This window comes from Scleropages formosus, chromosome 23, assembly GCF_900964775.1.
Source record: "Scleropages formosus chromosome 23, fSclFor1.1, whole genome shotgun sequence".
In the NCBI taxonomy this organism is placed as follows: Eukaryota; Metazoa; Chordata; class Actinopteri; order Osteoglossiformes; family Osteoglossidae; genus Scleropages; species Scleropages formosus.
Genome location: NC_041828.1, coordinates 9,581,645 through 9,720,723, shown reverse-complemented (window position 1 = coordinate 9,720,723; position 139,079 = coordinate 9,581,645). Strand labels below are relative to the sequence as shown.

The 139,079-nt window shown below is 43.9% G+C and overlaps 12 protein-coding genes across 23 annotated transcripts in view; 9 read left to right on the top strand and 3 right to left on the bottom strand.

Annotated features, from left to right (window-relative positions):
- The first annotated feature begins 2,256 nt into the window (after positions 1-2,256).
- Positions 2,257-5,639, top strand: LOC108933299 (growth/differentiation factor 6-A-like). The gene is made up of 2 exons (XM_018750249.2): positions 2,257-2,587; positions 4,759-5,639. Exons 1-2 carry the CDS (start codon positions 2,257-2,259, stop codon positions 5,637-5,639), a joined length of 1,212 nt encoding a protein of 403 aa, XP_018605765.2.
- A 32,794-nt stretch (positions 5,640-38,433) lies between these two features.
- Positions 38,434-47,546, top strand: LOC108933279 (T-cell differentiation antigen CD6-like). 4 transcript variants are annotated; one of them, XM_018750222.2, is made up of 14 exons: positions 38,434-38,648; positions 41,104-41,181; positions 42,214-42,495; positions 42,603-42,917; positions 43,354-43,662; positions 44,054-44,119; positions 44,215-44,358; positions 44,504-44,620; positions 44,759-44,878; positions 44,982-45,059; positions 45,221-45,283; positions 45,383-45,436; positions 45,649-45,744; positions 46,608-47,546. In XM_018750222.2, exons 1-14 carry the CDS (start codon positions 38,597-38,599, stop codon positions 46,715-46,717), a joined length of 1,884 nt encoding a protein of 627 aa, XP_018605738.2. In that variant the 5' UTR covers positions 38,434-38,596; the 3' UTR covers positions 46,718-47,546. The 4 variants fall into 4 exon arrangements, 2 of the variants coding, with proteins under 2 accessions (XP_018605738.2, XP_018605736.2); XM_018750220.2 differs by having other exon boundaries at positions 38,438-38,648; positions 46,605-47,546; XR_001966054.2 differs by having other exon boundaries at positions 38,436-38,648; positions 45,383-45,744; positions 46,608-46,683.
- Positions 47,547-49,804: 2,258 nt separating this feature from the next.
- LOC108933363 (tumor protein p53-inducible nuclear protein 1-like) lies at positions 49,805-53,858 on the top strand. Its single transcript, XM_018750339.2, has 3 exons — positions 49,805-49,947; positions 51,914-52,247; positions 52,756-53,858. The coding sequence occupies exons 1-3, from the start codon at positions 49,824-49,826 to the stop codon at positions 52,922-52,924; spliced, it is 627 nt and encodes a 208-aa protein (XP_018605855.2). The 5' UTR covers positions 49,805-49,823; the 3' UTR covers positions 52,925-53,858.
- Positions 53,859-54,862: 1,004 nt separating this feature from the next.
- LOC108933443 (G1/S-specific cyclin-E2-like) lies at positions 54,863-59,208 on the top strand. Its single transcript, XM_018750520.2, has 12 exons — positions 54,863-55,033; positions 55,685-55,718; positions 55,817-55,889; positions 55,975-56,031; positions 56,598-56,722; positions 56,858-56,993; positions 57,266-57,412; positions 58,032-58,127; positions 58,237-58,371; positions 58,480-58,591; positions 58,719-58,876; positions 59,097-59,208. Exons 2-12 carry the CDS (start codon positions 55,705-55,707, stop codon positions 59,202-59,204), a joined length of 1,161 nt encoding a protein of 386 aa, XP_018606036.1. The 5' UTR covers positions 54,863-55,033; positions 55,685-55,704; the 3' UTR covers positions 59,205-59,208.
- A 618-nt stretch (positions 59,209-59,826) lies between these two features.
- Positions 59,827-68,643, bottom strand: ints8 (integrator complex subunit 8). Its single transcript, XM_018750519.2, has 28 exons — positions 68,517-68,643; positions 68,186-68,316; positions 67,240-67,414; positions 66,950-67,090; positions 66,747-66,818; positions 66,590-66,641; positions 66,302-66,484; positions 65,961-66,068; positions 65,625-65,780; positions 65,211-65,311; positions 64,859-65,000; positions 64,693-64,763; positions 64,396-64,571; positions 64,183-64,313; positions 63,867-63,977; positions 63,456-63,663; positions 63,167-63,288; positions 62,739-62,923; positions 62,384-62,417; positions 62,239-62,298; positions 62,092-62,153; positions 61,272-61,390; positions 60,972-61,075; positions 60,519-60,569; positions 60,355-60,428; positions 60,209-60,273; positions 60,069-60,112; positions 59,827-59,960 (listed from the first exon to the last, which is right to left on the bottom strand). Exons 2-28 carry the CDS (start codon positions 68,313-68,315, stop codon positions 59,844-59,846), a joined length of 2,994 nt encoding a protein of 997 aa, XP_018606035.1. The 5' UTR covers position 68,316; positions 68,517-68,643; the 3' UTR covers positions 59,827-59,843.
- A 1,934-nt stretch (positions 68,644-70,577) lies between these two features.
- LOC108933272 (probable C-mannosyltransferase DPY19L4) lies at positions 70,578-81,294 on the bottom strand. 5 transcript variants are annotated; one of them, XM_018750212.2, is made up of 23 exons: positions 80,795-81,126; positions 80,293-80,367; positions 80,153-80,185; positions 77,600-77,719; positions 77,323-77,475; positions 76,915-77,039; positions 76,630-76,720; positions 76,371-76,492; positions 75,964-76,109; positions 75,738-75,861; positions 75,366-75,500; positions 75,137-75,268; positions 74,906-75,007; positions 74,725-74,798; positions 74,306-74,464; positions 74,094-74,213; positions 73,830-73,950; positions 73,375-73,431; positions 73,130-73,212; positions 72,803-72,935; positions 72,408-72,566; positions 72,210-72,262; positions 70,578-71,818 (listed from the first exon to the last, which is right to left on the bottom strand). In XM_018750212.2, coding segments are annotated over exons 3-22 (2,163 nt in total). In that variant the 5' UTR covers positions 80,154-80,185; positions 80,293-80,367; positions 80,795-81,126; the 3' UTR covers positions 70,578-71,818; positions 72,210-72,256. The 5 variants fall into 5 exon arrangements, with proteins under 5 accessions (XP_018605728.1, XP_018605724.1, XP_018605723.1 ...); XM_018750208.2 differs by lacking the exons at positions 72,210-72,262; positions 80,795-81,126 and adding an exon at positions 81,134-81,294; XM_018750207.2 differs by lacking the exon at positions 72,210-72,262.
- A 126-nt stretch (positions 81,295-81,420) lies between these two features.
- Positions 81,421-92,775, top strand: kdm1b (lysine demethylase 1B). Of its 3 annotated transcripts, none has more exons than XM_018750224.2 (21): positions 81,421-81,743; positions 82,926-83,080; positions 83,952-84,073; positions 84,191-84,280; positions 85,037-85,148; positions 85,607-85,720; positions 85,805-85,843; positions 85,921-86,113; positions 86,233-86,417; positions 86,754-86,924; positions 87,114-87,188; positions 87,935-88,069; positions 88,909-89,080; positions 89,815-89,942; positions 90,034-90,165; positions 90,337-90,411; positions 90,718-90,834; positions 90,928-91,053; positions 91,244-91,366; positions 91,708-91,860; positions 92,093-92,176. In XM_018750224.2, exons 2-21 carry the CDS (start codon positions 82,982-82,984, stop codon positions 92,174-92,176), a joined length of 2,445 nt encoding a protein of 814 aa, XP_018605740.1. In that variant the 5' UTR covers positions 81,421-81,743; positions 82,926-82,981. The 3 variants fall into 3 exon arrangements, with proteins under 3 accessions (XP_018605740.1, XP_018605741.1, XP_018605739.1); XM_018750225.2 differs by having other exon boundaries at positions 81,421-81,747; XM_018750223.2 differs by lacking the exon at positions 81,421-81,743 and adding an exon at positions 81,763-82,143 and having other exon boundaries at positions 92,093-92,775.
- Positions 92,776-94,360: 1,585 nt separating this feature from the next.
- On the top strand, positions 94,361-104,667 carry cfap69 (cilia and flagella associated protein 69). The gene is made up of 23 exons (XM_018750241.2): positions 94,361-94,553; positions 94,695-94,742; positions 95,536-95,601; positions 95,986-96,095; positions 96,199-96,275; positions 96,355-96,453; positions 96,781-96,933; positions 97,996-98,173; positions 98,445-98,568; positions 98,935-98,983; positions 99,144-99,265; positions 99,549-99,765; positions 100,368-100,532; positions 100,710-100,822; positions 101,015-101,133; positions 101,222-101,303; positions 101,425-101,617; positions 101,719-101,862; positions 101,957-102,033; positions 102,266-102,463; positions 102,588-102,674; positions 103,359-103,463; positions 104,086-104,667. The coding sequence occupies exons 1-23, from the start codon at positions 94,467-94,469 to the stop codon at positions 104,245-104,247; spliced, it is 2,775 nt and encodes a 924-aa protein (XP_018605757.1). The 5' UTR covers positions 94,361-94,466; the 3' UTR covers positions 104,248-104,667.
- Positions 104,668-105,634: 967 nt separating this feature from the next.
- On the top strand, positions 105,635-108,470 carry olah (oleoyl-ACP hydrolase). Its single transcript, XM_018750397.2, has 7 exons — positions 105,635-105,907; positions 106,432-106,577; positions 106,757-106,895; positions 107,035-107,134; positions 107,294-107,463; positions 108,064-108,108; positions 108,394-108,470. The coding sequence occupies exons 2-6, from the start codon at positions 106,448-106,450 to the stop codon at positions 108,074-108,076; spliced, it is 552 nt and encodes a 183-aa protein (XP_018605913.1). The 5' UTR covers positions 105,635-105,907; positions 106,432-106,447; the 3' UTR covers positions 108,077-108,108; positions 108,394-108,470.
- A 752-nt stretch (positions 108,471-109,222) lies between these two features.
- Positions 109,223-115,121, top strand: LOC108933391 (probable flap endonuclease 1 homolog). 2 transcript variants are annotated; one of them, XM_018750394.2, is made up of 11 exons: positions 109,223-111,304; positions 111,396-111,471; positions 112,057-112,159; positions 112,530-112,584; positions 112,774-112,835; positions 112,962-113,098; positions 113,237-113,297; positions 113,488-113,619; positions 113,974-114,119; positions 114,249-114,375; positions 114,622-115,121. In XM_018750394.2, the coding sequence occupies exons 1-11, from the start codon at positions 111,301-111,303 to the stop codon at positions 114,670-114,672; spliced, it is 954 nt and encodes a 317-aa protein (XP_018605910.1). In that variant the 5' UTR covers positions 109,223-111,300; the 3' UTR covers positions 114,673-115,121. The 2 variants fall into 2 exon arrangements, with proteins under 2 accessions (XP_018605910.1, XP_018605908.1); XM_018750392.2 differs by having other exon boundaries at positions 109,227-109,993.
- Positions 115,122-115,339: 218 nt separating this feature from the next.
- slc9a3.1 (solute carrier family 9 member A3, tandem duplicate 1) lies at positions 115,340-128,654 on the bottom strand. The gene is made up of 15 exons (XM_018750391.2): positions 128,162-128,654; positions 122,059-122,361; positions 121,662-121,822; positions 121,423-121,501; positions 121,123-121,300; positions 120,627-120,847; positions 120,133-120,335; positions 119,834-119,923; positions 119,665-119,735; positions 119,391-119,520; positions 118,677-118,831; positions 117,955-118,072; positions 117,095-117,256; positions 116,975-117,017; positions 115,340-116,485 (listed from the first exon to the last, which is right to left on the bottom strand). Exons 1-15 carry the CDS (start codon positions 128,442-128,444, stop codon positions 116,229-116,231), a joined length of 2,454 nt encoding a protein of 817 aa, XP_018605907.1. The 5' UTR covers positions 128,445-128,654; the 3' UTR covers positions 115,340-116,228.
- Positions 128,655-136,469: 7,815 nt separating this feature from the next.
- Positions 136,470-139,079, top strand: part of LOC108933392 (sodium channel subunit beta-1-like) — a 9,192-nt gene continuing 6,582 nt past the window's right edge. Inside the window, exons 1-2 of one of the 2 annotated variants that reach the window (XM_018750396.2) lie at positions 136,470-136,683; positions 138,054-138,412. In XM_018750396.2, the coding sequence (XP_018605912.1) occupies positions 138,355-138,412 (58 nt within the window). In that variant the 5' untranslated portion in view covers positions 136,470-136,683; positions 138,054-138,354. Of the gene's footprint in view, positions 136,684-137,124; positions 138,413-139,079 lie in introns of those variants that run through there. The other variant, XM_018750395.2, reaches the window with a different exon arrangement.

Here is a 139,079-nt window from a genome sequence, read left to right as displayed (position 1 = left end):
GCCATTGCCCTGCGATGGACTGGCATCCCGTCCAGGCTGTACCCACATATGGCCTGTACTTCCCCGAGAGGCTCCGTGACCCTGCGTCTGACAAACGGCGGTTGACTGTGAATGGACGAGAAAATGACATTTAATGACATTTTTCTTACGTCACTTAAGCACAATCCATCACGACGGGAATTGAAAACTGCAGTCGACCGGTTTTCTCTGGTGGTCAGGAGAACCCGTGTACTTTATGCACACGAATTTGGGCCGTCTTAGTGCTACGATGTTTCTGGTAAATGGAGCCTAGAACAGCTCATTTATACCTCTGCTAAAATTATTAAGCGTCTCGCTGAGAGCTGATCCTCCTCTGAGGGTCGGTAATAACCGTGCTTTAAACAACCACATGAAAGCTTTTGTCCACTATACTTAAAACATGATGCCTATATAGGTGCCGTGACAAATGCTCAATATACTCAAATAAAGTATTTATATACACAGATATACTCAAACCTTCTATGTCCTCTATCTATATTTTGTTGCGTGACATTTTGCTGTTACCAAATATGTCCACCAGGGGTCACTATAGCCCACGGTTAACGTTCACGAACCGTTCGAACAGCCACTGTGACAGTTTTTATTTCTACTGTCATACAGCTTCATTGCAGCAATGAAGTGGATATAGGTATTCATATTTTTCATACTGGAGATCATTCGTCATTTAAGGGCTTTTTCAGTCAAATTCAGTGCAACTTATTTAGCTATTTTATAAAGATCTCGCTAAATACACGCTGTACACCTTCACAAGTGATTGTTAGTGGACTGTGGGCCGTTGCTCTGATCACACCCAACGCCACACATTTCTGTATTTCTGTGCAAAGAACTTCCGTACAGAATAACTTCCTAAATCTATTGATAACGTCGATGATTCATCTGAAGAGTTGCTTGAAATCACAGCTGCTTTGAAAATGAAGCGATAAATAAACAGGAATTAAATTTCAGAATAATGATAGTTCTTTCAAAGTTACTGTAAGTGTGCACTTTCTCTGAAAATACGGTTAAAGTAAAATTCTTGCTCATAACTGTTTTATTTTTGGTCGGATGCCTTCCACCTGCTGCTATTTGTTTCGGGACTAATTTAGAACCTATAGCTATGTTTAAATTTTTAACATTATACAGTATATTTCATTTATATTTATTACAACATTTATATTTCATTGTTATCTTAAAAGTCACCCATCGTATTGTCACAAAATGTTTCTCAGTGTTACTTTTTCACAATTACCTTTATAATATCATGAAGTATAGAGCAGATTGTTTTAGCTATTACAGTAGATGATCAAACTTGAGAAAAAGGCACAACTATGCGAGAAAAAGGTAAAGAGAAATTAGTTAAGTGGTTCAGTTTGGGAAATAAATCCGGTTGTCTTTGCAGAAGCATGGCTTTGTATAGAATTATGGCTAAAATATTTAAATAGTCAGAAACAACTGACAATATACAGTAGATAGTGTGTGTTTTTTTTAATGTATTTTTTCTCTGCAAGAGTGGTTTTCATTATCTTATTGTGTCTCGCTTGGTTCTCCCTTGTGAAGAATTTGAGTTTCTATGAAAATATGTGTGTATAAAACAAAAAAAGAGGTGCTATGTCCAGACCATACGGGACATGATACAAACCTTTAAAAAATACCATCTGTTCAGACTCATACATCTGTAATTTTAAATTTAAAGCAAATGTCTTTTCCAACACTTATGCAACATCATGATTTATTAATTCGCCGCAGCCGAGCTGAGTATACAGTCACTGACTTTGACCAAATGGCTGTGTAATCTTTTAAGTTCTTTAATATTTGCGGAATTTAATGGAGTCCAGATGATGGCATTAACTTCAACACATAGTCAGAGTTTGGTGAACCTGTCTAGCAGAGCATCCTTTGCTTGCCCTCCCACCAAGAGACGCCAAGATCTGCCTTGCGGGTGAGGAACCTTGTTTTACAACATCGGTGAACTGAGAGGAGTAGCTTTTCCAGGAAGGACCACAGAGGTTGAGGTGGGCGTGTTTGTTTCTTCAGGAGACTGGTGTGTGTGTGTGTGTGTGTGTGTGTGTGTGTGTGTGTGTGTGTGCGTGTGTGTGCGTGTGTGTGTGTGTGCGTGCGCGTGCCTGTGTGTGCATAGCCTTCTCCCCAGTAAATGAAGCTCTCACCGCTGTCATCCAACAGCCTCCTGAACCATTTCATCTGCTCACTGTGAATTGTCATTTGTGGAGCTCTGTTACTATGAATTCCTTCCCAGCGACATCAGTGTATCTCCTCTTCGTCTTTCTTTGGGATTTACCAGCCGTCCGCTCAGCTTTCTTTCACCCCTCATCTTTTCAGCGGGGTGTCAAGGAAACAGGAATCCACAGGCTCTTTAAAAATGTTTTTGCGTCGTCGTTGAGTCAAATTCACCCTCAGCTGCACGGGTTCAAGGACCCAACCGTGCCACACGAGTACATGCTCTCCATTTACGGGACGTATTCTGCTGCTGAAAAAATGGGGCTCAATACAAGTTTTTTTCAATCTTCCAAGTCTGCCAACGTCATAACGAGTTTTGTGGACAGAGGACAAGGTGAGTGACACCAAAATGCTGCTTGGGTCAGGGTTGTATGAATAGCCTTAAAATGTAGAAATGTAAAGTTAAAACTTGGAAAAATGAGCAGCTACACTGAAATTTAAAACTAAATTCTAATACTAAACAAGACTAGATGTAACACTAACATTTATGTTAATTTTTTTTCATATGTCATAATGCAGCTGTCAGTTTTACTGGCACATTGACTAAGGGTAAGTAACAAGATTAAACATCTGTTAAATCAGCGTATACTTTTTATTAGCAGATATACCTTAATATCTGAAAATATGTTATCTTGTTTACGAGAGTTTTTATGTGTAATTTTGGAAATAATGTCAAGCTGTGTCCCTTTAGAGAGGTTCACAAAGTGCTCTGCGTTAGGGTTTGACTTCAGCCTGATTCTTCGACATCCTCATACAGCTCAGCTGTGCAAAGCTGCAGTGACTGAGCGCTTCAGTAAAAACACTCACTTCATCATCATCTTCTCTGGGCCTCCCTGCACTTCTCCACTGCTGTGATTTCAGCACTTCAGTGCGCGCCTCTGAAAATGAGCATCATTTTCTTTCAAAGCATCACACTGCTGCAGGACTGATTTTTTACTGTTAAACTGGGTAACAAACTAAACAAATAGTGATTTCAGCATATATACATATATATATATATATATATATATATATCATAAGAAATTCTAGTCATTTCGGGGGTCGATGCACTGCTGTTCATGACACTTGGTGCCATTCAAGAAAAAACTGATTTGATGTGATGTTTCACAGCTTCGGACCCTTTTGCTGGACCCTTGGAAGTGTGGAACCTCTCAAAGGGAACATGTTGAATGTTGTGTTCGAGCTGATATCTCAACAAAATCACTAATAACGACACACAAATCACAGTCTTTCGTTACATTCTTCCAAGCCGAAAATGTTGCCAGTCTTCGAAAAATTAAAAAACGACCTATTGTTACTAATAGCATGTCCACTCAATATTTCAGAGGAATAAATCAGTGAATTGTACTGGCATTTAAGGCAGCGAAAAAATTTTTGTTTAATCGCTGTCAGGAGACCAGACGAGAGCAATCTGGGAAAATGAATGAACCTTTTTTATAACAACAGCAACAATAATAATAATACATTTACCAGATTTTATTATTATTATTATTATTATTATTATTAGAATAAAAAATTTAAAATGATAAATTAGTATTATTATGCAGTGTTCAAATAATAATAATAATAGTGAGTAGGCTAATTATTCCTGTGAATGTGTTAAGAAAGCTGAAGATGTGCTTTCGGGTTTTTCATAAATATTTCCATCACAGGAGAGATCATGATTCATGGTTATGAAAATAAGTGAGTCAGTGTGGAATACGGAGGTTAAAGCACATCGGCTTCCTTCTCTTATTTATAAGGACACTTTTATTTATTCTGTCAGTGTGTAACATTGAGGGATGTGGGAAATAAACATGCGACACGTGGACATGTAAGAGGTGAAAGTTTGAAACACCGAGCGAAAGTAAAGAACGCGTTTCAACACTGAATACGACAGTTTAAGAGTTCAGTGTAGCAGTTTTATATGAACAATACATCGTATCCATATGAAATGATGTGTCAGAATACGTCACGTGTTCCTGCATTTCTCATTCCTCAAAGATGCGCATAAATGTGTTTGTTACTGGGAAATCGAGACTCAAGCAGATCCGGAACTCGTGTCATGAGATGTTGCATAAAGATGATGTGTTCGGTGTGTTTATTGCAGCAAGCGCACTAGAGAAGTGTGTTTGCAGCACAATGAGACTGAAGAGAGCGGTGACACTTGTTACACCTCCAGTTCGCTATTACTGAACTGTTTTAAAGTTCATTGTACAAGTTCTGTAACCAGCTACAGTTCAATACCCCTATTAATGTAAAATACTCTTTGAAAAGACCAGTTATTGAGCTAATATAAGCTGGTAAAACACACCCGCTCTGTGATGCTGCCAAACCCTAACCTGCTGTTTCCAGTGCTGCGTGTGTTTTTTTAATGCGTTTACATTGTGGCCGAAACCGTAGCCAGAAATGTCTCTGTCTGCTCTCTTTGCCGCAGCGACGAAGCCAGTTTGCACGACTCAGTGCTGTGCGCCGAATGCTCGAAGGAACGACGAATCTGAGTGGAAATTGTGTTTTATGTTGCAGATGATCCCTCTCACCCCCATTTGCACAGACAAAAGTACCTGTTTGATGTTTCCACCCTTTCAGACAGAGAGGAGCTGATGGGAGCAGAGCTGAGGATTTTCAGGAGGTCACCAGCAAACTTGTTTCCACGCCTCTTTAACATTGACATCGTCTCATGTGAGTCCCAGCAGCTACTGGCCTCTCGGTCCGTCGGCCCGCAGGATCCCACGCTGGCAGAATGGCAAGTTTTGGACGTGTGGGAATACTTCAAAAACCACCTTCGTTTGCCTAAAGGGAAAGAAGTTTGTTTCGAGCTCAAGGCCTCTTTTGGGAAACGGCAACGGGAGCTAGACCCGCGGTCTCTCGGATTCGACAGGAACGGCCGACTTCAGCGGGAAAGGGCGCTCTTGGTCGTCTTCGCAAGGTCTAAGAAGGCGGAAAACCTTTTCGACGACCGAAGGACAACGACAGAGAACAACCGGACGCCAAACGCGGAAGCCAAAGGCGGCCACCCGTTGAAAGCCAGGCGGAAGCGAAGGACGGCCTCGAGCAGCCGTCACGGCAAGAGGCACGGGAAAAAGACGAAATCGAGATGCAGCAAAAGACCGCTGCATGTCAATTTCAAAGAGCTCGGCTGGGACGACTGGATCATCGCGCCCCTCGACTACGAGGCGTACCATTGCGAGGGCGTGTGCGACTTCCCTCTGCGGTCGCACCTGGAGCCCACCAACCACGCCATTATTCAAACTCTCATGAACTCCATGGACCCCAGCAGCACGCCGCCAAGCTGCTGCGTTCCCGCGAAGCTGACGCCCATCAGCATTCTGTACATCGACTCAGGCAATAACGTGGTTTACAAGCAGTACGAGGACATGGTGGTCGAATCCTGCGGGTGCAGGTAGCGTTTTCGGCTTCCAGGGCATAACTCTAAACCCACAGAGTTCGGTTTATGGTATATAGACGGGGCGCCGATGAGACCCTGGCAAATACTTAAAAGGGATTAACGTGGAGAATCACCTTCAGAACTTGTCTAAATTGTGGCTTAAGTCAGCTACACAGTGGACGGAGGCTCTGACCGGTCAAAATAACCATATTCGTTTCCATTTTAATTTGCAGTATAATGTTATTTTGTTAATTTATATCATATGACATATAGCATATTTTGGTTCAGGCACATTTTTCGGTTGCAAAGTTAGAGCAAAGAGCAAAGAGCAAAGAGCAAGATACAGCCGAGTTCAAGCTGGGCTCCGTGGTACCGCGGTACTGCGGTACTATGGTACAGGGGTCCGCAGTGCAGGGTATCTGTTCGGATCGAGTGAGCAAGCAGGCGAGAAGTGTAAATCACAGACTTCCATAATTAATTGGTTTATTAATGAGATTGCGAGCAAGCCGAAGTGATGTAATGTCAAATCGGTTTTCTAGAAGACTCAAGAAAGCATTGCGGCCTTTTGCCGTTTGAGATGACGGGTGTTGCAGCTGCTTGTAAAATCTGTCGCGGTGATTAAATGATTTCACGTTCTCCGGTGATGCGGCCCATGAGCTTCGCTCTTTCCCATCAAAGCAAAAGTCTTTAAGGCTAAGAAATGAGTAGGGAGATGAACTCGATTCAGTGACGTGTTCTGGGTGTTGAAGAAGTCCGGCTGGGAAAGAGACACGGCAGGTTATTTCACCGCCGCACGCAGCCGAACGAGAGCCGCCGTCATTTAGGAGAAGACGAGAGCTTATAAATGCAAGCGAAGAGCGACGGCGGAGACTAAATGACGGCTTTTCTGTGACGAGACCGGAATATTTTACTCAAGCGTGAATCGATCTAAATGCACGTTTGCTTTTTATGCACTGTTAATAATTCGGAGTGTAAGAATTTGTGTGTTCAAAAATTTGCTGTATGTTGCTCAACTAAATCTCTTATATATTTATGTATATAGATGTGTGCATGTGTGTGTTTATTCAGATGATTCTAATTTCTATTCTATTATTTCAGTTGTACAGGGTGTTGATGTTTATTATATATTTCATATAACTGTAATATTATGTTAATTATCAACCACTTGTATTAAATATTATATACTGTAATGAAAACATAAATATCACTGTCTACCTCGAAAATATCTAAACTCTTGAAAGGACTGAGGTACATTCATGTAGAGTCTAAAATGTATTTTTTCAGATAAATATTTCTAATGAATATTCAAATTATCTCTGCAATTGTAATAAAATGAGAAAATGTACAAGATGCCATTCTCAATAATCACATTTAAGGATGCAAATTTCCTCTTGGCTGGAGAGAATGTGAGCCCAAGTACGAGTGAGTCATTTTGCGGACGATAATGCGCTTCCCTGTAAAATAATATGTATATCCAGCTGTGTGTGTTTTAGGGTACGAACTACGAAATTATGATAATTATTGAAAAGGTGTTTGACCAAGCAGGGGGTGCGGTGGTACAGTGGGTTAGAGCAGGTCCTGCTCTCCAGTGGGTCTGGGGTTCGAGTCCCCCTTGGGGTGCCTTGCGGCGGACTGGCGTCCCGTCCTGGGTGTGTCCCCTCCCCCTCCAGCCCTACGCCCTGAGTTGCCGGGTTAGGCTCCGGTTCCCCGTGACCCCGTATGGGACCAGTGCTTCAGAAAGCGCGTGTGTATTTGACCAAACGTTGAAGTCACTATGTTCCAGGACACAGAGCTGAATGACGAAGAGTAGAGCAGAAGGAGAGTGGAAGACACAACTGTTGAGGATAGCCAGAGGGTAATCGCCAGCCTCTGTTTTATACACCCAGGGTGCAGCAGCGCATTTTCACACGCGGACGCACGGCGAACGACGTCGTTCGACGGCAGCCGTTCCGCAGAGACGCGCGATCAGGACTTCACGCGAGCTGCTGCGCTTTGCTCCTCGTGCCGCTGGGCCCCGCGACCTGCCGGATGAGCGTTCCCCTCTGACCGAGGCCTGCCGCACATCCGCGTTGTTAGGAAGCGGAGACACGGCCTCGTAGGCATAAGGGTCACCGTTTGTCCTCAGGTTTCCACGTGTCAAATATTCCAGTTCATCGATGTCCCTAATTCCCCACAAATACTGTTATATAGGGATGAACATACGCGTCCCCACATCCATACATACATCCATACATATACACAGACATAATGCGGTTTCTTTGGACACCGTATACCGTATGTCCGAATATTAGAAAGCAGAATTAAAGCGATTCGCTCAACCGCAGCAAAGTAAACGGTTCACATTCTTGTTTTATCTGAGAACAAGCCGGAACTTTCACCGTAAGACACCCGATAGCTCGGCGAGCCGCTCTCCCGCGTACTTTCTCCGCCGGAGCGGCAGAGAAGTCGCCTGCGTGTAACATCTCTCTTGGCTCGTGTGTGTTTTTTTGAGCAGAACCGACTTTCAGCCAAGGAGTCAAATGGCTGTAACCGTACGCCTTTCGGCTCCCGCGACGGAGGGAAAGGATTTTTTTTCTTCGGCGGCGGCAAAGGAAGGAAAGTGCCGCATATTTTTGCGCAGGTGGTCCATAGCCAGGTTTGCCACGCCGAGTTAAGTGCCGAGGAGGCGGGCCTGTTCACGGACGAGTGCCGTAGGCAAACAAGTCCCTCCCGACCACTTCGCTCGGACTCTCGTCGGCTTCCCGCCGCCGTCCGCGGCATCGCGGCTCCCCCGTGACGTCTCGCGGATCGACGAACTCTAGCAACCGTATCTCTGCTGCGAGCCTACCTGTTACATTATTTTTTGAATGTGCAACAAAAAATAAAATGAAATAAAATTATTAGCAGTTTAATATATAACTGCACAGCCAGATTTTTTTATTTTCTGTGCTCTTATTATGGGGGTGCGGTGGCGCAGCGGGTTGGTCCAGGTCCTGCTCTCTGGTCTGGTGTTCGAGTCCCGCTTGGGGTGCCTTGCGACGGACTGGCGTCCCGTCCCGGGCGTGTCCCCTCCCCCTCCGGCCTTACGCCCTGTGTGCCGGGTCAGGCTCCGGTTCCCCATGCTCCGTCTGGGGCGGGCGGTTCAGGCCTGACGGTCGGGCATTGCCCAGGGGTCCTACCACCCCACCCTGTGCTATTATTTTAAAGTCTGGTCCACATACATGCTCTGTGTAGGATTCCTCTGGGTGCTCTGGTTTCTTCTCACAGTGAAACGACATGCTGTTTAGGTATATTGGCGATGCTAACTGGCCTGTAGTGTGTGAAGGGATGGTTGAGCGTGAGCATACGCTGCAATGGACTGACGCCCCATCCATGGTGTACCTCTTCCAGCCTTGTGCCCAATGCTTGGCTGTGGTTCCTGGAGACCCAGCTCAGGACAAGCGGTTATCGAAACTGGATGGAAGTTTAGTCTTAGTGATCCATACTTATCTTTACCCCGTGACATCCTGGCCCCCCATCTGTGGTGTTTCCTACTTAGCCTTAGGCCCCATGCTTCTGGGATGGGTTCTGGAGCACCGCAACTCTGACTCAGACAGACGGTTTAGAAAAGTAATTGTGATTCAGGGTAACTACGTTTTCATGTTTGTGTTTGTTTGCTTGTTTCTCTTCTTTTGTTTTATCTACGACTCCACAACTCTTCCAGAACTATTTCTATTAAACAGGATTTCAAAGAGCTCTCATGAACACACCTGCTTCTGGGTGTGAGATACTCTGTCTTTCTATGCCTTGTCTTTAGGGTAATCTGGGTTCGAAGGACAGCATACAAGATCCAGACGAATTCCCACATGTTGTCCACTTCAGAGCAGCACACCAGTCGGGAAAGTCTTTTCAGCAGTGCCTGAAAAGTGAAGAAATGCGACGAACGCGCCATTCTGGTCTACAGATCCCGTCGAGACGTAAACCTGCTTCTCCGCGAAGACGTTAAGCAGATGCCTCGGAATTGCTCTGCATTAAAACCGCTTGCATGTAATCAGCTGTGCGGATTTTAAACATCATAGAAGAGAAAGAAATTAAGGTGGAAGGTTAAGCACGCATCGCACGATGTTTACATACCTCGGTTGCCAAATTTCTGTGCAAATAAGAACAAGAACCGGGTCCTTAACTGGCCCGGGAGATCAAAGCCAGGCTGTGTTTGGAGAACCATGCTGTTGTGGTATTTACTATGAAAACAACATTTGACTTTTGTTAATGAGACTGTCATAAGCATGGCAAGATGCACATTTGCATAAAATACCAAACAAAAGTACCATTAAGGTCCAGGTTCAAAATGCTCACGGGTTACAGCAACCGTTAATGGACGGGGCCGCGTAGCGTGTGAGCGCACTGAGAAAGATGGGTCGTTACCCACCATTTGGTCGTTATGTCCCTGTCGCGTGATCATATTACGCCTCTCAACCCCCAAGTCACTTCTTCTGCCGTGCCATCTGAAAATAAATGTGTAATTTTCCTGGTTTTTATAGGAAACTGATGGCATGAACAAGGCTGGCTGAAGTCGCTTGCCCTGAGCAGGGTCGTGGAGAACCGGAGCCTAACCTGGCAACACAGGGATGGGGGGGAGGGGGGGGGGGACGACACCAGTCCATCACAACGCACCCCAAGCGGGACTTAAACCCCAGACCCACCAGAGAGCAGGACCCAGTCAAACCCGCTGCACCACCGCACCCCTGGCATAAATAAAGGTTGAATATTATGACCCAGGGGGGTGCGGTGGTGCAGTGGGTTGGACCATAGTCCTGCTCTCCAGTGGGTCTGGGGTTCGAGTCCCGCTTGGGGTGCCTTGCGATGGACTGGCGTCCCGTCCTGGGTGTGTCCCCTCCCCCTCCGGCCTTACGCCCTGTGTTGCCGGGTAGGCTCCGGTTCCCCGTGACCCCGTATGGGACAAGCGGTTCTGAAAATGTGTGTGTGTGTGCGTGTATTATGACCCAGAGTAGAACGCAATTGAAGACCTTATAAAGGAGTCACGATATCAGACTGAACAAAAGCAAAATTACTCTTCTCATTGTGTTTTCAGCCTTCCGTAGCCAAAACGACTACATCGTCACACACGGATCCCCTCCTCTGCACTTGAGAGAAGTAACTGCTCAAACAGCACTGCGCTGGGCTGTGCCGAAGCAGGGAAACCGCGGCAGGAGAGCAGCCACGTGCCGGGGGCTCGCCGCTCCGCTTCAGGATTGCTGTCTGTCGCACCGCGAGGGCACTTCCGGAGAGCGAGAACAGGCAAAGCGGGAAACCAGATATTAAATACGTCTCAGCTGAGCGTGAATGTAAATAAACAGCGCTTCCTCTTAAAAGCCCAGATAATTGCTTTCGTCTTCAGCAGCGCGAAAAAACGCTGCGAGAACAACGTGATCATAAATCACAACAGTTGAAATTCTGCCCTTGAATGGTCTTTTCCTACTTTCTTATCTGTGTAAGAAATTTCTGAACATTTTCCGTAGAGCAGCCATGTCCGTACCTATAACCAGACTGTCAGCATCACTGATGCTTATTTTATTTACTGCAACGGAGGCATCTTGAGCTTCTGAATGGCGCCTGCTTCCCGGCTGGGACCCCTTCCACGACAGGGTCCCAAAGTGATCACCGCACTGTGATGGATGTAAATGCTGCTAGTTAACTTTGCTCAACTCTGAAAGCCATAAGCCTGGGTAGCGATGTTGGATTTTGATGGCGGCATAATAAGGGATGAAATGCGTTCTCTGTGGCTGTTCAAGGCAGTCAAGCCGAAGCCCTTTCATCATAATTGGCCAATGAAACAGATTTCCCTACTTCTAAAAGAATCATCTGCCTCCCAACTGTCTCTTCTCTCTTCCTCTCCACTCTCTCTAACCTAGCAGCTGTGTCCAAGTCTTCTGCACATTTCATACCCCTGCTCCAACCTTCCAGAAAGGCCCATTTACACTTACGTTGATTCATTTAGCAGATTCTTTTCTCCAAGGTGACGCACACGTGAAGAAAAATACAGAGCGCATCGCGTTGACAAAAGGAGCGATTTGGATGCAGACACGTGACTCTGAAGGACAGCCAATTTGTCACGTTCCGCCATATGAACCGGTGTACGTCACACAAGCGGCTGCATAAAGGTTTACTCGCTATTCGCCAATTGCTTATGAAAATGATCAAGCGCAAACAAGCGTTTGCCGCGATCTCAAGAAATCGGGGAGAGACGCGAGTCCGAAAGAGGTGACTTTTGAGAGCCTGCTGAAACGCGGGCCCGTTCGGCCCATTGCGAGCTTATCGGCAAACCCACGCGCTTCAGCTCGGCGGCGACTCTACAGAGGTCAGTTATCTGCTCTGCTCTCCAAAGACTTTAACCACTGACCGCACATTAGGGCTTAGTGTTGACAAATAGGCCCCTTCGATGCGCGTTGGTGCTCACGTGACCCGCTCTGCCCCGCTGACGTGACTCGCCACCTCGGAACTTGACTCATTTGCGAATCGGTCGCAGCGACCGGGACTTTCGCCTCCGGCAGACCACATCCTGGCTAATTTAAAGGGCATGTCCCCAATCCCGATACATTTATGAGTGCCAGCGTCTATTTCCTGGTAGCTTGCATTGATCATGCGCTTCCAGTTCGTCGCATGAGAATTTTCTTAATTCCCGGCAACTGGAAAGGGTTATCCTTCTTCTTTGTTAATTCGGAGGGACATCAAATGATGCAGAGGGATGTATTTACTGTGTGCGCTGCAAAATAAAACAACACTACGAGAAAGTCTGTTTTGATTTTTCGAACATTTAGGGACATCTGGTTAAATGTAATCTACAGCAGGATATTATAGCTCGAGGAAATGCACTTTGATGATAACCTCGTGGGTTTAGGAAAACCTTGTGCACTTTGATGAGCCCCCTGCAATCTGCTTGTATTGAACTACAAGAGTCAGGAAGACTTTGTGTCAACGTCTCACCGTCCACTCCGGTTGCTGCGCTGACAGTGAAATCCACATGTTTTCGAGGAGCTCTTTAATGGCACGCAGCCCTGCGTCATTATTACAGTCCTTTCGCGGTGCCGTCCTATGGAAAAGAAGAAGCAGCCGGTAGCGCTATGTCTCCCACCAGCTCTTTCCTCTGACATCCCATCTTCAGCTTTCCACCAACCTCTTGGCCTTGCATTGCATGCATGACTCACAAAGCCCTTGCAGAGAGAGGAGATCCTACAAGCCTAAAGGTCTCCGAAACTCCCGCTGATACTTCCGAGGGTCGCTGTCGCTGTTTTTCTACTTGCTGTTGTTATAGTTATGTTTACTTATTTAGCTGGCGCTTTTCTCCAAAGCACCTTACAGTATTGAGGCTTTTACTCTGATTTCCACATTTATACAACTGGTAATTTTTACAGGAACAATTCACTAAAGCAGGTCCTGCTCTCTGGTGGGTCTGGGGTTCGAGTCCCGCTTGGGGTCCCTTGTGACGGACTGGCGTCCCGTCCTGGGTGTGTCCCCTCCCCCTCCGGCCTTACGCCCTGTGTTGCCAGGTGAGGCTCTGGCTTCCTGCAGCCCCGTATGGGACAAGCGGTTCGGACAATTCACTAAAGCGTCAGCGACTCAGTACCTCGGTCCAGGGTGCGAGCTAAACTCAGCGTCTGATATTGTTATTTTTTATCTAGCGGATGCCTTTATAATACAAGATTACCTGCAACATAATGACATAATTACAACACACACACACGCTTTCTGAACCGCTTGTCCCATACGGGGTCGCGGGGAACCGGAGCCTACCCGGCAACACAGGGCGTAAGGCCGGAGGGGGAAGGGGACACACCCAGGACGGGACGCCAGTCCGTCACAAGGCACTCCAAGCGAGACTCGAACCCCATTGCACTCCCCACTCCTGCTGTTGTACCCTTGACCCCGAACTGATCCAGTGAGAATAACCTCTCTGTAAAAATGGTTTAATCACTGTAAGTAGCTTAGTTTGCAAAGCAAACACTGAATGTTACTTTGAAGACTGAAACTGTTTTAATTTTTCAAAAACTATTCAAAGTTGAATGATGAAAACTACTCTTTGTATTGTTTAGCAGGAGATTATCATGCATGTATGCAGCTAGGAGAGTGACATTACAGAGAAAAGGTGGTAGATGTTGGGTAAGCCTACTGCACTGCACAAATATAAAAATCACCTTTATGAATTAAAAGTTGATTATATCTGAATATAATAGAGATACTAAGAACAAACCTTTTTTATTTGCTTTTAAGTATCTGTAGTGGAAGTGGTTATTCTGAAACCTTTTTGTTGGAACTAAAGCTTGTGCAGGAATGTGTCCTCTGGCACATATTTTACATTATCTATTGTAAAATAAGCATTTATTACAGACTGAACGCTGTCAGGCTGAAATTGCCTTTCAGATTTTTAGTCTGTCAACAACAATGTCTTTTGAAGGTTTTATTGGGATTTCGTTGCTATTTTTTCGGAACTGAAACTCACAGGAAATAAGGCATGTGTAGAATAAACACCCGTTCGGTGAATTAACACCAAATTGTGGCGTGATTGGGGGGGGGGGGGGGGGCAGTGAGCGAGGGGCTGGAATCTGATCCTCGACGCAGCCCTGCGACGCTCTCCGTGGGTGGGGGACCGAACGTTTCACCCTCCCGTCTGCGACCACCTCCCGTGGAAACTGGGAGATGAGGAGAAACAAACATAAAGGTTTTAGCCTAAGAGTCAACCCTGGATGCTTAGTCTGACGGTCCCATTTATGACGGACACTTCAAAGGCACAAAGAGCCCAATTTGCTGGATCGTCACATTAAAAGGTTTAGAAGGACCCCAGGCCGAAATGGGACCACTTATACCCGAAAGCACGAGCCCGGCTACGGTTGAAAGCAAATGTTTTTCCTCCTATAAAAACATGCTTTTTAATAGCGGAGTTTTGTTCTCGTTGTCGGAGAAGCCGATATTTCTTCGGACTGTGCTGTGTTACATTTCACCTGCCGCGGATTTTGCGCGGTGCGGTTTATTATTTTAGGACAGCGTGAATGCAAACCCGGGTTCTACGTGCTAATTGTGTTGTTTTCGTTCCCAAACCTGCTCAGTTACACATTGTAGAACAGAACACCGCACACGTTAAAGCACTTTCAAGCACCACTTGTTGCCAGGAGTATGAAAAAAGAGCTTTTTACGCAACAGCAATTTCAGATGGTGAGCAGCCTTGGATTTGGCCACCGGTGCATTTAGTTGCGCGAAACCGAAACGATACCTGCAGCAGAAGCCGTGCTGTACTTCTGGCCATGTTTTACCATGAAAGTACTGCACACCTCCTGTGGGGCGCCGTGGTTTCGGCGTGCGGACACAGGGCACGTTGTCTCGCTGGGCACGAAGCACAGATGAAGAGGGTTATTATGGAAGTCTTTAATCACGCCGCCCTCATACGTTTCATTCCCTCCCGCGTTCACAGCATCCCCAGCGTGAATCATGCCGGGAATTGCGTACATGGGCTCTTTCATCGCTCTCCTTCATCAGCATTGCCAGAAAGAAAGAAAAGCGTACATCCCATTCAGTCAGAGGGGAAGGGAAAAGAGGAAACCGCACACCAGCGGAGATCAGGAATACCTTTATCGCCTATGAAGCCGTTTGCCACGGGTGAGAAACGTGAAACCGAGAGGCTTGTGGGTGCAGCGGGTTCTTTCCAGAGTCGCTGAGGCCGGAGAGGAAATCCGCTCTGACATTAACAGGCTGTTAAAGGAAGTTTTGTTTGATTAAGTTAAAAGGGATGGTTGGCTGGGGTGGGGTCGGGGGCCTCGCGTGACTACGGACCTTCGCGGGGCTGCGCGGCCCGCTCTCCCCGTACGGCCAAACGATCGTGTTCCTTGCCCGCTGGATGGGGGAGACTGCGCTGTAGTTTGGGGCTGCACGGGAGCGCCCAGCAAACAGTCCAGTGCACCCTGCACTGTAAAGCCCTAAAATGACAAAGATGCTGTAAAAGCATTGGGAGTAAATGGCTGTTACACCAAAAATGCCATGCGAGGGAAGCTGGCATCAGAGTGCCACGTGCCACATGCTTTTGAACCCGCAAAGGGCTTCCTCCCGTCGACCCCGCCTGGACATTGCAGCGATACGTTTCCGAGCGGCTCGACGAAGGGCACGGTCGCGCCTGAGCACCACAGAGGTGACCGTTCAGCAGCAGCGTGAGAGAAATACGCAAGACGAGGACAATTACAGGTCATCAGCATAGTTACACTTGGAGCCTCTTCTGAACCCAATAGAACGTTGTGTTCCTTTTTGGTCAATCTCTGCTATTCATTACGCCAGGTGTTCCTTGACTTCATAGGTGCCTTTGTAACTCAATGCATGGAATAGCGAACACGTGAATGACTCGTTTTGTTATAACCTGGACATCTGGAAATAAACGTGTGGGCTGTATTGTGATTTTTCATGGAACAGGTGAATGCAGAGATGGCTACGGGCGAGTGACACTTTCCAAACACCCTCGCGTGGCTGAGATTTCTCCAGGAATTACATAATTATATGGTCATCATGGAGAGTCATGCGCTTAATGTCATTAGCAAAGCATTACTGAAATATGTGTGAAACATGAAATTGCATTCACCGATTGCTTCATTTTGATTTAGAACTGACATTTACATACAGCCATGTAGGGGTTTTCAAAGAAAATCATGATGTATGAGCACAAAATTCACAAAATCTGTGGATGGAGATCTTTCTTTTCATACATTTAGAGGTGCACGTTGTACTTTTACATTAAATTTTAGAAGCTGTAAAATGTTACAGTGAGGGCGTGCATTCGTTGCATTGTGGTAATGCAGGGAAGGTAGTGGGTAAAGTAGTACATTTAGCACAATAGGGCCTCATCTCAGGAACTGTGGCACTTGAGAACTATAATACAGTGAGTGTTTGAGGTCCATTAAGGACTGTGAAGGGCAGTAATGGGAATGTTCAGGATGAAGGCCTGGAGGATATCTAAAAGCCATCCAGCTGCAAAAGGTGAAGATCATATAGATAATTGTTATAGATGATAAAGAAACAGCTCAGAAAGAGGCAGGAATTAGTCATCTATCACTTAGCGGTCTCTGTCCCCGGTGTTGACCTGCCAAGACCCCCCAAGGAGCTCACATGGCTAAAGCACCTTCATAATTTATCTCTGAAGGTCATCTTGAGACAAGACAGCAGAGAGCGTAAACAGGACACCACTGAGGAATGCCACGGAAGAACGGGGGACTCATTCCTCACCGCCAGTGGGACTTGTTCACGGCAGCCTTCCCCAAAGTGCACGACGGCCTCGGCAGAGGTTTTCCGCTTCGCGCGGCTCACTTTCGCCTTTCTGAAGCACAAAAGGACCTGACTGAGCCAGTCTGTTAAGTCCTAGCATGGAAAGGCCTTCCTGTGCCTACAAAGCTCACTAGTATGGTCATGGATGGAATATGACATCTGCAAACGGTACACTTTTTTTGACAGTTGACCAAAGAGCATTTATATTCAGCCAAACCCTGTGCAAGGAATTGAAGCCCTGGAGGTGTCTAGCTCGATAAATCTCGATGTTTTGAATTGTTTATTTATGTTGCTTGTTCCACTTTAGACTTGTGGATGCGCTGCAAGTGTTGATTTGATCTTGTCGCCTGAAATGCGTAGGATCTTAAAGGCTCCTGCTTCGCTTGCACAAGTTTCGCATTGTTGTTGTTTATCAGTCTCCATTCAGGGGATGACATATTGCGAAGATTGTTCAATGTAGGAATACGGGGGATCGCCGTACGGTGACAATCTAAGGCGATGCAAAATATTGCCGTTAACACAAGATCAACCGCTGAGCAAAGGACGTTTAATGAGATCAAAACACGAACAAAGTCAAACGATGCAAAGTTAAACTATTAGCGGGAGCGTGGTGAAATAGACAGCTTAGATAAATGACAAAAACGCATTTGCATTTATTCATTTAGCAGATGCTTTTCTCCAAAGCGACATACATCTCATAGAAAATACAGTGTTCATTACATTAGGAGAAAGAGAGACATAGTAGCAGACGTGTGATCCTTAAATAGTTTCTTGAACCAATGTTCGTCACACAAGTAGTTGCATAAAACTCAGAATATCGACGATTCCCGATCACCTTCCTGCTAAATTCTTCTGTTTTTTGAGACACGCAAACATCTACGTACGTTACAGGAGTAGCTGCGTAAAGGCTACTACAGGGTACACCTACAGGGCTTTCATCTGTAAAATTATGATCAGACCAAGGAGAAGAAAACAATGAGCATCAAACAAGTAGAAGCAAACAAGTGCATTTGGTGTCCCTCATGTGCAGCGCAAATTCCCATTGCAATATTTGCATGGATAATCACCTAATTGTGTTTGCAAGCCCTTCATAATGAGCTACATATGACATACAGATCAGCTACTGAATGTGCAAGAAATCCTTTCTCCTGGGACGGTTCGGGACCCAGATTCACAAATACCCTAAATGAACGTGACCTCAGTTGGTTCTTGATGGTCAACGCACTTTTCACTCAGTTGCCCTGCGCGGGACTCGAGATCCAGCTCGGTGCAGTGATCGAAAGGTTGCCGAGCACAACGCTGCTACCTGTGGATGAACCCTTCCCATTTTTAAAACTGTGAGAACCCTCCTGTCGAGAGCAGGCGGTCTGTTTTCTCAGCCGAGCGGTCCCATATGGAGGAGCAAAGCCAAATGGTGCGTGCAGTACTGAGAGGGGACCTTGGGTGAAGCGGGTTGTTCAGGACGGACCGCTGGGTTCGGTCAGTCCCCGGTCCCATCACGGCAACCTGTTCATCATGTCACCCTTAGCATTGGGACACCATGACAGGCCGCCTCCCTAAATAGTTTGCGCCAGCTTCCTAATTCAAAACTGATATCAAACAACACAAAAATATGGATAATACACACACACTCACACATTTTCAGAACCGCTTGTCCCATATGGGGTCGCGGGGGAACCGGAGCCTAACCCGGCAACACAGGGCGTAAGGCCGGAGGGGGAGGGGACGCACCCAGGACGGGACGCCAGTCCATTTCAAGGCACCCCAAGCGGGACTCGAACCCCAGACCCACCAGAGAGCAGGACCCAGTCAAACCCGCTGCACCACTGTGCCCCCACAAAATATGGATAATACACACACACACACACACATTTTCAGAACCGCTTGTCCCATATGGGGTCGCGGGGGAACCGGAGCCTACCCGGCAACACAGGGCGCAAGGCCGGAGGGGGAGGGGACACACCCAGGACAGGACGCCAGTCCATCGCAAGGCACCCCAAGCGGGACTTGAACCCCAGACCCACCAGAGAGCAGGACTGTGGTCCAACCCACTGCGCCACCGCACCCCCCTATATGGATAATAGGTTAATGAAATTGCCTGGAGTGCACAAAACTGGTCAGACTTTGCACTGTTTATTAAAAATGACAGAACAATGTCGCGTAATGCACCGTGCATGAAACGGATAATTAATGTTGTAGTGTATTCCTGTACGTATGAGTCATAGTGTGTGTCTACGAGTGTTATGAGTCACACTGTTTCTTCCTCCCTGCGTTAGCTTGTGTGGTGTGTTTTCATTTTCATTTCCGTCTGGAACTTTCCACATGTTCAAAGCACCAGTCGGTGCGGGTTTAGCGGGAAAACCACACCAAATTGTCGTCTACAAAACAGCTCAGGCGAGACTCGTATTTACACCTATTCATTCAGCTGATGCTTTTCCTCAAATCAAGGTACAGCACTAACCGCAGTTCAGTGCAAGTACCTTTCTCATGGGTGCCGTGGAACGAGGTAGGATTTGAACCTACGTCCTTCAAGTGTGATGTGGCAGCTCTCATCATCATGCAACCTTCTACAGTGTTTACTGCGGTGATTCATTTGAGTTTGTATTTTTTTTACAGGGCCAGTAAGCCACGTGTACATGGAAGACACACCTGGCCCTGAGCCCACCGCCACCCTCATTCCATCCCGCTCTGGGAGGTTTTACGAGCCTGCTCTCTCCTTCCTTCCAAAAGGGTCACGAAGCATCCTGGTCTGGATGCAAGCGGAGAGCAGTGGTCCTTGGGGTACCCCATGTCCCAGCCTCTTCGCACAGCCGGCGCAGCTCTCCCTCACACACCCCACATCCTCACAGCGAGGCGCACGGGTCAACCCGGACCACGTCGCGACCGCCCCCGGCTCGGCTTTTCCTGCGGGTTCTGCCAAGCTCGCGCAACAGGAAACTGTCCAGATCCGCCTTTGCGACTCAAGTGTATGATAAATTGTGGAATGTGGGACGCGCACTCGTGTTTATGTTACATTAACAAATATCACGTTGAGCACCGCTCACAAGCATTCGGGGGGAGAACGCGGTTAATGTATTATGAATAAAAGCATTGTGAACATTTTTGTTTAAAAATTAATCTGAAGGACCCAGTGTAAGGGGGGTGCCTTCTTCTTAAACTCCTTTGCCTGGAAAAGCCCGGAGCAAAGTCCCTCTGGCAGTAGAGACCCACCGCACTCCTCCTTACGCCACACAAATGGCACCATTTAGTGATTTCTGGCATAAATCCGCTATGTCAGCCGCACGTCATCCAAGGCGCTAATGGCTGAGCGAGCACGTCGCGGACACCGAACCGCGTGAGACAAGACGCTCGGAGGTCGTCGTGCAGACGAGCTGGGGCTGGGAGGCATGGCTTCGCTCCAAGGGCCCCACTGCTAGAATTCCTCTTCTGTGAGCATATGTGCTGCATTATTCTGGATGGGTGGTTTGGGGGGAGGGGGGTGCGAGTAGCTGCCTTGGAAAGCAGGTGGCCGAGCGGATCGAGCCGTTGCCTTACGCTGGAAGGACCCCGGCTTCACACCCCGCCACCTGCCGTAGCACCCCTGAGCAGGGAACGTGCAACGGATCGAGACGTTAGAAGCCACCCAGCTCTTTAAATGGGTAAATAACGGTAAACGGCTCAGTGCACAAATGTAATGTTATGAGTCACTTTGGGGAAAGTCATCAGCTACTTGAACGAATAAGAGTTGAAGCTCCAGTAGGTGCCGTGAGCCCTAGGATCGTGTCCGGACACAGGCTGGGGAGCGGCGCAGCGGCGCAGCTCGGGTTGCTCGACTCCCTGGGTCGAGTTTCTCCATCCCGACGGGTTGGGGGGATCCGCAGTCGCCCCGCCGAGGTTGGCCCCTCCTCCTCCGAACTCGCCCACTCATTTTCACCGAGCCCGGCTGAAAAATTTTCGTAAAACGCAGAGCAAGCCAGCGCCGACACCTCCCAGCGTCTCCGCGAGCGATACTCTTCATTAGTGCAATTAGGCGAAGTGAGCCGTGAGACGACCGAGCGGCAAACTTCGCCTCCGGTGCCGGACGGGCCCCGCGAGGCCCCTCCGAGTTCCCCCATTGTTTCCGCCGACAGACTGCCGCTTTGGCACGTTAAGCCGCAATGACATTCAAAGGCGAGTATTTGTACAGCCGACAAGCACCGGTGACCAAATGTAAAAGATTGGTTAATTCTGCGGTCGACCTAATTATCTGCGAATAAATGTGTCTCCCAGAGGCAGCCGACTCCTTTAAACTCAGCGAGGTGCCCCGGGAAAAGGTTAATGAGCTTTGCGCTGGACTGCTACGCTGCTCTCCGTCCCTCTTTGCACATAATGCCAGCTTTATTCTGAGCGAGCGAGCGAGCGACGTACACATTTTGCTCAACGAAACCTCCCGATTCTGCGAACGCTCCTTCCCTGCGCGCCGCACGCCGTCAGCCGCAGCTGACTCGTTTCTCTCTGTTTGGCTTAGGGTGAAAGCGAAAGGCTTTCTCTCTTCGGAACTTGCAGCTTAAACAAAGGAATCTAGGCAGCATCTCTGTGTGTGTGTGTGTATTTTATGGGATATGGTCAGTAGTTTGAGATGTTTCTCTGCATATCTGATGGAATGTGGCTGCTGGCTTCGGATGTTTGTGTATATGCGCGTCTGTGATACAGTGTAGGCGTTCGCAGGTGTGTGTGCATGTAGTATGGCCGGTGGATGTTTGCGTGTATCTCTATTTATTTGGGACTACATGGGTAGTGGGTTTATATGCCATGAAAACTTTTGTGCAGGCACGTGTGTGTGCTTGTCTGCGCGTGTGTGTATGCGAGATGGAAGTATGGGCTGCGGTTGTGGATATTTATGCGTATGGGTGTGTCTTCGCCCACTGCCTCTGTCCAGTTGCGGTGTCAAGAAATGGCCAAGAAGCCAAGCAAAACACCGAAGGCCGATTGAATTTGTCACTCTAAATTGCCCTTGGAAGACAATTAAGTCACGCGGCCATTAACCGAACGCACGCACGGTCGGCCGAAGCTCTCGTCAAGGGAAATGAGGTAATGAGGTCCCCCGCATCAGTCAACGGACCCTGCCTGCGTCGAGCAGAGCTGACCGGAGGCGCCGCGGTCCAGCGAACCCTGGGAGCCGGACCACTAATCTGGCGCTAAGTCGAGGCTCTCGTGACGACGCTTTAGTGTGAAATCAATCTAATGAGGAGGGAGCCATCGGCACCGCTCCGTGCGCAGCCTGGTCGGAGCCTGGAGCTACTGGGGGGCCAGGTGAACGAGAAGAACGCAAAAACACTCAAAAGAAGAAAACACCGACTTAGTACAAATATGTGTGTTTCCCGGCATTTACATTTATTAGGAGACATTACGGGGCACGGTGGTGCAGCGGGTTTGACCAGGTCCCGCTCTCCAGTGGGTCTGGGGTTCGAGTCCCGGTGGGGGTGCTTCGTGACGGGCTGGCGTCCCGTCCTCGGTGTGTCCCCTCCAGGTTAGGACCTGGCTTGCTGTGACCCCACTTGGGAGGAGGGCTTTCAGACAATGTGTGTGTGCGCTTTCTTCAAAGCAAATTACTTGGGAATATTTAAAGAGCTCACTTTTTTTGGGTGTAGTTACTGGTTAATGTTCATTTTACATATTTAGCAGACACACACATCATCTGAAACCACTTGTCCCATATGGGGTGGTGGGGAGCTGGAGCCTAACCTGGCAACACAGGGCAAAAGGCTGAAGGGGGAGGGGACACACACAGGACGGGACGCCAGCCCATCGCAAGGCACCCCAAGTGGGACTCAAACCCAGGACCCAGCAGAGAGCAGGACCTGGTCAAACCCACTGCACTACCACACCCCCCTATTTAGAAGACACTTTTCTCCAAAGCAACCTCCAATGAACTCTATGTGGTGTTATCAGTCCACACACCTTATGCTGCTAGATACACTACTTACAATGGGTCATTCATCCATATACCAGTGAACACACTCTCTGTCATTCACACACACACACACACTATGTGTGACTTTCAGCATCACCAATCCACCGGAACAGCATGTCTTTGGACTGTAGGAGAAAACGCCACACAGACTGAGGGGGGATCGAACTCACATCCTCTTGCACCCCCCAGGCGCTGTGAAGCGGCAGCACTTGGCTGTGCCACCATGTCGCCCGTTAGAAACAAGGACTGGATGGTTCCCCTCAAAACTTCATCCATCCAGCATCTACATCCACACGTCACAATGGGCGGGAACCTATCCAATAAATACGAGGCAGGGTATACCCCGGCCAGGATGGCAGTCTATTGCAGAGCAATCACACAAACACTCATTTACTAACACAGACACACGCAACGGACAATGTAGAGCTACCAATTAGTCTAAAACACCTTGGAATCGTGACCAGGGCACCGAGAGGAAACCCAAGGGAAAAGAGAGAACATGCAAACTCCCCAGAGACTGAGCTGGATTTGAATCCACATCCAAAGCAACACCCCGGGAGAACTGTCTCGCCAGAGCCACCCGCTGCACCACCATGCCTCCCTGTCCATGATAAAAATATGAGAATATGCAATACTGCCCAAAAAATGTGCATTGTAACACACACACATTTTCTAAACCGCTTGTCCCATACAGGGTCGCGGTGAACTGGAGCCTAAGCCGGCCACACAGGGCGTAAAGCTGGAGGGGACACCAATCCGTCGCAAGGCACCCCAAGCGGGACTCGAACCCCAGACCCACCGGAGAGCAGGACCCGGTTCAACCCACTGCGCCACCACACCCCCTGCCCATTGTAACACTTACTCTCCAATTTTGCACAGCAACAACATAAATTTTACTTTCCACTTGAATGCGTCTCTTGTGTTTGACACGATGCAAGTCGAGGCGGATTTGTTTCTCTGGGATTTATGACGTTCTCTCCTCTTCAGACTAAGGTGACGAGAGGGCAGCGAAAGTGAGATTTATTTCTGCGTTTGGCCGACGGGTCCATCTGCTAGGGGAGAGCAGGCCAAGAAGGAGGAGGCGAGAGCGTGTGGGTTGCTGGGGAGACGGGACTGCCTTGCCCCACTCCCCACCCCCCACCTGTTTGCCCTCGAGCGCCGCTCGCGCCCTCTAGTGGTGGAAAGAGCTGGGACGGCTGCAGGGCCGCACCAAAAAATGGACTTACTCCAGCTGTACCTTGGCTCGTGGGGACTATGACACACATCTCATAGCACTACAGTCCCTCGGCATGCAAAGGAGGTGTTTTCTTGTAACGTACCCCTCTGAGTGATCTTGTTACGTCCCGTGCTGATTTCAGGCTGCATTGCCCTATAAATCAAAACATCGTCATATTAATATTTATTCATTTAGCTGAACTTACAAAGTTAAGTTTACATCCTAAACCTCTTAAGATTATTTACCCATTCATCTCATTTTAAACATCAATGTATAAAGCGGAAAGAAACAAAGTTTACTTAAGAATCGCATGTCTGCAACTATGTCTCTCTTCCTCCTAATGTAGTGCACGCCTTGTATTTTCTCTGGGATGTACATGGCTTTGGAGAAAAGCGTCTGCTGCATGAATGAATGTAAATTTTTTTTACTAGAGCAATTTAGGGCAAAAACCTGGACTAAGGGTACCGCAGCAGGAGGGGAATGCGAACTCGCGTCCTTCGATCGCAAGGTCACGGCTTCCATCACCGTGCACACGCAGCCCCATAACACATATTCATGAGTAATCATTGTGAATCTGTTTGTGTTTCGTGGAGCCTCCAGAGCCGCACTGCCCCTCGAAAGCTTTGCGTAAGAGAACGGATCTTGGTCAGGGTGGCGCTTCACTTCATCCAGGCGGCTTCCATCCTCCAAACCTGCACGGACTCTGTGTAGCTCTGCAAAACAATGAAGGCATTTACAAAACCATAAGAAACCGCCCAGATATCGTACACGTGTCCTTTTAACGAGACTCACATTAGACATCATTTGTTCCAACTAAACTCGTCCTGCGAAAAAAGCAGAAAAATAATTTTCAATTGAATTTTTTGCATTCCTCGCCGCATTTTGTTCCGCTCCGTCCTTCGACTCATGCGAAATGCTTCACGCGGACAAGGGTAAACAACGCGGCGAGATGTACTGCGTGCGCCGGAGATGCGCGACAGGCCGCGGAGGCGCGGCTCAGCTGCACGCCAGACGCGGCAGGATTAGGAAACGCTCTCAAGCATTAGCAAAGCAAACAACGCCATAAACGAAATGTAACAATTAATTTCGTAGAAGCAATTTTTTCCAAAGTATAAAATATGCTCCCTACTTCACAGCCGAAACTGGCTCCGAAACGGCCGCAAAACATCCCGGATAAGAGCCGACGAATGGAACGAGCGGCATCGCTTTCATTGGGGCGCCTCTGCGGAGGCCTTTACAGGAGATTAGGGGGGAATGAAACCTAGGTGGACCAGCCTGCTCGAGACACGACGGCCCGTGTTCTGTTCTCCGAAGATGAAATAAATGATCACAAACCCTACCGTCCCCGCGTTTAAGCTTTTTTTATCGGCGCTTTATTACAGTCACGTTTGCGTAGACCTCCCTGGGCGTGCGAACCAGGCCGCTTCGCTCATGTGCTCTGCGAACGTACTGTCTAATGCGCATGCTCCCGTCGGGTCTCCGCTCGACCGCCGGCCCTGCGAACCGGCACCGAACATCAGCTTTTCTCAAAACAGCTGCCTTTCCCTACAGCTACATAGCGGTGTTACATGGAACTGAACACATGACTTTTTTTTAAAAGTGGGCACCGAAGAAAAATCAAGGACGAACTTTATCCCGGGGTCTAATTCTCATTTTACCCCTAAAGACCATGTTTTGCGACCGTACCGCTGCCTGACTATGTTTTGCGGCGAAATTCATTTTTCAGCCGTGCAACCGATATTATAGCAATAATTCTTTAAAGCTCTGGAAAACTTTGACGGGAACCTTTTACTCCAGCAACAATTCTTATTTTTGTTATTACATGTAATTTGGTTTACAAAAAAAGCATAAGTTCAACATCTGGTAAGCAGTTATGGCTCTTGCAGCTCTCAAAAATAAGAGCCAATAATATGATAAATTGTATTAAAAATCAGTCCCAGCAGATTTGTGCGGCTGATTATCTTTTCCTGGCTGCAGAGCTTCCATCCTCTGACTTTCGCAGATTGTGATGCCTGTATTCAATGCGATGAAATGCAGCACTTTTGACAAGACACCACACTTCAGAGTTTATTCCCACCTTGTAGCCTGAAGGGTCGAAAACAGGCACCACGAATCGGCGTATGTAACCTCGGAAAACTTGTAAGGAAGATTCATTTTTTACCTCCGTGAGAACCTTCAAATTCAGAAATGGCAGTTAGATTTTTAACGTCAGTTCCACGAACATTAAGGATGGTGATGAATCTCAGTTCTTTCAATTGGTCCTTCTTTTCGCGAAGCAATTTGATCAACCGAAGGAAAAAACATTAACGGAAATCACATTTTTGAATTTCTTCATGAGTCTCGTGCTGTCGTTCTACCTTTTCAACGGAAAATATTCTTTCGTTTTCCCGTTATTTTATATTATGAAAATGACCGGCGAAACGAGAGCATCGCTCAATTCCACTGCGCCTAAGTCCTCTACGTGTGCGTGTACACGTGTACGAACGGGGACCTAAGAGAAAAGAAACGGGATGCTTTCGATATGATGGTCTTTTAATGAGCAGGAGAGGAGATTTTGACCACAGTAATGAAAATAAGAGGAATTGATGAGATTTCAGCACTCAGGAGAAGCAGAAGTCCAGGCAGCACGGAAGTCTTTGCTCCATTCCTCGCACCCTCTACCTGTCTGCAGTTTCAAATGAATATTTATATCTGCAGAGAAACAACTCCGGTTACCCTCTTCCCACATTCTTTCACCCAAATTTCAGCAAGCAACATCTGGTCAAGTCGTCAACATTCTGAGCAATCAACAAAGTCTAGAATAATCTAATCGATGAATTCTTCACATATCACAGCCCACTCTTTTTATTATAGGAGATACTAAAGTGATGATTCTTCAAAGCCGGTTCCACCGCCACTCCTCTATTGTATGGCTAGCTGTAGAAAAGCTCCCACTAGTAGCACGAAGTGAGCAGGCTCAGCTCAAGGTTCGTTACACCGTTTCACTACAACGAAGTACAGGACTGGTGGATCAGTGGGCTCCTTGCAGGTTTCTTCTCTGGCCAAATGCTCCGGCTCTCTGCTGCCGCTCAGTGCAACTTGTCCACGTTCGATGGTATGAACCGTCCTCCGAGAAGCTCTTTGATAAAAGCTGTTGACATGAGCCAGGCCATTTTTAGCATCACGCTTAAGCACAAGAAGCAAAACATTTGTAATTCAGTCCAGCAGTCAGTCTAGCAATCCATTCTCTTTGTTAGAATAAGCAACATGCCATTTTCAAAAAATATTTAAAATAAACAAGTTCTGGGCCTCAGTGGTGAGAAAATGTCTATTTTTCAGTTGCTATAGCAGTGTTACCATGGCTATGTGAAGTACAGTGCGGTAATTGTACAAGATGGAAGATTAATCAGCTGAATGGAGGTTATATTGCAAACGCTGCACATTCCACTGTTTTAATGAGCATAACTGTGGTAAAACCTGAATAAATGGTGGAAAAAGGAGGAACGCCTGCGTGTGGTTCCTCACACATGTACACGGCTGCATCGGCGGAACGTATAACGCGAGGAATTAAGAGTGACGGGTCCGAACAATTCAAAGAGCGGGGTGAGAAAACACGATATCCGCGTCTTTGCAAGAACGGCAGTCTGTGCGAGGCGCAACTTGACCTCGTCGAGGAGGATGAAGATGATGAGTGGGTGCTTGTCGATTACCGTGGTCTGACATGAGACATCCTTTTAAACTCTGTGATACTGGATGCATCCGCTTCAAGTCCCACCAAACAGCATAATAGAGTTTGATTTTGATGCAACTATGTATTTTCAATAATAATAATAATAATAATAATAATTCTGTGATATATACGCTTTGTTACTTCGTTGAGGAACGTGCTCTCATAGCTCCCAGATTGCAGTCTGTGACTTTGAAAACCACGCAAACAGGCTTGATCTTCCTTAACATCCCTGCGTTTGAGATGCATATCTGGCCAGATTTATCTGCAGTCTCGATGTGTTACAAATGAACAAGTTTTCTGTACTTCAGTTCTGTCCCGAATAACACCTTACATTTCACTTGTGATTTTCTGCATTTGCGCCAGTTGAGAAAGAAAAAAAAAAGGAAGAAAATGAAAACTGAAAATTCGGTTGTGTAAGACACACTGTCAAGGTTAAAATCAGCCAAGCGAAATGTGCATGCTTGGCTCCAGATTTATGAAATGTTGTTAATGACATTAGGGAACGAGTACTTTCCTTCCAGCGCTGCCAAATCTCTGAATAAGGCTTGTAGTCGCACTGAACACATGGCACGGTTTCCACGCCGCCATCTGGAGTTTACTTAAACTGATGACTTCATGACGAAAGATCGGAGCTGCGTTCGGCTACAACGTGCAGCCTTGGCAGGGGTCCTACCAAATCGCAGGGGGTCCTACCAGCTCGAGCACGGGAGATACGGACGGGCAGCACAGCGGCTGAAATGGTGTCAGCCGCGATGGAAGAAGGAAGCCCCAAAAGCACCCATCAACACACACTCTCTGGCACACACTGGCGTGCAAAGTGGCTCCTGGAGCAGCACCACGGTCTGTTGGACATGACATGACGATGACCTTTCACTCTGCAGTGTGTCACAAGCCAATGCAAAACTGGTTCTCTCCCCGAAGGGGTGGCACAGTGAGTAGTGCTGCTGTCCCACAGCACCTGGGTGGTGCGAGAGGATGTGGGTTTGAATCCCTGCACAGAGAGTTTGTACTTTCTAACGATGTCTGGGTGCTCTGGTTTCTTCCCACAGTCCAAAGACATGCTGTTCAGGTTCCCCCATAGTGTGTGAGTGACAATGACAGAGAGAGTGTGTTCCACTGATGTATGGATGAGTGACCCAGTGTAAGTAGTGTATCTAGCAGTGTAAGTCACCACGGTGAATGAGGTGTGTGGGCTGGTAACACTACATAGAGTTCATTGGAAGTTGCTTTGGAGAAAAGCGTCTGCTGAATAAATAAATGAAAATGTAAAATCTATAACTGCTCCTCTTCCCACTGACGTCTGTCACTCCACTCAGAGAAGCCCTAAAAGTGGTAGAGAGACTCACCTGGACATCACTTCACAAAAGGAGCCTCCCAAGCTGGGGAAACACACTCACACTGTCTCTGAGGGTTTTACTTAGGGCCTGTCCATCAGTCATTTCCAAAAGAAAAGAAAGAAAATGTCAGCAGTGGAAAGGTCTCCAAAGTCAAACCAAGGCTTCAATGAACAAACTAAACACATGGTCTGTTGGTGGCTTTATGATTACGCAATACTGCAACACTTTCAGATATTTTGTCAGCCCAGTGATGCACTCTGTAATCGCCTTTGGAACATGTAATCCAGCAGGGTGGAGACGCCAATCTCATGTCTATAGGTCAAAGGTCAAAAGGAATCAACTCTGTCTGCATGAAACATCCCTTCCGCTCTTCTCATCATCTAAATAAACACACAAAAATATTGCTCTCTGGATAATCAGCCTGTCACTGAAGCCTTGATTTTTTTCATGCATAGTTCCATCATATCTGCGTTATTTGTCCGGTTTGCAATGCAGTCTACACTGAAAGACACCCCAAACTGAAAAAGCTTTTTTAATTTCAGAATTTAATTGGCACAACTATTTGGTTTGACCATTGTTAGATATAGTAGTCAATTCTTCTTTGTTTCCGTTCTTCTGAAAGTAATGTATGGTATGGTCTGGCCAGGATTTGTGTTAAAAACTATGAACATTATGACAAATTATGACAATCACTCTGAAAATAGGGCTTTGGTTCAGAATCATTGTCAGCAGTAAAAATGGAGGATTATAGACCAGCCATTGAGCACTTAACTGTCTCTGACTCCATTCTTTTCCTCTTACGCTGTTACAGGTAAAAGGGTCGCTTTTCCTTCTTCACTTTTTTCTTTTTTCTCTTTATCCAAAAAACAGGAAGGGAAAATCTGAGATGGAGCACTTTCCCGCTGAGGTGCTGAGTGACGCTCGTCAACTCGGACCGCCACCCAGGCAGGAATTCCACTCTTGCTTATCGCTGCTCCATCTACGCAGGCCTCCGTGGGGGAGCGGCCCCCCGTCCCCCTGCATGGACGTTGCCAGCGGAGCCCATCAGCATGTACCGGCAGTCCTGAAAGACATCTGAGCGCCGGCTCGTGAGCGTGGGTGAGGTGGGGGGCACGGAAAATTTCACAAAAAGATAGCGGTGTTGACACTAGAAGCTGGCGACCCATCTTCTCCGGTTTTAGACGAGCAACCGGATACCCATGCTGTTAAGTGTAAAAGTTAAAGGAACCACTCCCCCTTCCACAAGCAGCAATCCATCATTTGTGGTGCGGACCTACCCGTTCAATCGCTTCTGTACAGCACATTAATTTCCCTGAACTTGGGCAAAGATGCGGAACAGAGATAAAGAACATGATCTTCGCGAGGCAGGTGCTGTTTGGAGAAGGAGATGACTGCGGTAGGGGAGCTGTCCATTTTGCACGCACTTAAAATTACTTTTCTCGGGAAGTTAAAAATTCTCATGCCAAACTCCAAAAAAAAAACCAGAAAATAATCGTTTTTTTCCGTCTTATTATAGCAAGGTAATCATTTGATTGAACTAAAAGTATTCAGAGAAAATATACGGGTGTTGAGCTTTAACGTGTAAACATCTAAGAGTGTATTTGGGAGCTTTAATGGTTATTTGACAGTAAAGTATGAGATCAGTGACCACAAAGGCCCAAAGGCCAGCAGGTTCTTGAAGATTAGCAGTAAGTGTGTGTGACCGAATAACTGACTTGCCCTTGTGTTCACCTTTAATCCCGGTGTGATGGACCACTGGAGAGGTCACAAGAAGGTAAAAATGGAATTAACCTAAATAACTGATGTAAATCCGTCATGATGCTGCGTCACTCTCGCTCTTAGATGCCTTGTTTTTATTACTCCTTTGAAATTCAGAGCCTGAACTTCAGTAACAATGTACCTCAAATAGCAGGTATGTTATACTCACATGGTGGAGTAAGGACGAGCACCGCATGAGCACTGGATGAACAATGTTCTCCTCCTGCATGTGCCTCATAGACCCTGAAGTGCGTCTCTTTTTAGCTGTTAAACAGACGGTCAGAAAACAAAATTCAGTAAAAGTTAGTATATATTTTCAAACACCCAAGACTTCACAGCAGCAAGCAGGACTCAAAATCCATTCTCTTTTAACATTGTGCTGGCTGGGAAAGGGGCACCAGGTGGTATAGTGGCTAGAGCTACTGTGTTCCACTTGAAGGCTTAAATTTTACCTCCTGTTGAACCCTGAACAGCTCCAGTCAAAATTACAACACTGAATGAACAGGAAAATAACCGTAAGTGGTTTTATATCGTATTGTGACGATCCGCGTTGCCGAGAGTTCGGGCGGGAAACGGGTCTATTGTGGATAGTTGGATTCTGGGTGAATTGGAAGTAAGGTGTTCAACCACTGGGGGCAATTCCGAGGAGTGTGGTGGGGTGGCCGTGTTTGTGAGTGTGTGTAGTGAAACCGTGGTGCTGCTAAGCAAGCTGGGGAGGCTGGCTTGAGGTGTAGGTCCTTAAGAAAATGGGGTCCAAGCACCGAGAGCATTATCTCCCTGTGTTCTGATGTTCTAATTAAACGTTCGAAAGGAATGCTGCCTGTGCATCCTTCTTCCCCCCATCCAAACCCAGAGCGCCCCGCACCACAGTATATCGCTTTAGAGAAAAGCATCAGCTTATTGAATGTCATATAAAAGCAAAGAAAAACACAAAAGTAGCTGTCAATGCACTAAACGTGCCAATGACAGTTGAGGAAAGGAAAACAAAAATGTGTGAATAATTAAAAATGGAATAAATTGAACACCACTTTTGAAAAACAATCAGGTAGAGTAAATGAAAAGCATCACTCTGTCTGCGGGATCTTTAACATGTGGTTTTGTATTCAAGATGCCTGCAGGCCAGTGGCAAAACTTGTCAGAAATTGGGGAACCAAAAAGTTGCTGCTCTCCTATATGTATATATACGGTATATGTATGACTTTGAAAAAAGCTTTAAATGTTGTCTTACAAGAGCACTTTACTTTCCGTAATGAAGCACACGTTGCTGCCCGCGTCTTCATGTTCGACAGCAAAAATTCCGAATTTCCCATCTGATAGGACGTGGGCCCCTTTGCCTTGTGTTCACCTGTTTGCTGTTATGCCGTTCTCCAGCATTCGTCAGCCTACGGTCCGTGGGCGATTACTACGGACACAATTTAGACGTCAGGGCCTTGACAGCGACGCCCCGGTTTGCCACACAATTTTCCGCAGTTTGACCGGAGTTCAGCACTTCCGCGGAATGCGTAATTGTAACCTAGACGAACCTGCAGCCGGTGATATTCTCTTGGTGGTTGTAAATTACATGCACTTAGAAAAATTAATACAAAACACATTCGCGCAGAGTGGAATTCCTCAACGGAACAAAGCGTATTTTAACAGCTGCAATGGTTAAAATCCTCCGTTCAGAAAGCGGTCACGGACACCGCTATGTTAGGGTAAGGCGCAGCTCAGGACGTTTAAACAACAACATAAAACGAGCCATTAGTGGTCGGGATCCCGAGGACGACCTCTGTAAGTCTGCTAAACAGCGGAGCCCACGCTTTCATGTGTAAAAAGTGTTTACATCGCGGGGCTTAGGTGCTGCATTAGTGTCCCTTAAATGTTTGGGCCCGAATCGGCGTCCCCCGCTCCGTTGCTCCTCGCTTCAATGGCTTCCTAAGTGAAATCTATTAGGGTGCCTCGAGAAGAAAGGCCTGACCGCTCGGCCGTTACATTAAAGCAGGTGTTCGTAAACTGTGCTGGACCGCGACACCGGTAATTGTTTTCCATGCGGATGAGAACGTCGCGGTCTGTCCAGAACTTGAGCACCATGACCAAAACATCGCACGGGCGTTCGCGCAAGAGAAACCGCGAGTGAGCCGATTTGCCGGCGGTGACGACTCGGTGTTAAAATTTAGCGCAAGCGACATTTCGGAAAAGAAGCGTCGATTAGATCTCCAACGATCCATGGGAGTTTGCGCAGAGGATGTGCCGTGATTCAGACCACGACGTCCATTCTGTGTCGCAGCAGGCACAAAGCAGCCGTTGCGGACACGAAAGGTGGGACGTGCGCATTGCAGCCCCAAACACACGAGAGAGGGTTTGCTCCACAGAGGAAACTGTAGTACGTGCCAGGGTTTAATCCACGATGACCCTGCTCTATTGCGGAGAATGGTATTGGACGTGACAGGGTATTCCGAAAGTCTAATCGCGGTTTGGCCAGCAGGTGGTGTAGCGCTTAAAGCTTGCTCTTGAAGGACCTGGGTTTGAATCCCTGTTCCTGCTACAATACTCTTGGTCCATGTTTTTACCCCAAACTGGCATGGTATAAATGACCTAACTGCACGATTGGCATGAGGGGGCGCAGTGGGTTTGACTGGGTCCTGCTCTCCGGTGGGTCTGGGGTTCGAGTCCTGCTTGAGCTGCCTTGCGATGGACTGGCACCCCGTCCTGGGTGTGCCCCCTGCCCCCTCCAGCCTTGCGCCTTGTGCTGCCAGGTTAGGCTCCGGCTCCCCTGACCCTGCATGGGACAAGCGGTTTCAGATGATGTGTGTGTGTGTGTATGATTGGCTAAATCATTGTAAGTAGGTTCATCTAAAAGCCTAATATTGAAAGTTTCCTTTGATAAAGGTGTCAGTTTCATAAAGAGTATTAATAACTGTGTCCTGTGTCCATACATTATCAGCGCCATGGAAGCATGCAGGACAGGACAGCCAACGGTGTGCTGGTTGCAGCTGCTGCCCTCGGTCTGAATCCCACCTCCTGTTCTAGTGGCCCTGAATGAGGTACTTACCCTGAATTGCTACGGTAAAAGTTACCCAGCTGTGTAAATGGGGTAAATAATTGTAGGTGGCTCAACACAGTAACATAGAGAGAAGCATCAAGTAAATAGATTGCATTTTAAGCAATAACACAAAAGTCACCTCCCATAATATGAATGTTCCTCTTGACAACGGCATTGACCTTTTTGTGCATTTTCCTTAAGGACTGAGGATTAAAGAAACCCAAAACCCCACGTTTGAGAAGTACTAAGGATTGGGGTCTACAGGTTTTACTAAGAGAAAAATCATCCGAAAGGCTGCCCACCCAGATTCCCCAGGACCCACAGCGTGTTTAAAAATCAGGAGAACAATGAGGAAACATGTGAAATAGAACTTTCCAGTATTCGAACACACCCTGAAGGACCGCCAAGTCCTCGCCAGGGTGAGCGGCTGACCGCGGCGAGGCCGACCGATGGGGTAGCGGCGCGGGGCAGCCGATCGATGGGAGGCAAACTCAGTGGGCTTACAGTCCCCCAGTGCTACTGCTGCTGGAAGAGAACAACTGTCACACGTCTACTTTTTTATGACTTGTCAGCAAAGTCATAAATTTCCCTCGCCGGACAAGCTGCGCTTTGATGGAAAAAAAATTAATAGGCGCTTCGTTGGATTTTGCATGGCAGACTGACCTCTTGATTGCTCCGTTTGCATCTGGAAATAATTATCTATCCCGCTGTGGGGGTGGGTCACGCAGACAGCCCCACCCAGCCCAGGAACAGGCGTCCCGCGTTCGTATCGTCCGACGGGCGGCGGGTTCGTTTCCCCAACGTTGCCGGCTTGTTTCTGCCCGCGTTGCCAAGCTGCTGCACGGCGTGTCGATCGTGGGGGTGTCGCCACGGGAACAAGACTGAGGAGGCGTTGGAGAGACCGCCGAGAGGTGAGACTGTCACACGCTGGCTAAGGGAATGAAGACAAACCCGGAGGCTTTCCCACCTGAATAATCAAAAGCTCCAGGTGGCGGCCCCACACATTCAACATCTCCATCCTGCGCTTAGTCTGCGATCCTCCAACACGGGGAGCACAGCTGCATCGTTTGAACGCTTAAAGTTGCACCAGACTGTGACGTCCCCCCCTCTGTCCTTAGATACCTTCTGCTGTGCTCCTTCAGCTCACGTGACAGGAGCAGTTTAGTCTCTGCACCTGAGTTTGGTCTGAAACTCTTGAGGCTCCCCAGGAGATGCACCACGATGACTTGCCCATTTATAATTTTTACTGGGGTAATTCAGGGGAATGACCTTGATGAAGGGTGGGCTTTGAACTTAACCCTTTCAGCGCAAGGTGGCTCTAACCGCTACGCCACCTGCTGTCCCTGATGTCTCTGTACCTGTCTCTGACTTTTGGAGGAATGTCAGCGGTTGTGGGTCCCGCAGCATGTGACACGGAGTGGCCAAAGAGATCGAGGAGTCGATTCATCAGTTAATCCCGGGACAAGCTGTACAAATGGTGAAATATTAGACAACCTCATCAAGCGCGCGCCGTGGACTTGGGCACCAATAGCCTGCAGGTCAGCAGGCATCGGAGGAATTCGCCAGAGCAATCTCAGCTTTCTTAAACATACTCGATTCCCGCGACAAACAGATCTGGAAAGGCAGCGTATCAAACCCTTAGTTGTCATTCAAAACCTCCGGGGGAAAAGAAATTCTCTTTGTGTTTTGATGGTTCTTATCTCACTTTCTGGTGAAAAGCTTGATAGAAACAAAGTCTCCCCTGCAGAATTTAATCCCTGCAGAGGTATTTCACTGGAAAATAAGCCATGTTTGTGTGGGAACTGAAGGCGCAACCTCGAGCCCGACGGTGGGCCGCTGCGGCTGCATCTGCACAGACCGACACCGGACACGTTCCTACGCTCCGTCTCCCCGCGTTTGGGCACACACCACGCAGCACAAAGCTACCGATACATTTCAGAACACCACATGACATCATGGTTAAATTGGTGTTTTTTTAGACTGAAGCTGTGATTTTTTTTTTTCCCCGTTTTTGTTAAGCAACCGTATGTTCGCTTTAGAGTTGCGGCGGTCGAGCACCTTTTCTGGAAACGTGGGGCAGGGAACACCCTGGATGGAGGGCAATCACACACACTCGTTCACACACTGCAAGCAGTTTAGAGCCACCACTTGACCTGAAACACGAATCTGTGAAGTGCTGGGGGGGGGGGAATCCACACAAAAATGGGGAAAACATGCAAACTCCACAGACTGAGGCAGGTTCAAGCCCAGAGGCTGAGAGCTGCGGGGCACCAGCACTACCTACTATGCCACCTGGAAGATGAGATGTTGCTGATGTAAATGGAAGCATCTTAACAGATTACAACACAATTTGTAATTTATTCTTGGAAGAGAGCCTCCGAGTTCTTTCACAGGGTTACATGATGACAAAGCATTTATTTGTTTAGCTGATGCTTTTCTCCAAAGCAACTTATAGTTATTTGTACAGGTCAGTGATTTTACTGAAGCAACATTAGGGTTAGTACCTTGCTTGAGATTCCAAGCTCCAACCTTTGGATCCAAAGGCAGCAGCTTTAACCACTATGCTACCAACTGTCCTCGGAGTCTTTTTCTTCTGTTCCGATGTAGAGACAGAAGAAGACAAATAAATGATCAAATCCTTAAAGAAAAAAAATGTTGAGTCATGAGTGATGAAGACGACTGTAGAGGACTGGGGGGCTGTGTCTGGTGTTAGCAGTTGTGCGCTGAGCTCACACACACACACACACACACACACACACACACACATTCCTCACGAGCAAGGATGAAGACTCTCGTGGAATACTGTAGTTTAACAGATGTGCAGTGTGCAGGCAGTCTGATTGGGACCAGTCGCTTTGGGGTGAGGGTGCCCGTTCGCAGATGAGGCTGTTATTGTGGGAGAGCATTCTTCGGCGCGTGCGTGTGTGTGTGTGTGTGCGCGCGCGCGCACATGCACTGTGGGAAGGTAAAGGTGGTAGGGAGGGTTTCCACAACTCAGATGCAGCAAACGGTTCTCCTGCTGCAAGGCACCTCTGCCTCCGCTGGCATTTCCGTCTCCGTGCGAGAGGGTGTCCAAGTTTGGACAGCTGTGCTCCAAGCGGCCCAGCGCATGGGGAGTGTGTTGGGTGGGTGGTAATTGGGGAAGTTAATGCGATACGCTTTGCCATGATTTACATGTCGGACGGGTGGCCTTTGGAGGAAAGGAGGAGTGGAGGGTTCTGGGTGGAGGAATGTAGGCCTGGGGGAGCAAAGTCAGCGACGCCATGTGACACTCAGTTGACTGGGCCTCACGGCCTCTCCTGGGGGGGCTTCTTGTTAATGAGATCGGGGTGTCAAACTCCTCATGTTCACTGCTTTTCACTTGGGCTGCTGCACGTGCTCAGCTCCTCAGTGTGCGAACAACGACTTTCTTTTCTCACTAAGTTCCGAAAGATCACAGCGCACGCATATGTGCTCTTCGCATATGAGGGCCGCTGAATTAGAGGATGAAAACGTGACGCCGCTCGAGGGGCCTGATACGCATTTACGTATTTGCCTCTCTATACACCGCGCTTGTTGCAAGGAGGGGATGAGACTCGGTTTGCCTCAAGCCTTCCAGTCGCAGAAAGTGCTGGATCCTTCAGTGTCAGTACGGGACACACTGGGCAGGTTGGCCCGCACACTGAGCGGTAGCGCTGATGGGGGCACCAAGCCAGTATCGCTGAACATCACTGAAAAAAAGTGCTGATTCCAATGTGATTACATAAAAAAACATAGGGATTACAACACTACTTTAAACGAAGAATCTGGCCTTGAGCATTGACATAGTTAAGTAGCAGATATGCAAAATTATCATAATGACTCATGTTGAATAAATGACAAGAGAGTCGGTCTATATTAATAGTGTTTCGCCCTGTTGCTTGGATAGCTGGGTCCATCCTTCGGTAAAGCTGGCAGCAGTCTATTTTTCTGGCATTACAGCACACCGCAAGTGCAGTAATTGTACGGGCTTTTCTAGCTGCAATAATAAAAGTGATGCATTCTCTTTACTGACACAGAAAGGAGACAGTGCAGCACACAACTGTGATGCCAGTCATTAAAGGGGCTGGGAATTGGCTCCATCTAGTGGTGAGACACGCTCATTGCGAGCCCCCAAAAATGCCTTCACTGGGCCTTCAGCACTCACTGGTCCAACAGGTGGTACCATCAGGGACTGGAATGTAGAAAATCTGCAGCGGTTGATATGGAGATCAGCTTGGCTTTGTGCTGCATCATTTAAGACAAGCCGTTTGGACACGCAGATTTCCCCTCGATGAGACACCTAGGACACGACGAAGGGACTGTTAAAACGTGCTCTGATACGCATGTATTGCGGCTCAGGTCTGAAATACAGGAGCACACTCTGTTAGCCGTGAACCTGAAATCCTAACAAAATTCATTATCGAAATAACTTCATTTCAAAGCGGGTGACTGCGCAACGCTCTCTAGGGGATCGGTCTAAAACACATTTGACCCGATGTGAGTGGGCTGACCTAACTGGAAAAACACATTCAACACTCATTTTCGGTTATTTTGCTATGCTGGTGACATAGCGGCGTCACATGACCATGCTGGAGATTATGAAATGTGTGCCACATGAACTACTGAGTGCAAGAGGAAACCACGGCGTGCAGACGTTCATGAGGCTGCGGGTTCGAGAGGGCTGAAACAGAGCATTTCCGATCGCCCGCTCTCACTGTATCCTTCAAGCCGGTGCCACCGAACACAGATATGGAGCTTCTGAAAGTGGTGCTGTTTCTCCAGGCGCTGGGCCTCTGCGAAGGTAGAGTGTGTCACGTCGCACCACCGTCCACCAGTATCCTGCTGCACATCCAGCTCCATCCCTTTTAGCTCATCACATTGTCTCACGGAGGGTCAAAACAGATTTATTTTCTTTTTCAAACAAAACATATAACACACATAACGCTGTTCTCTTACATCTGCTTTTAATATTCATATTAATTGGGTGTTGATTAATAAAAAAATGTAATTATATAAATATGAATGTCCTGTTGAACACATTGAAAAAGTTCAAAAAGAAGCAATTCATGGTGGAGAAAAGAAACTTGATAAATCAGTTCAATCCACTATGATTGAATTGCACTACAAGTGAGTAACTGGAACAAGAGACGCATTTAAATGATGTTTTGTGAACAATACGGAAAAGATCTTTAAGTAGATCGCTTAATTGGATTTTTGAAATTTTGGTGCTTCTATTTATCTTATTACTTCTGAGTCTCGGACCACTGGGAAAAAGAAAAATGACAAAAATGTCTCCTTTCTTCGCAGCTTTTTTGAAGGGTTGTGTAATTTAGCTGAGTTTATTAAATAAAAAGTTAATTATACAGCAAGTACTTGTTTGAGTTGTGAATTTTAAGTTGCTCTTTCAGACAAAAAAAAAACAGAATGAAACGTAAGAAACTACTTCCTTACTAACTCAGCTTCACATAAAGAGCAGTAATTGATATAAAAAATTATTACAAGCTGCATTAACACTATTTTAGATGTCATTTTAGAGTCTTTACGGTTCTTAAACTTTCGAAGCTTCTTAAATTATTGCTTGTGGATCTTATTGCTGTTTGTTTAGCAGTTAGTCTAAAATACTGATTTTTCAGTTTTAATCTTTAAATTCGGGATAATATGTTTTTATTTTTTTTTTTGGAATTTTTGTTGGGTTAAGAAGGTGGGGGAAATTAGAATATGGTTTCTGCGTGATTTGAAAAGTGTGAAATGAAAAAAGTTGAAAATCCAACCAGTTGTGAGAACAAAAACAGATTCTTATGAATATGCTGTTGCACAGAATCATTTGAATCAATATTTAAAATTTCGATCAACAAAAATATTCGTGATTAGTGTGTCTTTTTGAAACTGCTGACAAGTGAAATTCTGGATTTTTCGAAGCTTCAATTTATTTCTTGTGTCAGAAATAAGTGGTAGCTCTTTTCGCACCCACGTTCTTCCTGGGTGAGTTTAACATCCACACCTCTCCGAACACAAAGGCTGCGGTTTACAGAGGCCTGAAACGGTGAGAACAGGATGCTCTCTGGTCAGTAGGATGGTTTTAGGGTCCAGCAGAAAAGATGCTGCGGTTCAGCAGTGGTACAAGTGGCAAAGACAATGTGCTGACGGTCAGGTGCATGGCTGACAGCTTATTTACAGCCACTTATTTCAAAACATGCCAATACACACACACACACACACACACACACACACACACATCCCAAGTGGGGTCCTAACCCAGCAACTCAGGGTGCAAGGCTGGAGGGGGAGGGGACACACCCAGGATGGGACAGCAGTCCATCACAAGGCACCCCAAGTGAGACTCGAACCCCAGACCCCCAGAGAGCAGGACCTGGCCAAACCCGCTGCGCCACTGTGCCCCCAAAAAGCCAATACACTGTCAATATATAATATATAAATCAATATATCAGAAACAGTCCACGTAACACATTTGAAATGTTGAAAACTATTTAAAAAAGTTAGTCAAGCTTTTTTTATTTCTCATTTTGTGTGGAGAGATTCTATGAGTCCACATTTATTTGAAGTAAATTTTTTTTGTGTGGTTCCGAAACTTTTTTTCTTTTCTTTTCTTTTCTTTTCTTTTCTTTTCTTTTCTTTTTTTTCTCTTCTCGGAAATATTTGACTTTTTCCTCAAAACTAAAATGCTTTGTGTTCAGACCTGAATTATGTCTCACGCATACACAACAACTAAGACAGGAAAATGTTTGCACATCTTTTCTTTTTTTTTTTTTCCCGCGGCACCGACACACATGACAGTACGAGATGTTTCCAGCGAAATAAACATTTCACGTGTGTCCTTTGTCGCGTTTCTGTCTCGATTTTACATTTCTGCGTTGCGCAATATACACGCAAGCATTGAGTCATAAACAGACTCGATGCAAAATTAAATGAGATGGACCCTTTCAAACATAGTCTGACTCGAATGAGACCGATGGAACTTGAGGAAGCAGGAACACGCAACCGCCGACCTTCGGTTTTGGGAAAATGCTTTGTTTTGTCTTCATTTCAAGATTACATGTTTTTCCATGCGAAAGACTGTCCTCATAAATGAGGTTTGGCGAACCATTGCAAGGAGGTCAGTCTCAGCAGCATCTGCTTTGTGAATGGAAAACAGCCCAAAGGCCATCGTCAACAGGAGAATAACACGTCTGGGAAGTGCCGTCATTGTCACTTGTGTTACTTTTGTGTCACTTTTGTGTCACTTTCGTGTCTTTCAGCTTCTCAGAATACCTCCAGCCCACACCAGCACAACGTTTCGCTGCCGGAGGAGGTCACCGCGCAAACTGAGAATCAAAGTGAGCCGCCTTTCGGCGATGGGACTCTGCCTTGCGGGTTATGGTGATGATTCGTTACACGTAAGGCTGTAGCGATCAGCCAACACCATCCGAGCGCCACGCAGGTTTGAATATGTGATGCAGGATCCACCAGAAGCCACGCTTTGCCTCGCACTCTCTTTAGATAAGTTCACACTTTCAGAGCGAACGTGCTGCAGGAAGTGGTGCAATGCAATGCTATTGTTCTTCAACCTTTGCAGTGCAGCAGAACAGTTGAGATAAGGCTCCTATCGCGCATTCTGCCAAACCGCAGACCCGTGTCCGCCTTGCGAACCCAAATCGGCCCCCAGAATGTCACCTGTTGCCACTCTCCTCACATCCCTTGGTTTTGCTCAATTCTGTTCTTGTGAGGATTCCTCTCAGTCCTTAGACACATTTTCCAGGTGAATCGGAGACTCTGAATACAGTCTTTAGGGTGAATGTGTGAGCAAGCGTGCATGCGGGAACGACACGGTGGCACAGCGAGTAGCGCTGCTGTCTCACGGCGCCTGGGTGGTGTGAGAGAACGTGGGTTTGATCCTCGTTCAGTCTGTGTGAAGTTTGTGTGTTCTCCCCTTGGGGTCTCTGGTTTCCACCCACAGTCCAAAGATATGATTTTTCAGGTTCCCCCAGAGTGTGTGAGTGACAGAGAGGGTGTGTGTGTGTGTGTGTGTTCTACTGATGTATGGATGAGTGACCCAGTGTAAAGAGTGTATCTAGCAGTGTGAGTCAGCATGGTGAATAAGGTGTGCGGGCTCATAACACCACATAGAGTTCATCGGAAGTCGCTTTGGAGAAAAGTGTCTCTCAAATAAATAAATGTAATGAGAATGAGTGTAAGGGGCTGCGCAGTGTGTCTGCCGCTGTACGAGGGTGACAGCTAAATGACGTTCTCGTAAATGTAACTCCACACTGCAGCCGAGTTCACCTCTTACTGCTACTTCGACAGTTTTACCACGTGTCACACGTTTTCTGATTCGTCGTCGAACGTGACCCGCATTGTTGCTGTTGCAGCTGTGTCCTACACGCCACAGTTGTCTGGCAGGTGTGGAGGGACCTTGGGTGCCTTTCATGGCAACCGGTGGGTCGGCGTACTGCTGCCCCTGGAGTCCAGAGATAGTGTGGCCGGGCACATCTGCAAGGACCTGGGCTGCGGAACAGCATACAATGTGAGCGAAAGGAAATCACCCCACCGCACATCCTGCCTGACGCGCTGCACGCATAACCAAACTCACCTGGAGAACTGCACTGAGGAGGACCCGGGGAGCTGCACGGGCGTCACAGAAATTTTCTGCGGTAAGACGGCGAACAAAGAAAACAAGACGACATAGAAACAGCCCGTGATCGTGGCGTTCGTGCTTCTATTGCTAAGACGGTACGTGACGTCCGCTTCCGCCTCTCAGGGCACCGGGCCGTTCGGTTAGCGGAGGGCGAGGATCGCTGTGCCGGCCGAGTGGAGCTGTGGGCTGCTGGGCAGTGGGGCACGGTGTGTGACGACGAGTGGGATCTGCAGGACGCCAACGTGGTGTGCGCCCAGCTCGGCTGCGGCTACGCCCTCAATGTGAGCGGCCAGGGTGGGGTCTACAAACCGGGCAAAGGGCCTATCTTTTTGGATGACATCAACTGTACGGGCTCCGAGAGCAGCCTGTGGGACTGCCCCAGTATGGGCCAAAGCCACGACTGTGGACACAAGGAGGACGCCGGAGTGGTGTGTTCAGGTACGGCTCAAACGCTCATGTCCTTCAGGGTGTCCATCATACTTGGGCTCATGCATGACCACGCTAAATATCCAGCTTTCAAACACCGATGTGTGTGAGAACCACTGCTTTAACAGAACCCAGCAAAGCAACTGTTTCGTTAGGAAAACTGAGATTCTGAGTAAAGAATTTGTAAGATGCATCAGCTGAGCAGATACGTGAGCACTAGATAATGAAGTCCTTCGGCAGCTTGTCCGCAGTCCAGCGCTCTTTGCCTGTTCTGTTTGCTCTCGCTTGTATGTTGCTCTGGACACAAGTTTCTGCTCACTGCATCAATGTAAATGGAAGAGTTTCAACCGGGGATTCATTAGCCATTTTCCTTTTGAGCCATTTTCTTTCCCTGTGCCGAGTTTCATCCCTCCACTACCATCTTTCCTTCTTCTTCCTCCCAAACCAGAGCTGAGAGCCTTGCAGTTGACCGGTGGCATGGACCGCTGCTCTGGCAGGGTGGAGATCCACCGGAACGGCACGTGGGGCACCTTGTGTGACAGTGGCTGGAACAAACACATGGCGGAGAGGGTGTGCTCCATGCTGGATTGCGGAAGCGTGGTGAACTACACGGCCTTCACGCCCCCTTTGCAGCACAACTCCGCCAAGTGGTACTTCTACTGTCAGCAAAATGGGAAGAGCCTGTGGGAGTGCACGGAGTTCTTCGACTCATTCAACCTGTGCAAGGACTCCAAAGCAGCTGGGGTCATCTGTAGCAGTAAGAGAGCAGATCTCTGCTTCAGGGTTGAGCAAGAAGCTCCTGTGAGGACCGAGTAATCTGCAGGCTTCTGCCAGGTCATCTATCTGATTGACTGGATAGGAATAAGTAAGCCTGGATTACAGGTGGGCTGCCTTCTGACTGCAGCAGCCAGGTGAAATAATATTTAATCCCAAGGTAACCCTAACCCTAACCCTAAGGACGTAATTTGCTGTTGGGATACACAAAACCTGCAGTTTCTTCAGTCCTCATATAGCATGACTGTCCAAACCCGGATGACCCTTCAAAGTCACCCAACTTTAAAAGTCTTTACCAGTTTTGAAGTTTTCAAACATCATCTATGTTATAAATCCATGACTGCGTTCACAGCATTCTCGCTATGTTCCTGTAGACTCATTCGGTCTCCTTCCACCGACTACGCCGCCTCCGCCATCCACCATCCCCATCTCAACCACAGGTGAATGCACGTTTCTGGAGTGTGTGTTTGTGTGTGCTGTGTGTCTCAGATCGATGAAATTGAAGCACAGAGTTTTTCAAAATCTCCTTTTGTAGGCTCTGGGATTGCGACATCCCAGCCAAGAGAAGCATATTTTCTTTTGTCTCCACCCTTGTTGGGATGCTTCGCGCTGTCAGTCCTCCTGTTGGTGGTGCTCATCTTAAACGCAGTGCTCTGTAGATGGTATAAGAAAAGATATGGTGAGTAAAAGCCCATATCATGAGAGTCCTCTTTCAACCAAAACTATGCACATATTTGCCTTCTAAGAGAAAGAAAATATTTCATCAGTCAGCAGCTCATTTTTGGATCAGAGGTGTTTCTTTGCATCTTCTCTTGCTTCAACAGCATTCGTGGTTCAGCAGAGAAATGAGAAACCCCAGACATCCTCAAATCCCCACGAGAATGACTATGGAGAGTCTGTGAACCTCACCATAGTCACCAGCGGCCCCGGAGAATACAACGGTCCGTGAGGCGCACCTATGCCTCTCCATCTCTCGGGAATCTGTGGTTGATTTGTTGGATTCCTCTTGTGTAGATGATATTGCTCAGGTTAGGTCAGGTCTCCTTCCAAAATCCTTCTTTCCGTTTACACTCGTACAGCTGTACCCATTTCTAGCGCCCTGCGCGCACAAACCAGCATGGACAACTCCTCATATGCATCAGATTATGAACATCATAACTTCAGTGTGGAACCCGCTGTCACCATGTCTACTTTCCAGAGTATGTCCACCTCCTTTGTCCATATTCTTTGGTTCACCACTGGACGTGTCATCTGTCTGTGGTACTGAAGTCACGTACCAGCTCCATGCCTCTTTGCTTTCAGATTCCTTTCGCAACAAGACGGAGAACTGGAACCCGGTGTCCAAAGCCATCCCAGCACTAACATTTCTTCCTGAAGAAGGTGAGGACACCTCCATGCTGAGGGTTCACAAAGACTTCCATCGCCGAGGAGAAGAGAACTTGCCATCCACTGCTCACGGAGCAGAAAGTGCACTGGCAGAGCAGCTCATGGCCTTTACTGATGTTGTCCTTCTTCTTTTCTAATGTCTCTCTCATCCAAAGCGCCGAAAGGCCAGTACAGCACGCCGCCGGACTACAGAGCGCTCAAAAACACAGAGCCGAGCGGTAAGGGCCATCTCCCACTCTCAGCCGCAGCCATAGCGCAACTCAGTGACAGGAGAGCTTTGAATCAGGAGTGTGAAAGGACGTTTCACTCGGTTGCAGAGGACTCCTTTGACACCTCAAGCACTTCGTCTGAGGAATGCTATGCGAACACAGGTAGGAGGAGGCGAGACGATGTGCGTCGTGCCCGTCGGCAAACATCTACACCGCAGCTGGACGGGTACCAAGAAGCCTTTCCAGCCGCTCTCAGTGATAGAGAAATGGAGAGTGTTGTAGCTCATGGAAATGCCAAGATTTTTATTTTATGTCCGTCATTCGGCGAACACGACCAGCGCCCCACACATGCTGAGTGTTGGTTTCTCACAAAGGTGGCGCGAACCCTTCACTACCAGGGGAGAACGCTCTTCTAGTGAACACCACCAGCCAGAGAGGAGAGAACTGCACAGACTTCACAGAGCAAACAGGTATCAGCTTTGCCCCTCCTACTGCAACAACGTGTAACTACTGCACCTTGTAATCGTTAAAAAAAAAAAAAGTGAAAAGAAGGACGTTTCTTCAGCTGAAAGAAGTCCATTGGGAGCAAATATGCACATGTGGTTTTAAATATATAGAAATAAAAACAGCTGTTAACCAAAAAAAAAAAATTGGATCAGAGCAGCACAGGGCCAGTATCAATACAGCGAGAAAACGTAGGTGTATGGAGGTGTATAAAACACCCTAAAGGCAAAGGGTTGCAAAATGCGTTGAGAGGGGCGGTCATACACCTGTAAGAAAACCCTAACAGGTAACCTCATGTTCGAGAGTTCTTTCAATTTATCCTGCAGATCAATTTTTATAGCGAAAGAAAAACTGAAACTTCTGATTGGCGACGGTACAAACTTGGGATGTGAATGAGAGGGGGGGCGAATCAACATCTCTGCAGGTCTTTTGAACAGGCGAATGAGCACTCCTCCAATACACAACAAAAATAAATATATGTATACAGTGTAAATACGTTAGAATAAATGTATGCAATTTGACCGCTCCAGTCAGATTCTTTGAATAAATGTATGAGTATGCCTGGATTGGACTCATCGTTAAAACACATCTGAGGTGCCCTCTTCTATCAATATGATGTGCTTTATTCATATTTTGAATTCGTGAACGAACGCCCAGGATAATGCAAGGTTTGTCAGAACTATTTGTCTGCCTTGAATGGGGGCTGGGGAGGAAATAATACGTTCTGTGTTCAGTTTTCATTTCCCTCCTGAGAAAAGCCCCTCGATCTACTTGTAGAGAGAAGTAACACCTAAGACATCCGCATATCTGTCCCTCTTACCTACAGCAGAATCCAGTCCAGGATGCATCGAGAACACAGCCAATGACTTCAGCCAACGGAAAAGTGCCGCGGTTTCCCTGGAGGGCGATTACGACGATATCGGAAACTACCGGCAGTGAAGGGCAACCGGCCTGCGGTTCGAATCGAGCAGACGCAACAGCGGAACTTGCTATCTGTCACGAGGCCTTTCCGTCTGTAATACCTGTTCAGCGTCCTGAATGTATTTATGAAAAAATGAGAGCAGAATTGTTTTCATGGACAGTTCCCTAAATTCAGTAAGTTAATTCTCAGTTAAGATTGGTAATAGTTAATAGAAATGCATAAAGTATTCATTTAAAAAGCACAACTTCCAAGCTAGGGACTTTCAGACAGTAAAGGCCAGTAAAGTTAAGGGATTTGTAGGGAGCCCGTAGGTCACCCAGTAACAAGCGCTGCACGATGCATCTGATACCCATTTATACAACAGGGGTTTCTTACTGGAGTAATTGTGGGTTAGGACCTTATTGTGGGTGGAAAAGCAAGAGAGGGATTTGAACCCAGGATCTTCAGACTGGAAGATAATAACCATAACGGACAGAGGTGTGTAACACACAGCAGAAGGCTGGGCAAGGGGCCAAAGAAAGCTAGGTGGGATACAGAACAGGGAGAAATATCTAGGAAATATTCTTTTTTTTTTACATTTTTACTATTGTCTAGAGCAATTTGAAGAAAGAGTCTTCAAAAAAGCAACGCTAAGTCAGGTGTGAATCCGCTTCGGTGTATTTGCTCCTATCTGAGAAGTTACAGGTGTAACATTGACCTTTTTTATCTGCAGAAATCCTTGTAAGACTCACTTTTGCGTGGATACCGTACGACGGTGCGGAAAAAAAGATATCGCAAGTTATATAACCCAATGTATGTGTTTAAGTAATAAATTAGTTTTTTTCAATAAAATATCTTTCTTTAAAACTTGACTTAAAAACTTATGAGCACTGCTACCAAGACATGTTTTCTTGCACACAAAAGTCAGGTGGAGTGAAAATATGTCATTACTAGTTTCAGTTCCTACCCACTTTGCGTAATGGAAGTTCTGGCGAATAAAGCCAGAACCGTCACACCTCCCTACTCCCTCCTTAGCCTGGGTTTCTATTCTCTCTGAGTGTGTTTTGCTGCCGCCAACGGTAGAAAAAAAGGAGATGAAGGCAGTTTCTGACTCTGCAACACAAATTTTTAGAAACTAAACCAGCCAAGAAAATGTCATTAAAAGTAAATACATTTGGGAAAAGTTCTTATCTTGAAAAACTTGTAAATGGGATGTTTGTAACACAAGGTTCAAGTGCATATTTTCTGTGCAAAAAAAATCCCATCCTCGTTGCACTCCACAAATTCAGTTGTCGGAGACACCACGTCGGGGACACGGTGGGTGGCAGGTCTGGGGTTCGAGTCCTGCTTCGGGTGCCTTGCAATGGACTGGTGTCCCGTCCTGGGTGTGTCCCCTCCCCCTCCGGCCCTGCACCCCATGTTGCCAGGTTTGGCTCCGGTTCACCGCGACCCCGCTTGGGACAAGCAGTTTCAGACAATGTGTGTGTGTGTGTGTGAGTCACCACGTTGACTGTGAGAACACCCCCGATGGAAAATTGTTAACCTGAAGCAGTGGTGTAACACCATGTTAGGTATTGAGGGACCAAAAAACATCACTGTGGAACAGAGAGCCAACATGCTGTGCGTAGCTATGACCCCCTTCAGCCACGATATGTCGATGAAATTCAGATTTGAATGTCTCAACTGCTGAGGCTCATTGTTTCACTGACCTGTAACCTGTCTCTGTCCAAGCAGTAACCTTCCTCTACCCTCTCGTCTGAACAACCTCTCTTAGTCAACATTGCGGCCCTAGAAAATGCGCTGAACGTCCCAACAGCCCTGTCTTGAGTTTGACAATGAAATAAATGTTTTAAAAGAGAAACTCCATTTGAAACACATTTTCCAGCATACGCCAAGTCAACATAAGAAAAAAACTAATTAATAGTTAGTAATTATTAGAAACTAAATGAAAGAAAGGGCAGAATACTGAGAGAAGATTTAATTATTCCACCTTTTATTGAACACATACTGTATTTCTGGTGGTAAAAAACATTAATCCAACAAATGTTTTATTTTCACTTGGAAATTTGTTTTTGTCACTTGATTCATTTTCCGGAATTCCCGTTTTTTAAAATGTTTAATCAGTAAGCGGATAGGTGCAACAAATGAGGATACCTTTGAAATTTAATATTCATAATAATATCAATATTTAATATTTTTAAACAAAGAATGTCCTGTCCACACTGCAGTGAAAAAGTGCGTAGTCTGTTATGCAGCACAACTGTCTAACATCTTCTAAAATACAAAGCAACGAATTCTGAAACATTGCCAATGTAGGCATATGGCTGGAGCTTATTTAGACTATATACAGTATTTTTGTTTATAGATACCATTGTGAGTGTGTGTGTTGAGATCCTCAGGGTGTGCTGCTGTGCTGAATAATGAATTTAACGCTGCGTCCCAGCTGTTTTTTGGTTTAGAAAACCTGCTGGATGCGATGCATATAGATGAAGTGTCGAGGCAGAAGCGCCACTGGTCTGTTTTGGGCAAACCACCTGAGGTGGAAGCACCGGGAGGTGTGCAACCTGAGCTGGGCTGATGGGGTCAATGGGGGACTGGTCGAATTGCCAACCGCTGAAGTTAGGCCTTCTCCTGGGCACAGCTTGGGGCTCCATCTGCCAGGACGAGAAGCACTAGATGCTGACCAGACTGCTGTTAGGTGCTAGATCATACCACAAATAGACCTGCAGATGAAGTAACTATTTTAGGATTATTAAAACAGACTGGATGTTTGGCACCAACTGTATATTGCCTTGACTATATTTAACTTCAAGCCTCTATTAAATACCAGCATTAGTCCCTGCTAGTCTACTTATTCTTAGGAAAATTTCACTTGTTTACATCTCCTTCAAAATATGGATCTCTTACAGGCAGCCAGACCATTATTCAGTTTTTCTTCCTTGGATCTCATGAAGGTGCGAGTTACTGTTTCTTTTTCTTACTGACCTCCTGAGCTCTTTTGCTCAGTTAGGTTCGAGCCGGTCCGCACTTGTCCGAAACAAGACCATAGTAGCTCACCTGCCACCTGTCTGAGCAGCTCACACAGCCGACCCCCGGACCGCTCAGCCCTTGTGCGGAGCCCGTTGCTCATCGCTCGCCTCAGGGATGTTCCAGAGACTCACCAGGGTGCTGTTTGGAGACGCTGCAGGGGACAGCAGTCTGCTCGAGACAAAGTATGAACTTGATGAGAAGGAAGAAGATGATGAGTGGATCCTTGTCGATTACCATGGTGAGACTTGACACTCTGCGGTGCTGGACGCATCTGCTTTATGTCCCATCCAGCAGTATAATAGAGTCTGATTTTTGTGCAACTATATATCTTCAATACCACCACCACTACTACTACTACTAATACTAATAATAATAATGTTGATGAGATACAATATATACTGTATAATAGTATTTTTATTATTATTATCACAGGAGATGCCATTATATGATAAGAGAGTAGAGGGTAGTAGTCAGCTTTGCATGAAAAAGAAATGTTTGCTGAAATGATTTGAAGGTGCTTGCAGATTATTAAGAGTCCTTTTTGCACTGTTTTAGAATAATAATGACTAACTGTCATCAAACACCATTTACAACCTTGTAAATTAAACTGTAAAGTTCTCTTAATGCCTTGGCTTTTTACATTTACTGTAGAGACAAATATGTAACTGAAGCCCTGAGTTGAAGTTGCCTATCTCCCAGAAGCTTTTAGAAACAATGTGGATGCTTCCTTCACACACCAGACACTACCTTCTAGAAGCAACCAGACGTCAATGCGTGCTTGATACACTTTGCAAGGCAGCAGCTGCTTGGCGATGTCTTGTTTCGTGTGACACGCAGCTGCGAATGTCTCAGGGATAAAGGAATCGGCCCGTTTCCAAGAAAGCCTGGAGATACCACTGACAGCATGATGGAAGGATTGATGCACAGATGGCCAACAAAGTGGTTCAGAAGTAAAATAAAGGAGATGGTGGAGAAAGGCAGGAAGTAAAATCATAGCCAAATGCCATACATGTGCTCACATCTCTGAGCAATAGACCAAGGCAGAGGTTGGTCACTGTGGCCTTCAAGTCATCTTTTTTCAGTGCGATCTATACATACACATATTGTCTGAAACAGCTTGTCCCATGTGGGGTCTCAGGGAGCCAGAGCCTAAGCCGGCAACACAGGGCATAAGGGTGGAGGGGGAGAGGACACACCCAGGACGGGACGCCCATCCGTCCGTCGCAAGGCACTGGGGGACTCGAACCCCAGACCTACTGAAGAGCAGAACCCGGTCAAACCCACTGTGCCACCGCACCCCCTTCAGTACTAGCTCTTCATGTACATTTTTATAAAATTAGTGTTATTGAATATAAATAATAGCTGTTGAGCCCTCTACAGATGTACAGTATCAGCTGAAACTCTGAATATATTTGCATGATACTAGTTATTGGTATAGTAGCTACTTTGTTCAGAAGGTATTTGGTAACCAGGGAATGAGCCGGTGTGTCTTCTGCAGCAGATCCCAGAGACCTACAGCAGACCTCGTGTGTTCCTTTGCTTTCCAGTGCGTCCCATACAGTTGTTGCCCAGGTTTCCCCAAAGGACTCAAACTTTTGACTAGTATTATGCACTACAGAGTGGTGCATTTTACTGTAAAAGCTGTGATTGTCTGAGCGCAGCCTGTGGAGACACAATCGCATATCTCCCAGAGCTTACTGTTATGCTTATGAAAAGGATTGTTGTCAGTCTTCGAGGAAGTTAGTATTATCTGGAACAAATAAAACTGAACTTTGGAGGCAAAGGTCAGAGATGTCATAACATCAGTTTTGTTTGGCCTCGTCCTTCCATTTCATGCTCAATCTTTGGACGTCACTGTAGATGAAGCTATTTTTACACGCAGGCAGTCAGAATAACAATCTGTCTGAGACACTCTCTGGCTTCCCTTGGCATGCCGGCTTTTTATATTTACCTTTGGAAAAACTGACTGCACCCAAGAAATATAAATAGTGCGTAGTCACTGAATCAGTATAACAACACAGCACACTGGGTTCTCTACTTTTCATTTAGTCACCCAAAATCTATGTGACTTAATTTCTTTGCACTTACAGCCAACGCTTATGAATGGAAACCGGAGATGCCAATCAGAAAAATATGTGGTGTGTATTCATGGGTTTAGTGTCTTCTGTGCTTCAGTGTTACTTTTTGTGGCCTCTCCACTGCAGATGCTGATGGCACCTCTTACGGCATCAGAGCAAGCAGGAAGCACTCACAGGAAATCCCGTCCCCTGATGATCAGTCCCTTTACTCTTCCTGTTCTTCCCTGTACATGCTGGAGGACCCTGAGGATGGGAGTTGCTTATGTGCCCTGAATGAGGGTTGGATTGTTACCCCACCTCCTTGCTTCACAGCTGGAGGCGAGGCCACGGTGCTCCTGGAGACAAACCCGCTGGAGAACCTGCTGATCGAGCACCCTAGCATGTCTGTGTACACCCTACATAGCAGGCATCACTCTCCGAGGAACGGTGTCTATACCCACTTCCACCAGCCCAATTGCAGGTGCGGTCATTACAAAATTCAGCAACTCCCCATCGAACTACCGAATCCACACACACACACATTTTCAGAACCGCTTGTCCCATATGGGGTCGCAGGGAACCGGAGCCAACCCGGTAACACAGGGTGTAAGGCCGGAGGGAGAAGGGACACACCCAGGACAGGGCGCCAGTCTGCACCCCAAGTGGGACTCGAACCCCAGACCCACCAGAGAGCAGGACTGTGGTCCAACCCACTGCGCCACTGCGCCACCGCACCCCCTTCTACCGCATTCAAATACCAAAAAATGACTCTGCTACTTTACAATAAAAACAGTCAGTAGAAAACACTGGCAGAAACAAATGTGTGCCCACGGTAGCCATGGACACAGTATGTACAAAGTTGCAGAACGAGAATTTGTTTTTCATATAACTTGAAGTCATGGAGAGGATTGACTGTATGTCTGCGGTCCCTGTAACAGACGTTGTTTTGCTTGCAGTGGGTTATTTAACACATTTTGCTGGTCTTGCAGGAGTGAGCCTCAGCAAAAGCAGAACCACTTCGCTGGAAGCAATACTGCCAAGTTCCCAAAGAACTTATTTGAACAATCCAAGCGGCGCCTCCGACAAAGAGTCAAGGACAACCTTAAGAGGCAGCGGCTTTCCCACAATGCCTTGCGTCGTCATAAGTCTGCTCCATGACGGTGATGCTTGTCGGACCAAGGCCAGGGGGGTAAAAGGGCATGAGCCATTGCAGAGGCTGTCCAGGTGAAGTGCTGAAGCTCTCCAGCAATCCTAAAACTCACCTATGCACACAGCAAAAAACCTCCAGGTGACATGGAAACCAAGAAGTCAACAAGCCATTCACAGGGCCTGCTTTTGGTGATGATTCTGTGCCAGGGTAATTTTGCCGTAATTTAGAGAGGAACAACAGGGATATTAAGCTTTATAAGCTATGACAGGTAATCACATCTACACAAACTGCACACTCACTCAATTTTGTCAAACACTTGTCTCAACATCCCAGCAACTGGAATCCCAATGCATGGTAACAAACACACTTAAAAATGCAGATATGAAATACAGGGAAATGTAATTCAGAATCTTCAGGGAATATTAAAAGACTTGTAACAATTAATTACCCTGTGAAGGCCTATTTCTCAGGGTCATTGCAGAACTCCTGTAAATTTTATAAATATCCAGCATGAACAAGTTAGAATTTTGATTAAACTCATTCAATTCCTGCATTTGTTTTCGTGCATTTACTTTGTAAGGTAATGTAATCTTCTTCAACTTAATTTATGTCTGTAACAGACTGGTGTACCAGACATGGTTTAATCTGTCACAGGCCTTATGTTTCTGGATAGGCTCCAGACAACCATGACCTTGCACTGGACAAGCAGTTACCGATGATGAATGAATGAGTTAATGAATGTTAGTGTTTTAAGGTTCAAACACTGTTCTGCACTGCATGGTTAATATGTCTTGTTACATTTTCATTAGATGTGAACATATTTGTAGAATATTACAGAATGGAAATGAACTTTAATATTTTAATTATGTATTACATTTTGTTAATAATGTGTGACTGGAATATTAGAAAAGCAAATTAAATATGTGTATGTTAAAATATTTACCGACGAATGATGCTTTAATAAGAATGGCTGTGACAAAAACATTGTACATCTGTCAGATGAGTGAACGTTTTGGACCTCTTGAAAAGGTGTATTGTGTCAGATGTAAAGATGTGTAAAAGTGTAAGAATAAGCAGTGCAATCCATAACGAATATGTCTTCATGAAGCATTGCTACCATTTGTAAAACTGAAAAAGATTTTTTTGTTTAAATTACAGAAACAAATACAAAGCATCGTTATATTACGGAACGTTTGATTTCTGAATCAAGTTTTTCTGCTGTATTGAATTTTTTTTTGGACCTGAAAAATGTTTAACTAAATATAATATTAACGCGATTGCTTCTTATTATTTAGTGTATTTTATATAATAATTATTATTACTATTTATATATTATTTTATTATATACTAGCTATATAATAAAGCTTTTTTTAAAAGGTTTAGCTATTTCACAATGTTTCACATTTAAAGTCTGATTTTAAGGATGTGACTTTAGACATAATGTAGATAGAATTTATCATTTTAATATGCAATGATATGTTCGCATGTACTGCAGCTACGATATACTATAAAACGACTTAGACACTTGAAACATTAATGATCGCAAACAAGCTCAGAAAAACCGCGAATTTGTTTACGTTCCGCAGCGACGGCACGTTGTGCCATTTGTTTTGCTTCCTATTGGCTACTTCTGTCCAAAAGTCCTCCAATCAAAAGAAAATGATTTCCATTTTTTTTAAGTTGCAGGAACTGTCGTATGCTTGGTAAAGTGAAAAGGTTAAAGTTTAGAACGTATGATAAAGCTTAATGGCTTCCTCAAAACATGCATGTAATTTAGTTATATTACTTTTTCTATCGTTTATTTTAAAAAAAAAAAATTCAACTGTTAATGAAGAACAATTTGACTTGGATTTTGCTAACTGGCACCTTACTCTTTATACTCTTAACTATTCAGCAGCGTCTCATACGGGAGCTTGTAAAAAAAAAATTCAAAAAACAAGAAAGACAGTGTAAAATGTACGTTTTCCGCCGTCTGCGCTCCGTATTTCCCGTTTCGTGTGACGTGCCGTGGAGTGGCGCGCAGCGGACCTGACAGACGGACGGGCATGCGCAGTGGCATCGCCCCTTGGCGCGAGCGCCGGCTGATTATCTGCCCTCAGAGACACCTTCATTCTGAGGTAAGGAAGAAAATATAAGGAAACACTGAAAAAAGCAGGAATATGCACATTTTAATTTCCGCCTGTGCTGTGTTTTTGAACAGTCTCACGTTATGCTCTTTATCATGAAGTTTGTGAATTGTAAATTTAGAAATTTCCTACTGTTTCGGTGTCTATTCCTTCCTCCTTCCTCCTATGGCGCGGTGTAGCTTCGTGACGTGCTGTTGACCTCTTTCTTATCGACCGGCTGTTATATTATAGAATTGCAATAATTATCATCATTTTGCAAACTTTTAAATGGGCAGAGAAAGGTTTTCACCTTGCATTATTTTTTGATACCAGCAGAGCTGTTTGAAACTAAGCATTTTTGTTAAGGGAGCTGTAGTGCAGACTGTACTTCAGTTTTACATCTTTAGTTTATTTCACAATATAATTCTGTGCTACATTAACATGTGTCAATGCTTGGTATTTGTGTAAACACATAACTGTCCCTGTTAGACCAGACATGTAATGTATTTACACAAAGCAAGCATTGACACATGACATGTTAATGTAGCACAGAATTACTATATTACTATATATATATATATATATACACACACATATATAGCTGCATTGCTGTTTAATATTTTTGTTACTCTCAACTCTGTTATGTTTCTTTTTTCATTACAGGATAAGAATACAGTTTGAAGATGTCTAGGCGGAGGTAATGAATTACCTTTGTTCTGACCATCACACTTATGTTACCTGAATAATTTTCTGTTTCTATTTCTGGTTATATTTCGTTGTTTGATTACTTTGCAGCGGGTTATTACAGGATAAAGATGTGAATTCCACAATGCTGAGTGTCAAGCTGACAAGAAAGAAAGCCTCACAGGTATGTGAAATTTCAAAAATCTTTCTATATAGAAACAGATTCCTTTAATGTGTTAATTTACCTTGTGTGTGTCTTTTTTTTGCAGTGCAACAGAAGAAAATCAAAGCTTACTGTAACTAAAGTTCAAATGCATACAACAGAGGTAATTCATTTATAATCACATTATTTATACCCGTTGTCGCCAGTTGCTCGCTGCAAGGTCACAGTAGTTGAGGGCCTGTCCTAGAAACTTAGAGCATGAGGCAGTGTGCATTCTGTATGGAATGCTAGTCCATGATTGGGCAACCAGTCAGGGAACCCAGAGGATGCCCATGCAAACACAGGAAAACAAGCAAACTCTACTCAGACTGACACCGAATGCACAATCCAGGAACTGAAGCACCAGTACTACTTGTCATGCCAGCCATTTATACCTGGTACTTTATTTAAATAATTAACTTCCATAAAATAAACCTGTTCTAACTGCCAGACATTTAGAATCTTGTCCTGTCTATAGGTCCTTTTCTCTACTTTTATCCTCTGTGCAGTATAGTTGAGTCAAATAAAACATCTAAGTATTTTTTTAATGTCAAAAGACAGTTTAGTCAAAATATTGGAAACGGTTTCAATACAGGTCATAATGTCACAGTTTTATTCAGACTTGTATGTCATATGAATGAAGCATATGCAAAGGTTATGTTCAAAACTCAACAGTGGCTTCTTCTTTAGGGTCAGTGTTTGTCAGTGAGTGATGGCCCCAGCATCCTCAGTGAAACACCACACAAAGAACTGGAGGTAGCGAGGAGTCTGTCTGAGTTCAGAAACCTGAAAACATCTCCTTTGCCATGCCTCAGGTATGTTTTTCACATTGGCTGATCTGCCTGTTTTACGCCTAGGTTTCCTTCATACCTCGGGTGTCTAGCCTTCCCTCCATAACTCAGTGTTGACACCATATCAGCAGTTTATCTAATCAGTTTTACTTGTGGCAGTTGGGGCAGCTCAGATGATGTTTGGATTAAGATGTTGAACAAAGATCTCAAGTACATCCATGACAAGAGCTTCATGAAGCAGAATCCAAACCTGCAGCCCAAAATGAGATCTATACTCCTAGACTGGCTTCTGGAGGTATGTTTTGCAGACACTCTATAGCTAGTCAACATCCTAAACTTTATCTTATGTTTACATTAGTTTTACCTTTAATTTCTTGAACCCCTTTGTGTTCCAGTTGTTCAGGGGCCTCTAATTAAGAGTTAAATTTACCTTTTTTTCATGGAAATAAATTTGAGCTAAATATCCTTCACCATATTGTGTTCTAAGTGTCAAAGAAATCAGTATACATTTATGAGTACTTTGTGTTCATGTTTCCTTTGTGACCAATGGTATATCTCTGTTTCCAGGTCAGTGAAGAATTCAGTTTTCATCGCGAGACATTCTATTTGGCACAGGACTATTTTGACCGGTTTATGATGACGCAGGATTGTGTTGACAAGAACTGCTTACAGCTTATTGGGATCACAGCTCTTTTCATTGCCTCCAAAGTTGAGGTAATCTGTTCGTTACTAAGGTCCATCACTTCCTTTAGCAAGGCACTGTTCTTTTTCAGTCCAAAGGCTGGAGCAGAATATATCAGTTACAAAATGCCTGGGGCAGAGCTGTAGCCTTGCACTTAAAGGATGCAGGGTCTAATCTGTGCTCTAACTATAGTCCTCTTGATCAGGGTGCTTACCCTGAATTTATACAGTAAAAATGAATCTGCTGTATGAATAATAGTGTTTTAACACTAAGTCACGTGAGAAAAGTGTCAGCTAAGAAAAAATAAATGGTAGTAAAATAGCTATTGTATATAACTGTATATTTGTAATTAAAGCAGTTTCTTGTCAAAGACAAACATACTGGGAGATATTAAACCCTGACAGCTGATACACTACTACACATATTTGTGAGTTTCACCACTTCAAGAACCACTGGTGGAAGGATTGTCTTAATGCAACATTTCTTTCATCCTCAGTTGTCCTTTCACTTTTTAACATAGAACCAATCGTAGCCTACTATACCTTGGAAAAAAAAAATCCCTGAATGTGAAATACAAATAATGTACAACAAATAAAAGCCCCTGATTAGACTTCTTAGAAAAGTTTTTTTCTTTCTTTCTTTCTTCATTAGGAAATTTATCCTCCAAAGTTGCAGGATTTTGCTTATCTGACAGATGGGTCCTGCTTAGTGGATGAAATAAAACTGATGGAACTTATTATGTTAAAGGTAACTTCTCCGCAAAACCTTAACTTTTACGTGAACATATACTAACTTCTTTGATATATTTTGATGGTGGTCTAGCATTTTGCTCTTGAGGACACTATTGTTTTTACAGGCCTTGAATTGGGAAATCCGTCCCGAGACAGTCATATCCTGGTTAAAACTTTACATTCAAGTGGCATCTTTGAAGGATGACCCCAACATTTTAGTACCTCAGTTCTCTCAGAAAACCTACATACAAATTGCACAGGTATATCTCCTGTCTATATACACTGGATTCTTTAAATATACTTAACACCATCATTGTTGTCAATTTTGTTAAATAGTATTTACAGTACTGTTTTCCTTCTTTTCACAGCTTTTAGATTTATGTATTCTTGATATTAATTCATTGGACTACCAGTATGGAGTATTGGCTGCTGCAGCACTTAGTCATTTCACTTCCTTTGAAGTTGCTCAAAATGCATCTGGTAAGATTTCTTTTGAACTGGTCTGGTAAATGTCCCTTTAGTAGTTGGGCTGAACCTTTTTTATAAGCTGGTAGAGGTTTTGCAGAGTTACACAGCTATGATCTTGATAGTGTGCTTTTCACTAAAGGCCTGCGGCAGGACATCCTAGCCAAGTGTGTGAGCTGGATGACTCCTTTCATGAAGACGATCAGCGAGTCTGCCTGCGAGCAGGTGAAGGACTTCACGCAGGTGGCCAGAGAGGATGGATATAACATTCAGACTCATGTGGACTACCTGACCATGCTGGTGAGTGATACTTTCAAACTCTTGCCTCACGTGGTTTCCTAGCTTCCAGGACAAGAGTGCTATTGTACTGCTGTAGTTCTCCACCCTCATCATTGTTTGGGCCTCAGCCCCAAAGTTATTTGTAGTTTAGATGTTGCGAACCTGTGCAGTCATGGGCAGTTACACAGACGATAAGATGATAGGACCACGTTTCATGAAAATTTCTATTTTGTCACCCCAGACTGATGCCCAGCAAAGGCAGCTAGAGAGTATGAACAGGCTGTCACCAGTACCTAGGAGCACCATTCTAACCCCACCCAAGAGTACAGAGAAGCCATCTTCCCATTGATCCTCAGGAGCATCATCTCAATCACATTTCATACACAACCCTTAAAAAGGTGTTGGGAGGGATCGCTTGTTTTTTCTGTCATAAGCTTTGTTTGGGTTTTATAAGCACAGTCTCTGCCTCTTATTTGTTAAAGAATTTAATTGTAATTAAGCATTAGTTATTTTAAACAGTACCTGAAATCAACTTACAAAGCCACTATTTGTAAATATCTATTTTAAATACTTTATATTTTAATTTTGTAAAGGTGCCTATAATTTTGAACTGGTCAAAACTATCAGTTATGGAAGGTTTCCATAAATAGGAATTCTCTGCTGTTTAGACATTAAAAAAATGCAAATGAATATATGTACTTACACCTGGATGTCAGCTCAGTGAAAGACTTGCGCAATATGAATGTACTTAAATTATAAATGTAGACAAAATCTGATCAGAAAGGCAATTCTCTGAATTGCATGTGGTCCTGTAACAGATATGGGATGTACAAGATGCCTTTTCCCTATTGCATTCCAGCATGCATGGAACTTGAACCACAAACTGCTATAACAGTAGGAACGTTTCCTTCAGAAAGTTCACCAGCAAATATGTAAATGTTTTAAATGTTTATTATCTAATGCAAAATAAAAAGTTCCACTGTTTTATCTAAAAATACAATCTGGCCATGGCTTGAAGGAACTTCTTCTTCCTCTTCTGGGCAGCCAGCTGCAGAACCTCCTCAGGGTTGCTGGCGTTCAGCTCCGTCTGCCCAATGGCCTTGATCTGAGGAAGGAGACGCAGCTGCGCTCAGGAGCCTGGAGCAACTCACCTTCGTAACCAAGTCTACTGGTGAAATGTTAACATCCAATAGAGAAAGGCTCAAGTACTTACAGCTATTTGTCTTTTTTCATTCTCCCCTCGTTTATGGTGAATGTCTGGGCATGTGGTTAAGGGAGAAGATTACAAATTCTTTTCGTAATACGTAGTATATCCCTAAAAAAAGATTAAACTAAACCATCCCCAAAGGATACAAGTCAGGTACTCAAGTATTGTAACATCCCAGATGTAATCGTAAAAAGAGTCCATGGCATCATGACTGAAAAACAAAGATTGTCATTAGACATTTTCTGTGCTATATTTCTTTGAGCAAATCAATTAAAAAAAAAAAAAAGTTTACCTGCTCTGTTCTTGAAGAGCTTTAAATGCTGTCATGTAGTCCACTTCCCGGAGGAACTGACAAAGTACTGCAACCTAAACGGCACGGAATCAGCCAACCGTTAAATTCAGTCACGTCACCGATTTTTATTAAAATGATCAGTGTGATGGGTCTCTCATTCTTACCTGAGTGTGACAGTTCAGCAGCGAGCAGCACTTGATCATTCTCTTCAGAACCTGACAGGAAAAAGCATATTCTCACTTGACTGCACCTACGGTCATCTGTTGTGTTAGAAACGCTTTTTCGACCCAATATTCAAATCTGCAACAAACACCTGTGGTTTCTGGCCTGAAAACAGTACTTCCCGCCAAAGGGAGCTAAAGACGTGTGGGGGGGGAGGGGGCTGGGGGTTCCGCTGTCACAGCTTTTCCTCATAGCCTGTGCTCAGTCCAAAACGGTAACTCTTCCCCATGATCACACTCAGATCTCAGTTGCTGCACATCCATTTGGATTTCAAATGCTGGCAACTGTAGCTCCAGTGCAAGTGCATGAAATGCTTCAAAAATATATCTTGTGCTCTGCGGTACGTTTTTTAAATGCAGTGTTTTTCATTCGGAGAGCCTTGGACGTGAAGTTACCTGATCTGTGTAAACGTCGGGAGGCACAGCTTTGCTGAAGAAGTCAGAACACACCGCACCAGCTTGGAGGTAGTAATGAAGAGCTGTCGAGTACTGGTTGGTCACTGTGAAGACAAATGGAGCACCGGGTGTTAGGCAGTAAGAATCCACTTTGGCTTTTTTTTTTAAAAAAAATAAGAGATCCAGATACTGGTTTCTATCTTTGAAGTTTGTTCCATGACAAATTAAGACAGAAGAGCAGCAGTACCATATGGACCTGGAGCAGTGGAGTTGACCACCTCCAATACAGCTGTCACTTACCAAAGTATATGTCTGCCTGCGTGATGAGCCAGGAGTGGTTGTTTGGGTTGAGGCTCAAGGCGTAGGTCACGAGTTCCTTCACTGTGACAGCCACAGCCTCCACATCCACAGACTGCAGACTTGGAAAGACAAAGGGAGGGAGGCTCAGACGTACTGTCACAGAGACAAACACACAACCAGAGATTCTTTCTGTTCATCACATATTCCATGTGGAGGAGAACCTAAAATACGTGGAGGCTGTTTAACATGTGCTCAAACTACAGCGCTGCTTCGACTTTTTGACTAAAATGGTTTGCAACAAAAACCCAGCAATCTATTCTTGTGTGATATCTTCCATAAGATGAATTAAAAAAGCATATAATAAAATTAAAAACTTTACAAACTCATTTGAAAATGCACTGGAACAATACTTCAAATGAAATTGTGAGAAAATGTGTTGTATGCCATATACGGGACATGGTAGCACAGGGGGTTCATGCCAGCATCTCTCAGCTCCGAAGCTGTTCGGTGGGCATAGGGTTCGAATCCAGCTCAGGGGGTTGTGGAGTTTACATGTTTCACTATGAACTCCCCAGACATGTACAAAAGAAAGAACTGGCCACCAAATTCCATTCTTCCTCTGACTGGGAAACCACGGCCATGGTTGCTAAGCATCGGCCTCGATTCCACAGCATTCCCATCCATCCAAGTACTAAAGACACTATACTCACTGTTGGTAGATTCAACCAAACGGGCTTTCAAGAAAACAGTCTTATCTTTCAGAAAATATGTAACATTCACTGACTTATAAGAAGCAGGAGGAAAGTGACAGAAGACTTACTTTGGTATAGTCGTGGGCCATATAGAGAGGTGCTCCGCTGTGACTTCATTAACAATGTCATCCTGTACCAAGAAAGTTGGGTCAACCATAAGGACGGACATGTCACTTTTCCCACTGCTATCCAGAATAACGAAGGTGTTCACATACCCTCACAATGCTGTGCAGTCTCACAAAGAGCGAGATCAGCGTGGTCAGAACCAACGGCTCCTGGAATAGAAGCACCGGGTCCATGAAACAGCCGCTGATCCGATTCTTGGATTCACCATGACCCTAAAAAATACAGTGTACTTACCCGAAGCTTCTTGATGAAGGTAACGAATTTGCTCCTAAAAAGACACCAGTACAGGATACATTATTTCCCTGTAAGGGTACATGGGATTAAAAATAAAAAGATGACGAGCGATGATGACCTGCTTGCGCAGATGACACTAGGAACAAATTTATTCATTTAGCTGATGCTGTTCTCCAAAGTACCTAACAAAGCGAACAACAGCAAGAGGTAGGATTTGAACCTGGGTTCTTCAAGTCCAAATATGTCAGCTCTAACCACTACACTACCTGCTACCTTGTTCTCTGACAAGCAGGGCATCATCTAGACCCAAAAAGGGTGGATGCTGGGACACAGCTCAAGGAACCGGTTCCTGTACCGAGGCATTATGCCAACGGTGGACTCTCGCTGCTTGATGAGGCTGACTCGGCCGTCGCTGGCCCGCTTGTGCTGGGTGGACACGCTGCAGATCTGGAGCACAACTTCCCACAAATCCTTGGCAGTCCGCCTGCTCTCCTTGGGCCCGGGTAGCTCCTTGCAGGTGGCAGCCAGAAGCTGTCCCAGCTTCCAGGAAGACACAGACATGCAGTAGGATAGGACAGGATAAAAATAAGAGAGACTTGTTATTGTACTGCTACAAAGGACTTTAAAGATATTCTTAAACAGATTTAGTATCAGCGTAGACTAATCCTATTCGATGTCTTTGGGAAAACCTGGACCTGCAGGTTCTCCTCCATGTTTCTAACTCGTTTACACAGTAACAGCCACATGTGAAATGTGACCGCACGTTGATCAGGATGCCTTTACCTTGACGTAGTTGTTGCTCTGGACCAGGGACTGAGGCACTTGGAGTGTCAGGTACTCGTTCTCCCTCCAGTTCAGCATGAAGGCCACACACTCCTCACCCACAATCTGCCGCAGCGGGACATCTGGAACATGGAAGAATGGGACATCAGGTTTGAGGATGTTGCACCAGAACCAACAGTAACACTGACAAAGACTGATTATACCGATCATGTCTGAACTTCAATTTTTGAACGCTATGGAGACCTACATGTACCTACCAAAGGGCAAAAGTCAACACTCTTGTACGTACCATGGATCCTCATTTCCAGGTACCCACGTACCCTGCTGACCAGGTCGGCAGGAGGGCGCTCCCGGCTACCCCCAGGCCCGGCCCCAGCCTCGTGGGCTCGTATGTCCAGCAGCAGCATCTCGTTGAGCATCACCTGGCGCAACTTGGGGGAAAACTCAGTCACCAGCTCCAGGCAGGCGGAGAACAGCTGCCGCGCGTGGACAAAGTCCTGTGCGAGCAACACAGACACACGAGGAGCATTCTCGTCAAACTGCATTTCGTATTTACATTATTTACACACTCAAGTTCTTTTAGGATCGTGTGCTCGACATTTAGGGAAGAATAAAGGCTTGTGTTTCAAAAATTCTGAAGATTTTGTAGGAAACATCAATTAATTAAAAAAGCTAGGGACAGAACTCAAAATACACTAACCTTTATTGTAATGCAGTGTAAGCCTTTGGCCAGGAGGATGTAAACAAGGTCCCGCGTCAGGTTGTCCTTAATGCCCAGGATCACACTAATGTAGTCTGATGGAATCTCCCACTAGGAAAAGCCAGAGGCGTGTGTGAGTCTCTGACTAACCTGACACAAACAGCACAGAGAAGTAGTATGTATGCTGCAGAAAGTTGTATATTTAAGAAGTAAAAATAAATAAAATACACGTGTAGGTTTTTATACATAAAGAAACCTGGGAAGGTTTGTATTACGAGTACCCTGTCTCTCCTAATGCCCTCTTGAGCCCCCTGACCTTGCTGTTGACCCTCCAGAAGGGTCGCTCTGCCATGCCGTGCAGCTCGATTAGGATCTGCCGGATCCTCCTGGCATCCAGGGACAGAATGAGCTGGTGCTCCAGCTGCCCAATGTTCACACTGGCAGAGGCTACGGGGACCCATGGGACAAGAGTGAGCTGGCAGCAACAGGCTATATCAGAAAAATAGGTTTGTGCCCCCCAGCATTCTACCTGGGATGTCATAGAAGGTGGGAAGTGGTTTGCTGCAGTGGCTGACGTTTGTTGATTTCTTCTTGATCTGATCCAGCAGACACTTCTGCTCCTCATCTGCCAGTAGCCCTGTGAAGAGCTCATGGGAAGAGACAATGAGGAGCAGCGAAGGATCCTGCAGGCTCTCACAGAGGGTCCTGTTGAAAGGCAAGCATTCCATCACAAAATACTTCAAAATCCATTCCATGTCAAACTGCCTTTTTTTTAATAAAAAAAAAAAACAGGACACCAGTAAGTTCACCAGTATGTTCCACCCACCTGAGGAAGAATGCCATGTTTCTTTTGGAGGTCTCTGATGAAGATTTCTTGTCGACTGATTTTGCACACACCTGCAGCACGCACAGCAATGATCAGAGCACGACAAGATGCACCGCAACTGCTAGGATACAACATTCTCCTTTGAAAGAGTCCCGTCGTTGCTCACCTCCATCAGGAAGTCAATCATCTGCTTTCTGGGCTTGAAGAGCAGCTGGCTGAAGCGCACACTTAAGACCTGGCCCTCCAGAGCATCTCGTACAGCATTGCACACACACAGCTTGTGACACACCTCATCCAGTGTCCTGTCCCTAATCGGTACGCACACATACACACATTACTACTGCTCCAAAAGTCATCCAAGACCAGAATTAGGAGTTTCTTTTATGAGACAATACAGAAACAGCACTCACTCCCCCTTGCATTCTATGCACATATTAAAAATGTAAAAAGGACGGAAAAAAGTATGAGACTAGCCTCCAAAATGCAACATAAATGTGATCTACACAGCACTCACTCACCCCTGTTGGACTTGGTGTAAAAACTCCCTGAGGATGGACTGTCTGAAGTAATTTGGAAAACTTAGGGACATGTTGTCTTGGATGAAAGTTTCAATAAGAGCCTGGAAATGGGGGAGACGACAAAACACGTGAGAATATGCTCCCGAGACTCAGCAAAAAAGGTTTTGACTATTTCTCACCCACAGACACATGCTATCGTTGAAAAGCATACAACAGAAGCTACATTGTGACTAAGCATTGAAACTTGTACAGTGTGAGAGTTGCACTTAAAAATAGATGTCCTCCAGAATGGACAAAAATGACAAGAAGAGTCACAGAAAGATGTAAATATCTTTCAACCTGAGATCACCTATGAACAGAAACAACACATATCGAGTGCATTATTACAACCTGTTTAACAGTTAACGCCCTCACCTGAAAGTTCTTGGTCTTGATGTAACTGTTGATGAGACCGTAGGGGAGGAGCTGTGCATCACCAGGGTCCGAGGTCCCGGTAAGAACCCTGCAGGCGTTCCAGTACCCAGCCAGGCGTTTCTCATCCAGATGACAGTGCAGTGCCCTGGAGTCGAGCTCCAAAAGAAACCAGCTGTTAGGGGATGCTATTCAGCATTTCAACATGACTTCATTTGACAAATACTTAAATTTAGATGGATGTTCAATAAACCTTATTAAATTAACAGCTTTACCACCATACCAGTTATTGAAATAAAATTATGAAAACAGAAAAAAAGAAATCCAATTGAGTGTTACCTTCTGCAGCAGCTCCCTGGTTTTCAGAAAGTGCTCTCTGGCCTTCTCACAGGCAGAGGGATCTGAAAAGCCTTGCTGAAAGAAGATGGCACCCAAATCGTAATGTACCTGCATGACACAAAGCACATAAGAAGGGAAGCAATAATCACAAACTTTTCGTTGACCTCCTTCACTTTTTCCTAGTACAACTTTCATATTCTATCAATTTGCAATCATTCTGAACCACTACAGGACCATTTTCATGAACAAACGGTGAACAGACGGTTGAGATCCAGTTCAGTTGTTGCCTCTTAAGTGAAAGCTGCTGCTCCTCCTCTATATGGCGCTGCCTCTGGAGGTACCTGACAGTGCAGCTCATCAGCGCTAATACGGAGTCCCGCGGTGGAGCACTCTGTCTCTCCATTGGCTGTGCAGGGGTCGGCAGCAAGCAGGTCCAGAGTCCTTAAGGTGTGGATGTAGAAGTCCTTCTTTATGTGAAGGACCCCCTCCAACACTCTGATGGAGTCATCAGCCTGCTCCTTCAGCTGGAGGTGAAGGAATAACGCCATAACTCATCTACGTTTACATTTATTCAACGAGTAGACAAAGTACCGAACAATCACTGCTGTCCGCTCCTCCACATGACCTACCACTTTCAGAATGTTTTCTGTCAGCTCCTTCTCCTGCTGCACCAGGTTTAACCTTGAGACATATAGCAAAGTGGTTGTTCCCAATGGGAATTACATTTGTGCAAAAATGATCACTTATCAGTAATAAATATTTTTCACGTAAGTTTAGTGCACTGACATGTTCATTTGATGAGGCCCAGGCTTGGCCTGCTTTTCTGGGAAGCTGCTCAACACAATGGTCCTAATGGCCCTAGAGGGCAGACAGGAACAAGAGGCAGTGAGTAAAAACCAACAATGGCAAGAAAATCAGCAGCAGCAAATACGGTACATTTAACTCTTCGCAACAAATGTGACGCAGAAACCCGCAGGTGGCAACATTACCAGCGGTTGTAGATGAGCACAGCCATGGCAGTGGTGGGGGGCAGGGAGGACAGATCCAGATCCACATGTTTCACCCCAGGGGGCACTTTACTAACACACAAAAGCTCGTTCAGCAGCATGTTCAGCACCGGGATGGACAACCTGTGTGTTCACCAGGCAAACAAGTTACCCACACGCAGCCACCAACAGTCCCAGCCACTTCCCACGCAGCTGGAAAATGCAGCACCCAAGGACATGTGCACATCCTCCCTTGTTCAGAAAAAAAACAAGAAAATCCCGCATCCACGCACCCTTTCTCCAGCACGTCCAGGTCCCACTTCAGGTGTGCCGACACTTTGAGAGCCAGCAGTTTGAGGGTCCGGTTCCTGCGATTGTCTGCAGGTGGCTGAACCTGGTTCTGCTCATTCACCGAGGGCTTGGAGGCTTGTTCCAGGAACTGAATGACAAGCTGCACAGGTGAAGGATCTGTGCCAGAAGGATCACCAATTAAACACGCTGTATTCAATATGCATGCAATACACAACGCTATTTATATTTATAATGATTTATCACATCATATCTCTTACTCACACTCCCTTGCATTTGTATAGAACATACCTGTACATACATACAATGTCTAGTGACTATTTTTGTATATTGGGTACTTTATATTTTTTATATATTTTTTATCCTTTATTCACATATTCTATCTTCTCATCTGTGTCTTGTCACTGTCATTCTGTCTGTGCTGTGGAAGTTTCTGTCACCAAGACAAATTCCTTGTATGTGTGAACATACTTGGCAATAAAGCTCGTTCTGATTCTGATTCATTGCAGCACCTAGCTTTTATTATAATCATAATAATTACGCTGGTTGTTATTATTATTACCATTATTATGACAGCTGGTAGCGTAGCAGTTACAGCTGCTGCCTTTTGAGCCAGTGGTTGCCGGTTTGAATCTCACCTCCAGCTCTAGAACCGGCTTGAGCAAGGTACTTATCCTAAATTTGATTCAATAAAAATGACCCAGCTGCATAAAGGGGTAAATGACTGTAAGTAGCTTGACACCGTAAGTCGCTTTGAAAAAAAGTATCAACTAAATCATGAACATAAGTGTCAAAAACAATGACCTTATTGATGACTCCTCCTGAGCCCAACCTGGACAGATGGAACACGTGACATGTGACTTAGCCTAGGAAGGCACTCTGGGGGAGTGGCTGGGGGCCCTGCGCACGAGGCGCTCCTCTTCCTCTCACCTGGTGAGCTGCCCTGCAGGTGTTTCTCCAGCAGCCCCTCGTCCAGCAGGAACTCGAACCAGGAGGTCTGCGGGGGGGTGCAGGGCCGGCTGCCCGTGGCCGCCTCGCGGTCGGCTGCCTCCGCGCTCATCCTGCAAATCATGTGAAGATCTTAGCGGAACAGTTCTTAGAAGAAGGACCCGTCGTGTTTATGGGACAAAACAAGCTAAACTTACTACACATACAAGTAGTAGTGAAGTGCTTAACACAGCTCACTCACTAGTTTTAAAAAATAAAAAAGAGTGACCCATTATGAACATTGTTTTGTGTGGTGGTGTGATGTGTTACGTACCTTTATCCAAGACTGCCAACCCTTTACAAATACGGTTGTTACTCAGAATGGAAAGTTTCTCCGCAGTTTATTTTTCTGCATGGTTCGTTAATGCGACTTGAACTCAATCCTTGGAGGAAAAACCACTTCCGGGTCATAGCGCACAGACTCTTCTTCGTTGGTGGAGGAATTTGAGCAGCGCGGGACCGAATACTGACCCCTAGTGTTCGGTAGTGGTACTGTTCGAAACGGCCTCCCGCCGTTCAGTCTTAACGGTTTCATTCAGATTTTTCCTTTGTCGCTTTTGCAGAGGCAGGAGTGATAAATTGTATGATATTTATGCATATAATTTTCAGGAGTTTGGGGCCAGGTGTTACAAAAATGAATAATGAATAAAATATAATTAGAAATATTCCCTGATGAGAAAAATCATGCAAAAAATAATGGCCAGTGATGACTCATTAAATGGAAGAGGATTACAAAATTAATAATACATGTAAATTACATGTCAACCAAGAGTAACAATTTAGGCAGTACATGGTTATGGTGGTCCAGAGCCTATAACACATCATCAGTTTTTGAAATATTTTCAAAACACATGAAAGTTGCAAGGTATTGGATATAGTATTCAACTGGTCGTACCAAACTACATTGTTTATCATATTTAAAGACCATACTTCATTAATCTTTTTTATATGACAGCATGAATGGATGGCTGTGTCATAGCGTTTGACGCGAAGCAACAACTAAAGGCAGGGAAAGAATGGAAGTGGTTGACCTGTGGGCCCTTCTCTGCGTGTTTGGAGGGTACAAACAGAGAGGAACACGAATAAACCCTGCCCTGGATTCGAACGCTACACCCACAAGCATCTCAGATGTGAGGTACCAGCTTCAACTGCCGTGTCAGTGTCCCCATATGATGGCACATCATAGTGCAAAAATACACAACACGATTTTGCTCATGAGAACAGGACAAACAGAATAAATGCCTTTCACATGGACTAGATTGTCTTTTTCTTTTTATTAATAATCTGTCTCACACTTCTCATGCCAAAAGTCAAACCGTTTTTAATATACCAAGAATTTCTAGAATAGTATATGTAAAGAAAGTGAGACATTATGGTGACAGAACTCAACATTTTAACATTTCCAGTTAATCAAAAGCCTGTAGTTATGGGAAACCACTGGACTAACTAACTGTCCTTAAACATAAAATGAGAGTTCCTTTGTGAAGTGACAAAATATTCAAACATAAAGCAGAATATGTGGTAAAAATGTTACTGCCTATCTGAAAAATGTGAGGGAAAAAAAAACTGCCAAAAAAAAAAAATGAAAATTAAGACACTCCCCTGCAAAGAAAAGGCACAAACATTCTGGGGAGGAACAATTTTAAAACCTTTGGAGTCAGCAAATAGCAACTGTGTCATTCAAGTAATGAGACAAAATATGTCAGGTGGATTTTACAAATCTGCAGGTATTACATCATGTCACAAAAGCAGACAATAAACTGTATGATGACATTTGACTGCTGCAATTATATGTAAGGTAATGACAACTTTTATTGTTAATTTCTTAGTGACATAACTTCCATTATGACATAGACAGAGAATGCAAAAACAACTAGAAAAATAAAAATAGCAAAGACACAGATGAACCATGGGTCTCCACAAACAGCTGAAGTCCCACAAACTTAAGTCAGCAGCAGGTGGATCCCGTATCTCCAGGCCCCTCCAGCACCCACCATTCCCTGCGGACATTACCCAGAGTACACTGCACGTGTAGAGTACCCCTCCAAATCACATCCCTGCACCATAACATGAACATACACCAGTAGGGGATGATGTTTACATCTGAGGGCTAGCTGTATAAGACCAGCTGTCCCACAAAAAACAGCAGTGATGCTCTGTACCAGCCAACTGCAAAGACATACAATGCATATATTAAGTGTGCTAAATACACAATAAAACTGAAATATTTAAGACAAAATAAGTGGAAAAAAATGTTAAGCACAATCAAAATAGCAGTTCTGACAGTTCAGAACTGTTAGAGCTCATGAGCATCAATAACAGTACAAATGGGGGGGGGGGGTGGGGGGGATTGGTTGGGGACAACCCCCCCTGCCAAAAAACAAGGACTGCACCTGTTGTAATGAACCTAACGCCATAATTATACATCAGTTTGCTAAAAATGTTAGACAACTATTACAAACGTATAACTCACCAGTAGATAAATGGTCTGACGGCAATGTAATGCCCATATGGCATGGAGACAGTTGCATTCAAATTTGCTGCCATTCCATTTTCATCTCCACTGTCACCATTATGACACCTGAAGATAACACAAAGGGCAACTGCATTCCGGACAAGGACTGCAGTGCCATTCTGAACCCAATCAGGCCATGGGGTGAGCTCAGGTCATCCTCCTTCCCTATTTACGGTTCAAGAAAAGGCCTTGCAGGACCACAAAACAGCAAACCATTGAACACAAACAAGTCTTAAAACCTGTAATAAGTAGCCACATGCACTGCATGTAGTCAGCCACATCAAAGCAGTAGCAGAGAAAGATGGAAATCATTTATATAAACCTTGCTGTTCTTTCAGAGGCTGATTTTACATGATTTCTACTTATCTCCAGTGACTAGGAAACTGGACATATTTTGCTATGAATATCCCTGCATCATGGAAAAGATCCAGAAACCTCTAGGACAGCATAATGTTCCAGTGCTACTTGATTAATATACTGATACCAGTTTACTGTACTGAAGTGTTAAGAGGACTACCTGTAGTCTTGAGAAAAGTAGTTACTGAGAGAATGTATTTGTGATGACCATGCATTCATATAGTGAACTCTGCAGTGATAACCTTAACATAACAGACTAGGCCAGTCTGATTGTTGCACTTGCTACGGACACGCACGCGCACGCACGCACGCACGCACGCACGCACAAACAAAGAATATGTTAACTACATTCACCAAACTACCAGTAACTACGCAATAGCCTTAAACCCACAGACTAAATACTGAGTTCAGCTTTGCCATATATTCCCCCCATCTCATTCAATACACTGCAGATGTAGGTTCACAACAGTGGTGAGAAAAACCACCTCACACACAGACACAGAACAGCAATGTCCCATGGGCAGGATGTTCTGCTGCCCTCAGTACTGAAAGGAGACCACCGTGTTCACTTTATAGATGTGATAAGAGCGGTTCCAGAAGACCCTGGTGAAGTAGTTGATGTAAGGGGAATAGTTCATCTTGATCTCTTGACAGAACCTGCCATACTTTGAGAAGGTGTACATTTCTCCTTTCTCGTAAATTACCTAAGGGAGTGAAATAAAACCAAAGATTTCTTAAATAAACAACACACTTTTTTAAAATAAATGTTAGATGAGTTCAATATTATTGTACAAAATCTCAGCAATAACTTCTCTTTAACCAGCCACAGTGGAATATTTTACAAATTTTATGTCTCACATTGAAGAGAGTACTGTGCTTCTCTTAAAAGACTAGTAAATCAGGTTAAAAAGTGAAATGCTAAATTTAGTCAGCTTGTTTTCACCTCAAGAAATGCCTATAAAATGCATGAGTCTCTGCACTATGGAAAAAAAGGCCACAGGAGGGTAACGAGTGTAATGAGAAGATTAAACCCTTGAGTAAACAGCCCTGCTGTTTGACACAACCTGGTTTAAGTTGCAATGCTGCGCGACATACCTCAGTGTACACCTGCTGTGGAAAACGAGCAGGAAATGGTACAAGCCTCACATCTGCTTACATGAGAGAATAGAATTTAAACTTCACAGCTGCCAACTGAACTAAAGGTTGAAATTTCAAGTTGCTAAATAGTAGATAAGAAGGCAGGACGTGGACATCATCCTCTGAGGTTCACACAGAGTTATATCAGAAACTCACATGGCCGTTGGAGATGTCCAGCAAGTCCTTTATCCTGCACCCTTTTGAGGGGTTCATCTCACCACAGATGGCCTCCTCAATAATCACATGGCTGGCCTTGTAAGACATAAGGATCTTGTAGATGTCTTCTGCAGACCTCATTGCATAGACTTGATAAATCTACCAAACATGAACACCACATTTGGTTATTCATTTGTAATTAACTTTCAGTCAGGATGCAGTTAAGACCACTGACTTCTGTTGCTCATGTCCATATTCTTACTAGAAGTTGTGTCACACAATCAGAAAACCTATGGCTGACTTTCAGGCTATACTTCTCACTGCTCCCCAGACCACAACCCAGTCAGATTCCAATTAGCTCCAGACCCAGGATGAGCCCATAATGTATAACTCACATTCTCACTCCTCCTGAGCAGGTTGATGTCAGTGTAGAGGGGCAGACTGGTTACAGTCCAGCCAGAGCACAGCTTCACAGCTCCCATGAGCTGCGGACTGCCAGCAAACACAGCTGCTGTTGGGGCCTGTGTCCTGAAAGAGGAAAGCAAAGGATCAAAACCATGCAAATCTAACATTTCAACATACACCCCTGAAAGAATACTTTCTTAATAAAAATTCTGAACGAGATTATCAATGAGGCTGTGACCATACAAAACTAAAATTACAGATGATCTATACAGAACCACATGAACGTGACAGCTTGGTGTCAATGAGCATTTCCATACTTGATCCAGTTCATGAGCTCCACTGTGTCGGGATCATAGAACTCCTGCAGCTCGGACAGTTCTGATATCAGCCGGGGAAAGTACTGTGAGGAACAAAACTTGACTAAGAAAGATCTCACAATCACCTACCAAAACTGCTACTTATGCACAAAGTATGAAAGCTCATTTTCCTCATCTTCAAATCAAAATTAATCAAACATTAGGAGGGGAACTCTGCACAGTATGGCAGACAAATGCATACTCACCTCTCTCCACAAGCTAAACCCAATTATAGTTGGAACTGCTGTGCTCAATATGAGACCCTTTCAGAGAGGAGAAGACATTATACATGAAGGCCAGAATAATAGTACCGCATTTTAAAATGGAACGCAATGGCTCTTACTAAAGATGCTTTCAGCACTACAACAGAATTCCAGAGGAAAACTGAGGATGCTGCAACGGAAGTATAAAGAAATCCATTCTTCCAGTACTACTATGACTCAAACACCAGCTGCCTAACAAAAGAACCAGAGTTCGGCAAGTTTTCTCTGGACCTGATTACAAACTGTAGCTTCCTGATTTCTGGTTACACACGGCAGCCTCTTCAACTTAGGTTTGTCTTTTGACCTTTTTCTACAACTGCAGTCATCTTATAAATAATTCTCAGTTGTGGAGCAATTACTTGTCAGGTCAAGTGACTGAAGTGAAACGGTCAACTCACCAGCACCACGGGGTGAACAGACTTCAGCTTCAGCCATTTAAACACGGTCACCCAAAGTTCAGGGGAGCACACACCAAATGCGGTGAACATGCAGACATAAGGTGTCCAGAGGTATTTCATCCTGCAGGTGGTGATGAGGAGAAAGAATGGAACAAGTCATGTACTACATCTCAACCACACAAAGGGGAAGGGAAACCCACTTACAAGGAGGGCTCCTGCTCCTTACAATGCTCTCTCTGACAAGTCAAGAGTTCAGAAACATACCCAACAAACAACATGGCCAGGGCCCCAAATAGTAATGTGTGGAACACATGGTAAATGACCTCAGGCTGCTCTCCAATCATCCCATCCTCCAGCCTCAGCTTGGCCTTTATGGGCTCACCACTGTCAAAAGATGCAGTGCAAGTATAGCATTAAGAAAAATAATGACAGAAGAAAGACCACAATCCCAAAGCAGGCTGGCAACGAGTCCTGACCTGAGCCTTCGGCGAATAGCCTGCAGAGTGGAAAGCAGACAGACCAACAGAACGAGGAGGTAGAAGGGCAGCACCGAAGCCTGTGTAAGGCGCAAGAAGTAGTCCTGCCCAGGACTCTGGAAGCCCTCCTGGCACAGCAGCAGGTTTGTCACAAAGTCCCTGGGGATAAGTATAGCATGAGACTGGTAGATACCTGGATGCTGCATGGTCAATTCCCTGGTGAGAAAACTGCAGAAACTGTAAGCCAGGAATGAAAAATCAGTGGCTAAGGCAAAATCTAAGTATTATAGGAGGCTCATGGCAAGGGTGTTAACAAGTGTAAAGCAATTGCTTTGAAAGGACCTTCTTTAATATCTCACAAAAAAGACCAATACTTATAACAGCCTAAGAGTCAAATAAGTAGGCATAGCTAAACTTACGTTGTGGAATTAAGTCCAAACTTGACTTCAAGAAATTTTAATATATGGTCACTTTCATTGACAGGAATGGTTTTCTGGAAGAGAGTGAACATCTATTTCAGTGTTTCACGGCACAAGAAAAGTTATGTAGTTGGAACATTTAACACAGATTTATGCTCAAATCCTTGCAGATAACACTCACCTTAATGATATAGCTAAATGTAATACCAATTGTGAAGACCAAGTAGAAGTGCAACACAATCTTCATCAGTCTTGCAGCCATGCGGCCAGCCTTCATGTTTTGCTGTAAAGGAGAAAGTAATGCTGATCAATCCTCTGGTTGAGATCCTCAAATGTCCAGATTAAGCCAGTGGTTTGGGGCCCCGATTAACAGCTAACTGCTTTAAGGGTTTGAGAGTGGCGCTAACTCTACCTGCAAGTACCTCGCAAGCACGGAGCCAACCAGGAGGCTGAGAAGTGGAGAGCTGAGCAGGCTGGGATTCTGGAACTGTAGCATGTAGGCCAGGATGATTGAACACAAGTAGACCTTGTGGATATCTGCCATCTGAAAAGCAAAATGGGAGCGCTCACAAGTATTCACAGCTTGATTAGACCAATACATCAGTGCGAACTGATCTCAGCTATGTGTTCCCAGCTGATACCTTACGAGGCTGCACCAGGTCAAAGCAATCCAGCAGGAAGAGAGCCAGGCTCTGAATAAACAGTACATAGTGGCTGTGCTCCCAGATCAAGATGAAGGTGAAGGTAGAAGCACTCAGGAGGAGATAGCAGAACATCTGCCACAAAGACACAAATATTTTGAACACAAAACAGAAAGGAGGAGTTACATCTGCTGAACAAGTAATGTCCAACTCAGATTTTAAACTTGTGAGGCCAGAGGTATGAGTCTTCCCTGTTCCTTGCCATGGACATCTTTTCTGCTTTACTGAACTGCCCCAGAAAAATCATCGCAGCCATTCCACTCAAAAATGCAAAAAAAAGTTTCATGAGTACTGTTCTCACAAACAGCTCACCTCACCAGAGGAGCTAATGTTGTTTCTAAGGAACCCAGTTAAGGCTGCAACTTGACAGGAGAAGTAGGGCAGGGCCCAGTTGTCCCTCAGTGGAATTGCGTAGTCTACTTTTGTTGTGTCTGGCCTGGAGAGTTATCAGATGAAAGTGTAAGAAACTTGCATCCACTCACCGATGCAGACATGAGCAGGGTTCTGTATACTTGTCTAAGAGTACAGTGTCTCTCACCTGTTGATAATGTACCAGGCCACGGCCAGCATTCCCGCCACCCAAGTACCACTCATCACCCAGCTGGACACAAAGAGCGCCGTTACATACAATGCTTGCAGGCCAAACACCACTCCGATGTAGAAATACACCGGCTCGATCATATCCTGTAAAGCAAAAAAGATCATTGTAATACAGCAGATTTAATAATCAAAGAACATACTGTAACTACTTGGAAACACAAAGCAGGACCCTTGCCACCAAGCAAGAAACCTTAAGAGAGAACTCTCACATTTTTTTTGGGGAGGTCTGTTAAAATAGGATTTTCATGCCCTTCAAAGAACCACAATAGGCTGCAGTACACCTGTGCACAACAAGTCAAGAGACCCAACTACTGCTCAAGACATGGAAGACAAAGCATAGCTCACCTGGCTGCCCGTGACTCTGTACAGAAAGCTAGTGATGAGTTCAGGGTACAAGGATAGCTGCTCCACAGCATTTATGGTCTGAGCAGAGATGGTCCTGTTGTCACGCATCAGGTCATTAATCCCTATCACAGGGCAACAGACAGAACAGCAGTCAGAACAGGCCTATGCTTCTGGGTCAATGTGAAGACTACTTTTATTAGTCAAGGGTTACTCTCATAAGGTCAACAGAAACTAATTAGTTGGTGGGGGTGGTTTTTACCTTTTTCAAAGGATGAGGCAGCCAGCATGTATTTGTAGTAATAATAGTAGAGCCCATTACCTCCCTGAAAGGTAATTTCACGTTCCAGCTCCTGTCAAAACACAAATTCTGGGTCATATACAGCAACCCATGCAAGCAACTTAAAACAAAATTAGGTGTTTCAACAATTTTTTCATACTCACTGTAACTGCTTTCATTAGCTTTTATAAAAAAAAAAAAAAAAAAAAAAAGAAAAAAAGGTCAAGGTGGCAGAAGGAACACAAGAGGGAAGAATAAGCTGTGCACCTGTCTGCTGGAGAACCAGAACTTCCTCTCGTGGTATGTGGAGAGATAAACAGCATACATCATGCCACAGGTCACAGCTGCCAGGCATCCAAAGAACAATTTCACCAGGTGTTGGAGCAGAACAGCTGTTGAGGGGTAATTGGAGACAGTGCCATTCATGTCTCCAAAAGCTCATCATCCCCAACAATAGATACCACATGACATATGTACTGTATTTGGGAGTTTATTATAATCCATTTACAGTCACTCAAAAAATGTATAGATTTCCAAAGCAAAGTAAATCAGGCAGCACTTCTAGGAAAATAAAGAGCTCTAGATTAAAGATGGTGAAATGTACCCTCTGTCCTCTTTCACCGAGCCTTTACCAAGTCTGTCTCAGTTGGGGTAAATGAAAAAAACTGTACTTACACTTGCCTAAGCTTCTGGATCTTTTCGCAGCAGAGGCCTTAGGTTCATCCATTTCCTCTTTCTCCTCCTGTACCTCCTCCCGTCCCACTGCATTGCTTGTCAATCCTCCATCCTCAGAGCCTGACTGCTTCCACTCCTCCTCAGCCTGGTCTCCTGTTAAAGAAGTTGCTATCTGTTAGTCTGCAAATTTCCATTGTCTAATTCAGAAACAAAGGGCTGGGTTAATATCTGTCAAAGAGAAATAAATGAATTCTGCCACAGGAAAAGTCATGGTCACCTTCGAGTTTATGTTGTAGATCAGAAGAACACCCCATTTCATCCTCCAAATCTGTTCTCAAAGTTTTCTCGGGTTCTTGGCATGTCTGTTCCTTCCTGTGTCTCAACTCAGTCATTGCCACTGGTCACAACACAAGACAGATCAGTCTGCAGGAAGTAACACATGAACTCTACCGCTGTTCCTAGCACTATGAACCTTCATTTTGGGAGAGATGGATTTGCGAATAGGTGAAGGGTGCCTCAAAGCTCACAGAATGTGGGTTTGAATCTGGCTCAGTCTGCGTGAAGACTGCATGGTCTCCCTGTGTTTGTGAGAAGTGGCAGGAAGCTGCATCTTCTCAGTTCTCTCGTGTTTTACATTTACATTTATTCATTTAGCAGACACTTTTCTCCAAAGCGATGTACATCTCAGCAAAAACACAATTTGTGCATTACATCAAGAGAAAGAGACATGGCTACAGCCATGTGACTTAAATAAACGTAGTTTGTTACCTTCCATTTGATGCACCAATGTTCATCACTCAAGTAGGTGCATAAAACACAAGATAGATGAATCCTGATAACCTCCTACCAATTTTTTTTAGAAGATACACAAACAATCACATACAATGCCGGAGTAGCAGCTGTATAAAGGCTTATCTGGGGATGGTTTTGAGCCATGAACGCATCTCCTCTCGTTAGTGTAGTGCTTTTTTGCATATTTTTTTACCATTACATAATTCACAATGCGGAAGGGCGTGCGGTGGCGCAGTGGGTTGGACCGGGGTCCTCCTCTCTGGTGGGTCTGGGTTTCGAGTCCCGCTTGGGGTGCCTTGCGACGGACTGGCGTCCCGTTCTGGGTGTGTCCCCTCCCCCTCCGGCCTTACGCCGAGTTGCCGGGTAGGCTCCGGTTCCCCGTGACACCGTATGGGACAATCGGTTCAGAAAATATGTGTATGTGTGTGTGTATTCACAATGCCTGGTGGTAAAAGACTACTTGAAGGAAAATGAGAACCATCTCACAAGAGTACAGAAATCCACTTGTAGATGAAATCAAAAATAATAAGGTGGACAAAGATTATCATCTATGGCAATGTAGTTTTTTTAATGTTTTTTTTATACACACCCATGTTTGCAACAAATGCTTAGGTAAGGACAGGCTAGCCTATGTTTTTGGGGAAGGGGGGGGATCTGAAATGTGACTTTTGAAATGCGACTTCTGAAACGCGTAAGGGGTTAAAGAACGGTCTATTTGTACAAGTCGAAGGGTTTCTGTAATTCCTCAAAGTGCTGTGGGTTCTTCCCACAGTCCAACGGCATGCATTTCATGTGAACTGGTAACTCTAAAGTCCCCATTATTTGTACATAAGTTTGCATAACTGCATTATAACAGACTGATGCCCCACCCAGGGTGTACCCTGCCTCACACCCTAAGCTTCCAGGACATGCTCTAGACCACTGTGATCCTGCACTGAATATGAGGTTATTGAATAAGCATGAAGAAAAGATTTAGGAATGAATGCTTTAAAATAATGGGCGGCACAGTGGTACAGCGAGTAGCGATGCTGTCTCACAGCGCCTGGGTGGTGCGAGAGCACGTGGGTTTGATCCCCGCTCAGTCTGTATGGAGCTTGTATGTTCTCCCTGTGTCTGCATGGGTTTCCTTTGAGTGCTCTGGTTTTCTCTCACAGTCCAAAGACATGCTGCTCAGGTATCCCATAGTGTGTGAATGACACAGAGTGTGTGTGTTTCACTGATGTATGGATGATAGACCCATTGTAACTAGTGTATCTGGCAGTGTAAGTCACCGTGGTGAATAAGGTGTGTGGGCTGGTAACACTACATAGTATCCATTGTAAGTTGCTTTGGAGACAAGCATCTGCTAAGTGAAGAAATGTAAAATAAGTTTTTTTAAAAATATTATATAGGTAGATAATGTCATGTATCAGTCTGGAGTACATTAGTGTCCAGGCTGTAAGGCTCATAAGCTTTATATAGTCAGTATTCAATAAACAGTTCTCATACACAGTATTACATTTTAGTTCTCTACTTGTATAACAACATGCAGTTGTCCATAAATATCAAAGAAAGATATTTTGTTATAATAGTCACTCTTCACATAATTTGAAAAGTTCTTCATTGCTTTTCCTATATGTTTCTATATTCACATCTTTCCATTCAGCATAAAAAAAAATCCAAGTTTCAAGCTACTTTTTAAACTTGTTTAACATGTCAGATTAAAAAGATATAATATATCCTTAAGTTTATGTAGCCAAACGCTGCACTAGTCTAAAAAGGGGGAAAAAAAATACATATTTACAATAAAACATTGAAAAGAATAAGTGGTGTTTCCAAGTCTGAGCACAAAGAAATGTGACTTAGCTGACATTTATTTTATTTAGCAGCATTCCCACAGTCTAACCCTAAAACTTACATCAAGAAAATGAGACTGTTGCGTCCTCAAAATCCGAATTGCGATCTTTGGTTAAATTTTTGTTTTCCCTTAAGGAAATACTTTACAGTAAAATTAAATAACATAAAACAATGAATGACGTAGGTGAGCAGTTTCACTCACTGACTCTGGACTTGGCATTCTGATTGTTCGGTCCTGTGGTCATCAGCCGAGGAAACACAACATAAAAATTGGAACAACGAACAAGTTATGTGTGGTTTTTCCTCAGAAATGTTATTAATAATGACCGGCGCTTGTCCTACCGGTGTGTCTGTGTGAATTGATTTTATCCTGCTCTCACAGCAGCTTCTCCATTCCTCCTTCTTCAGCTCGTCAGCCTGGAAGTGGAAACGGGACACAGGGGATTTCAGTGAAAACTTCATACTAATATAAATATCTATTTTAACTCAATTTAGAACTATAGCGCAGCCGTGAAACACAATTTGTGTGTACTTAAGACTTGATTCTGGAGTATTTCGTGGAAAATTAACACTCGTTTTTCTGTAAAGCGACGCAAAGACTTTCGTCAAGACCCACACAGCTTCATCGGTGTTTCACAAGACCTGGTAAAATAAATGCTCCGAAGGCGAATTTGATTTCAGCTAATTGAATAAAGATTTAATGCCACACTTAAAAAAATACATCTGAACCTGGGTCTCGCGTTATACACAATCATTGACAATACATCCCAGTTTTGCAAGATTGCGATGCACCTACCATCATCATGCACAGGTGAAATATAATAACTCGCATTCGTAGACTTACACGAAATGTTGCAGTTCGGTTGAGGCACATCCACTGAGAAGTTATAGGTGAGTATACCGTCCATGAACTAGGCAATATTAAACGGCAATTTGGGGTCTAGTTATTGAGTCTTTATGGTTTCAGAGTACTGGTGTTTCAGTTAAATCCGTCCGTGTACTCCTACCGGCCTACAAATCATGCTAAGAAGTTTAAGTAAATAATACAAGTGCATTTTAGTATAAATTTTATATTTAAAACAGCCAAAACCCTCAATAAACTTACAGTCAAACTATCTATGAAGCCAACAGTAATAGCTCACAAACTGTTGTCTAGGGAGTTCTGAAAGAAACGGGTCTTCACCTTGGCTTGGTACGAAATGTACTTTAACTCCGAATAGTGAATGTGAAATTACAATGCAAATTATCAGTAAAAATGATACATTTTTATATGTCTGTAGTTTATTTTGTAACAACATAGGCAACACACACAACAGCACCACAAGATAATCTCCAGCTCCACCACGGAAAACTGAGACCAATAACCCCTACACATTCGGTTTTAACTTCCCTTTCCCGTTGCACCGCGCAAAGCATTGTGGGATTGTGAGTAAACCACATTTTTGAACGAGGAAGTAGTGACAGTAGAATTGTTCTGATCGTGTTTTGTAGAGCTAAAAAAATCTAGTGTAACCCGTATATGTACGTAAAGCTCGAATTGCAACAGGTATATTGTTAATTAAAAATAGACTGGACAATTTCCACGCTCGTTATTTGTGCGCGCATGCGCAGTAACCACGCGAGCGTTTTGCGGTTTCAATAAGCGCCGCGACCCAGTCGGTACAATACATTACAGTACAGTGAGCCATTATTCTTAACGCACAAAATAACACAACGGAGACTGATATCGAGGTCCTCTGAACACACCCTGGGTGAAGAAAACATGAGGCTGTGACCCGGTCCGGAGACTGTAGTTAAGTAGGATGTTTTAACTGCTATATATCAGTATCACTCCTGGTTATTATTTTATATAATATAATATAATAATGTTATGTATAATCAGTTTCTATTTATGTGAACATGAAATTACAGTCTCTAGTATTATTAAATGTAGAACACATTGGGAATCTAGCAGGATAGCGGAAATTATTTCACACTGTATATTTATAGAACGCGGTGAAGTCATGAAATGATGGTGCGGGCCTTTGTTGTTCAGTTGGAATTGTACTCAATTAAACATTGTGATTAATTAACTTTGTTCCACTTAGAGAAAACCTTGTCATTAACTCAATTCTCTCATAGATGCTTTTATAAAGTCTACCACAGTGATTTACCCATTTATGCAGCAGGGCATTCTTACTGTATGCATTCAGGGTAAGTACTTTGGTGTCAAGGTAGTACAGGAGTAGTGGGATTCAAACCCACAACCTCTAGATGATAAGACAACAGTCCTAACCACTCCACTACTTTCTGTATGCAGTGTTTTTTTTTTTTTTTTTTTTTAAATTAACACCCTAACTGTACATATACTTTTTTTCTGACTCTATTCTGGTAGAAAATAACTTTCACTATAAAATTAAAGTATTCCAGTGTTTCAGGTGATGAAATGTCTTTTCATGTGGAAAAGCAGATTAGGTAAAGTCTGAAAGCTGTCTATTAGACCCTTCATGGTCAATGTTAGGTCTCTTTTGTTCTTATGAAAATATTTATGTAAGGCCTTATAAATTTTTATATCCAGTTTTTAGATGGATTTTTTTAATGCCGTGGGTAGCTGCTAGTGTTGTGGTTAAAGCAATTACTTCTGGGTCCAAAGGTTGCAGGTTCTATCCTCACCTCTGGCTGTAGTACCCTTGAGCAAGGTACTTACCCTGCATTGCTCCAGTAAAATTACCCAGCTGTCTAAATGGGTAACTAACTGTAAGCTTCTAATAACTTTAGCTATAACATTGTAAGTTTCTTTGGAGAAAAGTGTCAGCTGAATGAATAAATGTAGACACTGCTGCTTTTCGCTTAGGTGATATGAAATAGAGCCTGTTTTAAGGGCACTTCTCTTACAATCTCACAACAGAGCCAGGTACTTTTCTGCTGTGTAAGAAGATGCCATTGCACTCTCACGTAGCCTGTTATTTCAAGTGTAGTCAATATCTCTGACACAGACTGCGCAATCAGCGTATCGGGTTCGAGAGGGAGGGCAAAGACGAGGCCAGCGGTCATGGAACCAGCCTCAGTGGCAGAGAACCAACCCATCCGCTCTTCTGGGAGGCAGGTCAACGTAAGGGTGAAGCGCTGCAACAACACTCCGAGTGGACAGGTGGGCACATCTTTGGGCCACGATGGAACTTATTGTTCATTTCACTCCATGTTTTTGTTTTAAATCACTATTCCATAAACATCATCTGTGCTTGTCACAGTATTTTATTTTTGTGTTGTCATAAAGTGTAGATATGACGTGAACTTAATTTTTTTTTCCCTAAACATTTGGTGTGATTAGTTGCTTTATGATGCTGATTAAGAGCTCTTTTTTTTTCTGTTTACCGGAAGGGAAATGATTTACTAAATGTCAAAGTTATTTTAATGATATTAGTTTAAAAGACACGTGAAAATCCAGTAATAATTTCAGCACTTTTTCTTTATTAAAATCTACAAAATTTTAACAAATTTGTCTTTTTTCCATGTTACATCACAACATTTAAAATAATAACTACTCGTGAGAAGAATAAAGGGTATATATGTATTTCATTTTGAATTATTGTACCTTCGTCTTTTCTGGTTTAGAAGGAAGACAGAGAAAATGTTGCAAAAAATGCCTAAGGCTTAAAAAAGCCTTCAGCAGAAACTAAGTCACCTTATTTCACATCCATCCATCCAATTTGAAAATCTGCTTGTCCTGAGCAGGGCCACGGTGATCTGGAGCCTATTCCAGAGGCATTGAGCATATGATGGGGGGGGGGTAATCCCTAGACTGGATGCCAGTCACTTATTTCACAGTTTTCTCTAAATATACTGACTTGCTTTTCTGAAGATAATTTAATTCCTAAATAGTCACCTTTTTTTTTTTGCTCAGCACACTTTCAAGAACGAAACCATACCAAATCAAGGGAAGGCATCAGAGAGAGTATCTTCTAACCTATTCCTAGACCCTAAACAATCATGTCACGCTTGTCATGTGTCACTTTTTCCAGTCTAAAAGGAAAGCAGTTGACACAGAGGAAGAGGAAGACCAGTCTGAGAAGAAGTACAGGAAGTGTGAGAAGGCAGGGTGTTCGGCCACATATCCGGTGTGTTTTGCCAGTGCTTCTGAAAGGTCAGTTTCAGTGGGGTCAGGTCCTTTTGCACCATTGATGTGTCCACTCTGGATGGCATCTCCTACAGACCTCCCTGCAGGAAGTTGACACTTAACTGACAGCTTTTCTCTCTTCAGGTGTGCCAAGAACGGCTACACCTCGAGATGGTACCACTTGTCCTGTGGAGAGCACTTTTGCAACGAATGCTTTGATCACTATTACAGAAGGTAAAGAGAGAAGGAAAGCTAATAACTGAATAAGCAAATCTCAGAAAAGTGTTGGAAACTGTTGAGAATTATCAGAGTCTAAATGGTTTTCAGTTGTGTAATGTCTTACAAAATATAAACCTTTCTGCTTTAAATATGACTTTTTTAAAATGTCTGGTGTAGTTCCATAATCTCTTGTTTTAAATATGCTGAAAGGTTACATTAGGGTAAGTACCTTGCTCACGGCTACTGCAGCTGAAGGTGAGATTTGAACATGCACCCTTTGGGTCTAAAGGCAGCAGCACTACCCACTTCACTGCCAACTGTGGGTAGTATAAGGGGTAGAGCTTTTGTCCTTGGATCCAAGGGAGCAAGGTACTTACCCTAAATTGCTCCAGTAAAATTACCCAGCTGTATAAATGGGTAAATAGTTGTAAGTAGCTTAACATTGTAAGTCACTTTGGAGAAAAGCGTCAGATAATTGAATAAATGTAAATGTAGTGCGGTGGCGCAGTGGGTTGGACCGCAGTCCTACTCTCTGGTAGGTCTGGGGTTCGAGTCCTGCTTGGGGTGCCTTGCGACGGACTGGCGTCCCGTCCTGGGTGTGTCCCCTCCCCCTCCGGCCTTACACCCTGTGTTGCCGGGTAGGCTCCGGCTCCCCCGTGACCCCGTATGGGACGAGCGGTTCTGAAAATGTGTGTGTGTGTAAATGTAGTGTAATGTAATGTAAACTTTTAGCAAATTTGAAACAGTTCTCATGTACTTTGCTTTATTCAGCCATAAAGATGGCTACGAGAAATATGCCAGCTGGAAGAGGGTGTGGACAGGCAATGGAAAAAGTGAGCCCAGTCTGAAAGCTTTCATGGCTGATCAGCAACTTCCATACTGGGTGAGAACAGGTCCACTGCTTCAGGGTTGTCACAGTTGGGTGGGGGGGGGGCAGCAGTCCAGCTAGTACAGCTGTAATCCACAAAGAAATCAGAGTACCTTTCAGTTGCAGCCCTTCACTGATTTTCAAGGCTTTCGCTGAGAAGGTAATTTTCAGTTTACTTGAGCTGGAAAATTATTTCATTTGCTCCTAATAGACAGTATGTGTAGGGCAGCTGGTAGTGTGGTGGTTAGGGCTGCAGCCTTTAGATTCAAGTGTCGTAGGTTTGAACCCTATCTCTGACTGCAGTATCCTCGTGTCAGATATTTTCCCTAAAATTGCTCCGGTAAAGCTACCCAGCTCTGTAAATGGGTAAATAAGTGTAGGTAGCTTAACATTGTACGTTGCTATGGAGAAAAGCATGAACTAAATGAATAAATGTGATACAGTGCTATGGAACAATGTTTACCTCATGACAGGTTCAGTGCACCAAATCAGACTGCAGAAAGTGGCGTCAGCTTACCAAGGAGATCCAACTCACCTCATCGCTGGCAATGACATATCGCTGTGGAATGAAGTTCAACAATGTTAAGGTGAGAGTTGAGTGAAGGAGAGGGCAAAGAAAACTGGTTTGTTTTGGCCTTTTCTTAATTATCTCCTGCTTTACCATTATTTAGAATGAGGGTCCCGACCAGTGCTCCCAGCCAGAGGATATGGTGGGTTTGAAACTTCATTTTTCATTGATGACCTCAGTTCAGTGGAGGCGAGTCCTTATTCAGTTTTTTATCCATAGAGAGTGGCCGAAGTGATTGACAGCTGGTGGCACTCCATGCTCATCTTGCCCCCACTGCTTAAGGACAGCCCAGCCAGCCCTTTCCTCATCGCCTACTATCCCGACTGCGTAGGCATGAGCCCCTCAGGGTCACCCAGCAACATCCCTCTCAGCGAGTTGAAGGCAGAGCACCTGAGGGTTATCCAGCCACAGAGTGAGTGTTCGGGGAGAGGCGGGTCAATGAAGGGTTGATAGCTGGTGACCTGCAACCACTGTAAGCGATGGCGGAGCTCTGTCCCCACCATGCTGCTAACGGGGACACTTTCTGTTCAGTTCCAGGGCTGTGCCCGTACTTCCAGCCCTTCTATCAGCCCAATGAGTGCGGCAAGGCTCTGTGTGTCCGTCCTGACATGATGGAGCTGGACGAGCTGTATGAGTTCCCCGAGTTCTCCCGCGACCCCACCATGTACCTCGCGCTGCGCAACCTCATCCTGGCCTCCTGGCATAGAGACTGCAAGGTCGGCGCACTGTAGCATCCAGAGAGCATCTAGGGTCCAGCTTACCCGCAAGGAGGATACAGAGCAGCTGAAGTCGGCAGGTTTTTGAGAGGTCAGAAAGGGAGAGATATTGGTCCAGTGAAGGCAGTAAGTGGAGGCATTAAATAGATTTACTGAGCAGCTGGATAAAAACATCCTGGACTTGAGCTTCCAGAACTGTAATTTTAAATTCACAGCAAATGTCTATTTATATCCCAGTAATAGCTGTCCTCAGATGGATTGTTCTGTGATTGCTGTTTGTTTAATGGCATGTATTTTAAGTCATGATGTGAAAATGGACCCTCTCTTCCCACACAGGAGGTGTTGACAGCCCAGAAGTGTGCGGCCCATATCATCGTGCGGGGGCTGGTGCGGGTTCGCTGCGTGCAGGAGCTCGACAGGGTGCTCTGCTTTATGACCAGGAAGGGCCTGATCAATACTGGAGTGCTGTCTGTCAAAGAGCCCCTGCTACCCGAGCCCTACCGCAACGTACGTGGGCCTGTCTGCAGGCAGCCTTCTTGGACACATCTTAGAACTACGGTTTTATTTCGTTTTTCTTTTACGTATATAAACTGATCGATGTCCAGACACTTTGCATGTGTCATCTAGTTGGTGAAGTTTGTCCTGACAGTAGATGAGTGGCTAAAGTGTTGAATTTCCATTTTCTTTTTATTGCAGAAGAAGGTGGTTGTCATTGGAGGCGGAGCTTCAGGGTTGGCTGCAGCCCGGCAACTGCAGAACTTTGGCATGCAAGTAAGTGCATCGAGTCAGTTGCATAAACAGAGGTCAGTGCTTGTGAGTCGGTGACTCAGGATTACTGTATGTATATATCATCAGCACTCACTGTAGGTCTATTGAACGTCACTTGTCAGTCCTCATAAGCAAAAAATTTAGAAGTTAAAAATTAAAATCAGCTCTATATTTTTGTAAAAATTGAATATGTTGCAGTGAGTTTCCTCTCTTACTCAGAACTGCTTAATCCTTCTCAATGTTCAAGAAAGGTTTCAAAACACATCTCTTTTTGATTCACTTCTCTCCAGATCTCCTGTTTTCTCCATAAATTTACAATATGTCACCTGTCACAAATAACCTTTGTATTTCCTGTCAATTCTACATGCTGCTACCCCTGTGATGTTATTCTTAATGTTGTCCATTTTAAATGTTTCTTCTCTCTACCAACTCTACATGCAGGTACCCATGTAATGTATTCTGGCTTAAATGGTGACATCATCATCATCATCGGTCACTGACTGTACTTTGACAATCCCATGTCTGCATCTATGTCTCTTTGCCTTTTAGTGAAGTGCACTTTTGATTTCACTGGGTTGTACGTTGCTGTGAAGCATCTGCTAAATGAATAAATGTAAATGCATCCACAGTTTTCTAAAGTGCTTTGTAGCTCCAGAGTCATACACCAAATTTGACCTTTGACCTGACCATAAGACTTCTGGACAAGTGTCCAACTCTGTGGATATGTGTCTGTCTTTTTTTTAACACAGGTAGTGGTCCTGGAGGCCAGGGACCGGATCGGGGGGAGGGTCTGGGACGACACTTCGATGGGACTGGCCGTGGGGCGAGGGGCCCAGATTGTGAATGGCTGCGTCAACAACCCAATCGCATTAATGTGTGAGCAAGTGCGTTCCTCTGGATCAGCATCTGTCTAAGATCAAGTTTTAAATGTGAACGTATAGGTACTGTCTTGACAGCAATTTATATTATCTTTTATATCATGTTTTATACTATTATTATTTCCTATAGGAATAGTTTGATGTAAGGCAAAACTTCAGCTGATGATGGTCTAGGATGAGAAATTGTGCTGCAGCTAACACCTAGAACAGAAACCATCAGTCATTTCATAATTCATCATGTAGTGCTCTTTTCAACAAAGTGACACAGCACATACGGTTAAGATGGTAATAAAAGAAGGCATTGTTGGCCTACGATGCTAGTAACGCAGATATCATGGGTTCAGTCCCTGTACAGGCGATGCCTAGTGTTCTTCTCGTGCCTTTGCCTTTACAAAACCCGGTAAAATTTCACAGCAGCGTAGATGGGTTAAGCACTGTAAGATGTTTAATCTTGAGAAAGGAGCGTGTCCAGGTTCCAACCTACCACAGACTTACTCGGTACAGTTAAGAAGTTCTATGACTGGGTCCCACGTGACGCTGCTGTGCCAGGCATCAAAGGTTTGCACCTGCAGCGGTGTCACACAGCACCCAGTCATAGAACTTCCTGATTACAACATGTTCATGCATACTGATTTACAACCGGTAACTATAACATTTCTTTATAAAACCCATCTGATTTTCCTCATTTGCTGGATCTCTTGGATGTTTTAGAAGGTAAAATGTAACAGTACTCTTCCCATCCTACTTGATGGGTTTTGTGAGAATTTAACCTATGTGTAATTCATGCCGTTACTGCATGCAACTCTAAACTGATTACATTTTCTCCTCCATGTCTCTTTCTATAGCTGGGCATTAAGATGCACAAGCTGGGTGACAGATGTGATCTGATCCAGGAGGGAGGGCGAACCACAGACCCCACCATCGATAAGCGCATGGATTTCCACTTCAATGCCATCCTTGATGTGGTGTCAGAGTGGAGGAAAGACAAATCCCAGCAGCAGGATATGCCTTTGGGAGGTAAATTCTGGACCAGTGTACAGTGCCTAACATTTTTAGACATTCTTCAGACTTTGTGAGAACACTGTTGGGGTGACCCACTAGTTCCATGCAAGGGTCTCTAGGTGTGGTGGAACAATTGCCACAAGTGGAGGAGTTCAAGTATCTCAGGATCTCGCTCACATGTGACGGAAAAGGGGAGTGGGATGCTGAAAGGTGGAATGGGATTGGTGCAGCATCAGCTGTTCTGTTCCCATTGTGCTGATCTATGGTGATGAAGTAAGAGATGAGCCTTTGAACAGAGTTCTTGGTTTACCACTCAGTCTCTGTCCCCATCCTCACCTATGGTTCTAAGCTTTGGGAAGTGATCAAAAGAGCAAGACTGCAGATACAGGTGGTTCAAATGAGGTTTCTCCGTAGGATCATAGGGCTTTGTGCAAGTGCCACTGTGAGGAGACCCTGGGGCAATCCCAAGGCATACTGGAAGGGATATATCTCTCAGAAGGCCCTGAGACCTCCTTCAGGAACCCTGAGATTGTGGCTGGGGAAAGGAAGGTCTAGGCCTGCTTCCTCAGCCTGCTATCAGCACCACCCTCTCCAGGACAAGCAGGAGGAAAATGACTGTCTGAGATGTTTCCAAAACTTTTTCATGCTCTCTGCATTTATTCCCAAAGAATCACTTTTTCTCCATATAACAGTGAAGGGCTTGTAAGCTCTATCAGTGTCACCCTCTTGTGTTCCGTTTCACCTTACAGAAAAGATACAAGAGGTCTACAAAGCTTTCCTCCAGGAGTCTGGGATTCAGTTCACTGACCTGGAAGAGAAGGTGCTACAGTTCCATCTCAGTAACCTGGAGTTCGCTTGCGGCAGCAGCCTGGATCAGGTGGACTGTCTGTTGCTGACAAGTTCTACTGCGTGCGTTTCTCCGCATTCAGCCCGCTGCTCTAACCGTCTTCTGTAACCTCCTCCCTCAGGTGTCTGCGCGCTCCTGGGATCACAATGAGTTCTTTGCCCAGTTCTCTGGGGACCATACACTGTTCACTCAGGGCTACTCTTCCGTGCTGAACAAGCTTGCCGAGGGCCTCGACATCCGTCTCAATACTCCGGTGACTTTTAGTTCGGGCTCAAATAAAGTTTCCATTGTTAGATCACTATGTTCCCCTCACTTCTGGGGCACAGTGAATATAAATGTAATTAAATTTGCATTTTTGGAGTGCTGTAGAATCATGGTAAATAAGTCCTCCACTTAGATTAATTCAATCTTCTCTGCCCCATAGGTCCAGACCATTGATTACTCAGGGGAATTGGTCAAAATCATGTCATCCAGTGGGACCCAGTGGACGGCACAAAAAGTAATGGCTGCCAGTGATTGAATGCAGCTTTAATTTCGACTCGGTTGTTCTCCTGCATCCTTCTCAGTTTGTCTCATTGTAGATAGCGGTAGCTGGTAACATAGCAGTTCAGATCCGAAGGTCACAGGTTCAAATCGCGCCTACTGCTGTATTACCCGCTAGCAAGGTACTTACCATAAATCATCCCAGTAAAAATTACCCAGCTGTATAAATGAGTACGTCACTGTAAGTAGCTTAACATTGTAAGGTGCTTTGGAGAAAAGTGTCAGCTGTATGATCCAGACAATGGTGTAAATCTTCTTTTAGGTGCTGGTCACAGTCCCGTTGGCTTTGCTTCAGAAGAACACTATCCAGTTTAACCCTCCTCTTCCCGAACGGAAGCTGAAGGCAATTCACAGTCTTGGTGCGGGAATTATTGAGAAGGTGAGCGCGCAGAAGAGTTTGCTTCTTGAAGGAAATCATCAGAAGCAGCACTTGTCATGCCAGTTCTTTTACACGCAGCATCTGCTTCCTCAGATTGCCTTGCAGTTCCCGTACCGGTTTTGGGACAGCAAGATTCAGGGCTCTGATTATTTTGGCCACATTCCTCCCGGTCCAGAAAACAGAGGGATGTTCGGTGTGTTTTACGACATGGATCCAAAGGTCAGATAAAAATGGGGAAGGAAAAGTGTGTGAATCTGAAGTGTGTTTTGCAACAATGTTCTGTGTGATTTGCAGTTAATTCAGTCTTTTGTTGCCATCGTCCATGGGATGAGTCGTAGTTTTGGAACACTTCTAATGCTGTTTGCTTCAGCATGTTTCCAACGCGCTGTCATGCCTGTCTGCCCAACAGAGAGAGCAATGTGTGCTGATGTCAGTCATCACAGGAGATGCCGTAGCCACCATCAGGGATATGGAAGACAGCCAAGTGGCAAACCTATGCATGAAAGTACTGCGTGAGCTGTTCAGAGAGCAGGTAAATCACCTCATTAACAGTACCGGTGAATACGTGTGATGCTAGGTAACCAATAAACAGGGTTGTGTATGTTTACTACATTTGTTTATATCAGTTTTTTTTTTCAGTACCGGTGGCCTCCTGTATATGTGGGTCTTTGTTTCAGCTGAACTCTTTGATTTGTGAAATGAAATTCATGATGATTATGATTTATTTGATATTTTTTTTCAAGTGTAATAAATGAATACTGAACTTTAGAAATTCTCCTTACTGAACATATACAGAAGGCTGCATGTCCGTTCACACGCACAAGCGTAAGTATGGACTTGGATTTAATTCTAGATATTTTGTAATTTTAATAGGAGGTGCCAGAGCCAGTGAAGTACTTTGTGACCCACTGGAGCAAAGACGTGTGGTCTCAGATGGCGTACAGCTTTGTCAAGACGGGGGGTAGTGGGGAGGCCTATGATATCATCGCTGAAGAAGTTCTCGGAAAATTGTTCTTTGCTGGAGAGGTGAGATATTTGTCAGAATATCGAAGGCCAGCGTAGCCTTAATTCACTGTAGAAAATTCCTTATGAAAGGCATGGAAGTAATATTCTGTATAGTTTCTCAAAGAAACAGAAGTAGTTAATAGACTTCAAATGTTACCCTCCTTCATTCTGTGTTGTATTACTGTATTTATACTATGTAACAATACACCAGTTTATAATTTTTTTTTTTTTTTTACATTGCGTTCAATTTCAGGCCACCAATCGGCACTTCCCTCAGACAGTTACAGGAGCCTATCTGAGTGGCATACGGGAGGCCAGTAAAATGGCAGCTTTATAACCGTCTGCAAGAAGCAGCCAAGATCAGATCAAGATCACAATACATTTTGAAGGGTGCGTGGCTGCACTGGAGCTTGTCCAAATGTCAGCAAGTCGGTACTAATCAACAATGGAAAAGATAATAATCTGTTCATATTTTATTCGAGTGGAATATTGTTGAAATGCAATCTTTTTTTTTAATAATGAGGAGTTCTATTAAAATTTTCATTGTAGTAAGAGCACTTATTGTTTATTAATCGTGGAGAGTATGTATGGTAAACAACTGTTTGCACAAAAAATGCATAGGTACGTTTTTATGGTTTATTTATGGGTTATTTAATTAAGGCTACAAAACTGAATTGGTGACAGTACCTTACCTTATCTCTCCTCAGAACAAACACCTTTCCTACTCTGACACATTTGGTGTATTCTCATATGTTTCGTGATCAAGAAACTGTTTAAAAGTTTATAGTGTTGCAGTTATTTCAGGTTTTTTCATTAAAATTCTTAAAGTATGCAGAATTTATCCTGTGAGTTATAATTTCTAATGTAGCCTATTTAATATTTTTTGTTACATGTGTTTTTATATAGGGGGGCGCGGTGGCGCAGTGGGTTGGACCAGGTCCTGCTCTCCAGTGGGTCTGGGGTTCGAGTCCCGCTTGGGGTGCCTTGCGACGGACTGGCGTCCCGTCCTGGGTGTGTTCCCTCCCCCTCTGGCCTTACGCCCTGTGTTGCCGGGTAGGCTCCGGTTCCCCGCGACCCCGTATGGGACGAGCGGTTCCGAGAATGTGTGTGTGTGTGTGTGTGTGTGTGTGTGTTTATATACTGTTTTTGACAGGCTTAATAGGATTGAAAGCAGTCTTTGCATGACAAATTCTGAGATATTTGGTATCGAGACTGTTGAATACTGATGGTCCCAAATATATGACGCTAATACAGGCAAAAAAAGTGCTACATGTAATGAAACAGCAGGTAGATGGGATATTTTCCCATAAAAAATAATGGAAAACCTCATTGATATGGATCCATGTGTCATAATTAAATGATCAAAAAAGCATGCAGACTTGTAAAGCTTCTTGTCTTCCTGGGTGGGGGTCGTAGATTCTGTTTGGTCAAAATTTATGCAAAAACAGACAAAGCAATACACTACTAGACAAGCAAGGAACTCCTGCACCTTGGATACGGGCAATGTGGGATGGTGACGCACAAGAAATACTTCAACCGATTTCACATTTGTCTTACCCTTCTTTATTTAATCGTTATTGTATCTGATAACTTTCTATCCTTATTCTTACTTATTGTACTCATATTAATAATTAACTGTTACTGTATTTGTGTAGTTTTAGTATACTGTATGTACATTGTGGTCATATGGTGAACTGAACACAGTAGCAACAGAAGGCAACAGCAAACTTGAGTTCTCATTGCGGTAGAAAACACATATTTCATGTAAAAGATATGTACCTATAACGCCCCCTAGAAGTTGGTGCCATGTGTTTTGAGTGTGTCTTGTTTTTTATTTTTCTTTTTTCTTGCTTTTCTTGATATTACTGGTTTCTGTCACTTCAAGCGCATCTGCGTTCTTTCATTTATTTGGAGGGAATCACATCTGCTCGTTCGAAAACCAGACAGTATTGTCACTGGCATCTGTGATACACACAGGAATAAAGTTTATGCTTCATAATCCTGATGAACTTTGAAAAAATTACATATCCAGGTGAAAATTCTGCATTTTAGCATTACAGAATATATTGCAAAATTACAAATGATTCACTGGAAAACCAGGAAATGATTTGTTCCAGTTATATTAGGAAATAAAGAAAAAGTGTATGTTTAATAGTATATATTATAGTATATAATGTGTACTAAATGTACACAATATAATTCCCTGTTCAAAAGAATAAGTTCTGTACTCAAGGGTCACTGGTGGAATAATCCAAATCAAATGTATCTTTTTGTCCTTCTTGTTTGGTTCCAATTTTCTTATTTAAATGAATGTGTCTAGTCTAGTCAATGAGAACCGCACTGTTATCTGAATGAGTAAATCGCTTGTAAGTCACTTACTTTCTAAGAGTTTGTGAAATAAATGTAAATACACACGGGCGGGGAGATGTACTGTAGCGCGTTTCAGTATTCGCCTGGCTTGTCCCCTTTGGCGGCCCGTACCAACGGGACGCTCGCGTCTCGGTCACTATGGTAACCGACTTAGCGCTAAACATCGACAGGTGCCTCGTAGCCCTGTGTTGTCGTGTGATGTCCGCGGATAGTGAGCGAGACGCGAGCGGGTGTTGAGCGGAGAGAAGCGGTCGGTCATGTTTCCCTCGACGGCTCCGGCGGCCGCTCCTGGGGGCAAAAACGCAGAAGAGGACGAAGAAGATCAAGATGCACAACCACCCGAGGTGAGGCAAGCCAGGACACGATCTCAGATCTGTCCATCTTCAAAAACAAAGAGTGAGTTCAATTAAACGTCGCAGCACGCTGGTGATGCATGTTCCGTGTTTGTGCCTTTTTTTTTTTTTTTTTTATTGTTGTCACTGGAGCCCGTGGAACTAGAAGAAGCGATGAAACTTGTAGAGGATCCATCGTTGGTAAGTACAGAATGTGATGAAGATGTACGTTGATGAATCCCCGTTTCCAGTGAACTTTGACGTTTCACTGCCAATGGTTCAGAAAAATGCATCTCCATAAAAACTGCATTTCATCACCTGGAAAAGTAGGTGGTGCAGTAATTTAATAATGTTGCCTTGCAATCTGACTCATGGTAGTTCTGACCGCAGCTTCTGCTATAATAAAGTACCATGAAATTGAATTGGCCCAGGAAGAATACCCTGCTGTATAAATGGGTAAATCATTATAAAGTTGATTGCCCAGCATTGTGTGCAATAAATAAAGTTCATCAGAAGTATTGTTATGTCTACCAACCTGTATCTCTGATGTCTTGACAGTGTCTCATAGTTCTCTGTTCTCCAGTTAATGATTGTGTTTATTATTATTATTATTATTATTATTATTATTACTGAGCTGACACCTTCATCTAAGATGATTTACAGTGTTTGGTTTCTACAAAGCAAAAAAGCGAAGATCATACAATGATGTGAGGTGTCAGATTATGATAATTCAGACTGAAATGCAACATCAGACTGCATTAGACAAGTTCATTAAGAAAAGAACATTATAACTAAGCAAAAAGGACAAATTAAAAGCAGAGTGCAGCTGTTACAAACAATCCAGTGTTAATAATACACTGAGATACTGTGAGAAATATCACAAATAACAGAGAGCTCTTTAGACAGTTACAACATTACAAGTGGAAAAATTGCGATGTAACAAAAACTATAGTGTTTTAACTAACATAAATCGTATGTGTGCTTTTGTTAATAGGACACCTCGAAAGAGAGAATACTTTGTCTTCTTGTGAAATTGTCGAAAAGGTTCCATAATGGTTTTGTATCCTTTACGTCGTGGATTATTTGGCAGTATATTTATATATTTTTGTTTTTCCACCAGACAAGACTTTACTTTCAAATGTGAATTTTAAATGAACGTGTTCTTCGATCTCTCATAACTGGCTTGCCCCTGTTGAACGAAAAACAATGCTTCTAATCCCCAGGACTCCAATTACTCGCAATTTTGTCTCCAGAGGTATTGTATGTGCAATGATTTTTCCATGGTTTCTGTCACTGGAGATAAATTACTGTATTTTACCAATATCAAATTGAGGCAATTAACCTACTTGCCAAATACTATATATTACAAACATCTTAAAACATTATGTGGTCTGTGGACAGTTACACAGTATTTTTATTTTCCTTAATGATAAATACATTACAGCTTTTAAAGGATCTTCCAGAAGTGTTCAAAGTCCTCAGTTTTTGTGCAGACAAGGCTAATGATCACCCTGAATACATTCCAGCAATGTGTGATATACTGCGGATATGTGGGTAAGAAATGTACCATCTTATGATCAGAATAAAATGCTCCTGTAGCTCATCTTTATGGATAATCGTAGCAGCATTGTTATATACTGTACTGGATTTTTTTCAGGCTTCCATTTCTAAAAGAAAAGTCATCTGATGAGATGAAGTATGCTCCTGTTGTGAGAGAAGCCCTCTCTCAGATGGGTATGAAGTAGGATCTGAGTCCAGGTTTCTCAGTCTGGGAGGCGAAAGGGCGAGAACCCACTCTATTATGTTCTTCCAGGTCTCTTGATGAGGGTTCCATGCGCTGAAGTACAGCTGCAGACTTGTGCTTCCATAATATCATCCTTCAAACAGTCCAAACACAAACACTGTGTGGATGGTATGGTGTTCCATTTAGCTAAGAATAACACACTGTTGTTTTGTCATTCTAATACTGCTTTTGTCTTCCTTTGTTCTTGTATAAATCCTTGCTGTTTACTGTATCCCTAACTTTACAGAACAATATGTAGGTACTTGAAGTGGTTTCTACTCAACACCTGTGTAAAGCACGTACACATTATTTTTTACATCATTATTTTGTAAAACCATGATATCTATACATTTATTTTTATATCAAGAAGAAACGAATGAAAACATTTATTTTTAGCACACAGTAGAAATAGGCCAAGGTGGAGATTTTTTTTTTAGTCTGCCTTGCTTTTCTCAGGGTTGCGCCTCGCAAGCCCTGGTTACAAAGTGCAGATGCTTGAGCAGTGTGGAATAGCAGAGACCCTGGTGCTCTCCTTGGCCCTGCTGGAAAACCAGCTGGAAGTGAAGCTACGGGTGCTGCATGCTCTTCAGATGCTTTCCATCGCCTCTGGTAACTGAATGAATGAATGAATGAATGAATGAATGAATGAATGAATGAATGAGCTTTATTGCCAAGTATGTTCACACATACAAGGAATTCGTCTCGGTGACAGAAACTTCCACAGCACAGACAGAATGATAGTGACAAGACACAGATAATAAAAGTGGAGTGGGCTAATAAAAGATTAAAAAAAATATATAGAGTATAAAGTACACAATACACAAAATAGACACTAGACATTATATGTTTGTACAGGTATGTATATACAATGCAAGGGAAAGTAAATAAGAGATGTGAAAAATAAATATAAATAGCATTGTTTATTGCACCAGTTTATTCCCTAGGGGGTATTTAGCTGTTCATGAGGTAGATGGCCTGAGGAAAGAAACTTTTCCTGTGCCTGGCTGTCCTGGTGCTCAGTGCCCTGTAGCGCTGGCCAGATGGCAAAAGTTCAAAGAGGAAGTGGCCTGGGTGCGAAGCGTGGGTCAGCGTGGTAACTCTCACAGGGATTCGCTGACGGCGTTAACACATCGACTAGAAGGAGACAGATCAAGAGTGAGAGATCTCGGTCTAGACCCCTGGTCACACCGCTAGTCACAGTTAAATGCATGTCGGTCTGTTTTGTTTATTGCATACCACACGCTTTTGTGCTTACGTCTGTGATCGCAATTTCTAAATTGAACGTAGAGCGAAAGAGTCCACTCCATGTCCGACTGAGGCCAATTAAAAAGCGTGTGTCTATATTTCTGGTATTTCTTGAAAGCTGCCCAATCCCCATCACCAGACATATAATTTCAAAGTGTAGAATGTCCTGTGTAAGGTCAGTTAGGACTCTAGGCATGTACAGTTTGGGAGATAATTTAAAATACATGTCCTCTGGAGTGGACAAAAACAAATGGCTGGGTCTCGGGAGAATACGGGATCAATGAGGCCACCATGGATTCCGTGATTTTTTAAAAAAAATTACTACTTTTACTATGAAATTTTTGTTAAAACACTGACAATTGGAATACTTATACACTGCAATGTCAGAGAGCTTGAAGTTGTCCCATCCTTGCTGACTGGTTGCAGAGGTGAACTGCAGGTTGATACTGAAGGCACAGGGCGCCAGCAAGATGTGCTCTATCATGACTGAGCAGGACCCGTCAGGACAGCTGCTGTTCCGTGCCTCCGAGGTCCTGTGGAACCTGCTGGAGAAGGGCAACAAGGAGGAGGTCACGTCGCAGCTCAGCAGCTTGGACTGCATCCTGTACGGACCGTCCCTTCTCTTCTCATCTTTTTAGAGGCTGTTTTGATGGAGCTTGTTAACCTGCCATTTATATATAAATATTATATATATAAACGTAGGAGGTTGACGTCAAAGACCCGGGTTGCTGGTATTTCCGTTGTGCCATTCTTCTTCGCTTGCGGAGGCTTTGCTGTAACTGGCACCTGATTAAATCTATTGAAAAAGCCACTTCCACCTTCTCTTGTTAGCAGAAAAGTAAACTTCTAATAATAAGTTCTTTCCTTATGTGTAGGTCCTTAAAAGAAGCTTTTCTGAACCAGCTCTTCAATGGCTTTCGCCAGTATGATCTGCAGCTGAGGAACGACCTGCTTGTCATCATATCTCTCATCGCAGAAAACCCTAAAGCTCCACTGATTGTAAGAATAAAAAGCTTTCTTTTAGTTGCTCATTATTTGGAAGATGAGGAGTGCGATGGCGCAGTGGGTTTGACCGGGTCCTGCTCTCTGGTGGGTCTGGGGTTCGAGTCCTGCTTGGGGTGCCTTGCAATGGACTGGCGTCCCATCCTGGGTGTGTCCCCTCCAGCCTTGCGCCCTGTGTTGCCGGGTTAGGCTTCGGTTCGCCGCGACCCTGCTCGAGACAAGCGGTTTCAGCCAGTTTGTGTGTGTGTGTGTGTGTGTGTGTGTGTGTGTGTGTGTGTGTGTGTGTGTGTGTGTGTGTGTGTGTATCTGAAATATAACATTTCATATATATTTCATTGCTTGTTTAAAAATTTTCTTTATCAGGAGAGTGGGCTGGCCAAGGAACTTGTCTCATCTTTTACCTTTCCTGAAAGTAAGAATACGTCATACTAATTAATGGTGATCATTTGAATGTAACAAATGTGGCATATTGTATTATTAATAGGAATGACTGATGATAAATGGGTTACAAACAATGCCTTTGGCACAGCTTTCATCTATGTCAACCTGATAAATTGTTTTCTTTCTTGTAGTTAAAAGTCAGAACCCATTACTTCGCAGTTTGAAGCTCTCTTTTAATTATGAAGACTATGAAATGAAGAAGCTGCTGTTTAACACAATTGTCGTCATGCTAAGTGATCCATGTGCTTTGCAGGTAAATGTAAGAAAGTCTAACCGACCTACAAGCAATTATATTAAAACACCTTTGTATAGTTACACGTGGGTGGTCTCTGCCAAAGTGTTACATTCTTTAATACTAATAAAATAACATATAATATCATAGTAGAAGCGGTAATGATATTTCAGAAATGGAAATTGTTTCATGATTGTGATATTAATATTTAGTGTTTTGAATTTTAAAGATGAACATGAGTGTATAACGTGTGTATTTCTCTATGTCCGTTATCTGTACGTGTGTGTTTCTGCCTATCCGACAGCTGTTCAAAGAGGGCAGCGTCCTGCTCGCTCTTTTCTACCACGTGAACCCCAGCAAGAAGCTGGAGAAGTGTTGCTGGTCCTCCGTGCAGCAGCAGGAGTTGCAGCTGCAAGCCCTGGCCACGCTGGTGTCTGTAGCTCCGCTGATGCTGGACGACTACCTGAGTTGCCAGGGAAACACACGCCTGTTGCTGCTGTTAGAGTGGTGTGCGGAGCAAGGTGACATGGATTGCCTCAGCCATTGGGGGGGTGCAACTGGCAAAGAGCAGCATGTCGAACTCTGTCCATGAAGAGCTAGTACATACAATTAGAACATCAGTTTTTATTCATAAATTACAAGGTCCACTGCGCGAATATTTTTGGAAATGTACAACTGTGCCTGAGAGTGAATATATATGCAGTAAAATAATAGCTTTGGATCAATTAAAGTAAGCCTTTCATAGATACACACACACGGTGTTTGATGCATGCAGTAATTTAGGCTGAAGGAGTAAAATATTCTCTTTCAGATGATGTTTACATTCATTCAGCTGATGCTTTTCTCCAAAGCAACTCACAATTGTTTACATCCAGTTGGGTAATTTTACTGGAGCAATTTAGAATAAGTACCTTCCTCAAGGGTACTATAGCTGGAGGTGGGATTCAAACCTGTGACTTTTGGGTCCAAAGGCAGTAGTACTAACCACCACGCTACCAGTGATGCTAATCCATGAATATGATGAATTTTTTCTATAAGGACAGCATGTTGTGGTTTATGTGACATACTGGAAACAAACATCTAAAACCCAAAAATAACAAAAAAAAATGTGTACATCAAACAGATGGCTACTTTGGACAGGGCCACAGCTTCCATGGAACAGGGGGTCGGGGCAGCAAAAAGGCCCAGCTGCGCTACTGTTTACGGCTGCTGAGAACAATGGCATCTCTTGCTAATGAGACACTCAACCAAGACCTCTGTGATGAAGGTGCCATCACCCAACTCCTGGGTAAAAAAAAAAAAATCTTCCATTAAATTGTGATACAATCCTTTTTACTTTGCCTGCCATCTAAATTTTCATCACATCGCCTAAAACCTAAACTGTAGTTGTAAGTGTTCAAAATTTGTGCACCCTCAGTTGCTGCTGTCAAACAGTTGCTTGCAGATGTACGAACATTTTTGTTAGGAATTATAATGCAAGTCGAAGCGGCCTATGAAGAAGACGCAATCACGCTTGAGATTACAACTGATATTCAGCTAATCCTGTCAGCCCTTTGTGAAGACCATCTCCACAGAAAGGTACACGTTGTCAAGGGTCGCCACAAATGAAGCGTATTCTGAAAGGAGGGGCTAGAACCTAAATTAATGCAATGACTGAATCTCGCACATTCGCGACCCTGCTTTACCACAATTGGTTATGTTTACCCATTACACATTTTGACACAAGTAGCAGAGCGTAAATTCACAGACTGAACAAATCCATTGTTGCAGGAGTTGTTTGGATCTGACGGAGTGGAAATGACGATCCATTTCCTCAAGACTAGTGCTGGAAAGTTCTACAGCGGACTGGGGCACAACAAGCTCATAATCTCCACTGTTGACTGTGTCTGGTATGTCAGCATCAGGCATTGAGCACAGCTGCTGGCTGCATTGCGTCACGTTGATGTCGTGTTTTATGGACCATTTCTTTTTTTGGAGGTCCTGCATTGTTGGATGCGACACTACGGAAGACCTGTTTTTGGAAAAAGGAGGCGTATTTCTTCTACTTGATTTACTTGAGGTAAAGAATTTATTTATTTACTTTGTTGTACTTGCATTGTAATAATTATTATTTTGCCTTGATTTATCACATTTGCCACGTACCGGCACGGGCATCCACTTCGTTCTTGCGTTTCCTGCAGTCAAGCCCTACAGGCATACACAGCGTGGTCCTTGGGACGGTGCTGGAGCTCTGCGACAACCCCAGGACAGTGTCCCTCATCGGTGCCTGGAGGGGCTGGGCAGGCCACACTGCCGCTCGGCTCCTGGTTCAGCTCTGGAAGGAGGAGGAGAGGGAGCTGGGTGTGAAGCGGGATCACCATGGAGGGATTGTGGGTAGGGCTGCCATGGCTGTTTCTCAGCAACGGGGCTTGCAGTCCTCATTGTGTGACCTCCGCACGATTGATGTTAAATTTGACTTTTGGTCTTTGTGGTAGACACCAAAAACCCCATCCTGTCCGCATACCAAGGCAAGGACCCAGAGTCACTGGAGCCTTTGCCTGCTGACAAGCCCAGTGCGGCTGTGATGGATGTGATGGAGAACCTGCGAGCAAAGATCTACTCTATATTCTGTAAAATAGGTAAGTCCGAAGGGCGAAGCATTTGGCGAGCTACTGCTCTTAATGCATTTTGCATATTACATAGTGGCACATGATAAGCCCGAAATGTTTTCAGGTTTCGAAGACCTGCCTGGATTGACGGCTGCAGATTACGTCACCATTGCTATCATAAGGAGATATTTGGATTTTAAGGTATATATGCAGATTGCTTTTGTAACAGTCTTGGTCATGTGAGGTTATATTTCAGTGATAATGAATACCACCACAAGTCAAACATGTTTGAAACTGTTTTTCCCAAAGTAGACTAAGTCCAGGTCTTTTCACAATCAGCCTACATGTTGGGTGATCAAGGATGTTCTTTTTTGTCTTAGTGTTAATGTTCATCTGTCTTTGCTTAACTTTTAACTTAATTTTTGTACTGTAGGTGGGAGAGGTGTGGGATGAGATAACCAGGGAGCTGGAGGCTGAGGAAGTGAGGCCCATCTCTCCAGATGTGGAAGCCCTCCAGGCCATCGCCAAGGCAACGGAGGACAAGGTCAAGATAGCGACCTCAGAACAGGCAGAGCTGCTGGAGAAGCAGCGGCAGCAGGACCTTCATAAAGAACAACTCCTCTACTCAGAGGTGCTCACAGCATGGATCTTTATCCAGTCTTTCTTTGGTGTCCATCAGAAGCACTGCGTTGCCAATGACAGACCGCAGTCGCATTTGCTTCCATCTTGTTTTTTCATTTTGTACCGTTTTTCAGATCAAGTTTAACCATAAACAGCAGGAGCTCACTACAAAATCTTATGAACATTTCTTGGCTAGGACATCAAACTACAAGATTTTACTGGTAAGTTCTTTTTACTTTTTTGAAGCAGCTATGTCGACATGTTCTGGCACTGCCTTGGTATAGTCCGAAAGTTTTCGAGATAGTTTTAAATGGGATTAAGCAATGTTAGCAACAGCAGTATTATTTTATTCTAGTCTTGTGTTGTATTTTGCCATCTTATTCCCCACTTAAAATACAAGCAGTTGACCTTTAGTGAAAATTTATAGAGGTTTAACTAACGTGACTGAATAATTTTGCACCTCTTGTTATTATTTTGTTTTGCCCCTTCTTTCCTTCTACTTAAAAAACATCTCAGAAAATATACTTAATAAAGAAGAATAGCTTTTGCACCTTTCCAAGAAAATTAAATACTATCAGATTGCTTAAGTTCAGCTTGGCAAACAGTCAGAAAAGGTACAAAACCTTTCTGCTTGGTCAGGGTGTGTAAGCTGAGCGTGGGTTTGGTAACCTGTCTGCAGTCATGGAAGAATCGCATTATTTGCTTCATTCTGTTCAGGGTTTCTTTCCATTATGAAAAACACAGAAATTGGTGCCCTTCTTTTCCACTTCACTGTATGATTGTATGTATAGGTTCCTTGTCAATATTCTCCTTTTTGCCATATTTTATGAGATACTGTAGTAATATCTCAAACATGCTCATGTTTATTTCCAGTTTTGCTCTTTGTGACTTGTTTTCAATTATAGGAGTCTAGAAAGAAACAGGAAGAATCAATTGAATCGTCCAAAACTGAGATTAAAGATGATGAATCCATTTTTCACCCAACCCAGATTGCTGGTTTACATGTTACAGTAAGTGGATTCGTAGAAGTAATAGCAAGTTTTCCTTTTAGGTCAAAGCATTGGCATAATAATATGGTTGTACTGGTATGCAGTTTTACCTCATTCTTTACCTTTATTCCTCCTTAAATGTTATAGAAACTGACTCCGTAACTTAGAGAAAGCAAATCTCCACTTGAAACATATTGTAATATCTGTATACTGTATTGTATAGTTCTTAAGATGTATCTTATAGTTCTTAAATTGTTCTTCTTACATCACACACACACATTGTCTGAACCGCTTGTCCCATACGGGGTCGCGGGGAGCCAGAGCCTAACCCGGCAACACAGGGCGTAAGGCCGGAGGGGGAGGGGATACACCCAGGATGGGACGCCAGTCCGTCGCAAGGCACCCCAAGCGGGACTTGAACCCCAGACCCACCGGAGAGCAGGACCTACTGCACCACCACGCCCCCCACTATTCTTACATCAGAATTTTTTCAGAATCTTGCAATCTTACGTCCACCAATGTGCCATAGAGAAATACGACACAAAGCCTGCACTGTACTCAGCCGAGGCAGTGCCACCGGGGATCTGCGATGCAGGCCTGGCGCTGAGAGGCTCTTCCCCTTGTCTGTCTGTGTGTGTTGCAGAATTTCTGTGGCCGTGTGATCACGGTAGACAGCACACCCACGCACCTGACAGGAGGGCCCCTGGCCAACACGGAGCTGGCCCTGGAGAGAGTACCCATCCAAGGTGGAGCCCCACAGAGACTCACAAAGGGCCCCCCCATGGGCTCAGTGCCAGTCAGATAAACAAACCTCCATACTCCTCTCCTTTTCACACGTTGTTTTTCCAAAGCTCCTCATAAAAATGCACCTTCCTTGTTTTGGATGTTTCAAATTACAGTGTTTTAGCACAAAAGCAACATTTGCTCAGTATATATGTGTCCTGCGCACGATCGCGTTGAAGCTCAGTCTATCTGTTCCTCGTGCAACTCTAAACAAGCATCTCAACCATCTTATATGTGCAATGTAGTTTAAGGTAAGATTTGATCCACTAGCTTCCCTTCTGTGATTGTATTGCATATGGTCATTAACGCTGATTCTACTTCCACGTTATCCTTGTTAAAAGTACATTTTTAATTAGGAATGTTTGACAAATTATCTTGGGAAATTATCTTGTATGAATTATGTTTAACTGTTACTACCCAACATCTAAAAAATATATGAATGAATAAATCTGTGTGGCAGCTTTTTTATTACTGTAACTTTAATGTAAAGCATAAACATTATTCATGAATTAGTGTTAAGTGTCTCTGTAGGGTTAAATTATTAAAAAAAAAATCACACAAATAAAACACAAGCTGTGATTGTGTCTGGTGAGCTGCTCAAGAAAAACTCAATTTATGTTGGGGGGCACGTGATATTAAACAGCAAATTTTTCAAACATGTGTTATAAGCAAGAAATAATGAAAAGCACCAAGTTGAAAATGGAATTTCCTTTACGAACACACTTCATTTAGATGCATTTTAATAGTACCCAGGCTTTGTCAAAGGCTTTGTTTCCGAGATTTCTTAGGTGCCTACGTGATTGATTATAGAATGAAATAGAAATCCTGTGCCTATATGAACAAATTAAGACGAATTAAGAATTTTGATATAATGGTTTATAGAAAGGGATGGAAAAGGGCTTGGAAGGAAATGATGCCTTCAAGTTATTATATGTGTTTGAGTTTAGCGTTCGAAGGTGCTACACGTTGTTTTTCTATCATGCTGCCATGGAGAGGGAATAGTCAGTGTTTTTAAAAATGCTTAGGAAAACAACAACTCATCATTCCAGATTACAGATTCTATCATTTTGGAGGAAAGTCTTTCCAGGCCCACGTATACATAGGTGTCCGTTGCTTTTTCGCTGAATTTAATATTTTTCTCGTCCTTCAAGCACAGTGTCGTGTTCTTAGTTTCTCATCATGATTCAATCGCCAGCTAAATCCCTTTAAAATCTTGAAAAATAGCCTTAAATTACTGTTCTTAAACGCAATCTCAACCAACCCACCCTTAACTGTCCCGCCCCCACTGTCAACGTTCTCCGTCCATTCGTTGCCCCACATGATTGACAACTGAGATGTCGAACGTGATTTGTTGAATCAGTACGACTGGTAGTTCTTCGGCTCTGCGCACTCGAATCGCCGAAGTGCACTGACGTATGATGGGGATTATGGGGGCCCCTATCGGATAGGCTATCCAGCAAAACCCAGGTGTCTGTCCAGGACTATAAATGTTTAGTCACGTCTTATCAATAATTGCTGTGAATAAGTTAATACGTCTGGTTGTCGACCCACGGCTCTGATAATACTCGTGACGGCTGAGGTGAAGGAGTCAGTACCGACTAGTCGCGCGGACGACAACCACAACCGGAAACAATTGCTCGCGGTGCCGTGAGCGCGGAAGCTGAGTCCCCGGAAGCACTGAGGTACACAGCGGCACCGTCCAAAATATATTATCAACCTAATTTTTATCCTTAAATGTACCAGCACAATACTTTTCTCTGGCCCTTGTTTGTAAAAGGAATTAAAAATTATGTTCCAACTCATTGAAACGCCAAAGCTTCTGGTACCCCTCTTCCGATGACATCATCACATTGCTGCATTTGTTATTCAATAAGTATGTATTTATTTACTTATTTATTTTTATTTACGTATTTATTCCGTTGCTTACGTTCATTTTGTTCTCCCTTGTTGTAATCCCTCTGGCAGTGTAACATTATGTCTGCTTGTTTGTTTTTACATGTAAATATTGGAATCATTAGTTTTGTCAATGGAAAAAAAAAAAAACAAAACAAATTGAACACATGATCATGATTCATGGTGGCACAATTGGTATTTTTTCAGTTTACCTAACCGTTTGTAATTCGGTTTAGGGATGGCACCTTGCAGTGCTGTTGGACTGTCTGCGATGAATGAGGAAGGCCAATGTGTGTGTTACTTTTTGCATCAGTCATCTCTCCAGCATCATGGACAAGGTGATCAGCTGCTTCGGGAAGCGGCCCGATGCCGCCACCCGGCTGCTCTGCTTTCCCTGGGCCGGCGGTGGATCCATTCATTACGCCCGCTGGGGGAACCTGGTGAACAGCGCCATTGAAGGTCCGCCACTCCCAAACGTACAGCTCGGTTGTTTGTATGCTTTCTTCTAGTTTTCAACCGAGTGTCTTAGTTTCTTGGTCTGTATAGGTTTGGTTTTAAGAAAGATCCAACATTTTTATGTAAGCAACTAATGCTGTTGACTATTATTGCCACTTTTTTGCATCACATTTTTGCTACAGTTTATTCAGTCAGGTTGTCTGGAAGAGAAGGTCGAGCGAAAGAGCCTTTTGCTACAAGCATGCAGCAGATTGTGAAGGAGGTCGCTGACACGCTTCTGCCAGCATTGCAGGAGAAGTCCTTTGCCCTCTTTGGCCACAGGTTAAGTATAGACACTCCCACAGAAGCACACCCAAAATTCTCATCTCACCATCTACAGCAATCATGGTGGCCCTTCTGACATCTTTTATTTATTGTGATTTGAGTTATTGACTGTTTGCTTTCACTGTTTTGGTCATAGCTTTGGAGCCATGGCATGCTATGCTGTGGCTGAATATTTGAAGAAGGTGCACAACCTTGAGCCTGTTCATATCTTTCTGTCTGGAGCTTCTGCTCCCTATGTAAGTAGGAGGTAAAAACTTTCACTTTCCAGTATGCTGAAAGAAGACAATACGGCATGAAAAACTGAAATGATAGTGAAACACTTTTACAATTAATTTGTGGTAATAATAATTCTTTTTTTTCCCAAGTACTCTACTTTTGTTCTCCTACTGTCTTAGTCAGAGACACGCCTTCAAGCTCCAAACAGAAGTCAGATGTCAGATGAAGAGTTCCTCCACTGGATGAAGACCGTTGGAGGGACACCAGCAGAAATACTGGACAATCCTGAAGTTCTGAAGCTGTTTGTACCAGTCCTTAGAGCTGATCTTAAAGTTATAGAGCACTTCAGGTAACTGTATAGTTTTTATCTACTATGTACATAATAAAACATGAGTACTTACATCTACAGTACACAAAAATGTAATGTATATTTAAAGCTTTAAACATTCAAATATCACAATTCATGAAGTATTACAAATAATTTGTTCATAAGACTTGACAACATATGACATGGTATATCAGTCAAATTATTTCTTTAAATGGCCTTTTTCCATTTGTTGGTCAGTCTAATCATGTCAAGTGTAATGAAAAGGGTCAGGAAACACCAACTGCCATGTGCTCCTATGGATGTGTGCGATGAGTATGGTTTTCTCCCCCATCATTTAATCTCAAATGGAATGATGGGGAGAAAACCATATATAATGTGTGTAATGTAGTGTAGTGTGTAATGTGTCCTGTATATAGTGTGTGTGTGTGTGTGTGTGTGTGTGTGTGTGTGTGTGTGTGTATAATTAGTGCATCTCATTCCTTCTGAGGTCTCACTGTTGTACTAGACCAGCTAGACTGGGAGAAAAGGGCCAGAACTGTAAAACATAAATGACTGAATCTGAATATCACTGTATGCGTTCTAGGTGCCCCAAGCCTGATAAACCATTTCTTTCATGTCCAGTTTCATGTTTTGATGGAAAGCAGGATATTCCACATGATCTGCAAGGTATGATAATTTTTCACTGAAAGCTTCACAGAGCTGTAATATAATATTCAAAGTTAGGAATACTTCTGGTTTTAGTGTTGTCCACAACTTGTCATTTTATATGTGTCAAGATGTAATTTAGCAGCGAAAGCATCACAATGCATGTTTACTTTAATAACCCTGAATGACCAAGACAGGAAATTTACCAAGCTTTCCCGGAAAATAGAAGCATCATGGCACCTGCTGTCTGCTACAGTCTACTTCTTCAGCTTCATGGAGTAACATGACACTGTTCTGTTTTGACAGCGTGGAAAGACATAACAAAAGGAGAATTCACCATACAAATGCTTCCTGGGTCTCACTTCTACTTGAAAGATAACGCTAATGAAAAAATCATATTGGATTACATCACAAAACACCTTGAGACTGCAGACATGGATTACTTGTAGCAGCACTGTTGAGGTGAGGTTGGTAAACTGGAATCATGTCTAAGAATGCCTTGTTCTTCAGGTTGTGAAGGCAGTCTGCAGTATGATTTTGTGTCAAGAGTAGAAGAAATATATTGTCTGTTCTAAATATGTAATTGTTCCTTGTTTAATGTTTGTAACATATTATATAGCACTTTATGTCCCTGATATTGACAGGCTAATGTATTGAGTACCTCAGAATAATTTGTATGTAATTTTCTGCTCCACACAATGAACTATTGTGAAAGTACATCTGACAAATATATTCTGCTTGATGAATCTGCTTTATAAAAGAAAAATCGGTAATTTGTTATATGCTACTTGTTTGCTAAAATTTTAGCAAGCAGACATTTATACATACATTAGATTTATGTTTTGTCAACCCATAATTTTTGCTAAGTGTTTTGAGAAAATTGTCATAACTTTTATTTGGTTGGGGGGGGCATGGTGGTGCAGTGGGCTTGGCTGAGTCCTGCTCTCTGGCGGGTCTGGGGTTCAGGTCCTGCTTGGGGTGCCTTGTGTCGGACCAGCCTTGCGCTTTGGGTTACTGGGTTAGGATCTGGTTTGCCGTGACAGTCTGAAACCGCTTGTCCCAAATGGTGTGTGTGTGTGTGTGTGTGTGTGTGTGTGTGTGTGTGTGTTAGTTAGTGTTATTTGGTTAGTGCCTTATTTCTGAAAGGACTTATAGTTGCTTTTTTTGTGTATCACACTAGATGATGTTGCCATTCTTATTAAATTTTACTGGTCTGACTGATCTCCTTTGTCCTGGAAGACTTACATTGTTAACTTTACAATGATGTACCCATATATACAGTAAAGTACTCTTAAAGTATTTGCATTTCAATTTATTTATTTAGCAGATGCTTTGAAGAAAAGCATCACAGAAAAATACAGTGAGTGCATTACATTGACAAGGCAGTCAAGGTAAAGAATAAGGCATCAAGGCAAAGTACAAATTCAAGGTAAATCTTTTACTCAAGGGTGTGACAGCAGATCTTGACCCAGAAATTTCCACCTTGCAAGGAAATAGCCCCTAACTCTTGTGTTCTCTGCTGTCACACAAATTAACTTGCTTCTTTCGGTAAGGCAGCTTCCAGTGTTACATTTGCACATGGTTGCCTTGTGTTAAATAGAAAATAATTATGAAAATCCAGCGAGGGAACTCAAATATGTTTTCATCAAGTAAGTGTTTAATAGAGAATGAAGACACTGCGTTCACTGCACAATGGTGTCGTGGTCTGTCGTTATCCGCCAGCGCTGCAAGTGGCGCCATCGCACTGAAGGGGCCTCTAGTTGTGCTGTGTGCGCCACAGCCTCGCTTTCACACAAAAACAAAGAGACTGCTTCGCTCGCAACAATGGGCATCAGTAAACTGGCGGAGTTAATTCGCAGTGATGCACCAAATGCCATCTCGTACAAGAAAACAGGCGACTATTCAGGTCAGTTAAGGGCTTCTTTCCTCATTATACCTCAATATTGTTGCACTTTTTTTTTCTCGTTACACCTAAAAACTAACTTAGCAAATAGGGTAAATTTAAGAGGATTACACATTGGGTTGAGAATATTTTTCTGACCACATTGCTGCAACAATACGTTTAAAGAAAGACTGAACACAAGGCACACAGCAGTGACACGTAGGTCGCCGAAAAGTTAAAGGTCCGTTGTTGACAATGACGTCATGGTCAAGGAACGTTCCGGGGACGTGTCTGCAAGTCGCGCGAGAATGTTATCGCGCGCTCAACACTCGCGGTTGTTTTGCCGCTGCGTCTCCAGCCGATACGTTGTTGGCTTGTGTTCTATTAATCTTATTCAGCGTTATAATACTTTTTGTGCCCACTGTATTTCTCATTTCAGTCGAATGTCTCATAACGTCCTTTTCTTCCTGTCAGAATAAAAATCTTTCTCGCTCTTTTGCTGCCTTCATGACTGGTTTGTCTGCTTTTTTTTTTTTTTGAGTCCTCGGTGTTATTTTCTCCGACTCCTTTGCCCCCGGCAACACACAGTTAGTACCTATTATTAATAACCAGCTTTACACTGATTTACACAGCGGGCTATTCTACTGTATCAGTTGCACCACACCTGGAGTGCTAAGGCGAAACCAGACACTACGGGCTGCTCGCTCAAACTTTTTAAATGCAAAAATATCAATACCTCTTTTCGTTATCTTTTGTGTTCTTTCAACTATCTTTCTCACGAATTTGCAATTAACCTGCAGACAATATGCAGCGATATCAGTTATAGCCCACAGTACACACACCCCCGGAGCCCTGTCTGCATTTCCACACTGATTTTTCCCATGACAGCATTGCTTCAGAGTTCAGCTTTACCTCCAAATATCCTACTCAAGCGAGTGCTTTTAAGTTGCAGTGCTGCAGATTTCGAATGCGCTGTTGCCTTTTGGCGAGAAGCGATGCCAAATAGAGCATGTTTCTGTGTGCTGTGTTTCATCATGTGTGTTGTGTCCTGTGTGCTGTAGTTTGCACTGTCATGTCAGTAACAGTTCCATCATCCCAGAACCATCTCTGCAGGTGGCTCCTATTTCCCGACTGCAGCCATTACCGCACTCTTAATACCAGATATGGCAGGAGACTCTGCTACCAAAACTGCTCTTGGAAACTAAGCGAGGAACTGGATTCATGACCAGCATTGTTTGTTTAAATCTCAGGATGCTGCTTTGTTGTTACGCTCGTTGTACAGCATAACCCTAACCCTTCACTGTCATAGCCCTGTATGCCCCACTGCATAAATGGGTATGTACATCGCTTTCAATAAATGTGTCTATATAAAAAGCATGGAAGGAGTTGAGAGGTAACGGTGCCAAAATCACTCTGTCTGTCCCAGGAAAAGTTATTGCCCTGGACACCTCTATCATACTCAGTCAATTTCGCAGTGCTGTCCCTCAATTAGGGAAACTAAGGTGAGTGTTCAGCATTTAATTTTACTTGCTGTCTGGGAATTTAGGCATATACAGGTGGTCCCCGATTTACAACGGGGTTGCTTTCCCCAAAACACATCATGAGTTGAAAAAATCATAAGTTGAAAATGCATTTAATACACCTAATACACACCTCTGTGTGGCAGAATGGGAGATGCGGATCGCTGTCACTGCCAGCATTGCGAGAGCGTATCGCTCCGTGGATCGCTTGCCTGGGAAAAAAATTCAAAATTCAAAGTAAGGTTTCTACTGAATATCTATCGCCAGCTCACCACCGTAAAGTTGAAAAAATAGTAAGTCGAGCTATCGTAAATCGGGGACCACCTGTATTGTGTATTTATGCATACACACATACACGTGGCTATGTCCATTTTATGCATTCATAAGACCAATGTTTCAATAAGATCGCATTTATTGTTCTTGACTTTATGCATTTCAGACAGTGCTGTGCTCCATGTATACAATTCCACGAATGTGTGTTAAGGTGTTTGAAAGCATTTCAGCGTTAGAAAGGGTGTGATGCGATGAAGGCTGGTTTGGGCTTTAATAGTCGCACCTGGTTTGCAGCCACCTCACAGGCCTGTTCTTCCGCACTCTGCACTTCCTGGAGCATGACATCAAGCCAGTCTTTGTGTTTGATGGGACACCGCCGGCGCAGAAGAAGAATGAGGTGAGCATGCAGGCCGCAGCCTTGACTGTTTCTTGGACGTCCTTCGCCATGCGTGTTCGGTCATCTCAGACACATGCTGACACTTCACGGTGCTCTACTTCAATTTGGGAGGCACGGTGCTTGTCTTTGCGATTTCAAACATGGAACTTACTCTTCATCACTTCGGTATTATTTGGTAATTATTATGACCCAGGATGTTTTACTCATCGGTTCTCTAGTTTAACATGACGTCACAGCCCTACTCATATTCTTAGTTTCGCTGTCTTTTGGACAAAGATAGAGAGAGACAGGTTGAGAAACAAAGATGCGCACGTGAAAGCGTTCTGTGTTGAAGCTCGTCCTGTCGTGTGATGGCACTCTGTTTTTGCAGCTGGAGAAAAGAGCGAAGACCGCAGGTTACACTGGTTCCTACATTAAAGGCAAAGGTGAGAGGACTCAGAGCCTATCGCGATTTTGCTCTTTTGGTTACACTCGCCAGTTGTCCTCTCTGATGTATATTAGAAGCGAAGGTTTAAGCTTTCATTAATATCAGATGGCAGAGGGAAAGATACACTTCACTGATACATAAAGGCAGGAATCTCTGATGACATCTGACCCAGTGTTGTTCTCCACAGATTCCCCTCACATCCAGGACTGTAAGCGCATCCTGCAGCTTTTGGGAGTGCCTTGCATTCAGGTTAGTCTCCTCCACCCCTACTTGCACTGACCCCCTCTGTGACACCGATTGTTCCCTGCTAATGCTCGAAAAAGGTTGAAAAGTAACAGGTACCTTAAAATGATTTCAATGGAGTGGTGTCTGTAGGCTCCAGGGGATGGGGAGGCGTTCTGCGCACAGCTGGTAAAGGAGGGCAAAGTTCATGCTGTGGCCTCGGAGGACATGGACACGATGCCTTTTGGGAGCGAACTACTGATCCGCCAGTTTGATGCCAAGAAGGAAGGGTGAGGAGAATGGGTTGGTGGTCTGTGCCCATATGATTTTGTGTTCCCAATAAATGCAACATCTGCATCTGCTGACAAGATGTTGAAGTTAGAGTGTAACAATGTGCACAATTTTTCTTCTTTCTCATTCTTTTACAGTGATGTTATGGAATACTCTTTATCTAAGCTGCTTGATATTCTGCAGCTGACTCACAAAGAGGTGACACTGTTTATGTTCTTTCTTTAAGCTTAGGGCATCATTGGTGCCTCTTATTTACTTCCAACAGGAGACACATTAAGCATTTCTGTCCAGCAAATGAGATGGCTGTCTGTACGAAGGTACTGGGTGGATCGCTGGAAATGACTCCCACTCCATCACTCCACCTTACACTCCAGCTCTCTCTGTGTAGTTTGTAGACCTGTGCATCCTGCTGGGGTGTGACTACTGTGAGAAGATCCAGGGCCTTGGTCCACGGAGGGCACTGAAGCTCATCCAGCAGTACAAGACCATTGAGGACGTGGTGCTGCATGTCAACAGGAAGGTAAAGTTTGGGGCCAGAATGACCACATGTGAACTCCTCTATATTGGCCATGCAGAGGAATCTGGAGAATATTTCATTCATTCATTCATTCATTCAATCAGAATTTTACATTGCAGCCAAAAAAATATGTCCTCAACCATTGTAATTGTAAATCTCCTCAATTATTGTAAAATATGTCCTCAACCATCGAAATATAAAAGAAGAAACAGAAAACATAAATGGAAGTCTTCCATCTCAGTCCAGGGAGCCATATTTAAGGGGCCTGCTGTCCTGCCTGATGAGGCTTGAGGCTTAATTTTCTTTCTCTGTCAAACTCATGGGAAATATCTGATGTCTGCTTTCTCCTTCCATCAGACACATCCCATTCCTGTGAGTTGGAAATACCAGGAGGCACGCAGGTTGTTTTTGGAAACACAGCAGAGTGACCAACCAGACCTGATTTGGACAGAGCCCAATGAGGAGGAGCTGGTCCATTTCCTGTGTGAGGAGAAGCACATCAAGTATGTCTTGGTTGCCACCAGGGAGGCACATAGTTACTGCTAGGCTTTTATGTCAAAGAATCCAAGATGGACTAAGGAACAACTATCATGGCTGATTGACTTTATGATTGCTGTATGATGTTATCTCAGTGTGTCTAGGGTTCGAGGGCGGATGCAGAAGTTTCATAAGATGCTGCAGGAGAGGAGGAAAGAACGTGAGGAAAACAGCAAGCAGGCACGCATGGAAGACTTTTTCCGCGTGACTCGTAGGAGGCAGGTGAGGCTGTACTATCAACAATAGGAAATCGGCAACTTACCTCATTTTAACCCTGAGCTTTCCGTACCTTGGAGTCTTGGGGATTTGTATAGGTGTCAGTCAAAACAGTTTTTTGTGACAGTTGAAAAGCACCAGTAGTTGGTACTTTAAAGTCAGTGAAAGGCCTAGGTCTGAGGTCGTAGTACCCATTGTTTTGGGACCATTTTTTAAAAAATAAATCTGACATTATTCTCTTTTCTGTGAAAGAGCTTGATGGAGGGCCAAGGGCCCAGCAACAAGAAAGCCAGATATCAGTGATCCATCCACAGAAGAAGACTGTGTGGCCTATCCTGTCCTACAACCTGCATTTGTGTGTGCTACCATTTGTGTGTATATCATCGTGAAAGACTAAGGAAATTACTATAATGAAAATTTAGGGGAATATTCTGGAACCGTTACGCCACTGACAGAATCTATATACTAGGTTGAATGGTGTAATCATATTGAAATTTAGTTGACCAGCAATGTATATGAAAGGAGATCTAAAAAGTTATATTTTCATAATTAGGACAATTTTTTTTTTCCCTGTACTGTATCATTTGCACTTTGGCAGTTTTTTTGTGTAAAACTAAGGTAATAGAATCTTAATATTATTCTGCCAGTTTCTGAAGATGCCTTTTTTAATTCAGTTGAAGTTTGCAACTTTCTTTTAGTAAATAAATAATCTCAAAGTTTAGTATTAATCAGATGCCCATATTTAATTTTGTTAGGATTAAAGGGTTCTTATTTATTTTCTCAGATTCATTTTCTGTATTTGTAGACCGTATTTAGTCTTTTTATGCAACTTCCATGTTGCTGAAATGGAGTAGAAAACTACAGCCTTTATCAACAAATCATAGTATGATGTAATTTTGAAAAACATGCAACCATGTCCATACAGGGCATCTGCTATAAGAGACATATGGAAATTAACATATTTTCTACCTTTTCTGATCGTGTCTTCACTCTGAAGAATTTGATGTTATGTTTTTTGTACCATCATCCTACATCTGTTGTACTGATACACAATGTGTCTGTGGTTTTTATTTTTGAAAATAAAGAGAAAGTGAGTTGTTATATAGTGTCCCTCTCTCTCAAGTTATAAACGGTCTTCACATCAACTTGACACCAGCAGCCAAACAGAGTAAATACCTAGTCATTTGTCATCCTATACAATTTTGCATTCACTGGCCATTTCATTGGTCCTACAATGACGAGGAATTATTAATCTCCATTGTGCTAAGAAAGTGAATAAATAAAGTATTTCTTTATTGCATGTAAAACAGTGTCAGTAGTGTTTTTAACCTTTCATTGTCCTAATTATTCTCTGTAACTCGTCTTTTTCAGAAAGAGGAGTGTCATTTTTGCAACTAAAGACCTTATGGGATAAAAGCGGTGTGCTTTTAAAATATTAAACTGTGTATTTGCCTATAGGAATAAAGCTGTTTAATTGTGATGGCACTGTGATAAGTGTACTCCTTTACTTGAGAGGATAGAGGACTTCATTAAACATTGAATATTAACCGCATACATAAACAGAAATATCTTATTTCATGATAACTGTCCTAAGTAAAGCCTATATCAACATACATATGTAGATACATATACATCTAAGATCCCTATGCATATACATCAAAGATACCTATCTTTTTTCAGAACTTTTTAGGACATATTTAGACTGCGGTAGACGCCGGTGTATTTCAACACTCTATGCAATTCCTTCCTGTCCACTGTTGTTGTTGTGCATCAGAATGCATGTAACATCTTCATAGTGTCTTGAGGAGGGTGGTGTATTTGGGCGGCATGTGCAGCTTGAAGGAATGTGTTGGCTAGGGCTACTTTTTCATCCCACAGGGCTGGTTGGGAGGTTGCTGCTCCTCCTCTGTGGTGGGTCTGTCAGCCAGGAGGAAGGAGTCATTGGAGCGGGTGCTAATGCGGAGGGGTGCCAAGCGATGAAGATTGCCTGGGGACCAGGGAATCCGCAGCTGAGCCATCTGGGAGGGGGCCACGCCATACTCAGCCTGAGCGCTGCTTGACCATGGGGGTGTTTGCGGGGGGGCATCAGGCATGAATGCTGGGTTCTCAATTCCACCTGTAGAAGATCGAAGAAATACATACATGAAAGTTTTTTCTAGTCTTACAGAGCTGGCATTTCAGAGGAAGCCAGTATAGATCTGCACGTTTTATTGGTTTGGCGCAACTTTTTCGCCGCACGATGAACATCTTTTATGGCTTTCTTTGCAGCACTGGAACAAAAACGTCATTCACCTCCAGAACGGAAGGAGAGTCTCATGAGTATTGTACCACCTGATGCTGAACCTGCTGAAGCTTCAGAAGGATATGAACTTTCAAAGTCTGCCGGGATTCAGGGAGAATGAGACGAGAGGTTGCATTAGCGCAAGCTGGCCCTTGTACTGTTCATGATGGGCCATTGTCATGCCTGATCTTCCCACAAGAGCTTGGAATTGCTATAAATGATGGCGATGTACAATAACTTCCTCTGCGATTCTGGCTGTACTCTACTACAAACCTCATCTGTCAATTATTCAAAGTAATAGTACAAAGCTTATGTCATTATTACCTTCATCATCACCGGTATGATTTGTGACGTTTCCATTTGACACCTGGGGGAGAAAGTCAAGTTATAAAACTGCATGTAACAGGCATTTGCTGTTGGGAGTAACAGGCAAACTTTGTGCACCTGGTCTTTCTTGGAGGGTTTGAGCTTCTTGTTTTGGCTGACTCCCATCTTGGTGGACTTGAAGGATTCCAGGCGACTCCTCATGGTGCGTTGGAAGATCTCCTGAACCTCATTCTCATCCTTGTTTACCCCAGTTTCCTTCCTGCTGTACCTGTGTCTGTGCTGAAAGGGGAGGTAGACAAACAGAGGTCATCCAGGGTTGACATGGCCATCTCAATCTGCTCTGAACTTGTTACTCATTTACACGTGTTACTAATGTTTTATGTACTTGCAAGACATAAGCACAGTCTAGAGCAACAGACATAATTTCAAATTTGTGTCCTTTCTTCTAAAAGCAAATTCTCTAAAAGGATTGAATCTATCATTATGTTCACATTCAGTTTGCATTTATTAATTTAGCAGAATGTTTTTCTCCAAAGCAACACACAACTAAAATTCCTATCTTGTCTATGCCAGCCTATATTGCTAGATTCCCTTCAATAAATTGACCCACCTGTAAAGAAATTTAGACTCCCCAACTTATATTAATTCAGCCTTGTAATGTGGGGAAATACGCAAACCCCACACAGAACAGAGAAGGATTCAAACCCTTGTCTGAATCTACGGCTCAGGAGGTGGAATCATAAGTGCTAGTTGTTATACCACCATTTCCAAACTGTATGGTGAATTCTTACTGTAATAAATATAACCCAGTCTAGGTTTCCTGACACCAGGTACTGAAGTTATCAGTTCTGGACCTTTAGGAAAGGCATTCATTTCTTGGGTGAAGCTTCACATATAATTTCTAAAGTGTTTTGGAGAGATGTCTTCAGCACACGTTCATGTGAATAGATTTTTTTTATGGACTTTGCCACATTTACCTGCTTCCTGGCCTTGTACAGGTGCGTTTGCAGCAGGTGATGTGCATTATTGTCACCGACCTCCTTCCTCCTCATTTCTTCCTCTACATCCAGGCACACGGATGGCAAACTGTTCTCTCTGTGACACCAGTGTGGACAAGAATCCATATTAGCCAAGCCCTCATCATTCCAGATTTTTTTCACAGATATGCTAAAGCTGTTGTTCTGCACTGGTGTAAAAGTAAATATGTGCAAGTGCTGTACTTAAAAGAGGAGCTATGTATGTACATTTACAATTATTCATTTAGAAGACACTTTTCTCCACGTAGATCTCGGAGAACAATGCAAAGAGTGCATTACATCAACCGAAGGAGAGATTTGAAAGCAGACCCATGTTTCATGCATACAGTCAGTCACATATCACCCCATAAACCAGTGTACATTACACAAGTAGCTGCATAAAGGATTTTCCATTATCATACTAATTGTTACTTATATTTATTCATTTAGCTGATGCTTTTCTCCAAAGTGATTGATAATGTTAAGGTTGCAATTATTCAGCCATTTATACAGCTGGGTAATTCTACTGGAGCAATTTAGGGTAAGCACCTTGCTCAGGGGTACTACAACTAGAGGTGAGACTCAAACCTGCGACCTTTGGGTCCAAAGGCAGCAGTTCTATCAACTACGCTACCAGCTGTAAATTTTATGAAAGTTTATTAAGCATAAACACTGATTCTTACCTGGATGGCAGTGGTATGTCATATGGGTCTTTGTCAGATAAATCAGAATTAATGTCTGGTATTATATCTGAAAGATCCGCACCAAATTTCTTCTTGAACACCAAATTAGCATCATTGTCGGAACGGGCAAAGTCCAAAGATCCACAACGTTCGCCCTTGATGAGTATATAAGATAGCTCATTAGTCCATAACAATACTCGAGCAGTTAAGCATACAAGGTTTCAGATCTATCTGAATCTAAAAATGAAGGAAAAACAGTGGACAAAAGTGGTGATGATACTGTACAAACTGTCCCACATTGGTTAAAAAAGCAGTAGTCTAGTGGTTTAGTGGAGAAGCGATTGAGGAATTTCTGTAGAGCTGGAACAAAGAGAAGCAGATGGGTTTTTTCCATACTGTTACCAGATGAGTATTTTTCATCTCATAAAAGCATTCTTGTGTTCAAAGAGTGTTAATAAAGGGATAAACCTGGGACTTTCGACATCTGATCGCTCTGAGCTGGAAACGCTCCATTGTAATGCCCTTCTAAAATGACACGTCTTTGTGTCCTGCTTTGACATTCAGCTAATCTGGGACAACAGCAAATTTTAGCCCTCTGTGGGACTGACATGTAACCAAGGGCAGTTTTCTGGTGGGGCACCTGGTAGAAGCCTGGGATGCTATGTCTGCACCTGGCACCATATCCAGTCCACTTGCCAGGACGGATACACTCACCTCTGCCACATAGCTAATGGCATCCTTGAGGTTCAGCTGGTGGAAGACGTTGAAAAGCTGATCCTGTGACTTCCGAGCTGATGTCTTCATCAGCAATGGTCGGATAAACCTCTCTTCAAACTTATTCCACCTTGAATATGGCAAAAGGGGGCACATTTTTACAGAAGCCATAAGGCCATAAGCTCCATGTCATATGCCATGTGATGCTATTTATATTTTTTTTATATTATTCAACTTTATATTGATTTCACTTGATAAATTAATTTCAACTTACTTTTCTCTCATATAGTTGTGTCCTATTTGTCCAGATATGTCTTCAATTGCTACGAGGATGTGGTCAAATGCCTGAACAAAAAATAAATAAATAAATACACAAAATAAATGTAAAGATAGAGAGCAAAAAAAAGTTGGGTTCATTTTGGCAGTGGTAGTGAAGACATTACTCTGTTCTGCAGCTTCTCTATGAGGCAAAGCTCTGACTTTGATGATCTCTTCACTTTCAGCCAGGTAACCAACGGTTTCATGGTAACTCCCTGCAGCAACGAGAATGCATGTCTGTAACGGCCTGTTACTCATCTTTACATAGTTATGATTATTCAATAACCAGAAGCTTTCCATCCACAATTAAACTGGGGCAATTATTTAACTTCATCATTACCTGAAAATTTGGATAACGTAAAAAGGCACATCATAACGTTAAATAATACCAGTTTCTGTGAAAGTTTGTAAAAAAAGCCTTTACCTGCAAGATAACAGTGAAGTACACAACTATGAGTGTGGTGCAAAGCATGAGGTTCTTTTCCTTGATCTTCGCCTGATCAAGTAGGACGGCTAGACCGTAAGCAACTCCCCCTCGCAGGCCACCGTAGCTCATGATCACCTGATCAATTATCTCAATGGGAATTAGTCTGTAGCGGTTTAGCATCCAGGTGAGAACAAAGACTCCTGCAGAAGACATACAGTGAGTGAACATACCGTGATTGAACAAGACTCCACTTCTGTATCCATATTCTACATGTACATAAAATGGAAAATTACACAATTAGCCTAAAAGTATAAATTTACTCTTTTTGGACATATTAGAGTACTTATGCAAATAAATGCCTTGTCATTTATTTTTTTGACACTATAAATAAAGTGATAAAGTCAGCATTACAGCATATCAAAATACAGCTTACTACATGCCATAATATATATAATAAAATACATAATAGACAGATGCAAAGATTCCCTTACCTATTATCCTGTACACCAAGACAAATAGAACGGTAAGAAGAATAAAGCCTGTATTCCACACCCAGATATTTGGATCTATAGCAGATATTCCCAGAAAGACGAAAATGATAGTCTCAGAGCCGTTGGCAAGCACTTTCATGGCATACTTGACGGTTGTCACTGAAGACTCTGCCATGTTTGCATTGACATATTTCTGACAACAAACGCCACAGAATGTAATCCTAAAGCAAATGGAAAACCAGTTGAGATACATTAAGCGTCTCTTATGTTGTTTCCTAAATCTTGTACGAATTTGATGACAGTATGCTCTGGTGTATTTTATTTTATCTGTAACACGTATTTCTCATAATGTGAATTTTTTTGCATACGCTGAAGTTTTAGGTTGCCTTGTCCTATTTCACCTAGGGTGGTGACATCCACAGCTCAAATACTAGTAAGGGCAAAGATACACGCTGCGGTTTTGCTGAATGTCACAAGATATTTCAAAAGCGCTTACGCCAAAATGGAAGACAGAGAAAGCATCTCAGCCGTCAGGTAGGAAAGGTAGGAGACGACGAAGATGAAACCAGGCTCAATGATTTGGAGATTCTTGGTGCATCTGGTCAGCAGAGACAGGAGGATGGCAAACACCACTCCTATAAGAGATCCTCCAAATGCCACCACTAAAAAGGACACTGGAACAAAATTGGCCATGTGGCACCAGGAAATAAAATAGGAAGAGAGATCAAATTTATATTGACATCCATGGCTTGAGGAACTTAGGGATCTTTCAACACAAAACGCAACGTGTCCGTACCTATGCCTTTGATTATTTCAGCTGCGTTGATTTTATCTGCTCCTAGACTTACAAATGCATCGCATACGTTGTACAAGACCTATGGAGAATTGTAAAAAAGTCAAAGGTTAAAGGCCACTTTCACAAAGTGTCACATTTGGTGAAATTAAATTGTTGCAACAAGATTCACAGTATATACTAGGAGTACATATCCCAGGAATTTAAAGTAGGAGACACATTAGAGAAGATTTTGGACATACCACTGTCACACCGTCATTGAGGAGGGATTCTCCAAAAACTAAGATGAAGAGGACTTCATTGACATGAACTTCCTCAAATACGGCCAACACAGCCACAGGATCCACAGCAGACAGTAGACTTCCAAAGAGCATAAACTGCAGTATGTCAATATCCAGATTACCTGAAAGAGAACCCAGAGGTATTGCTTCTGATTTCTCATCAGTTTGTCGCTAAGCATAGTATTCAATGTTCTCATTCATCTACACATATTATAAGCTACATACAAATCTGAAAGACCAAATTTATCACAACTGGTGAGAATCATTGGTGACTTATTTCACCAGTTATATTAAGCCTTTAGCATAGGAAATGGGAGATTAAACAAACTAAAGTAAGAAAATGGAATGGTGCCATTACCCATAGCTCCTCCTAAGTAAACCCCATACAGAGAGAGACCAACGGCGACAGCATTCCACACTGTCCCAATGATGGCGAAAATCAGGATAGCCCCCATGTTGCTGAAGAAGAGCTTGTTTGGCATGAAATAGCCTGCATCCAGAATGATTTGGGGCAGCAAGAAGAAGAAGAAGGTTCTTGGTTGCAGGGCGAAGGTCTGAGCCTTGTCAGCACCCCAGATCATCCCACCCAGGATGAAACCGAAGAGGATGAGCATGGCACTCTCGGGGATCTCGATGGTCAGTCTTTTGTACAGATGTAACACTGTAGGGCAGAAAAGAAGGGGATAAAGGAAACAGAAGAATGAAATTTAAATAAAAGAAATTTATCCTGCAGACCCACAGACATGTATTACAAGTAAGTGCTTAAAAGCAGGGGGGATGTGGTGGCACAGGGGGTTTGGCCAGGTTATGCTGTGTGGTGGGTCTGGGGTTCGAGTGCTGCTTGGGGTGCCCTGTGATGGACTGCCATCCTATCCTGGGTGTGTCCCCGCCTCGCTCCAGCCCTGCGGTCTGCATTGCCGGGCTAGGCTTCGGTTCACCGCGACCCCGCTGGAGACAAGCAGCTTCAGACAGCGTGTGTGCTTAAAACCAGTAACAATTTGAGAACGTGAGTCTGACGAAAATCATTGAACTGTTAGGAACCTAAACATATTCCTGTACAGGTTGATTATGCTCATTCACAAAGCCGTCAGTCTCTCTGCAGGACGTTCTAAAGTCCCAGTTTGCACATTTACAATACTTCTGAGTTAACTGCTGCGAGTTGAATTAATGACCAGCTGGTCTTCCTGTATGGGATGTGTTGGATTTGTGCATCATTTTTCCATTCAGAGTATTATTAACTTTGCTCTCTTAGCTCCACCTGGCTATAAATGAGTAGCAGACTGTGCTGCTTTTCGTAAAGCTCAGTGTCAGTCCTCTGACTGTTTCCTGAAATAAGTGCAGAATGAATAACCACTGCTGGTGTCCCCCACCCCCTTCATCCTTGCACCCAGTGCTTCTGGGATAGGCTCCGGTTCACCGCAACCCAACTCAGGACATGCGGTTATTGAAATTGGATGGATGGATGGATGGATGAATAACCGCTTAACCTCAGATCGGAAGCAAGACAGTTGCTCAACTGTCATCTTGCGAGCGGTGCTGTCAGATAGATTTCTGAAGAGTTAAACATTAAAACCGTTTCATTGCATGATCCACGTTCCCCCCCCCCCCCCCCCGTGGTTTTCCCAGTGGAAACTCTGACAAACCACTTGGAAAGTGGCACGTGGGCAGAGCTGAGTACATACTGTGCTTTGAACCCTGGTCTGGCCTGACACCCCAACTCAGGTTACCCTACACCTTCGAAGAAGACAATTAGTCTTGCAGAGGCTGGCGGTGGGAATGTCACACCCCTTCCCTAACTCGCTGCCAGCGAAACGGCAGCACACTATTCCACTCTGTCACACTCATCCTCGCAGAGGCAGACAATCATCAACCTAAGAAATCCAGGGTGCCAGATTGCAACACCATACAAGTTAAAAGCCTTCCATTAAGAGCCAAGCACCTGTCTTAAGGAGATATATTCTCATTTAAAAGATATGCACCCTGGTGAGCGCAAACTCAGCAGTCATTTTCCTTTTTCATTATATACATATAGTGTGATGCTATAAAGTGCAGATAGACATCTATATAATAGCATTGCTTTAACTGTTAAAGTAGTTATTGGCTAATAATGCATACAGTTTAGAATATATTGCTCCATCATTTTTTTTCCTAAATAATGTTTGATATACAGAGTAACTATTTTTATTTAACTGACACTGTGTTCCGAGGCAGTTTTGATATGTTTGTACGCTAAACTTCTGACAGTGATTCACCTATTTATACACCTGGGTAATTTTTACTGGAACAAAGTAAGTATCTTGATCAAAAGGACTACAGCAGGAACAGGGACTTGAACCCAAGTCTTTTCAGTGCAAGGCATCTACTGCAACACTGTGATATTATAATTTGTCTTTAGGCATCTACTGTAATTTGTACTATAAGTTGTACACAATAAATACAGTAAAAAGTACACAGTAGCTGTGTCACGAGTCTCTGAGCTACAAGGCTGATGCATATTTGTCCATGCACATACCGAAGTGATGTATTAGAACAGTATTAGTTCAGTGCAGTGGAGTACATACCCAATTTTGCAAGTCCAGTCACGAATATCCACAATACGACAAAGTACTCCGGCGTCACATGGCTCCAGTGGAAATGTACAATCTGAACCCCAGAGCTGTTGGAGTCTGGATTCAGGTTAGGATGACTGACATCTACACCCTCCACTACTGAGATGAAGACCCAGACCAGCAGTGGCAGCCAAAGGCAAGCAGCACTTCTCTTGCACTCCATGGCAGTGAACCACAGCAGCACCCTGGAGGATCCGCTAAGCCCTGTCTCTAACCACAGTTCCCCCGTGTGACCTGCAAGTGTCACTGCTGTCTTTCCCCGTGTTCACGTCAACTGAGGCTTGAAGGGGGCCAGAACCACACTGTATGGGTAGAGACCACAGGGCAGGTGTGTAGTTACTGAGTCCAAGTCAGCCTGTCCGACAGAACCAGTGCAAAGAGCGCTGAACAACATAAAGATGCCAGATGGTGTTTAATTTCTTCACTAACCAGTGTGGGGGTGGGGGGGGGGCGGATCTTTCATTCTGAGAAGAACATAGTTCAGGTTCCATTGAGTTGTTGATCTATTATTGTCTTTCTTGCAAGAAGAAGTTAAATATAACAGGCTCTAGTTCTTTTTTTGAGTCCTTTATAATCACCCATTGCTTTTTTAAATAGAGGTTAACATTAAATGCTTGTTGAAAAAAATATTCATGCCATTTGCATTTAATATTTTTGTCATCCAACAGACCACTATTAGTTTAAAGAGATGAGAAAAGGTTCTCTGATAAGTCATTACATTTACATTTACATTTAGTTGTTTAGTAGATGCTTTTCTCCAAAGCAACTTCCAATGAACTCTTTGTAGTGTTACCAGCCCACACACCTTATTCACCAAGGTGACTTACACTGCTAGATACACTACTTACACTGGGTCACTCATCCATACATCAGTGGAACACACTCTCTCTGTCACTCACACACTATGGGGAAACCTGAACAGTATATCTTTGGAGTGTGGGAGGAAACCAGAGACCTGAGGGAAACCCTCACAGACACGGGGAGAACATGCAAGGTCCACACATAAATAGACACTAAAAAAGAGATAAACTGTTATGACTGCTCTTGGCCAGCACCACTACATATTTGTGTATTATAATGCATTTTTTGCGGAGCTCTGATATTTTAGCTGCCCTGGTCATTGACAACGCCTCCCGTGTCACCCCCTGGTTTGACGTGAAATGTTGGCATTTCAGAAACTAATCTGATAGTTATTATGCACTCATCAAATTGCTACCGCAAAGAGATTGTGAGACAGTTCCCCAAGTTGCAGTTTTCTAAGCTCATTAATGGAATCGCAATGCTTAATTCCACACATTGAGCCACACAAGAAGTAATGATGTTTCATGACATATGTCACTGGAATTTAGCATTATCCAGATGACTTATTCTGTTAATTCCAGCATGTGGAGATTAGACCCATCTTTCCATTTGCACTGATTTAAAGTTTACGAGGAGACTGAGGGTCAACATTACATTCTGCTCACATGTGTCTCATAGCCACAGTCGTTCTCACTAAATACCAATGGCTTCAGACGCAGATTAAAATTTGCCTTACACTCGTCTCTTTTGGAACGATCACCTCTAAGGAGCAAAATGTCTTCTTAGTCTATTATACCTTTCTTTAAGTTCAAGGTACAAGTCAATTTTGTTGGGCCCTAGCATGGTCAATTCATAACTGCAACATCACAGTAACAGGCATGACACGTCACCTTGTGGAAGCCTTATGTCACTGCAGTCACTGTGTACCGAGGAGTCATGTTTCACCTTCTAAAACAAAACAGTCACGGAGAGTGAGAAGAAGCATGGAAGCACATCCTTCAAAACAATTGATCGCAGAGGCAGCACGATGGCACAGTGAGTAGTGCTGCTGTCTCATGGTGCCTGGGTGGTGTAAGGAGACATGGGTTTGGTCCCTGCTCAGTCTGTGTGGAGTTTGCATGTTCTTTGCAGACATGGGTTTCCTCTGGGTGCTCTGGTTTCCTCCCACAGTCCAAAGACATGCTGTTCAGGTTCCCCCATAGTGTGTGAGTGACAAAGTGTGTTCCACTGATGTATGGATGAGTGAGCCAGTGTAAGTAGTGTATCTAGCAGTGTAAGTCACCTTGGTGAATAAGGTGTGTGGGCTCATAACACTACATAGAGTTCATTGGAAGTCACTTTGGAGAAAAGCATCTGCTAAGTAAATATGTCCAGCTCAGCTATTGTGCCCATTTCATGCACCTAGAGGGACAAGTCTGGAGAGAGCGCTGAAGCAATCCTTACAGAAACAGTAAGAGAAGGAATGAGATGTCCATGTGCTCAACTGGCCCATAAGCCATACATGTGCGTGGGGGTGGTTTCGGGGATAGAAGCATGCAACTCACACATCATTTCACGCATCATTGGCTCGGACAGCACCCCTTCAACGTCAAGTGGAAGTCAGCTACAGTCCGACTGTTAATCATTACTGTAGCTTCCAGGTAGGCGTGCGATCAGTTAGACGTAAGTGTGTTATGGCACCTTAGGAATGCCACCTTAAGAATGAAGTAATAGCTAAGGTGAGCTGAAAGGGGTTTGCCATTTCACATTTTCGTTCACATTCTTTTGGAAAAACGGTGCCCACCTGATTCTTAAAAGATACTTGTATTTAGCAGAGAATTAAAGGTACACACATTTTACTCATTGTGAGCCACTGTCCATAAACATGTCAGGGCTCCGTCACAACGACTTGCATTCAATAAACTATTGACAGAGTGGTGTAATAGAGACTGTGCTTTTTCCAGCAAATAGTGAAAAAAAAAGCTGACATCAACATGAATTTTCAAGTGTTCAGTTTAAGTAGTTATGGTGCGGCTAATATTGTCTGTGTAGCATACGTATATATAACATTTATTTATTTATCAGACGCTTTTTCCAAAGCAACTTCCAGTGAACTCTATGCAGTGTTATCAGCCCACACCCTATTCACCAAGATGACTTACACTGCTGGATACACTACTTACACTGGCTCACTCATCAGTGGAACACACTATGGGGGAACCTGAACAGTATATCTTTGGAGTGTGGGAGGAAACCAGAGCACCCGGAGGAAACCCACGCAGACATAGGGAGAACATGCAAAGTTCTAAATACTCGCTGTGCAACCACATTGGACATCTGAACAACACATCTATACTTTCCTTTCTATGTCCAAGGATTTCATGTCCAATATATTTTAAACTGGGTAAGAGCTCACAAAATACAAAAAAGTTAGACCAATCTCTCTACAAGATCCTGAGATACAGTGACTGCAGCAGTCCTGCTCATCTCCTGTAGTGCTCTGTGGAAAACAGTAGAGTACCACATCCTTCTTCACAGGTATGCATGAAGGAAGCAGTAAAAACTGACACCACAGGGAAAAAACTATCTATCTATCTATCTATCTATCTATCTATCTATCTATCTATCTATCTATCTCTAACAGTAGCAGTTGTAATAGTAGCAGTACTTCATTACTAGTATTGCAATAGTATTAATAGCACTAGTCTTATTATTCCTTCTGGTGTTGACATTATTTTGCTTAACAAATTCCTTCATAATAAAGTCTGCAACTACATTTTATCTGAATATTTTCTACAAGAATTCAGGTTAAGTAGCGAACTCACAAATACGCTGCCGGCAGACGTTCAGCCCCTCGGCCCTGCGCCAGGACTGTTAGCTCTGTGCTTCCTTGAAAAGGCCTTGTCATTTTTCAACTGCTGTTTAATGGTTTTGCTAAACTGGCAAAAAAATTACCTAAGTGTAATGTCTGAAACGTTTTCCTTCGTTCTGAAATTCCCGAAGTGACACATTACCGAATCACTAACAGGACACGCCACCGGATAAGCCATGCGCTCCCTGTCCGAGGCTCACCGAGTTTGACCAGCCAACACACCAGGACCCAGAGAGTAATCAGGTAGGGCAGCTCGACGTGATGCCACTTCCAAGTGACGATGGGCAGGGTGGTGATCGCTGCGGCCCCGTGCCCGCCGTTTTCCGCGGTCGTATTTCCGCCCGTGCTGTTGCCTGAATGTGTGGTGTCTGCAGCTGCAACTGTCACAGGTGAGGACCTGGAATTCCGCACTGAGATGGCCCATGCTCTGCTGATCAAGCCCAGCAGCAGCAGAGCCGGTGCAGGACTCCGCAGAAGCTTCATCGTTAACGTGGAAATGCACTATTTGGTCTGATGTGGTGACAGCGACGAATCAGTACATGACGTTTGACTTCCGACAGCTTCCAGAGGACTCTCCTGGTCTTCAACTTGGCTCCAATGTCTCTCCGTCCCTCCGTGTCTCTCACTGGCTGTGATTGCACCTTTCGGTTGGTGTGACAGCACGCTTCTGCCCAGCTTTCTTCCATGTGGACCTTTTTCACGGCAGGAGGGGCCCGGCACCGCATGCCCTTGGAGGTGAGTGGCGCATGGCCTAGCAACGCCCACCCCACGCAATCCACCCACGCGATCCACCGGTTTGAGGAGTTTCGCTCTAAACAGATGACCACCCCCTGCTGAAAAGTTAATTTATTCACAGGTACATTCACCTAGGTAGTGTTTCATTGGTTTCTTCCTTGTGAATGGGCTCCTTGGTTGGGGTGGGAGATTGGCAGTAGGTGTCAGAAGGGGGAGGGGCTTTCAACTCTGAAAGTGTACCATGTCTTGCTCCAGATGTGTTTTTCCAGTGGACTTGGGACTACATTATTTTAATTGCCACATAATGTCTGCAGGATCAATTAACAAAGCGAAGTTCCTCTTTAATAAACTGTTATGGAATATTAAGCAACATTAATCCTAACTTTGTAAGACTGCAGGATAATAAAAGTTTACTGGTAAACAATTTAACATTTTAGTTTTGATTTACAGACTATAGAAAGTACAGCATGGTGCGTTGTCATGCATATTGAATTAAGCAAAACGAAAACATGGAAAAGTTTTTTTTTTTTTTTTTTTTTTTTTTAAATGGAAGATACATGAATGGGGGGTGCGGTGGCGCAGTGGGTTGGACCGGGTCCTGCTCTCCGGTGGGTCTGGGGTTCGAGTCCCTCTTAGGGTGCCTTCTAACGGACCGGTGTCCCATCCTGGGTGCGTCCCCTCCCCCTCCGGCCTTACGCCCTGTGTTGCCGGGTTAGGCTCCGGCTCCCCACGACCCTGCATGGGACAAGCAGTTTCAGATGGTGTGTGTGTAAAATACATGCTCTCCAAGCAAGAAAAGGTTCAGATTTCCCCTTGATGTGTCAGTTAACAGTTCTGTTTTCATTGGGTGTCATCCCTCCCCAGAAACAATTAGGATAATAGACCAGAACAGCTGAGAGTTGACACAGGAGAAAAGATCATAACACCTACACTAAATGAATGTCTGATGCCGCGCATGGTTGCCATCACTCTGAAACACTCGTCCCTCCGACGTCCTACCCACATGACTCACTTGTCTTGTTTCTCCCTCAAACTCCCCATGTTTGAGCCAGACACCCAGTGCTGATGACAAAAACTGAAAAAGAGCCTTGTCACTCTTAATATGTCAAAACATGGAACTTGTCAACATGTGAGAGGTATTCATGTGCTTGCTCTGGGACAGTACCTTCCTCATTCCTGTCTTTGCTGCCATAAATAAGCACTCTGTTTGATGGTGGAGAAAAATGCACCCTTTTCCATAGTGGATATACTGTAAAAATATTTTTAGAAACTCCTGAAGCAGACAGTCCATCAGATCAGTCAATAGAAAGCAAAAAAATGTCTTGTTCTCAGGAAATAAATGACTTGCATGTTCATAAGTAGATCTTTTACAAATAGATCTGCTTGTGTGTTTTCCACTTAAATTTCCTCGTATGGATCATGTCTCAATGGAAGAGAAAAATTAAAGAATCCCAGAAAAAACAAAAGCAGTTTACGAGAAAGAAGATTATTCATTTAACAACTTTCAGTGGTAAGGTCATGGTGCATTACAAAACAAACAATACATAATAACAAGAAAGGGATCAAAAATGCTATGATGTTTATCTTTAGTGATTTTCTGCAAGTTTGTAATAGCAAACATTCTCAGCTAGTACTTGAGAACACGTAAAAAGAGGTAGATAAATTCTAATTGTTTACATTACACATGGGGGTGATTAATTCTGCAGGTGAAATGTGATGTCTGGACCATGTCTGTGTGGGGGTTTAGTAATCTGTACCTATCCAGCCCTGGATAACTGCTTCTGAGATGTGAAAAACATTGCTTTGACAAAGACACACCTAGACCTTTAGTAGGACAGGTCAGGAATCTGAAATTTGGAGTATCTCAAGAAGCTGGCTGTGGGTGTAGGAATTTTGAGTGTCTGTCGAGCTCTGCAGGACAACTTTGTCCTGTGGAGCAACAAGAAGCTGAAGCTGACCAGGAGAATTCTGTGCCCCCTAACGTAACCTCTATGAACCAGGGAGGAAAGAAGGATTTCAAGGAGACTCCTGGAACTTCAGGGAGACTTGGGTTGTCTGTGTGAGATTTATCCTGGTGAAGGTCCCTAGAATCATCCCCACCATTTACCTCACTAGAATCTGAATCCTCCATAACTGTCTTCACTGAATTTTTTGTGGTTTGTGGCAACGAACCAGAGTCGGCACAAATGTCAGGAACTTTAAAGAAGCATGTAAAGTACTCTTGTGTAAGTGTGGAGTTGGAGAGCATGATTAGGCAGATTGGAAAATGTGTACCAAAAAATCAAAGTGGCTGAAAACGGAGATCATTTTACCACCCAGCTGGTCTGTGCTCCAGTCGAGAATTCTCTATTAAACTGGACAACATGCTCATGTTAACCTACCTCATTGTCTAAGAGCCTGGGAGTAATGATTGACTCAAGTCTGTCTTTCTCTCAACATATTGAAGCCACAAGCTGGTCCTGCAGATACTTCCTGGTCCCGGCCTCAATTCACAACACACTCTACACAATTCCTGGTCCAGGTCAAGGTGATTTCCCACCTGGACAACTGCAACTCTCTCTTCTCTGGCCTTCCAACATCTGGCATTACACCTGCACCCTCAGAGAACGCTGCTCCATGAGTCGTGTTTGACCTGCCAAAGCGTTCCCATGTATCCCCCCTCTTCTCTGTCCATGGCGTCCTATAGCTGCCTGGATCAAATTCACAACTCTGGTTACTGCCTACAGATCCATCAAGGGATCTGCTCCCCGATATCTACAAAAACTGATCGCTTGCTACACTCCAACCAGACTGTTACGCTCCTCCACCTCTGCCCACTTGGTCCCATACACTAAAGGTCCAAAATCAAAAGCAAGAAGGTTTTCGATTCTAGCTTCAATGTGGTGGAATGACTTCCCCCTCTCACTCAGAACTCCTGAATCCTTCTCTACATTTAAGAGAGGCCTCAAAACTCACATGAGGTGACAGTGTAATTATTTATTACTTAGCTGTGCGTTTTGCATCCTATTATCCATTTATAAACTAGACATTTTGGTGGTACAAACAAACAGAAGCCGTCTTGTTACTCAAACCAGCAACCTTCATTAACATTCAGTTAATGAAAATGCACTCATCCAATAAAGTTGTTCACTTATGTCAGCAAAGAATGTTCTAAGGGCAGTGTCAAGGAAGGCAAGAACAAAATAAGGTTTCTGCTGGTGAGGGTGAAGTCCGTGCTGGAATTTCCAACAGAAACACGGATCGTCTTTTATTTACTGTTCCGGGCTGGGAAACACAGCCATCATGGTCACACTGCAAATGTACTGGACACACCTAATTGGATAGGATGTGGACTTTGACAGAGTGTATTGTATACACACATCTAACTCAGAACAGGAGCTCAGGTTGTCTACTGACAGTTCTCTTCTCCTTTCAGTCAACTTTGGCCTTTCATTGATATTCTCCAAAGGCCAACAACACAGAACAATAAAGAGAATGCGTCTGAATAGATTTGTTCATGGGTTTATTAGTCCTTGCTGTCAGTATTCTTTCTTTTTTTTACATTCATTATAAGCAAAATAACATAGTAAGCTCTTGTGCTTGTTAGCAGCTGACTAAAGGGTTTCAACTGATCATGACCAGTAGAAATACATAAATCCACGGAAGAACACAGAGACGAGACCCACGGGTGAGATTTAGTGCTCTGCCCATTACAGCACAAAGAAAAGCCTTTGAATGTCAATCACAGGACGTAGGAGACTTGCTGTTGTGTCCACAGAGGAAAGCTTTACAGGAAATAACCTAGGCGCGGCACTGGTGGCCTCTCAGCGTCCTTCCGTCAAGCTCCATTTCATCTGATCAGTGGCCCCACAACCCAGTCCTTTAAAGGCAGTCACACTGTCAATGTCAAATGGATAAGCAAGGGTGAACATTTACTTGTGATAAGGACCGTTCTTGACTATCAAGCTGGTTTACACAATATCACCTGTTTTGTAAACAGGAGTCCAATGCTGGACAATATTTTAATATCGACATCCACACAATTAACTTACTGTGCAGCTACATCAGGTACAGGAAGGTCAGAAACAGTATAACGGCATAAATACAGGAAAACTTTCAGGCAAATTCTTAGAAATTAATTGGATGTGTTTGCGGGTAAAACAGTCTATCTGTTGCAGTGGTGCGTCTGGGGAACCTTGATGATGGGCTTCACTATTTGCACCACATTCACATTTTCTTTTACGTTTATTCACTCAGCAGATGCTTTTCTCCAAAATGACATACAGTTTGGGGCTTACAAAGGTGCATTTCACAACAGAAAAAGAGCTTTAGATACCGACACTTTTATCTAAGCACAGTTTGTCTGAAAAAACAGTTTTTGCTCTAAAACTGCTTTCGCTTTACTGTTACAAGAACTAGGAAGTACGTCCCTATAACACCAGCACTTATATCGCTGTGCTGGTTCCTGGCTACATTTAGAGTTGATTATAAAATCTTACTTCTGGCCTATAAGGCAGTAAACAGCATTGCTCCACCTTACCTTTGTGAGATTATTGATTGTTATATTCCACAATGGTGCCTTTGTTCATCGGATACAGGTTACCGTAAAGTACCTGTGATCAATAAGATCTCAATAGGAGGGCGTGCCTTTAGCTATGGTGCACCTAAACTCTGCATTAGTCTGCCAGATACTGTCAGGAATGCCCTGGGATATCGTTAACACTCAGCTAAAATGTTATTATTAGTTGTAAATTGACTTAGTACTCCTAAACTTATTTATCTAGAAAGCCCAGGAGGGGTGGGCAGCCACTGACACCTGGACACTGACACTCCCAGAGGTTTTTTTTTCTGCCTTGACTTTCAATTGGGAGTTTTTGGTTCCTTTCTTCTCTGGCCAGCAGGCATACTTACAGCTCTAATAACTGCATGGATAATGTAGTAATTTAGCATATAGCTAACTATCTTATTTGTTTGTACTATCCCTTTGTTCAGCGCTCTGTGTCACTGTGTAAGAAGAGCGCTCTATAAAAATGAATTGAATTGAATTGAATTGAATTGATAACTTGAGTAGCTGCTGAGAATCAGATAGGAACCACCAAGATGATCATGACAGAATATGTTGTGTATTTATGGAGCTGCAGAAGATCATGAAAGAAGCGGGTCTGAAATAAACAGTTATTGAGACCCTGCTTGGGTGTTAAAAGGGATTTAACATTTCTACAGGAGAGGTGTAGCTCATTCCACAACACTGGAGCCAAAATAAGAACTACGGACTTTCAATTTCGTGCCCTTTGGCAATGGGACTAACAAGCTGCCAGCAGCGGAGGAGTGCAGCACTCTTGGGCTGTAGAGATTGATCAGATTTTTTAGGTGTCAGGGCGCAGATTCTAGGACCATCTAGCCCATAACCAGAGTCTTGAACTAAGATGGGCAGCAACAGGAAGAAAATGAGGAGAAATGAAGAGGGGAGATATATGGGAACACAATGGCAGATTGGACCCAACTTCATGGGAGAGGTTAGAAGACAGAAGGGAGTTGCGATAGTTTAAGAGAGATGTTGCTTCTGATGTTGATCAAATAAATGTAGAACTTGACAGACAGGAAACACCAAAATGATCATGAGAGATATTATGAACTTGCTCGGTTGTTAACAAGTTTCAGTGAACTGCCTTTTCTTAGTAGTTAGCTGGTTTGTGCTTCTCTGGGTATATGTGTAAGGCCCAAAATTCTAGAAACCCTTCAGTCAAACTATAACCTTTAAAGGTGAAGACTTTAAATAATCTATGCAAAATACATACCACGACAGATTATTGTTCAATGCTGAAATCTTGAAGTGTGCTACAAATCATCTCCCTAATTAAGACAAAATTTTAATGATGTAACATCATGACAAGCCAGAAACCACAAGGTCAGGACACAGATGACAGTGAGGGCAGTGCTTTGAAGTTCCTTTACTGACAATTAAACTCATTAATACAAGATGACCTCACAGAGAAAGGAAATGTGTGCCTTGTGTAAATGTTTACTACCTTGTACCATGGGGAACAGCAACATTAGTCTGGTTTAGAATTTTAACCTCCTGTACAAGTCTGTAATTCCCTGCAGATAGGAAGGGGAAATTTAGGAGAATTGAATAATTGTAGATTCTTGGTGTTTAGTGTTTAGAGCGGTCTTAAACTGTCAGAACCAAGACTGGAGACAGATGACAAAACTGTATTACAGCACCCCCTTATGCTGAACAATGACTAATGTAAAACGAGCTGGGGCTCAGGCTGTATGTAGAACTTAAGTAAACAGAGTCGAAATAGGCATGACATAATTTAAGGGCAGATACTGAGCTGTTGAAAACAAAACAAAGAAAATAAAAATAGCATTAAATTCCATCCATTTTCATTAACCGCTTGTCCCCATGATCCAGAGCCTATCTGAGAAACATTGGGCATAAGGCTGAGGGGAGTACCCCCATGATGGGACGTAAGTCCATCACAGGGTCACCACTCACACACAATTACTCGCTTAATTCACACACTGAGGGCAATTTAGAGTCAGCAGTTCACCTGAACTCCATGTCTTTGCACTGCGGGAGGAAACCCACGCAGACACGGGGAGAAGCTGCAAACTCCAAACAGACTGAGCAGGGATCGAACCCACATCCTGTGGCACCACCCAGGCATTGTCTCAGGTCTGCGCCACCCTAATTTTTAAGTGCAGCGAACAGTACAGTAGACTGCATGCATGCAGAAGTGAACTTAATCAAGTGATTAGTATCATTATTATTCTTTACGTTTCTGGCATTTTGGTCCAAGTTGACTTCCAATGGTAATGAGCTTTACATTTTTCTCCCATTTGTACCAGGGAGCATTCAGATTGCAAGGCAGCAACAATAACCAGGACTCGAGATGCTGCTCAGGGCTAATTACATGAGGAATGTCATGAGCAGCCTGGTGACTTCATTGACAAAAGGAGTACCCTGAAGCGGTGGGTGGGCTGCTACATGGTACAGCACACAACGGGAATGGCACTGAAATCACAACCCATAGCTGCACTTGGCACAGCAGCCAGTGTTGCTAGGAAAGGCTGTTGCCATAGCGAGGGCACTGCACAACTGGCACAGCTGGCTGGGGGTGGTCTGCAAGCAGAGTCAGATGTGACAGCGCTGACTGATATCATTAGTGTCCCACAGTGCTGCAGTGAAGACAGGTACATGCTCAACGTTGAAATATGGGACGTGTGTTTCCTAAAAATAAGTACACATGTATTGTATTACTGGGTAATTTTTACATTTTTACATTTTTAAATGTGCTTTTCGCTCGTGATTTGTGATTGCTGCACGACCGCGTTGCCCTTGCCATCAATGTCAAATTAAATCGAATTTGCCCCCAAGTAAATCATTATTATATTTAGATAAGAAATAGGAACAGCGCGATTTTCCAGTTTCACAGTGCCACCAGTACAGGAGGTTTCCTCTTGTTTCACCACGTTATACCGCATTGCATCTCTACCGCAGTGTCCTCGCTCTCACCTCTCGCGCTCCGCTCGCGCGCTCGCACCACTTCTGTCCCGGCATTTCGCATACGGGACCAGTGTAAATAGAACACAATAAAATACCTGTCAAAAATCAGCGTTTTTTTTTTTTTTGTTTTATTTTAAATCATTAGTCTGTATCAACTGCAATTTCGCCCAGCGCAGCGCGCGCGGGTCCTCCTCCTCCTCGCGCCAGCGCGCGCGCGGTCAGTGACGACTGGACCGACGCGGCTCTCGCTAGCGGGGGCGCTGTGTGTGTGTGTGTGTGTGTGTGTGTGTGTGTGCGGTCCCGTCGCGAGCCAGTTTTGCCAACTTACCGCAGTGGCGACGGAGGGGCGGCAGCGCGAGCTGGACGCGCGAGAATAACGAGGCGTTGGAAAAAAAAAAAAAAAAAAAAAGGCAGGAACGTACAGTGGATCAGAGACGTTAAAAGACGTTAAAGACATTTCTGGAAAGAGGGACTCTGGCAGGAGGAGAGGGTCAGGTAATTTCACCCCGAGCAGCATCGATTAAGGCTTAAGCTCCACTAGTAGTAAATAACTGACCTTCGTCGTTGCAGTTCTTTATTTGCACGGGAAATATGTGGATGTATGTTTAAGCGAAGAAGAGCGGGAATGTATTTTCACAGCGAATATATGCACGTTCAGTCTTTCGTCACAATTAGAAATATAATATATCTATTTCACTGCGGTGCATGTTAGCAGAAGTGGTTTTAACGAGCAGCTCCGTTGAAGTTGTTGATTTTGACCGGCGTTGCGTTGCGTTGCGTTGCGTTGCGTTGGGCAGAAACAAAACAGTCAGTCACAGTCACAGTCAGTGCCTTAACCAGACGCGAAGACTGAAGACAGAGTGACGAAAAACCGTCGCCTGCCTAACATAATGTCAACACATTTAAAATCGGGCTAAAAAAGAGCACCATACCATAGCAACATTTGAGCTTCGCCGAAGCAGGCTGTGTTTTGCACTTTTATTGGCTAAGGCCGTTTTTGGGGGAAGTGTGTAAATCTCAGGGTGCCGAAGCTGAGGGGCTCAGGGGGGGGAAATGTTACCATTTATGATACAATCCTGTTAAAATGTTACGTTGACGGCAGCGAGTCGCTTTTTTTTTGATGATGCAAATACTGCACGCAATAATGCACTACTGTGAGCCGAAAACAGAACGTATACCCGCTAAAAATAAATAATATTTAAAAATAATATCCATAAAAATGATAAATAAGCAATAGGTAAGGGCAGCAATAATAGAAACTATCTAGCAAGTTCATCACTGAACTGTGACGGATTTTTAAGCCAAAGGAAAGCACTTTGAAACAGGTGAATGGATATTATTTGCGAATCCTTTAAAATTTTGAAGCCTTTGCTTTTGCTCGTGTTTATTCTCCAAGAAAAGGTTACTGTCCACCCACGTCAGGTCGGTTTGAATGACTGGTGCTGGAGGCCTGCAGTAGCTCCTGGTCTTCCACTATCTGCATGACCTTCATAAACATAAGTGTCCTGTTGTTTCCAGCGACAGATAAACCCCAAGAAATCATTATAAACAAACTAATAATGAATAATCTGTGAATAATCGATCAAATACAGGTATAAGTTTGCCTGCATTGGGTATCACTGTGCTGCTAAACTGAAGGCCTCCCTTTCATGCGTTTCACATTTATGTAAATTTAAACAAAAACCCGTTCAGTCGTGTTCTGAGCGTTAAGAGTTTGCGACGTGGAGTGTAATTTTAGGATCTCCATCGCGGACAGCGGTAACCTCGAGTAAGGTTCGTCACCAGTGAGAATTTGAGGGCAGCATCTTGTTGGAGCCGTGGTACTGAAGCTGTGGCTCAAATTCAACTCTGTTTTTACTCCCGAGACCCCTTGTTTTCTCCAACATTTTACTGGGCTCCGAAAAGGCTGACCGTGCTTCTGATCTACAGAAGACTCATTTGAAAGATGAATTTTTCATGACAACATCCAGGGCCAGACAGACAGAGACACAGTGCCAAATAGTGAAGTAACAAAAAAGCACACCTGCAAAGAAGACAAGTTTCATCGACTGAAAAACGTCTCAGGTGACAAAATTTGAGGTCCAAGTCCTGTCACTGTAAGACCAGCAGGGCAGTCTAGCTACCAGCTACCGTGCGCCTTTGTTACATCAAGCTCATCCCCGATCCATGGGCATGTCTGCACTGCGGCTGCTTCTCATCCCAGGTCTGCTGTGCGCGTTGCATGGTGAGTACTGTCAGTGATCTGTCGTGCTGTCATCACCCCGGTTGTCAACATCAAGAAAGAACAAAAAGTACAAGAGAGAGCCAACGAGTGCGCATCACTCTTCAGTCAATTACATAAAACCTCCAGAAGGAAGCAGTTGTGCAAGTCACATATAAACATGGTTATAGTTGAAAGTATAGGAAAGTGTCAGTGGAGATGCAAGGACCTGTACATATCCAATAGAAAGCCAACTGAGCTGCATAGGTAACACAGATTTATGAAGGGGGAATGCATGTTGTTTCAGAGTTTCATCCTCTGAGCAAAGCAGTTCACTTGCCCCAGTGACCTATTCCGCTGTATAAAAATGAAAAATGTCAAGTTACACCGAACACACAGTGCCGGTTAACCAATGAAATGTGTCACTGCTGTTTTTATGTTGCTCATCATATTGATGTAGCCTCTCAATATGTGCAAAGTTTTCACAGGGGATTACCTCTGCTGCAGAGCAGATTGTGTTTGGTTCTTTGCTGCCTTTCAGCTTCCTGACTATGAACAATTAGTTTGAAGTAAATCCAGAAAAGCAAACAGAGACTCTAGTTCCTGTCTGCTGTTGAAACCCCTTGTGCTGTAGATTATTTACCTATAGGAGGTACGGTGGCAGTTGTTCAAGAAATCTTATGAGGGAAAG

Bases quoted from the DNA above. Each gene is read 5' to 3' on its own strand.
- LOC108933299 (XM_018750249.2), top strand. From the start codon at position 2,257: ATGAATTCCTTCCCAGCGACATCAGTGTATCTCCTCTTCGTCTTTCTT. The intron at 2,588-4,758 runs GTGAGTGACACC...TTTATGTTGCAG, and splicing joins TTTTGTGGACAGAGGACAAG to ATGATCCCTCTCACCCCCAT.
- LOC108933279 (XM_018750220.2), top strand. From the start codon at position 38,597: ATGGAGCTTCTGAAAGTGGTGCTGTTTCTCCAGGCGCTGGGCCTCTGC. The intron at 38,649-41,103 runs GTAGAGTGTGTC...CGTGTCTTTCAG, and splicing joins GGCGCTGGGCCTCTGCGAAG to CTTCTCAGAATACCTCCAGC. The intron at 44,621-44,758 runs GTCCGTGAGGCG...ACACTCGTACAG, and splicing joins CGGCCCCGGAGAATACAACG to CTGTACCCATTTCTAGCGCC.
- LOC108933363 (XM_018750339.2), top strand. From the start codon at position 49,824: ATGTTCCAGAGACTCACCAGGGTGCTGTTTGGAGACGCTGCAGGGGAC. The intron at 49,948-51,913 runs GTGAGACTTGAC...TCTCCACTGCAG, and splicing joins GATCCTTGTCGATTACCATG to ATGCTGATGGCACCTCTTAC. The intron at 52,248-52,755 runs GTGCGGTCATTA...CTGGTCTTGCAG, and splicing joins TTCCACCAGCCCAATTGCAG to GAGTGAGCCTCAGCAAAAGC.
- LOC108933443 (XM_018750520.2), top strand. The intron at 56,723-56,857 runs GTATGTTTTTCA...TACTTGTGGCAG, and splicing joins TCTCCTTTGCCATGCCTCAG to TTGGGGCAGCTCAGATGATG. The intron at 56,994-57,265 runs GTATGTTTTGCA...CTCTGTTTCCAG, and splicing joins TCCTAGACTGGCTTCTGGAG to GTCAGTGAAGAATTCAGTTT.
- ints8 (XM_018750519.2), bottom strand. From the start codon at position 68,315: ATGAGCGCGGAGGCAGCCGACCGCGAGGCGGCCACGGGCAGCCGGCCC. The intron at 65,312-65,624 runs GTGAGGGCGTTA...CCCCATTTCCAG, and splicing joins TCAAGACCAAGAACTTTCAG to GCTCTTATTGAAACTTTCAT. The intron at 62,299-62,383 runs GTAAGTACACTG...CTTCTATTCCAG, and splicing joins CCTTCATCAAGAAGCTTCGG to GAGCCGTTGGTTCTGACCAC.
- LOC108933272 (XM_018750208.2), bottom strand. The intron at 76,493-76,629 runs GTAAAAACCACC...GCCCTGTGATAG, and splicing joins TGCCTCATCCTTTGAAAAAG to GGATTAATGACCTGATGCGT. The intron at 75,501-75,737 runs GTGAGCTGTTTG...TCTTTGTGGCAG, and splicing joins ACATTAGCTCCTCTGGTGAG to ATGTTCTGCTATCTCCTCCT.
- kdm1b (XM_018750223.2), top strand. From the start codon at position 82,110: ATGCAGCAGGGCATTCTTACTGTATGCATTCAGG. The intron at 84,281-85,036 runs GTAAAGAGAGAA...TGCTTTATTCAG, and splicing joins TTTGATCACTATTACAGAAG to CCATAAAGATGGCTACGAGA. The intron at 86,925-87,113 runs GTACGTGGGCCT...TTTTTATTGCAG, and splicing joins TACCCGAGCCCTACCGCAAC to AAGAAGGTGGTTGTCATTGG.
- cfap69 (XM_018750241.2), top strand. From the start codon at position 94,467: ATGTTTCCCTCGACGGCTCCGGCGGCCGCTCCTGGGGGCAAAAACGCA. The intron at 94,743-95,535 runs GTAAGTACAGAA...TTTTGTTAATAG, and splicing joins TTGTAGAGGATCCATCGTTG to GACACCTCGAAAGAGAGAAT. The intron at 96,096-96,198 runs GTAAGAAATGTA...GATTTTTTTCAG, and splicing joins GATATACTGCGGATATGTGG to GCTTCCATTTCTAAAAGAAA.
- olah (XM_018750397.2), top strand. From the start codon at position 106,448: ATGGACAAGGTGATCAGCTGCTTCGGGAAGCGGCCCGATGCCGCCACC. The intron at 106,896-107,034 runs GTTAAGTATAGA...TTTTGGTCATAG, and splicing joins TTTGCCCTCTTTGGCCACAG to CTTTGGAGCCATGGCATGCT. The intron at 107,135-107,293 runs GTAAGTAGGAGG...CTACTGTCTTAG, and splicing joins CTGGAGCTTCTGCTCCCTAT to TCAGAGACACGCCTTCAAGC.
- LOC108933391 (XM_018750392.2), top strand. From the start codon at position 109,780: ATGGTGTCGTGGTCTGTCGTTATCCGCCAGCGCTGCAAGTGGCGCCAT. The intron at 112,160-112,529 runs GTGAGCATGCAG...CTGTTTTTGCAG, and splicing joins CGGCGCAGAAGAAGAATGAG to CTGGAGAAAAGAGCGAAGAC. The intron at 114,376-114,621 runs GTGAGGCTGTAC...TTTCTGTGAAAG, and splicing joins GCGTGACTCGTAGGAGGCAG to AGCTTGATGGAGGGCCAAGG.
- slc9a3.1 (XM_018750391.2), bottom strand. From the start codon at position 128,444: ATGAAGCTTCTGCGGAGTCCTGCACCGGCTCTGCTGCTGCTGGGCTTG. The intron at 118,073-118,676 runs GTAAGAATCAGT...CTGGTGTCACAG, and splicing joins GACATACCACTGCCATCCAG to AGAGAACAGTTTGCCATCCG. The intron at 116,486-116,974 runs GTAATAATGACA...GATCTTCTACAG, and splicing joins TCATACCGGTGATGATGAAG to GTGGAATTGAGAACCCAGCA.